Genomic DNA, 132,608 nt, shown 5'->3' on the forward strand with positions numbered 1-132,608 from the left:
ATGGGCGAGGCACACTTGCAGGATTTTGTGCCTCCATGTGAGCCTGAAAACATGTCATACTAACTGAAGATGGGGGGCAGGAAAACAGTCAGTTATTGAGGATTTCTGTGGTGTAATCAGTCCAGCTAAGTCAGCACTGGTGTTATTGGCCTGGTCCAATACAGTAAGAGGTCAATATTGAATAGAGTTAAGTTACCATTAAATGCTGGTGTAGAGGCTGTTTTATCACTGTCTCCATTAATCTTAAAGCAGGACATGCAGGGAAGCTAATCTCCAACTCAGCACTTTATTGAACTATTGTTGAGGTCAACCAAGAGCAGATCAGCACTGAAAAATCAATGAGGTTCGTCAGGAAGCAGGATTGCTCTTTAGCAATGTGGCAGCTTGAGGCATTATCCTAATTTGCAGCAGCTTTATGAAACATAAATGTTATGTTTGGTCTTAGATTAACACATAGCAGTGATGCAGTTGTTTGACATCAGTGAAAAATTCTGTACATCAGAATTCAGCGTTTCAAACTGACGGCGCTGGGCACCATAGTCCTGTCCTGCTTATACAGAAACCATTTTGGCCCTGTTACTACCTTTCGTGTTGGCTTAAAGGTTAGACAACTCTGTTTCCCCATGCTGCAATCAACCTTTTATACAGAACGTATAAAACATTGCATAATGGGATGATATTCCCCACCTTGAACAGGCAGCATGAAAGGGACTCATGTGCCAGTCCTTTGACAGTCTAGTGACCCGTCCAGAGTGTATCCCGCCTGCCCAGTGTCCACTGGGACAGGCTCCAGCCCCATGCAACCCTCAAGAGATAAGCGGTTACAGATAATGAATGAATGCTGACTTTATTTTTATTTATTCAGATACTGTTCCGCACTTTACACACGTATATATGTATATATGTGCAGTCTCTTAGTTTTTAGTTTGGTTTTTTTTAAGCGTATTCCTTTATATTCTATTAATATTTTTTGCTCTTTATTCTCTTGTTCTTACTGCATGGCGCTGCTACACCCCAATTACTCAGTTTTGAGAGCAATAAAGTATATCTATCTATCTATCTGATGAAGTCCACACATGCGTGTTCTCAAAACCAAATTTCTGTAATTTGAGGCCTACCACAAAACCACCTTTGTTGTTATTTCACACACTCAAGAAATTACAAAAAAAACAGGGTTAAAGACAATAAATCCATCTTCAGTATATGTAATCTCCAGAGAATATAGCTGCCATGTGAAAGGCTGTTTTATTAATCTTGTCTTCACAGTTCAAGATGAGTCATGTGTTTTAAAGCTGGCCAACAGGTTTGTTCAAGCCAAAAAAAAAAAACTTGTTGAAATCACTTCTTCGCATAAGGATAAGCTGTGATAATTAACGCAGGTTCCTTTGTTGATTTTAAACAATATATTAACGGGGAAATAGGGCGAGGGGGAGCAAGAAAACACCATTAAAAAAGCTGAGTGAGATATTCCACACTGGAAGATGAAAGCTGTTGTGATTCAACCTTGTTGTAGCAGAGTTTGGTGATCGTGTGGAGGAGGGAAAAGGTGTTACACAACAAGTGGGCTTCCAGTACTCCCACCCAGGGTGCTACAGTACCAGAGACTTGGCCAAATGAAACAGTGATAGGAGTAGGCTGAAGTGCTCCTATCTCTCTTTCATTTGCCATCTGTCTCTATCACATTGTTTCATTTTCGTTGTTTGATTTTTGCTGCTGCTTGCTTACAAGCGATAAGCAAGCAGCAGCATGCATGCAACATCAAACATGCAACATCACCACTGCCCCCCCCCCCCCCCCCCCCCAAAAAACACCATTCCCTTATCTGTGTGGTAAGTATTACTGCTGTATTTGCAACAGTGGAAGACCAACACACTTATACTGTGTGCATGTTGTCAGGTAGCTCAGACAGGAGGGCTGGTGGGCTCCTGTGTCGACCTGCAGAGATGAGACGCAGCCAGCTCTGCACAGGAATGCAGCCAAGAATGAAGGAAGAAGCAATCGAAAAAAAGAGAGGGTACGCTTTCTCCCAGGACTCAATGAGGACATGTGTTTCAATAGGGGAGTATAGCATTAGTGTCCTGCCAGGAGTGCATTTTGTAATAGCAGAGCCTGTACATAAAAACATTTTTATGTACTCATTTTGCTATATCTTTATTCACTGGAGTGATCTGGTTCTGTGTTTTTTGTAAGCTCCTTTCTCACTGCATAAAAATCCCACTAACACCCGCTAACATCTTGTTTTTGTAATCAAAGGGAAAGGTTATAATCAGCGTTCATTTCCAGGACAAATGGCTCAGCAGTAGTCACAGGTACTTATCAGCTCCAGCTCGAGCGGCAACCTCTGAGGCTGAAAAAAAAGTGCCAAAAACTGCAGTTCATTAAATGATCTTTTGAGGCTGACTCCAAAACAGAGTAAATCCCCATTGACATCCATATAGAAATGCCAAACTTTACAGCAGAAATAAATGTGTTTACAGCTTGGTACAAAAAGAAATTTTGGTCTCTATAGCTATTTTTTTTATAACTCATCCATTAACAGTTTAAGCCCTAAAGTGTTGCCACTTTGACTATCTGGCTGTCTCTGAGGCGTGAACACAGTCTGTGAGTCAACTCCACCCTTTCGTCCAAATTTAGTTACTTGGCTCCAAAAAGCCAAGATGGCGATGGCCGAAATACCACACTCAAGACTTCAGTCCACAAATCAGTGGGTGATGTCAAAGTAACTGTATCCATTATTTTCACAATCGATGCATTCACAATACATTAATATTTACTCAACGCTGGTGCGATGGGCCAGCACAAAATGGCTCCAACATCGTTCCAAATTTAGTCAGCACTGTGTTTTAGAGAGAGGTTGAATAAGTAGCAGAGAAAAAAAAACTTTTACACTGGTTTCCATGCTGCTTTCTTCTGTATACCAACCCTGTTTTTGAATGTGTTTGTATGTATGTCAAAGTGTACCATGAGAAATGCCTCAAATAATCAGAGGGTAGTGTAGAGGTGAATTTTATGTGTAGGAATTTTCCTTTGTTTTTATGAGCAACAATTTTATTACACGCAAAAAAGTCCCATGGATTTTCCACAACTTTCTTTCTTTTTTTTTTTGTTGATAATTCCATGACTTTTCCAGGCCTGAAAGACGTGATTGTGAAGTGCATTGGCATTACAGAGATGGATTCTATGTGTGGGATTTTTCCTTTGTTTTCTATGGGCAAACAAATCCAATGAAACACTAAGGAGATGAAATTAACCTAATCATCTCTATTCAACACTTTTTTGCACAGACAATTTAGTGATATGCCCGTAGTTGCAGTCTTGAGCGGTCTTTAAATAAAGCCCTGCTCCACTCCACTCCTAAGTCCGCTTAGTTCGAGACTGTAACTAGACCAAGAAGGGACCTTGACCTTCAAAAAGGGGTCTTGAGATCTGTCTTGAGAACAAGATTGATCTTAAGTCCTACAACACTTGTTCTATTTTTGCTGCAAAAATAATGCGGTCGAAGCTCAGATTTTTACAAATAGTCTGCACTGTTACCTCATCTCGGACTTGATTGTTCTATAATAGATTACGTGACTCTAAATGTGATACCTAATAAATGGAACACAATGTGCCTGAAAGTGTAAGACAAATACTTATATATATATATATTTTATGTATTATTAGGGAGGTATATGTTATCATGTTCGCACAATGAAATTAACGATTGCTCAAGCACAGAGTCTGGCTGTCACACAAGCCTCGCCCTTCCGCCTCTGTGGTGAAGTGAGGTGAAATGGAAAGTTACAAAAGCTGTTTTTTATGATGCGCCGGCCACTCCCTGTGGTTTATTCAGAGGTGAGGTGAATGGCATGCTGCTCAAAGTAGTACTCTCTAATGTGTGACTGGGCGTGTCCCTTGTGTGGCTTCAGTGCAGATTAGCAGTTTAATAAATAAATGGATTTGCTTGTGAAAAACAAAATATTACTTTGACCAAGAGATGGACATAATTGCAAAGTGCAGATGCGTGTACAGATGTCCTTTTTTTGTCTAGTATTTTATGAGTCATCAGAGGGTAGGGCTCAACCACTGGGCCAGTTGGCAAAAAGACACTGCCCAGACTACGCCTCAACATGCCCAAAAAGAAAGTTCTTGCAGCAGAATTAAAGATGACTCATGGAAATGCTGTTTTATAGTTACATATATCGTCAACTATGACGCTTTTAGAAAACTATTCAGAAAATGTATGTACACTGTGGTAATTTATCAAAACATAGCTATTTTTTTTAGGTTATATTACATTTAACGAGATATCTGAGAACCTGACAACACTGCTGTGGTAGTGACTTGTCAATCACAAGGTAACCACACCCTAAATCATAGCCTGCTGTATCATGTTTTAGCTCTAATGAGACCTTGATCTTAAAAATGAACATCATGCTGTGATGAAGAGGACAATAAACTAATGATTAAGTCCATAAACTCATTAGAAAAATGTTTTACTGAGGTAAAAAAATCAAAAGCGAAGCAGGATAATTTTCTCTCAGACTTTTATATAATAAGACTTATTTTTGCAGGCAGTGCAGACGTCTCCCATTGGCCATTAGAAAGAATACAGGTTTGAGGCACTTGCCCATATCCCCTTTTACACTGCTTCTTTGAGGCAGGAAAATCACACTTTTATGCTGCTTTGCTCTTCTGTATAAGCATGGAGGGACAGCATTGTCTTGCGTTTGAGTTGGCAATGGAAGTATTGACAGCAACGAAACGATATCTGTGTAAATGCGACAGCCAGCAGGATGGCTCCATGGGATATATTGCACAATCCCTTTGCAAAACTATGTTAATAGTCAGTACAAAAAAGGGGCAACACCCTGCTGCACTGCAGTACTACCTGTACTACGACTACAACCTTTGGGGTCTCTATCTTTGTGCCGCTACATCATATCAAGCAGGGCTGAGATCTCTCGGTCCTGGCCAGAGGGGCTTTTCCAGTGTAGCGGGCCGTTTGGCGTCAGACCCAGAGTGATGATGTCAGCTCACTGTACAGAGGTCACAAACTCAATTATTCACAAGCATGCCTCATTTTGGATCAATATATTGACCAATGTGTTTGGAGTATTTTCCAGTGTACCAGTTAAAACAGTTGTGCTACTCTGGGCAATCTGGTGTCCTGATGCCTTGTTTCCACACAGTTTTGTTTTGTATCTGTATTTCCATATGATATACAGAGTATGCCTCTTTTGTTCAACACAAGGAATTGTATCTCTTTGCGGATGGATAAAAACACCACCACATATAAGGCAGAGAAGTTCATTTTGAGTTTTTTTCGCCTTCCAATTATGTGAAATATGCGCATAGAGCAGTACAGCAGTACAGCGAGTATGCTACCGATGTTAGCGAGCTAAACCATGGATATAGAGTGTTAAATGTGGCGCTCTGTTCATTGCTGTGAGAGATGCTCAGTGATGCATGAAGTCAAAATGGTCTAACTGCAGCTTATAAAATTACGCGGATGATCTGGGGATGATTGGTAATACCTCTGCACTGTGCTGACTACAATACACTAGACAATTACAGTAGTACAGCGCTGCCCATAGACATTAATCCCTAGAAATTAGACCAAAGATGGTTCCTATTCAGTCCAAAGGAGTTGCTCACCTTCTGCATATGCCAAAAGAGTTTTCTAGCTTTTATGTTTACTTCCGGGCCGTGGCCCACTGAATATGCACAGTAGTGTTTCTCCTGCCCACTTAGCCCGTGAGTTGCTGCTCAGCACATAGACTTTACATTGTGATGATGTCACAGATTTTTATAACACTTTTCTCAGCTCTATGAAAGTTTTACAAAAATTCAGAAAAGAAAGATTCATAATTGACTTGTCTGAAATGGTTTTGGGGTCGCAGGGGATTTATTTTTGCTGCAATACCGCAACTGGCCACTGGAAAAAAATTGGTTGCAAGGCTGAACAGATTTTCTGGGGGTCTGGTGATGCCGAGTGCTGCCGAGTGCAGCCAAGCGGCTAACTTCTGCCAGCCACTCCGTTAACTTAAGTGGAGATAAAATTATTCAGTCAAAAGAGATCAAAGAGGTTCTCACGGGAATTTCTGGTCCACTGGTTCACTTGCATATGTATCTTGAAGATGTGAGCATACATGTGTTTTTTAGGCCATATTGGCTTCCTCTGTAAATCAAAAGTCTCAGAGTTTCATAGTGGAAAAAATGACGAAAGAGAATCAAGATTGCAACCTGTTTTCACGATAAAATCTACACCAAGCTGTAGCATTGCAGACTGGAAACCTAGTCAGCTGATCAACTAAACATTCCTGCTGTACAGTGCTTCCTTGAATAATTATCATGGACCACATGAAATGGTTTGGGGGGTTGGTGTTAATTATTAAGTGGTTGAGTCAGTTCCAGAGGTTTTCAGGCAAACAGCAGCAGAAAGGTCACTGAGAACAGGCCAACGAGCTCATTTCTGAAGATCTGAAAGCACTCCGCTATCATTTGCACCTAATATTCTTGCTGCTAGTGTTATGAGATGGTTTCTCACGATTAGCCATCACACACACACCCACATGCTCACAAAACCACCCTTGCTTATTACATGCACATACTCGCCCACAGTCCCTTGTTCTGCAGTAGATTACAGCTCGTGTAAAACAGAGTAGGCCATCATGAGTTTTCGTTCCCTCCTCCCTCCCCTGATTATTCTAACTGACAGTGCACTCTGTCTTTTCTGGGTTGCCTCTGCATGCCTCTGGGGCACAGATTGGCACAGAGATAAACTTAGCAACAGCTAGCCGGGTCAGACTGCAGCCCTAATAGAGAGAGAGAGAGAGAGGAAGAGCGAATGAGGAAGAGCGGGTGGGGGATGCATTTATGAGACATAAAACAGGTCAGCTTTAACACTGGAGATACAGAAAAGATGGTTCTGTGAAGAATTTCACAAAAGAAATGTGACTAAAAAGGAAAGAAGGATATTTAACATTTTGGTTTATACTGTATATGTATTAATATTATTAGGATTTTTTTTTCTTGCCAAAAGTTAAATTAGAAGAGCAGCTGGTTAGCTTAGCTTAGCGTAGGTTATTGTAAAGCCATGAATGCAGATAAGCATTATTCCCAAAGTGTCAAACTATTACTTTGGGCTTGCTTATGAATATGTGTTCGTACGGTGGAGTATTTGGATGCCACACAGGTTTCCATCACACCGAGGCCCTTCAGCTCAAGTGTTTGTTGTACACACTGAGCTGCTGACATTTCCTCTACAACTTTACGCTTCCATCAGAGAGGACGTGAGAGGCTCTTTCCCTGTCATATTGCTCGCCCCTTTATCTCCATTTCTTTGCTTTTATTTCCAACATCATCGTTCTATCAATTGATCTGCTCTCTCTTGCCTCTCATACAGATTTCTACTCTTTCGCCTGTCTCACCTCCTGCTGTGGTCTTGTCACCATAGCAATGTGATTTGCCTGCCCACGCTTTCCATTATGATTAAAAAAAACAATGGCTCAAACAATGGAAAACAGAGACGATATCCTGAGTGTCTGAAGCTCAGTTCAGTCCAAAGATTTGCGACGAGACGAGTTAAAACATGCAACTACTTACAATGCATTGGTATGCAACATTCCAGAAACCTTCACACCAGTGCAACGAGAACAGACGGTGTGTCATCTCCATAGCAACGACTCTATGTGCTTTTGTCCTGATTTCCAGCTTTTCAGGCTCATTTTGTGGTTAAGTATAATTTATTGCTTCTTAAAATACCAATAAGGATAATGAGATATTTGCTATGGTTGCATTTTAGTGATGAGACGGCGAGCAGCAGCAGTCCACCATTCAACAGCGAGACGGACTCAGCTGGGACAGGGTCTGCTTTCGGAGAATGCCATGGCAAGCGAACAGGCTTTCTTGCAGCAAGCAGACTCTTCTGTAGGTCAGTTGAAACAGGTGATGTGCCTTATGTCCTAAAACCACAGCTGGCGATTTGACAGGCTGAGTTTACCATCATCTGGCTTGAGTCACACTGAGACTGGCCAGTTCACACCGCTGTAACTTTTGTTTGCAGTGTTCTGAAATTGTTTCATCTCATTGCAAAATTTAGGTCTGAACTGTGCTTTAAGTAGATTTTCAAAAAACACTGTAATTACATTAATTCCTGTGTTTGACATCATCACACATTTAAAAAGGTAATGACACAAGAGGCCAAACCCTTCAATGCTGCAAAAAGAATGAATGTTCTTGATGTTATGTTTTTTATTTTAGATAGATACATATACAGGATTATGCAAACATTGATCTCATACAGCCATTTTGGAGAAATACTATGTTTGTACTGCATGAAAGGCAAGGTAACGTAACGTAATGTAGCATAAGGTAATGACATGATGACATAGAAGACAAAAGCTTTTTATGCCAAAAAAAAATGAATGTTTAAGGTATCATGGTTTTTACTTTAGATCATAAAGTAAGATCAATCAAAAAATGACCCTGCAGGTGATTGCAGACGTCTGCAGGAGGACTATTTTCAAAGGGTTAATGATTAATCCATGAAAAAATCTTTGCAATCTGCTCATAAAAATGAAACTATGTACACATTTCAAATAACTTATGGGGTATTAAGATATATTTTGTGTGTGTTTCTCCATTTAAAAATCTTGCGGCTCAATATATTTAGTGTTTTTGTAAAATGTGATGATAAAACATGTCCAATTTTTGTATTAAAAAAAAGACACAATTTCAACTACTTTCATCAATTATTGTAGTTTATTGACTTACATAACCTTTTAGTTTAGTTTATACAGATTTCAGAAATATGAAGCATTTAAAGATACAAGGTTGACGCTGGTAGACCATTTTTGCTGTAAAGTTCAAATGGTTAAAACATCTCTGTATCATTAAAGATTATTTTAGGATGAAATGGTGGTTGATATAAAAGTGGGATTAAATGTCTTTATCATTCACCGTTTCTATTCATTTACTAAACACTATATTTGGAACAGGCGTGGAGCCAGAAGTGGTACAAATATCCTGCAGCCATAAACACACGGAGGATATCCCTGGAGGAAGTGCTGCCACACTGTCTTCCCGACACAATGCTTCAACAGGAAGTGATTTATGACCTAAATATGGAAAATCTGATAAGACATTTGTTGCCGTATGTGTTGCATCAGCTTCCATATCTTCTCATCTGATTGTTTTTTTTAAAAATCATCCTCTTTCTAAAAACATTTTCAGCAATGTAAGAATAACAGCACTGCGGCGTATGACAGACGTATCAGTTAATTTGTTTTTTGGGCTAATTTTCTGCTCTGATCTGATTATGCAGCACAAGTAGATACATGCAGATGGCGATCTTTAGCTTTTACACTTGTGATGAATGATTTTCTTCTACAGGCGCAAAACTGTTGACACAACGGCTTTGTTTCACCAAAGGTAATCTGGCGAAAAGGCTGTGAAGCACAGACGGCAGAGGAGAGAGAGACGGAGAGAGGCTTCAATCTGTGTCCAAGCCTCAGGTCACGTTCTGCTCTGGTGACGAGCACTCTGCTCTCCTTTCTATTTTCTCCTCCTCTTCCTCCTCTCCTCACCCAAGGTGACCCTGCTCTGTGATGACGCAGAGGACAGCATCTGAAAAGGGCTAATTTTCACCAAATTCTTCTACTCTGTCATCTGTTGAGTGTCTTTTCATGCTGTCCACCATTTGTTTTACTCTGTAACCTAGATACTAAACATGATTGTAATTCATTTTGTGTTTTAATGTTTGTATTTATGCAGGAATCAGGTCACATTTAACTTTTCTAATTTTCCAACTGAAGAATTTGCAAGAATTTTGTGAAAAGTTACAGAGTTACAAGTACCTAAAAAAAGGAGCAAACAAATAAATGACTGAAAAAATAAATGATTAAACAACCGAAAAAAGAAAGTAAAAAAAGAGCATTAAATAACAAGGAAATTACACAAAAAGTGTAAAACACACACATTACAATATTTCTGTCACATAATTTTAAATGTATCATCATTATAATTATATTGTAGCTTTTTGTGAATTTTTCCCTAGCATTTAAAAAAAAAAATCTAAATCCAGAAATGTCTTGCAATTTGCAGTACATTTCTTGCCAAGTTGTTCATTCTCATGTTTTTGAAATAAAACCAATTTGCTCAGGTTTCAGAAGTTCAAATGCTTCTAACAGGTGTTTGAATGCAAAAAAAGTGATTTTGAGCCAGGTTTCAAAGTGTTAATCAATATAATAGTCGACAGATTAACTGACAATGCAAATAATCGTTAGTTGCCCTACTCTGCACTACGTTTCTTTAACGCTTCTTGGAAGGTGGGCTGCTGTGTTACACTGCATTAGTTTTGCCTAGGAGTATCTAATAAACTGCTAACTGTAGTGTAAATCCTCATCCAGCCAGCCAGACTCAGAGCTTTAAATGGTCTGCATCCTGTCGTGATTTATCTATACAGACCTGCCTCTCTCACTGTCTCTTTTTCTCTCTCCCACTCCCTTACTTTGACTGTTGCCATGGAGACCAAGCGCAGTAAAAAACAGATTGACATGCTCGCTGGCATCCCAGTGTGATCTCTGGGCGGTGAGGTCATGTGGCGCATACAACACAGAGAGACAGACAGATGAAGAGAGTCAAACACAGACGGAGACAGACAGGATTTGGGGTGGGGGGTGGGGGGGCTGAGGGAGGATGCCAAGAGAGTGTGTCACCGTCGCCTGGTCAGTAATCTGGCCGACACCTGGTACTACACACACAAGGGAAGAATGACAGAATAAAGGATGAGTCTGTGTCCTCACTGTGGCTTCTGGTGTTAACACCAGAGGTTTTTTTCACCTCTTTAATCATGACTCTTGATGTGACTAAATCAGTGCTGTTTACATTCCACCATGACAGCTGGCCCAGGGCGTTAACTGGGCTGATAACTGGACCGCAGTCTGCACCAGTAGACATAATGAGAGAAACCAGACAGAGACTAAGAAAGGAAGGTGGGTATGGTTTATGAACGCAGTACAAGCACACAATGTTGTATTTTCTTCTATTATAATCATAAATATTCATATAACAATCATATTTTTAAATTCATACTGTGTAACACGGCTGTGCTATTTCCTACTGTGCAATATTTACCACTTACTGTGCACTAATGTTTATAGGTTATATTCCAGTAAACACACACATATTATCTGTGTAAGTGTATATAGATTTAATGTTTTGTATTATTTTTTTTCTTATCTTATTTGTATATTGTATTGTATTTTATCCTTTGTTGGAATCAAATAACTTTTTTGCAATTTTCTCTGTTCCTGACTCTTGAGGTGCTGTAACGTGAATTTCCCGTGTGGGATTAATAAAGTCTTATGTTATGTTATCTTATCTTATCTTCATATATAAACCAACAAATTACAAATACACAAAAAGAGTTGTATAATATAAAGTATGAAATGAGATCAATACAACCAATTTACAATTACACAAACAAGTAGAGAGAGCATGGAGCCCAGTGGCTAGCTACAAAGTGTGATGATTTTGCTTTGGTATTGGTTTTGTTGTATGTTTTTGTGTGCATTTCCTGTCTCCCTCTCCCTACCCCCTCCTTGTTTTCTTTCTCCTGCAGGGCATGCGTGTGGCAGGAGGTGTGACTGGCTCCTCCAGCAGCAGCAGACGAGGCACACCTGTCTCCACTCAGCTCATCAACCTGCCTGTATGAGCCTTGTCTTCACTCCACTACTCTGCCAAACAATCCTGTAGTCTTGTGGTGCACTTGGTACAAAAAACAGACATGTACCGCTTTTAAAACTTCTCTGTTCGTGTTGCACACAATATCATACATTTTCAAACTTTTAAAAGAGCAAAAATTACTTGGAAAGAAAAACGAATAATCTGGAATTTATTGGCTCATGAAACAATTGATAACATCCAGGTTTTACCTCAGTAGACCTTTATCCTGGTTTAAACAGGAGGTCACAGGTGTATCCTAACAGCTCGGTCAGTGGCCTTAAATTGCAAACGGATGCTCTATGTACCCCTCTAGCATCACTTTTTCATGTCAGCTTTTGCTCATTACATGCAGTGTCTTTTCAAAATAAAATTCTGGTTAGTTTCAGGCAACAGAACTACTTGATTGTGTTTATGAAGAGATCATGGTTTGGGTTAAAATAAATAGGTTAGGGTTACATAAGTTACTTATGTTACGTAAGTCAACTTACATACGTAAGTTAAGCCGTTTTCTCATGTGAACTCTGTCTGGAGAACTGACCCTTCATTAAGTCCCTCGAACACAGACTGGCCAATCATAACGCAGCATTGGCCAGCTCCGACAAGGGTCAGAAAACCACACAGCTGTGCTGCATGGACTCTCATGCAATCATTTCAGATTTTTCTCCTTACCTGTAGAAGATGGACCTGGTCTGTTTAGTTCTGCAATACCTAATGTACACAGTATCCATTCATGAGTTGTATACATCCTGATTGCTTAAAATAATTCATTGTCAAAAATTATTTGAAAAACACAGACCACAGCTGGACTTGAACCCCAAAATCCAGCATGAGGTCTTCATACATAAACCAGTCATCTATCACTTATATGGCAAAAGAGGTCTCATTTTGCTTTTTATTCTGGATTGCCCTACTTTACATACACACAAGCAAACACATTCGGACTGAGCATCATCACAGTTTAGTAAATAGTGTGCCCCAGAGCCCTTAAAGAGAGTCGTGTCATCTCCGTTCGCTCCAGTGGACCATTTTTTCACAGCAATGGCGGAACGGGGAGCATCTCAATAGTTTCCGGAAGTAGCATTAATTGCTAGCAGCACAGTGGAGTTACAGCAGAGAAGACCATTTATGATGGGCTTCACCAGGGTAAGACATCTAAAGAATCATTTTTTATATTATCAGCAAATAAATGTGCATTGAAGCATGATATTGGATTATCTGCAGCTAAATTAGTAGATTTACGAAGCAATAACAGACATGCTAACAGGGTAGGCTAACGTTAGAACACTGTACTGTATATACTGAACACATTTCGTTAGCCGCTAACAGCCTGTTAATTTAAAATAAAGAGCCACACACACACACACACACACACACATATATATATACACACAGATATATAAGCAATAAAGGGCAGCCTGCTCCTTTACCATGGTAATGTAAATCTAAAATATGTTAGCATAACCATATATGTCATATCCACATCACTCATGTTTATACTATGCAATTATACATTTTACATATAAGAGTATACATATACAGTATTTATATGTGTCTGTGTGTAGATTTTATATATTTTGTATTTTAATCATATTTAACCCTTATTTAGCACTCAGTTGCTTTTTTTTCTATTGCCTCTGACTCTTGAGCTGCTGAAATGTGTGAGATTAATCCGTATAATCTAGCCCTAACTGTTAACATTAATCCTCAAATATAAGCATGTTTTACTTTAAAGAAACAATGTAATAATGAAGCTACATACAATGCACTCCGTGTATATTGTAAATCAAAGCGGTTATTGACTGCTATATAGCGAAAATCAGAGTTTTGTCTCTCCGTGTAACGTATTCAAATGGCCCGCCAGACACTTCCGGGAAATATTCGAAGCCTCCATGAGTCACGTAACACCCGAGCATTTTGAACTCCCGTTGTCATTACTCTGTTTGTTCTAGTGCACCAGTGTGCCTCAGTCCTAAAACTTTTTAAAGCATTTCTCCACTTAAAGTAAAAAAGGTCACACAAACAAAGGTCACTGGACTTGAACCAGCAAAAACAGATATGTGAGATATACACTATAATCATTTACGCCACTGTTGTTTAAGACATTGTTTCTCTTGGAAATGTGTCACTCTTATTGTGTTCATAATACATCCATGCGCACTGTGAGAACAAAAGAAAGGAGCGGAGACATTTATTCTTGGACTCAAGTTGTGTGCGTGCTAAAGTCGACCACATCGACACCCAGCACTGCCCTCGTCATGGTGATGAATGCAGCCTCTTCAGCGGGTGGGATAGTCCCCCTTTTTTTTTTACTGTGGGATTCTTATGAATACATTGTACAACAGGCCCGGCACACAGTGGTTCCCATGGTTACCAACGGCACGCCAACGTTTTACAAGTGCAGAGGATTGGGAGGGTGGGGAAGTACATGGGAACATCTGAGTGTGAGTGCGTGGTGAGGAGGAGGAGGAGGAGGAGGAGGAGGAGGAACAGCAGGGGAGGGATGATGTTGTTGCTGCACTTCCCGTCTTGATATCCTGTTTCCTGTTTCCTCTCCTGCGTGGAGTTGAGAATCTGTCCATCCTCCATCTGTCTTATATGTCCTTCTGCCTTATCTGTCTCTGTTCAGCGCACAGTGGATTTCCCCTAAATATATGCTTTAATGTGGTAGTAGTAATTTACACAGGCCCAGGGCCCCAGAGTGTCAAGGGTGCCCCTTGCTTTCATCCGCAAACTGTCACTCAAATTAACACGTACTGACCAGGGAGATACTTGCAACAACCACAAGGAAACACGAAATGACTACAAAGAGACATAAAATAACTAAAAAGGACACAAGTAAACCTCAAAGAAGCACAAAATGACTACAGACACAAAACAACAACACAAAAAGACACAAATGACACAAAATAAAATGACCAAAAAGACAAAACGAACAAAAATCTCCTCAAATAGACACAAATAACTATAGAGGGAGACAAAACAACAAAAAAGACAGAAATCACTGCAGAGACACACAATTGGCTTAAATTGAGACAAAACAGCCAAAAGGAGATACAAAATGACCTCAAAGAGACACAAAATTGCTTAAATAAAACACAAAATAATCTCATTAGACACAAAATTACCTCAGAGAGACAAAAAAAATGACCCCTGAAAGACAAAAAATTAACTCTAAGAAACAAAAAACTACAAAACAACCAATAAGATACAAATTACCGTCAAGCGACACACAATTGCTTTGAATTGACACAAAACAACCACAAGGGGACACAGACTGATCTCTGAGACACAAAATTGCCTGAAAGTGACACAAAGCAACCACAAGGAGACACAAAACCACCACACTGTCTGTGTGTCTCGTTCTTATGTATAAGGGGTGGTGGGACCTTTTGCATATCTGTGTCCACAGGCTCACTGTCTCATAATCAGCTCATAATTTTCAGATATCAGGGGGAGGTTTCAGGTAACAGACCCCTGGGTGTATAGGCAGCTCCCGTGTCCCCCTGTTTAGTGGTGTAATAATCTGCAAAAGTAAATTCAGTTTAATTTATTAATTTTTTCCTGCTTTGACGGGGACACAAACAGATCAAAACCAAACCCAGACCTCACACTCATCGGGATGAAAAAGCGGAGAAAAGGAAAGGAGAGGAATATGGGAGAGGAAGAGCAGTTTAGAGAGAGAAGCAGCCAATGAGAGCAAAACTCAACAGGGAACAAAAATGGTGAAATATTCATGAGAGAAAGGAGAGAGCAGGAAGGAGAGAGACAAAGAGTCAGACACAGTGTGTGTGTGTGTGTGTGTGTGCGCGTATGTGTGTGCACTATTCCTAATAAGAGGCCTTCCAGCTCACAGGCCTTATAGATCAAACATCGTCTTTTATCTGCAGTGTCAGTTACTAATTTCCATAGACAAGAGCGTCTATACACTGTCCCTACAGGAAGACATTTGCATAAAAATAGAGGGGTCAGAAAAGGCTGAGAGTACATGAAGCCCTCTTCGGTTGTGTGAAGTTGTTTGTTGTATGTGGCAATGCAGTGTGTGTGTGTGTGTGTGTGTGTGTGTGTGTGTGTGTGTGTGAAGCTCAGTTTCTTGCCTTGAGGTAAAACAGGACGACAAAAGACGTGCTGGAACAGATCTTTGAAAAAGATCAACGTTATACAACCCGTTTCCTTCTAAAACAGGGCAGGAGTAGGGTTTGATTACTGCCTGTTGATTTCATGTAAATGTTATCGCACGTTGCCCTCTTCTGGCCTTCAGCTTACACTGCGACACTGACAAAAGATGTTGCTGTTTCCTGTGAGTGCAGAGAGGGAGCGGCCACGCTGATGTTTGCACATGAGTAGGAGGACGATTTTTCAAGGTGTAAATTGAAGTAGTGAGTGATCATAATCTATGTGTCTTAACATAGTTGATGTGGACAGGCTATGCCAGAGAGAGCTTTTTTGGGGCGCACTCTTTAAGAGCACTTTTTTGTCATGAATACATTTTATATGTTTTATGTTATCCTATATAATGGCTGAAGCCTGGTGTCTACATAGCATCTGTTTTCTATGTCAGTTTTGGTGCTGTCTCTTGTAGTGACAGTGTTCATTTTGTAGTCACTTCTCCAAGGACTACAATCCCCTTGATGTCTTGCTACAAAAGACTCAGTGATTGACACAAGTGTTCTGCATTAAGGCTAATCAAGCGACGTTCTCCCAGCTCTTTATTCTGCTGATTCCACGTGTCACCTGTTACACCTTGAGGAAGGTCTCTTACCAAAAGCTTGCATACTGAACATGAGTGTGCACATCTGCCTTTTTTAAATCACTGTTGATAAACTTAACAGCTAAATTGACCTTTTTTTGTGGAAAATAAGTTAGATCCGCAGTTCTGAAGTTTTGATGACTGAGTGCTATTTTAGGGAGTCAGCATATGATTGAAGGCCACACAGTAAAAGTGCACACACTAAGAGTTTTTTTTTTTTTTTTTTTTAAAAGACATATTACACAATGAAATTTAAATGACTTTTTTAAAATAAAGTTTTTATGACATACTGACACTAACCCACACCATACTCATATTAAATTCTAGTTTTCCACTTTTTAACATATTTAAAAGTAATTAAACAGAGGAGCAATGCAGTGTCTAAATTTAATTTATACCCACAGCAGTTGAACAATGGCCTCTGCAGTGGTACGGAAACACCACTTGCACAAACTACATGTAGAGCTGCAGTAGCGATATATTTGTTTACATTAGCTCATGATTACTTTGGACAGTGGTGCATGGTTGCATTTCATATCATACCAGTTATATATTTGTATCAATATATTGTAGTCAGGAGCAGTGATACTGAACTTGTGGCCCATAGATAAAAACAACGAAAATGAACTGATTCATACTGGGATGCCAGAATGCATTTAAATATCAATCAAATATCATTAAAATATTTAATAAAAAATATGCACTATTGTTATCATCATTATTGTTTTTTACATTAAAAAGTGTCAGGGCAGGATCTCTTAGACCTCTGACAGAGGTCTGAATGTTTACATATTAATTATACTTTTTTTTTTTATAATTTGGCCTCCTGGCATGTTGTCATGATGTAAAATTAGTAAGGAAAAGCAAACTTAAGTATGCCTGGCCCTTTTTTATGTCTTGACAATTCAGTTTATATTTGGAGAAATTATGACAGACATGATCATTTAAAAGTGACTTAAAGAGTTCAAAAGACACAAATGTGGTAAAAAAAAAAAAAGAAAAGAAAAAAAAGGCAGAAACCTCTGAAGGTTTTCCGTGAGAACATACAGTTCTGTCTTTCTGTGCTCGTGTGTGTGTGCTCATGTGCCACCTGCATTTCCACGATCAAATCTCGACAGCACACAGACTGAAACTCTGATCCGCATTAAAAACAAAAAACAAAAAGGTGACGGTTAGCCTAACCCAGCTTTGTCAACCGCAGTGATTTCTCTGCTCCACCCTGGGATGGACCAAGGATGGAGGTGTTGCTGGTTTGACTGGTCTGTGGATCAGCTAACAAAAGACTTCCATGTAAAAAGAAGTTGTTTTAGTAGCAGTTTCACACTCCCTCTGACCTTTGCACTGTTCACACGTGTAACACGTGATGTTGAGAGAAGAAAGTTGCAATCGGAACAATTTAACTGATGCAATCAAACTGAAATCAAACTTATCAGCTACACAGATGAAAAAGATTGCAATTTTAAAAAAACAAAAAATCTGTTTTAGACCCCGTCCTCCCCACCCCCAAGAATCTTAACATTTTTTAATAACTGGATTTTTCATGTTATTTATTTAGTTAGCTGTTTAACTGTATTTTCTGCATTTGAATATAAACAAAACCAAATTGACTAATCTCTAGTTTAACCTCTTCATCCCCAATCCACAATGTGCTGCCAAACATGATTAAAAATCTTTCTAACTTTTTATTAAAAGCTAGAGAAGTTAACAAAGATATTAAACATACCTAGCTAAGTATTTGGACAGTCTTGCGCTTTATACAGATACTGTGTGACAGTGTGAAAGAAGACAATGTGTTTGGAGCTTTAAGGATAAACAAATAAATTGATTATGAGGGATTAAAGACCTGTTTTAGCAAAAAAAAAAAAAAACATCTGCTTTACCTGTATCTGATGTATTTAATTCCTGGAAATTTCATATAAAATTATTAGAAAATTGTAGACCTTTAAGATAGGAAATTACCGATTTATTTCCCAACAAGAATTGAGTTGGAGAAATACTGAAATCTATTTATTTTGTGTAAAAAGAGTTAAATTAAGATTAAATTTAGTAAAAAATAGTGTCGTTAATCTGACAAAATGTGCAAGTTTTTTGCTCCCTTTCATTCACTTAAGATCATAGGTTTCTGCAGATGTGTGTTATATTACAACAAATAAACATATTAAATATTTTACTGTAAATGCAATGTCAGTCAGTCAGTCAGTCATTTTCTGTAACTGCTTGTCCTCGTAAGGGTTGCGGGGGGGGCTGGAGCCAATCCCAGCTGTCATCGGACAGAAGGCAGGGTACACCCTGGACAGGTCGCCAGACTATCGCAGGGCTGATACATATAGACAGACAACCAGTCACACTCACAGTCACACCTAAGGGCAATTTAGAGTCACCAATCAACCTGAGCTGCATGTCTTTGGACTGTGGGAGGAAGCCGGAGACCCCGGAGAGAACCCACGCAGACACGGGGAGAACATGCAGGGTTCGAACCAGGGACCCTCTTGCTGTGAGGCAACAGTGCTAACCACGATGCCACCGTGCCGCCCGGATAAATGCAATGTGTTGAGGAATATCTTCCCAATCTTCCCTGTTTGTCACCCCCCTCAGGCTCCAAACTTTGGCCCTGGTTCAAGTGAAACTCCAGTGTTTTCTCCTGCTCTCCATTGGGGCCTGATAACTTTTTTCTTCTCAGTTGCATCCACCCTCATGGTTTTTTAATTTCTCAATGATTCCCTAAAAGCTACCCATTCAGGATGAGGCAGGGTCCTGCTCTATGTTGCACCATAGTCGATGCTTCTCTGTATGCTACAGGTTAAACAGGCGGAGAGGATGAATGAGTTTCACTACAGCAGCTCCTGCACAATATGAAGATCGCCAAAAAGCAACGGTTGGCTTGAAGACAACAGAAACTCCTGCAGGTTTATACATGTCCTCTGAGATCCTGCTTACTGTATCATCACGGAGAAATTAGATCTGAGACTCTGTGTGTGTGTGTGTGTGTGTGTGTGTGTGTGTGAGAAAGAGAGAGAAAGCATATGGGTGTGTTGTGATAAATCAAATCAATAAACCTGCGGTGAAACTTACACATAAAAAGTGACAATCAAGCCACTTTTTTGTCAGCAGTATTCACGGCAATCAAAAGTTGTCAAAACTATTTCTTTTTGCGTAAAAATAGGGCAAATATGCCATGTTCTAAAATTTCCTTGCAGAGCTCTTGTACCTGATTTTTCTGTCTCCATAACATTAATAACAAGCAAGTTAAGCTTTTTAACTTCAACAACAGCCTTGAACAAGCAGCCTGAACATTATTTCGTTAACTAATGGCACAGTTTACTTACAGAGAGGAATAGGTTACCACCAAAAACTATACACAGTCTATGTATATAGACTGTAAAGTATAACATTAATACCGTATTGTTCCGTGATGCCAAAAAAAAAGCACTGCCCCTGACCGGATCAAAACAAGACGTGATTTGTCCAGTATTTTCATGCTCTTATGCACACACTATGTTTTCACATTTTAAATAATATGAGAAGTCAGAACATTTTTTAAAAGAGTTTTGAGAATAAAAGTATTGAATCAGTTTGTGGAAGAAAATGACACCCTAGTTTCCTTATCTTCCCGTTTGACTACATTCTCTGCCTACATTAGAAAAACTTCCCATTATAAAATAAACTCAGCAGCAGACGTCAAATCATGAGTTTAGTCATCAAAGGTAGTACAAATATTTTAACTGTGTCATTAAGGCAGATGAGAGGAGCATAAGCTGTGAGGACATTGTGTTTATTCATTTTACATGGAACTAGAATCAATAAAGAATTGTTTAAAATGTTCACATAACGTATTAGTTTCTGTTTAGGAGCTGTAAGAAATGACAAGAAATCTTCTAGAAGGAGTAGATGTTTACCATTAGCTAGTTAGGACTCTGTTATGTTAACATAGCAGGGCAAGCTAACGGCTAACGCACTCTGTTCAAAGGTAAACATCCGATGCTTCGAGACAGCAGAGAGCTGATAGGTCTATGCTCATAATGTTAACATGTTGTTTTTGTGGGGAAAACACGTCTAGTATAAGATAATTTCTCACTGAACCTTGTGAGTTGCAAATGAGTCGAATTTTGAAACAAACCCTTTGTTAAATGTTGCCGTTGTTTCGTGAGTCGAGGAAAACTCCGTTAGCTGGCATGAGTGAGAGGGAAAAGTGGGAGAAAATGAAGAAACGTACAAGATAGTAAATAAAAAGTCACACACACAATATTGCCGTCAGCCACAGAAAATATATTTGCTGTTTTGTGACATTACATGTAACAATTTCACTATATACACACACAAAAAAAATCAAAATCTTTTCCAGAATTTTCAATAAGTTTTACTGATTCCATGACTTTTCCATGCCTAAAATATGCGATTGTGAAATTTCATCACTTTTTCAAGTTTCCCATGACGGTGGGAACCCTGTACATCAGCTACCATATTAAAGAAAGTACACAAGAAAACCTAATTATAATGACTTAAATGTTTTCAATTGTAGTCAACCCTAATGCTACCTCTTAAAAACTCAATTAAATGATGTGGACAACTTAAAAGATGTATTTCTACAATCTACAATTTCATTTCATTTCTCCGGGCTCCCAGTGCCACACACCTGCCTGCCTTCATCAGCTCATTTGCTCTCCGGCATTTCTACCCCAGCTTTTATCCACTTATTGCCAGATTGTTGATTCAGCTCTAGTGGTAGATATGCAGTGAACACAGGCTTAGGTCGAGTGTTTTCTCTTTTACTCATCCTTGTTGTTTTTTTTTTTAATTTTTGCCACTCATCATTACCTCCTGTGCCTTAGGATTACCACATTCCCACCTGTCTCCCTGCCAGTTTTCCTGCATTTACTGTCTGTTCACCACAGTGCCTTTCATGCGTCGCTCCAACCTTTCCACACTCCTCCATAATCATCATTCTCATGAAATCTGTATCTTTCATTTCAAAACTGTTCACCTTTAAATACTATCTAATGCTGTGTCAATCACAGCTTCGAAACTTTACTCCATAATTAAAGTTTTCCGAACACGTTTGATTTTCCGCATTTTTTTCCTCATCCGTCACAAGAGTTGTTTCAAGATTCAAGATTCAAAGTGTTTATTGTCATATGCACAGTATGGAAGCATGTTTCCCTGTACAATGAAATTCTTACTTTGCTGTCCACAGAATGCCTAAAAAACGTTTAGCAAATATAAAAGAAATATGAAATAGAAATTTAAAAATTTAAAAATGTAAAAATGTACAATAGAAGAAATTTAGAAATTTACAATTGACCAAAAAGTAATGAAGAAAATGTGGTAAACCTGCAGAACACAGTTCTACATATGTAATAAGATCAAATTACCCCTTTAAAGTCAAAAATGTCTTTCAAATTTAATTTAAAATAGAGAGTGGAGCAGGCTGGAAGTGGAAACACGAAAATCTTCCGCTATGGAGAAAAAGTTACGTTAGCGTATCCAGAAATGCATTACAGCAAGGAATATTCTTACAGCAGACTGCAAATTAATAGCCGCACAGTATCATTTCATAACAATGGTAGCTGTCAAATGGTCAAGTGTCCAAAATACTGTAATATCTGAAATACAGTGAGTCTATGGTAGTTTTTTTAGCTTCATCTAATTAAATAAATAGTATTTTTCTGACACAGGCTCTTCTCTCCGGTCATGAAATATTCCTGCCTGCCATGTTATTACAGCCACAGACATACTGTGCGCATGTAGTAGTATGCTATGAATGTAAGCAAAATTCATCATTCTTGTGTTTATGTTTCATTTTCTGTGGCAAATTCAGTACCGAAAAATAACGTATGGCGGAGTTTTGCAAACATAAAAAGATCACAAAGGCTCTCATAGGAATGAATGGACTATTGTTTGACTCATCTATGTACACAGAGCTATGTGGAAATCCGGTGTTAAACAATGGGCCAATGTTTTCATGTTGTTGATCGATTTCCATCAATAGCGAAAAACTTTTTTATGTATGGTGTTAAATAATTCTAGGTCTAAGTCCAATAAAATTTGTTGGTAGCTCGGTTTGTAAGAGCCTCGCAGACACCATGTCACTCAAATGGTCCCTTCCTCGAATATGTGTAACTTTAAGACTTGTAATTATATATATACTAATATACATATAATCACAAGAAAAAGAAAAAAAGACCCTATTAAAGACCCTATTAATCCAAGAGATATTAAACTGAACATTAAAGGAAAACGTCTAACCAGATCACAACAACTGTGAGTGCTGTTGTGAGTGTTTCCCAGAACATAGATTCTGAAAAAAACAACAAAAAGATTTTGTTTTTTTTTCCTGCTTCCTCCTGGAGACGCATTTCAGGTTTGACAGCAAATCTGTTCAGGAAGGATTCCTCTCTGCTGACTGGTGTGACTCCGAACGTGTCACGCAAGTGTACTTGCATGTCGGTGAGAGTGGACTTAGGTTTGCCTGAATACGTGAAGGTGACATAAAGTCCCTCAGCGTGCATAAATGCGTCCTTTCTCAGGCTTTATATTTTTAATTGGGGTAAAAAAGGCAAATTCTTTGAACAGATTATCTCTGTGGTGACATAACAATTGTGGCAAAGAGTGCAGTGGTTGATAGCAACTATTCATGTTTACTTAAATTATATGCAACGGTCTACTTCCACTTCACTACACGTCAGAGGCATGTGTACTTTTTATTACACATTTCTAGCCACTGTTACTTCTGAGATAAAGCTTTTTAAAACATTTAATGACCAGTGACCTAACAGTGACCTAATTTTAAGTCTAGCAGTATATACAAGTAGAAGACATATAAATCTAGTTTTGTGGCAATTTTCCGTAGTTTTTTGATCATATCTTATAATCCAACCAAGCTAATTTCCTTGTCCCACGTTTTTTTATTTGTCGGACATTTCTTGCCAAGTTGCTCATGTGATTTTTTTTTTTTTTTTAAATCAAACAAATTTTCTCAGGTTTCAGAGGTTCAAGGTTACAAGTAAGCACAAATGTGAATGTCCATTTTGAACTGCTAAAACATGTTTTTTACTTTGTCACATTGCTACATTTATTCAGTAAAGATCTAAGTACTCCTTCAGTGCAAAAAAAGTGTGAAGGCTGAGATTGCTGCTAATGCGGGTGAGTTAGTATCAATCACAGACAGACACAAAACTGGACTGGGAGGCTGAACCAGGTGACAAGTGGCAGAGCTTGTTTGGCTGTCTCCCACGCTTTCTTTAACAATAACCTCCTTCAGTCACAAGTCACCTCATCCATAAACCTCCACCACTCTGTTTAACTCCCATGTACCATATAAATAAAGCACACATTGTTGTCATTATGTTTCTGAAGATACAACACCACATTAAGTAAAGGTTGAGAAATTATCAGCCAGGGAAAGAAAGCAAAAAGAGGAGTTTGTGTGATTGTATTGAACCTTGGATGCTTCATCAACTCTTGGAGACTGAAAATTGATATTGTAAGACATGTAAAGGTTGTAAACATCCAGACTTTCAAGCAGATCCAGACAAACCACCCTTTGTGTCTGAGGCCTGATGAGAAAACTGATGTGATCTCATCTGATCTGCATGTTATAGCAGCAGGGGTTGATTTACATAATCACCACTTAAAGGGGGCCTTCATGTCTCTGCAATGATTTCCTTCATAGAATTGTTTAACCATGGTGCTCAAAACTTTCTCATGACTTTTATCTGCTTATGTCTGACTTTTATTTGCCTATTTTTATTGCACTGTTTTTTTTATTTTGATATGGAATGTAATTTTCATTTTTTGTATGTATGTAAGCGTATGATGAAGATGACAAGTAAAGGAAATCTGTAATCTGTATAAATCTGTAAATCTAAAAACACTCAAATGAGTGCATGAGACTAACAAGTGGATTTGCATCTGATGGCAGGATCTGACCTGGGCTGACCATTGACCTTTGGGGGCCCTAAACAGGATTTGGTTTGGGGCCCCTACTTATTATAATGTGGTCACATTGTGTAATTCAAATAGTAGTTTAAGCACATAATATATGAAAAAAAGCATGTAAAGACTAAGTCAGACATAGTGAATACTGTTTTAACCCCATGAATGAAACCACTATTGCAGGGGACAGAAATTACATGAATTGTCCGTTTTGCCTATTTTTTGTCGTTATTTATGGGCAAAAATGGCACAAAATTTCATCAGTTTTAGTTAAAGAAGTGCAATTGTTACTCTTGTGTCTCGTGTTCATTAAAAATATGTATTTCTGGGTTGTTCCCAGAGACCAGGCAACTGCTTATATACAGCTCTCCTGTTGAGCTGTTTTGTTTTGCTTTGTGTGCAGGTATATGTAGAGATTTCTGTTATCAAGTCTCAAGACGTATGTCTCTATGTGTCTTTAGATGGATGTGGCAAAATTTCCAATGAACACTAGTCTTAAAATAGTGTGTTGAAGTGACTATGATCACAGGAATGCTGTGTGTTCTGTTTGGCTTCATTCCTCAAACCTCACTCACCTCACACCTATGGCTGACTGTAAATAACAGCAAAACAGTATAAATGTCACTCTTTATGGGATTAAAAATTGATCAAAATAGAGACAAAGAACGATAAGACAAAGGATGCACGCTCAGTGTCTCGTAATAACTGTAATAGAATATGTTTTGAGTGTAATTTGGACATATTGTCTGCAAACGTCCTTCTGCATCTTCCCATGGAAATGTCTGGACCTGTAGAGCTGCTCCACAACACAGTGCTCAGGTTACTGTGAGTGTTTTTACGCTAACGGTTCACAGATCATCTCACCTCTGAATGAATCTGAATAGGTAAATGAGACAGAGGCACACATGATAAAGTTTACAGATGTGCGTGTTTTTTTTTTTTTTATTCCTATTCTTTTTTTTTTAATAGCCTTTACCTACATTTACTGGTTGCAATTTTGGAAATTGGAATTTTCTCAGATTGCAGCTTTACCATCAACCAGAAAGTGCAGCCAAAGTAAATTTAAGCAACATATGATAAATTCTGTGGGATGTGTAAAAGGCCCAGACACAAGAAACCGATGTCAAAAAACTAGCGGTGTCTCACGATGCCTGTGTCTTGGCCACAAGGATGTGTCAGGCCTTTGGGTCTGAGGTTTCAGCCTAGCATGTTTTATATATAGCCTAGATCTAAATAGGCTATATAGTTTAAAAAAAACGGAATAAGTCTATTATTAAAATAGCGCCAGGTCTGATAATCTGGCATTGCATTCATACTGAAACTTCAATAAATGTACTTAGTTACACTCCACTGCTGTTGACATAAATTCATACATTTCACTATTTTACAAAACTATAATAGGATTTGTATTAGTAGCTATACATTAGACAGAATGTTAGATAGTTTTTGTAAGATATATACTCAATGCTAACTGTAAACAACTACGAATATTTTCCTCATCACAATTCATAATTAATCTAGAAAGTAAAAAACAATTGAAGGGTAAATCAGCCACCTCCTCCTGCTGTAGTTCGGGTTAAGCCCCAAAGGTCCCAAATCCTAGAAATGCCCATGTATCTCTTGACCTTGTGTATTAAAAACGCGTCCACATTGTCTACAAATCATTCCAGCAATTCAGTTCTTTGCACCTTCTTCTTCTTCTTTGTGTGAATAATAACGGTCCCTTTAATCTGGCTGAATGGTCAGTAACGTCCACAGCTCAGGGCTAAAACATCAGTAGTGTTGTGAAGCAAAACATACAAACACTCCATCAAGAATCCCAGAATCCCACAAAACCTGGAAAAAGTACTGACCTGTTTCCTCCTGTGTGTGTGTGTGTGTGTGTGTGTGTGTGTGTGTGTGTGTGTGTATGTGTGCGTGTGTGTGTATGTGTGTGCGTGTATTAGCTCAAGTGTTTCAGGAGTTGTGGAGGAGCATGCGGGTCTGCCGTGCCCTCAGTGTCTGTGACTGTTTTTACTGTCATCAGTGTGATACCATCTAACCCTTGCCTCAGCAAAAAAAGGAAAAACATCACGGAGAGAGTCCCAACTGATGAGTACCGTCTTAGTAACAGAAAACCACAATTAGTTCCACAGAGGCGATGGCAATCCCACAAAGTCAATAAAATAATGTTTGTGGATCACCTGCCATCCAGGAAGAGTTGATGTAAATTGCAATCCTACACATCGTTTAAGGTGTCTGTTAGTGAGACAACGACCAACAACATGATAATGATCTTCAAACACATTACAGCACTGTTTCATTGTTCGTATATGCTCTCCGGCTGTTTATCCAAAAACAGCAAGATTCGCCATGAGCTCCCAAACTTCACTGACGGTCCAGTGTGACTCAAACAAACCTCAAAACAGTTACAAGCGCTCTCGGCTCAGACAAGTGCTCACATGCTAGAAAAGTGGGGATGGATTTGCATCTTATTTCCATCCCAGTTAGATGCCTGGAGTGAGGCGGGACAGCGTCAAAAGCCAACTGTCTTCTAGGGAGGCGGGAGGTGGAAAAGACAGATGGGAGAGAGGACAGGGGGGTGAATCCCACTGAGCAAATAGACAAAGATGACACAAAGCATCCTGGAGGGTTTGAGTCGTTGGAAAGCTGTTGGGATCGGCTTCCAGTTGCATCCAAGGTGCACTGACACATGCTTGGATGTCCACTTGTCTGTGGTTTATTGCAGCGTCTTTTTTTTCTTGTGCCTCTCCTCCAAACAGTCATGAGATCATCTCTTTGCCTCGGGCTGTTGAACACCAGCAACCACTGCAAGCTTGGCCTGGGTGTGTGTTCCCTTCTGTTGGAAAGCAGACTTTAGTTTAAGCAAGAAAAACAACAAAAAAAAAAGGTTGCATATGAGTTTTTCTTTTGCTTTAAAAGAAAAGTGGATATAATTATTCTTCTCTGTTTTCAAAGCGAGAAATATTATGAAGGGTTTTCTTTCTCTTTTGGCATTTATTAAGGCGTTCTACCCCTGTTTTGCAAGAAATAAAAAAATAAAACAAGAGAAAGACAGGAGCTACTTTTGCAGGACGTCTGCTCTGGCCATAGACCTTAAAGGGAAAGTTCAGATTTTTTCTAAGTGGGTTTGTGCGCGATATTTATCCATACTTAATGTATTACCTGCAGTAAATGTCTGTCAGCACAACCCAGTTTGGAGAAGCAGAGGGAGGACCGAAACAGAAGCGAAGCAGTGTACTGCTGTGGATGGGGTCAGGACCAAAATGTATTTAGACAGGTAAAAAAAGTCCTACCTGAATCAATCATTATCAGTTTAAGGGTATGCCATATTGAGAGTATTTCCACCACTTTACTATTCCAGGCACACAGCCTGCTCCAAAGGGGGAAGTCATTAACAGCAGCAGTGTGTACCGCACTTCATGTGAGGAGGAACAACCATTCACAGACAGCAGATATATTTCTTTTCTTCCATAAATAAAGATAAAGCTTCTTTTCTTCTGTTAGGTATTTTATTTATTTTATTCATATGTATTATCCCCCTTAAATGGTTTACTTTTATTATCACTATTATTTTTCTTTAATAAAAAAAATCTGTTCTGACTCACATCTATTTGTATCTTTAATTGGTTTATTCTCCATCTTAATTATTATTGTATTCTTAGTTTTAATTAGTTTTATTCCCTTTTATGAACTGTTCCTTGCTTTGTTTAGTGCCTGCAAATTGTACCTTTGTGTAGCACATTGTACTTAAATCTGGAACATGATATGCAATATCAATAAAGTTTTGCTTGCTTGCTGAAATGCTTCATTGTCTTTGTATTAATAGTCTAAAGGTGTATAATATAACATATACATCAGTCACAGGGGCAATTTTTCTACAGAACAAGTACTTTTACTTTCGACATTTTCAGTATTTTTTTTGTCTGATAACTCTGAATATATACTTTACGAGGATTTTAAATGCCATTAATTTTACTTGTAAAGGAGTATTATTGTGTTGCATTTTTACTTTTACTTAAAGATCTGTCTACATCAACCGTAACTTCCACATCCCGAGAATAACCGGGCAGGTCTGTTCTCAGGTTTGATCCCTCACTTTGATCCATACTTGTTCTCTTTAGTCTGTTTTCCCCCCATGATTTGGTCTCTCGGCTCTTTTGTCGAGTCAGCACCGAGTCAGACCCACCATCAGCAGCCCTGGCACACATTCCCAGCCTCGCACAGATACACAAAACTAAACACACACACACACACACACACATCTTCGTATCCCTCACTCACTGTATTATCCCAGGTCCTCAGTGCAAATACAAACAAGCTCTAGGAGAAGCTGGTGTCCTTCCACTGAGATAAATAAACAGTAAACCAGGATACAGGAGCAGGAGGTTGTGTGTGTGCGTGTGTGTGTGTGTTAGTTTCTGTCTTACTGTGTGCTTGTAGAGAGAAACTTTGAATATTGCTGATAGCATCTTTTAAGCTTCCATTGTCTCTAACAAAGCTGTTTGTTTTCACTCAGGTTGTTTCTTTTTAATCTCCTGTTTTGGGGTTTTGAAGTTTTTATTAAAAATGTATTGTATCCCAATCATCACAGCTCATTGTAGAGGATTATGAAAAGCAGAGGCAAATACAGTATGTCGCATCAGCTCAAAGCAGCTTAAAATGCATTATTGTTGGATAAAGTTGTTTGAAGTTAGCAATAATTGTTTTGATTTTCTGCACCAGAAAAACTCCCTACATGCTGCAGGATACTGTGAATTGTTAACCGTTGAGAGTGGCCTCCCTGATTTGGTTGCATGCTAATTCATCGTTTCATTTGCACTCTTTTGATGATTCTGGTGGTTTCGGGGCTAATTTGCCTGTTTTTTACCTGCAGCTGTGCTAGTTGATGGTAATCTGTCCTCCAGGAGAATGTAAACAAACGGTCTGTGTCATCATCTGCTAACAGTGGCAAAGGTGGGAGTATTTATTTTGAAATGAGAAGAATGGTTGACTTACAGACACTGATGTTGACTGTATGTAATGTATTGTCTACCCTTTACAACCCCACTTTAAAAAAATCTGACCTATCCTTTTAAATTGGCATCCCACTGCTGGCGTGTAAAAATAAATTTAATTTTCTCCAGTTCCTTAGAGAAGGTTTCAGTTGTGATTAAGTTGTAATGCTGGTGCATCCTTGGCGTAAAATACGAAAGCATCCATAACCAATGTTTTTCCAAATCTGAATTAATACACTGTATTTTTCATAGTCTTCACAACTTCTTCATTTTTCAACATAGAAACTTCAGTCAAACATCAAAACATTGAGCTCAAATAGGAAATGATTGGTATGGTACTTATTCATACCATACATTTTCGGACATTTTCTCCTTATGCAAATGAATGGACATAATTTTAAAATCTGACACAAATTCAGGTTTTTCAAACATTTTCAACTTCTATCTTCTCATTCACCCACAACTCCATTCAAACGTTAAAATTTTCTACATATTGTGTATGTGTATGTGTAATGCTATTCATACTTTTTGAAACATTAAAAATTGTTTGGATTTTTTTAAATAGTTAACCTTGAAATATTCTGCAGTATTTGTATGTGTCAGTGACTTAGCTCATTAAAATTATCTCTATTTTTTTAATTTAAGCAATTCAGTGTAGCGTTCTTTCTTTCGTAAAGAAAAAAAAGGGCTGTCAGCGTTAATCAGGATGCAATTAAGCCAAAAATGTCATGCTAGCTTCCCAGCAAGAGAGTTACTTTTGCTCATTTGATTCCTAATCAAGAGAAAATGGAAAGAATTCATTTACGTTTTCAATAAGGACTTCAAACTGTTTTGAAATGCAAAATAATGGTATTGAAAACATATGACTAAAAAAATTTGATTAATTGTGATTAATTAGGCTATTGAAATTCTGTGATCAATTGATATTTTTTTAAAAATTATTGCTTAGCCCTAAAAAAAAAACCCTTCAACATTTCACTTTGGGTCGACTGATATTGGTTTTTCAGAGCCGATACCGATACAGATTAATAGTAATTAATGTGACTGATTACCCTTATGTGGAACCGATACGCATTTACAATCAAAATCAAAATCCTTCTGTTAATATTTAGAATTTTGAATAAAAAAACACTTAAAACAAAACTTTGTTTAAATACCTTTAGTAAATGTTTGATCAAAACTAAAACTTTCAACATTATATACAGCAAGTTCCCAGCAACCTTTTCTTCTTATAAAGTCAAGTAAATATTTAAATAAAAATAAATAAATAAAAATAACTCCCTGAGAATTGACAAAGTAAAAGTGCATGCTGACTTTGTCTTTGCACTTTTTAATTAGTTTTATCAGTGATCATTAAAATAAAATGTCAACACAGATCATCAGCAAAATGCCAAATATCGGCCCCAATAAGCAGCCAGGCTGATTATCTGTCGACCCCTATATTCCACATCATTCATACATAAATGGTATTACTCAAAATTTAAAGCGTGTATTGCAGTGTAGTGTCAGCTTTTCCACATGCAGCATTCCCACCAGCAATTTCTTCAGAAATTGCATTCTCTAGTTTTTGTCACTGTCCTTTTAAAATCTTTTAATCACCTCCCCAATCACGTTTTTTTCTTTTTATTAATTTGTTTATTTTCGTTTTGAAGAATCAAGCTCTAAATTTGAATATGTTTCCCAATTAATAGCCCAGAATGATAAAATCACAGCTGTTGAGCCCTGCTCCTCCTCTGGCTCACCCTGAGTCCCTCCACTGCTCCCAGGTAGCCAACCAGCTGAGCCAATCACAACCTCTCAGAGGGAAACTGTCAGTGTGGCCCCGCCCTCTCGTCCACCTGTAATCCAATCCGCGCGCCTGTCACAGGTTAAACCGGCCTTAATTTCTCAGCATAGCCCCAAAAAAAGCGAGAAAAGCCGACAAAACCCGTTCTCTCAGTAGGGGACACCTTGTTTGTTGCCGCAGCCCTCATCCAGCGTTAGCGGCGGAGTTTTTCACGGTAAAGAAGACGGATCGGATTTTCAGTACCAACTAGAAAGTCCAGTTCGACCGACCGAGATGTCACAGGAGCATGACAAGTAAGTTGTCCTGACTTTCCACTTGTAGCTCGCACAAGGAGCACGAGACACTACTGACTTTATATATTTTTTAGAGATTTTTTCCACGTTTTAAAAAAAAATCAAGTTTACTGCGCACATGGATTTTAAAAGGTCGCACCGTTTTCCACCTCTGACCTGCAGCTGAATATTTAACTATAATATTTAAGTATTCTTTTTATTTATTTTTTTTTGTAATTTAAAACAGCTTTTTGTGTTTTTTTAAGGGTGAGTTAAGACTTGGCCGCCAAGCGAGAAAAGCGATTAGATCTCATAGTTTCCCATGGAGTAACTCCGCTCGTTTCACCTGTCATGTTCAAGCCTGTACAGGTGTATCTCCACCTGTCGTGCGAGCAGAGGCGCCTGTTAGAATAAAAACTGTCCCGTGATAGCAATGGGCGGTTTAGTGTTTGATTTTGCTTTAAGCTCTAACAGTTATGTGGATAGTCTTAATGATGTTTGTTCAGGAATAAACATGGACCTCAGCTGGGAGCTGCCAGCCACAGAAAACTAACTCTGCAGATGGTTTTATTTTTCATATAAACTACAAAGAATTTTAAAAAGAAGAAAAAAAAGATTGTTCATGTTAAATGATTATTATATAGTGTGTATGTTTTTTTGAGGGCAATGACACAGAGACATTTGAGGGGAGTGAAACTGTACACCTGCTAGGCGTTGGCTCAACTTTACTAACAGGGACAATGTAAGCAAGCACAGGGCCATATGAGGTTTTAGTGGATTTTACTCTACATGATAGAAATGTTTGGGTGTCAAGAAATAAGAGACTGCATGCACGCTTTCTAAATGTTAAAATGATGTTTGTTTTTCATGCTCTTGTTCATTAAAAGTGAATTCATGCTGCTACTTTCATGTGAACTGTAATTTTAATTTCTGTCTAAGAAAAAACAAACTTTTTTTGTGTTTGTTTTAGAAATGGATTACATTTCCTCTGAGTTTTAATGCCAGTAAATAATGGATCTTATCAGGTTGCCTTTTATGAATAGCACAATTAGATATAGGATTACTAATTATCACTTTGCTCTGACCATTGAGAGAAAGAAGCTGCATTTGTTGTAGATACTCAGCGTGGAAACTGAGCCTGTCCGTTTACACTTTATCATAATTACTTTGTTGTGGCAGAAAATCAGGCAGATGGATTTGGTGACAGGACGATTGAAAGTGTATTATACGGGTGTGTAGTTTCCAAAGTTTGACAAGGAGAGCTAATGAGCTAGATTAAACTTTAATGACAAGAGCTCAACTAATGACTTTGTTTTAGTCATTGGGATTAACACGTCTGTGTAAATAGAAGCCGAGCAAACATTAAAATTGACTGTAAATAGGCAAGTTCAGTGTCGAAATGTTTCTTTCTCACTTGTTGAAACTGTCTTCATCTCCCTTTTAATTTAAGCCATTTACACGTTAAATTTACACATTGACACAAAAAGATGAGACATAAAAACACAAGCGTTTTCTCATTGGCCCAGCTCGCTCCTGTTTACAAAGCACTGACTCTAAAGGTGTTGCAAAAATGAAGAGGAAGAACTAGAGAAAAAACACAGGCGGTGACTTGGAATGAAAACTTGTGATTCCCTTACAAAAACAGTAGCATGGCGCTGGAATGCGGCAGGGTCAGGTGCGTCACTAATGACCAGCATCTCCGCCAATGAGAAGTCCCCGAACCAGTCGTCACACCAGATGAGCCTGTAGAGCATCTTTCGCTGGAGACACCTCGGTGGTTCGATGGCTGAGATTTGTTGCACAATCATTGAAGAGCTTGAACAACAGGTCTTACGATTAGGAACATCTACATGGTTGATCTCTCGCTCTTATAACCTGTTTGTCTGTTCTGAACAAGGTCGTGATTGTAGGTCTTGGCTTTGTGAACACGTTGAAAGTCAACGAGCAGAATCAATCTGGACATCTTAATCCTAGAGTCTACACCTGCTCTTTCAAACACATACAGTTGGTGTCCATACAGTGTATTTGATTGAATGCCTTCAATTTTTTACATCAACTAAAATATCTTAGAAGGCATAGCATAAACTGTTAAAAAGAAAAGATTTTTGTGTCAAAAAAAAAAAAATAGCTTCAGAGTTCACTAGCAGGGTATTTACTGACGTATTTTATGTTGCAGGACCAAATGTTGAAGTCTCTTCAGCTTGTGTTAACCACAGAGCTTATTTCAGGCTTCTCACCTAAAAACCAATTCAAAAAGCAGATTAACTTTCAGAGGAGGAAACCAGAGGTGCTGAAATAATAACAGCGTCCTCTGCTGCTTTCAAGTTTTATTGGGGGGGACAAATACGCTTGAGGGGGACATGCCTCCTGCGTCCCCCCCCAAAATCTACAGCTACGTCTGTGGCGACAAGTGCCGCACAGTTAGTGTTGCGTTTTCCATCATCCAGCAGTGGTTGGTCTCATTTATGTGTGAAGCTGCACACTGATTTTTTGAGCTCTCTGCTAATATTAAAAGAAAACAGTTACGATGGCCGAACAATCAAAGAAAAGAGCGATGACTACAAATGATGAAACTTCAAAAATAAGTGAAAGTAAGGTGCTAGGCCATTGAGGGCCTGAAATTCCAAGGCACCATTAGTCCTAAAAAAGTCCCATTGGACCAAAAGCCCATTTCTCAGACAGCTTGTTCCTGTGCTTAGATTTCCGGTGTGTTTCCGCCAATGATCCTAGGTGTTTTTCACCGACCCGTCCCTGCTTTTCCAGTGACTTCAATGCCATGGTGTTTTATGCCAAACCTTAACCAGGTGAAATTTGTGCCTAAACCTCACCACAGCGTTGCTTACAAATGTAACGTATCCGTGGTTAACAGAAACATACAATACAAACATTTTTTCTGGCAATTTGGTTCTCTTAAAGCAGGGAGTGTTTTGTTTTTTTTCAGAACAGGACTTGGGAGCAATGGGCGTTTGTTTTTGGAACAACAAGCTGTCCGAGAAATGGGCTGTTGGTTCAATGTGACTTTTTTCAGACCAACAGTTTTGGGAATTTGGGCCGTTCCCCAAAAGGGAAAGTAAGATCAATAAACACACCTGCAATTACTGCATATTGGCGTAGTTGGCCCCAAAGAGAACAACAAAGGAGATCTTCATGATTGTAAGTTTAACATGTTATTGTTTTGGTTAGTACGTTTATGACACTTCTTCCTCTTCTCCTTGCAGTAAGCGTGCAGTCCTGGTTCTCCAGAACGAGCCAGGCTATGGCGGCCAGCGTCGCTCCTTCACCACAGAAGACGAAGCGTGGAAATCCTTTTTGGAGAACCCGCTGACGGCTGCCACCAAGGCCATGATGAGCATAAACGGAGACGAGGACAGCGCTGCAGCTCTCGGGCTGCTCTACGACTACTATAAGGTAACAGGAAACATAAAGAATTACTGTCTTGACCAGACGAGAAACAATTCTCTTCGTCGGGAATTGGCGCTGGATCTGTAAGAAATCAAAGTCTTATGTCAGGGGATTACTTACCAGATCTTTACAGGCTTTACTTGTATGACCTTTCTCCATGCTGACATCCGACCATGAAGCAGCATCTGTGAGACAGAGCTTATGTCATGTAACTGATCTATAGACAGCATGATGACCCGGCATGTTGGATGTGATGTGGTCAGACGCTAAGCGGCTGTGTTTACCCTTCCATACAGGTGCCCAGGGACAAGAGAACAATAACCCAGAGCAAGCCAGAAGCTCTGGTCTGTGATGTGGATCCCAACAAAAGGTAAGCGGCAGCCCTCACCTAATACCACCCCCCTTTTTTAAAAATAAGAGCACAAAAAGCAGAGGGAAACCTTCACGGCATAAACTGATTTTTGTGTACATTTGCACATGTATGTGGGAGCAGTACAGAGTAAAATCTTTACAAAATTACACACATATTCACTTTTTAATCATGCAATCAATTTTATTGTTTCCATAAGAAAAAAACAGCAGCCTAATCAATGACAAAGAGAATTTCATTTACATATTATGAGAAATGACCAGATGGTAAAAGTATATTTAAGATACTCATTCACATTAAAAAAAAAACAAAAAACAATTAATTAATTAATTTTTAAAAAGAGAGAATATAATGAATAAAAACAAATATATTCACAATGGTTTCCAGCATCTCCTCTTCAACAGAGCCTGTTAGACACTGGCTCTAGAGAGAGCTTTTTGGGTTTTTACGTTACTTGAAGGCCACTGAAAGGAGGGACTTTCAATCTGCCACCTCACCATTAGATGTCACGAAATCCAACACACTGCACCTTGAAAACTAGTAAAAAAATAAGAAAGAATAAGTTTAAACATGGGTAAAACTAGAATTACCTGGTAGTTGTATGCCTCTACACAAAAGTCAAGTTGCAGTTACAGTTACATCAATTTCTGTGAAAATATGGATGCTTCACATCTTTCTGCCGGCAGCATAAAGGATCTTTACAGTTGGTGCAGGTTCAAGATTAGACTCACCAATTGAGTATCTGACCAAATATCTCCCCTTCTGTTCCTGAGATATGACGTTGAGTAATGGCCAGAAAATGTTTTTGCAGAACATTGTGATGTCACAGTTGACCTTTGACCTTTTTGGTTATAAAATGTCATCACTTTATCTTACTAGACATTTGTGAGAATTTTGACATAATAATGAGTACCTGAATTATGGCTAAAAACACGTTTTTTATTTCTGTGACCTTGACAACCAAATTCTAATCAGTTGTTCAGTCCAAGTGAACGTTTGTGCCAAATTTGAAGAAATTCCCTCAAGGTTTTCTTGAGATATTGCAACCACAAGAATGAGACAGACAAGGTCACAGTGACCTTAACCTTTGACCACCAAAATCTAATCACTTCCTTCTTCCGTCCCAGTGAACATTTGAAGAAATTTCCTCAAAGTGCTCTTGAGATATCATGTTCGTGACATGAGGAGGATGCAATGTCACAGTGACCTTTTACAACCAAAATCTTATCGGTTCATTGTTTAGTTCAAGTGGACGTTTGTGTCAAATTTGAAGAATTTCTCTCAAGGCATTCATGAGAATGGGTCGGACAACCCGGATACATAATGCCTTCGGCGACAGCAGTGTGGAGGCATTAAAGATAGAATCTTAATGTTATTTAGACTACAGGTGACCTTAGAGAGTGCATGTGTTGATATCAGCATTTCTACAGTACATTACAGGACATTTCTACAGTTGTGTAGTTAATAAGATTAACGATATGTCTGACATCATTTTAAATGTAGTACTTCACGTGTGCTGTTTTTATTTGTTGCAGACACCAGATCCAGACGGGACACCCAATAGTTCCACTTCAGGAAGCCGGTATGGAGAACAGGATCCAGGTCCTCAAGGGACCATTCAATATTCTTCAGCTGGCCCAGGAAAAGAGGGCCCAGTTCCCCTCACCAGGTCAGTTCACATTCAACACCATACACAGACATGAGCAGCTTAAAAACAGAAAACCTAATTGTCAGTTTGCTGATTTTGTCCACTCAGACACGACTGTCACCGTTTCCATAGCCGCTGTGCCAAACTACCCGTCTGTCAAGACAGAGATGCCTACCCACGGTTTCTCCGTGACCGTGCCAAACGACTGTGCCGAAACTGACGGCCACGTGGGAGTCTTTGAGCGCCAGCTCACCCACAACACGGTTCAGTTCAGCCCCAGCACCCAGTCCCGCACGCCCCCCGACTCCACCTTCTCAGAGAGTTACAAGGATGGTTCCCAGGAGGTGTGTGTTTCGATCCCCCTCTTTCTAAACCCCGCTAAAGCTCTCCCCACAACCCCCCCTTCGCTGTGCTCTCCTCTCCGCTCTCAGATCTCTCCCATCACACAATAGGATATTCACCTGATCCCACGGAGCCAGCGGTGGGCTCAGCCTTCCCTGGTTTTATTTGAACATGCCAAAATAGCGGCCAGTGTGTTATTATGCCATTGTCTCACCAACACAATAAAGTGCTGTACTTTTCTCCTACAATAGCCAAAGCCCTTTCTCTCTCCTCTTTTTCTATTTAACCTGGAGGGGAATTACCTTAGAATAGAGTAACCCAACAAAACCGCGTCACGGGAGGGATGAGGGGGGTTAGCAACATGAGGGAAGAGACATTTAAACTAACAAATGGGGACGAAGGGGTCAAATTATTAAATAGCCACAAACTCTCCAAGGGTCGCTAGATTAAGAAATATTCTTTTGGTGATTTAGAGGACTTTGTAGTTGTATTTGCGACGCCTCATCTCACACTCTGTATCTGTTTTCTTTGTTTGCTGCAGGTGTTTTCCTTCCCAGGGGATCTCCAGTTACGTATGGCCTCCATGGCGCCTGAGGACTACACTCAGTTTGACACCATGCCGGGGTAAGTCGCGCTGCCGCCGGCCCACTGTCCAACTTCCACCACCATTCAGCTTTTTGACACAAGACCGCAGAATGGCCTCATTCATGGCAGTCACAGGGGAGACACCAGACTCTTCTAAGTGTGAAAACAAAAGTCTACACACGGGCGTTATCTGGCCCCACACACGGATTTTAAGGTCGCGATTCAGCTGCAGTGGCTAAATAAAGCGTGCGCCATTATGTTTTAACAAATTTTTGAATACTATTGCATTTTCATACAGTTTTACAGAAAATAAAAGCATGTTTTTAATGTTTTGTTCTTGATGTTAACTTCATTCTGCCTCTATTTCCTTAAATTATAGGAATAACTTTGAGTACACTCTTGAGGCGTCCAAGTCTCTGCGTCAGAAGACAGGTGATGGGACGATGACGTATCTCAATAAGGGCCAGTTTTACCCAATCACCCTCAGGGAGGTTGACAGCAAAGGCATTCAGCAACCCATCACCAAAGTCAGGGTAAGAAAGGAGGACAAAAATAAATCTGAAACAAGCAGCAGCATGGAATGATTGATGTTAATCACATAATAAATTATCATTATGACATATTAAGTTATGTGTTTATCCACAATCAGAGTGTGGTGATGGTGGTGTTTGGAGAGGAGAAGTGCAGAGACGATCAGCTGAAACACTGGAAGTACTGGCACTCCAGACAGCACACTGCCAAACAGAGGTGTCTGGACATTGGTAAGAACCACTTTTTTATTTTTAAGGAATACTTCATCAACATAATGATCATTTGTACATAGATTACAGTGTTACGTTTAATTTGTGCAGAGAACTTTCTTTTCTTGATGAACTGGAGTAAAAGATGTGTCAAAACATCTGTTCTCAGCTTGATCAGCATAATTCATGTCTAATTTATCCTGTTGTACGCTCAGTGTTTTGCATTTTCACTAGAACAATACTAATTAAAATACTTCCGCATTAATAGTATCAGGCGCAGATGAGTAGCGCTGTTAATGTAAAGGTGTTTTAAATCGTTACATTTTAGTGAAAATGCATGTATTTGGGAAGTACTGAGCGTACTGTATTTATAATTAAAATAATTCTATATGTAAAGTTATGTTAAAGTTATGTTTTTTTTGCTAATTTTTGGGCCATGTCTTGTTGAGTTGCTTGTGGCCAACCAATTTGCTCATGTTTCAAAGGGTCAAGCTATTAAAACACTAAAAGGATCGTTTTGTCAGAACAAGAGCACTGCAATATCAAATTAAAAATCAAGTGTAACGTCAGAGGCACTGCTGGTGCACAGATGGTGGTGATTTTAATGATCCAATGATTCATTCCTGGTGATATCATTGAGCAGACTGATAAATCCTCCTGCGTCTGCACAGTTAAGTGGCTGGTTGAAAGGGCAGCTTAACAGTATCTGACAGGAAAAGGTGTGTTTACACGGATTAAATCTGCAGCCTTTAAGGCCCTGTCTACTCCAATACAGACATTTTTTTAAAAACAGATTTTTTTTACACCTCTGTTCTTAAAGAAATCTGTCCAAATGATTGTTGTTTTTCAAAATATCTCAGAGCACAGTGGAACACAAAAATGACCCAAATGCTAGCAGTTGTGGCCTCCGTTTGTCCATGAAGTGGTGCAGCAGTACTAAGTTTGAAGTAGTCATTAGACCAAGCCAAGCTAACAAAATATAAACACACTAGTAACTTTGTCCACCATTGTTGTTTCTGTTTCTGGCTCAAGCTCATTACACAAAGTAGCAAAGGGTATGCACGAATCATAGACTGTGAAAAAGATGGGCGGAGCTGCTGTGACATCACCTACTGGTTTGAAGCTGCTAGTTCAGCATTTCAGCCGTTGTCATCTGAGTTTACTGGAGCTACAAGTGACCATAGTTAGGCGAGAGGCCGGCACTGTGGGGCGAATTTGACTGAAAAGCTGAGGGCACTATCAGCAGATAGCCTGTCACTCAAAGCAGACTGCTTTTAATTATGCTTAACTTTAATAGCAGCCTCAATAGTATGAGTTATGAAAAAAATTCACCCCTCGCTCAGCTGTCATGAATGTTGAAATTATCAATAGAGACCAAAACTACTAAAAATCCTTTGTTTGCGTGTAGGCAAAAATGTAAAATATGTTTTCAGAAACATCTCTATACGTAATAATAATAACTCAGAGAATGAAGATAAAGTTACACAAGCCTGGTTGTTTCAGTTATAAATCTCTTTTGTTTTACTGTCACAGCTGACTACAAGGAGAGCTTCAACACCATCGGAAACATCGAGGAGATTTCCTATAACGCCATCTCCTTCACCTGGGACACCAACGAGGAGGCCAAGGTAGGCCACTCACTCACACACACACACACACACACACACACACACACTCAGCTTCACAGATATCAACACCATCTTCCACTCACAAGGCTGCTTCTGACATCATACATGTGAGGACAAGTACAGCGTTCGGTCTAGAGTGTTTCCATGCACATCCTTGTCTTGAACTCTTAATACAAGCCTTGAACTTTTCACATCAACACACTTACAACTGCTCCTCTTTTTTAAGGTCTTGTGTGGTTTTTGCCATAGACCAGAATTACGGTTTCAGGCATTGAAACCCCTTTGTTGGTGATCATCAGCGGCTTTGTTCGTTGTGATCCTACAAAACAGCCGTTAAAGAAAACTGGGGCCTAAATAGAAGATGCTGTCACACTGTTCCTCCCCTCCTTTTATGTGTTTAGTCTTGTTGCGTAGAGAAGTGGTGGAGGTGCGTAGTATGTGTTTTTTAGACTGGTCCAACCTGCCTTTCACCTCTATTGTGATGCTGCGTGTTGAGGTATTTCTGACAAGAGCAACAAAGAGTGCAGGAATGAGGAAACTCAGCAGGGGGGACGAGGGCCTTATTGGACAGTTTGACAAATAAAATCCAGTTCAGCGGGTCGGAGAGGTGGCAGAACGGAGGAGCTTCTGTCCTCTCTTGACTTTTATTGTTGTCACCGCTCTCTTATACTTATCCGCTGTCAGCCGAGATGGAGAACGACGGACAGGAGACAACATGGCGCCACAGCTCATCTCCTGCGTCATACTCCCTGTAGGCTGCTTAGAGTGCACAGACCCTCTCATACACACACACATATACAGTACACACACACACACTCATACACACCAGGATGTGGGTCTAACTGTCTCATGACTTGAGGGCTGTGTCCATAGGATGTTCATCCTTGTGTGTTCATTACTTCTCTGTGTGTGTATTTTTGGAAGCACCACCCTGCCGCGTTGTTTGAGCGTCTCATCAATGAGATGTTAAATGAAAGATGGAGATGTGTGTGTGTGTGTGTGTGTGTGTGTGTGTGTGTGTGTGTGTGTGTGTGTGTGTGTGTGTATTGCCCCCAGGGTTGTTGCTCTGAAGCATATATGTATTTGATGTGTATTTGCACAAGGCAGCCCCTCCCTTATGTTTGCCTGCTCTGAGGCTGCTTATTGGTGTTATCACAAAAACATCTTTAGAGGACAATGATTTCTTTTCTGCTTTTTTTGGTATGTTTTTTGAAATTCCTTTTTAAAATTTTTTTTTCGGACAGCACTATATGTGACAGATCGTACATCAAAATGGACAGTTTAATTTCTCCTGCTGTTCAGATTTTGTCAAAAAAACGTAAGGACTTATGTGTTAAAATACATTTTAATCACCACTGTTTTTTTACTTCATACCTGCACTTTCCTGTTGGCAAAATATGGATTAACCTAATTCACTTTAATAACTATAATCCCCCATAAAACTGTAATATGACATCAGCACTTTCAACTGGTTTTCTCTACTTGTCTCTATCTGAATATATGAATTAAGTTTTAAAGTGACTCCGGGCGGTTTTATTTTCACAACGCATACATGCACAGATGAATTCACATTTCATTTGCTTCTCAATAATATTCATAATATCAGTGATATCTGCTGCTCACCCCTTAGTTTGTCTGTGTTAGGTGCTTCCTGAAGCTCTGTTATGAGAGCGTGTTTTGTTGACACAATGATAACCTGTTTCCAATACAAGCACCGCGAAGACAAAGGAGCATCTCCAAGTTAGAAAAAAAATTCACTTGTGATCTCTGGAGTCGACCAATAGAGGGCAACACAGAACACTGAATGCAGCCTGAGGACTGAGAGTGCTCAGATGCTTTACATAAATAAAAGCACCACACTGTAAAAACACTCTGTTACAAGTAAAAAAAAAACCTGCATTGGAATCTATCCAGAAAAATTAAAAAAAAGAAAAAATTCAAAATAAATTTGAAAAAAAAAAAAAATTAGTTAAGAGCTATTTAATTTTACACCAATTATCAAATTGATTAATGGTCAAAATTGTTTTAGCTGCTCTTGTATTAACTGTTGGATACTTTATAACACAGCATCATATTTTATCAACTTATCTTGTGCTTTTTATGCAAAAATCTTAATTTGCAAAGTAAGTAAGCCTGTCGGATAAATATAGTAAAGTAAAAAGTACAATATATTCTTCTGAAATGTAGTGGAGTAGGATTAGAAAGTGGTATGAAAAGATTAGACTCAAGTAAATTACAAGTACCTCAAAATCGTACTTAATTACAGTACTTGAGTGAATGTACTCAGTTACATTCCACCACTGTTCCCTATGATAAAATAATCAGAGGGATAATGTTCCTTATGATTTAGACGCAGCGGTTAAAGAAGTGGAAGTTGCTGTTGACTTTAAGCTTGTCAGTGTTTTTATGAGAAATTTCTCCAACAAGTGGACATTTCCTCTGTGCTTTAAACACGACTATTCCTCCTTCCCTCCTCCACAGATCTTCATCTCTGTCAACTGTCTGAGCACCGACTTCTCCTCCCAGAAGGGCGTGAAGGGTCTTCCTCTGAACCTGCAGATCGACACATACAGCTACAACAACCGCAGTAACAAGCCCATCCACCGCGCCTACTGCCAGATCAAAGTCTTCTGTGACAAGGGAGCCGAGAGGAAGATCCGGGACGAGGAGAGGAAGCAGTCTCGCCGGAAAGGGAAGGTCGCTGAGCTCAACCCCGGCCTGGCCTGTGAGTCACTCAGCAGCACTTCACCTGTTCAACATGCTCAAGCTGGGGACTGAAGTTTTGAGTTTTTTAATGTAAAAATGCCACACTGAGACTGTGAAAAACATCTTATTTAATTCTGGCCTCTTTCTCATCCCAAATCACCTTTATCAGCTATATAAAATGACATTCTCTGTCTTGAAAAAAGGCCCTTTTTTGTTTGTTTTAGAAATTTCTTGCTATTTTTAGGTTATTTTTTCTCACTCATTGCCTTCTTCCAATGTTTTTGAAAAAAATCAAGCCAATTTCCTCAGGTTTCAAATAGCTAATGTGGCTTAAAGACTTTGAAAATGTCCTACTGCATTAATTGAGACCCAATAAAAGTCTAAACTTCTCTCTGTTGTTTCTTTTCCTCCCAGTTGTTGATGTCAAAGTTCCCATCCTTCAGAAACGCAACGATGTGACCATCTTCAAGATGATGACCGATCACGAGACCCAGCCCGTCCTGTTCATTCCTGACATTCACTTCTCCACCTTCCAGCGCCACGTGAGTGCCAGTCACTGACACAAAACTCTAGCATGGGTTAACTTTTTATATTTCATCTCTGACCAAAAACATTTTGTTTTGCTAACATTTATGTAACACTCATAGCATCTTAGATGGTTCGTAAACAGCTTTATTTTTTAGCTTCCACCCACTCATCAGCCAGCTGGGTCGAGGTGACCTGCTTGCTTGCTGGTTGGCAGGAACAGTGAGTTCTGGGTGCGAGCTCTGATAGGAGTCCTACATACCGATGGCTGTATTTCAGACTGCTTACTCACAGTATGAATCATTTAACAGTGACTCAAAACAAACCGGGGGTTTCAGAAGATACTACCTGTGCTGCCAACTTCATGAGTGCTCAGAGGAAAATAAAGAGATAGATTTAGAGACGGAGAGAGGACGGCAGTTTTGTTAATGATGTGTGGATGCTACGTGTCAGATTTTTATCTTCTTTGTGACTGGACTCTGAGCTCTGCTTCTTCCAGTCAGGAAAAACATGTCACTTGACACTGTAAGAGGTGTGTGTGTGCACGTACACCTGGGGCCAGATGCATAAAACAATCAACTAAAACTGTGTGTACGCACAGAGGCAATATGAGGAAATATGCATATACATTCTTAATGTTGGATGTATGAAGCCATGCGGACGCCTGATTCTGTTTTATAAATCTCAATCGTTGTGGCTTGAGCCTCATCTCCACACCCACAGTTCACCGTAAATGAACATACAAACACCCTTAAATATTTGTTTACATATTGCCTTATGTCCCCCTCCACCATTCATTACACTTATCACTGAGAAATACAGTTCTCCAATAGTACCAGAGCAGCCATCACTACGCACAGCTGTGGATATTTGTAGCGTCCGTACCACTAATTCATCGCATTTCTGCAAATCATTGTCATGGTGAAATCTTGATTGTCATCATTATTAAATGTCAGAAGGATCAGTGATTCATTTATCGTGCTCATGTGGAAAGTAACTTGCTCCACAAACTAACAGTCACTAACAGGGAGATGAATGTCAATAAAAACTATGCTGAATTGTATCATTCATAAATAAAAACTAACAGAACGCAGTGTGAGCTGCAAAATAGAATAAATAAAACAATTTGTGAAGTGGGCAACGGCCATAAAACATCGTTTTCCATCTCTCAACTTATATTTAATCTCCTTCTTATCATTTTACCCACAGTTATCTCAGTTTAAACTGTGTGTACGCAGCTCTGAAGAATGCACGAGGTCCGCACATCATCACCACAAATTCCTCCTTTACAAATGCGTTTATGTTTACAAAAAAGCGTACGCATGGTTATGCATTATTTATGCATCTGGTCCCTGGCCTGCACACATTAGCTTTTGGGGATCATTTGACATGTGATGAGCTGTTGTGTATATAGTGAAAATTACTCTGCAGGAAAAATAATCTTGTGACCTCTGAGTGCCCCCTGCTGCTCACATTATGAGCAGCCCAGCTGTGCACGACTAAAAAAGGACTCTTTTAGCTTTTCTCTTACTCTCACTGTGTTTACTTTGCAACCAGCGAAACCGAGGGAGGGACAGGAGGTTATTTTTGGTGTTGCCAATGACATTGAACCTGACTGAGCTGCTATCAGTTTGTGATAAACTCAGGGTTTACTGGGTTTCCTCTCAGAATAGAATTCTATTAACAGCAACGCCTGCAATCAATACAGTTGCAGAGCAAACAGGCTCCAAAAAACAGAAGCTTAAAACAAGACAAGAACATATTTTTGATTGATTCTGTGCAGTTTTTCAAATAATAGTGAAGGGATTTCACGCACTTGATGATTTACTGTTTGACACAGCCTACACAGAGCAACTTATTACTGCAGTGTCACTGAACAATAACTGTATTTTCTTTACCTATTTTACGTTTTCGTGTTTTTGAAGTATTTTGAAGTTTTTGTGTTGGTTTTTTAACTTGTTTTTGAATGTATTTTCACCTTATGTGAAGCACTTTGAATTACCTTTGTCTGGAAATTAAACTGCTTTATGAAGAGGATGTGATAGCATCTGATATACTATTTATGTCCCTATGTGATTTAAAGATGAAGTGCAGTGTGTAAGATTTAGGGAAAAGTTCAACATTTACAACAATCACATTTCAGTGCATCTTAATGTCAGTTATTTGCATGATTATTGGGTACCCAGTCCTCAGATATCTTAATTATTCAAAGTTATCTCTGACACTATATGTGCTTTTTTGTTGTTTGTTTTACTTTCATCTTCCATTTGAGTTAATTTATGTGTTTCTGTTTCCTCTGCAGCCTTTCTCAACAGAAGATGGAGAGGACAGGTGAGTTCACTGAAGCCTTGATTTCATACTTGCTTTTAAAGTAGTTTTGAATGGAGCTCACCTCTGGCACTTTCCCAGTAAAAGTAACACAGAGATACATGTTTCTCGGAAAGGCCTCTGGGCTTTGTGTGCATATGTGCGAGTTGTATAGCCTGTTCAGCGGATGTTAATGACATTTAAGCAGTGATTTGTGTGTTATTTTGTGTCCACAGCAGCTCGGCCATGAAGAGATTACCTTTCAGTGACGATGAGTTCGTTTCACCCCCAACCAAGATGGCGAGAGTGGAGGAACCAAAGAAAGGTATGTTTGTGTGTGTGTGTGTGTGTGTTGCTGTAGTGTAATGGTTTGACAGTTCACATGCTCATCAGGTGAGTTATGCTCTTCTCGTGGGCAAATCAGCCTGTTTAAGTCTGTGTGTGTTTGCTATGGTCGGCCCCTGACAGCAACCCACACACACACTCTCACTCTCTCGCTCTCTCTGGGCCATGTGACTGTTCCAGGTCTTTCAAAACACACACACGTGCTAGAGGCCTCCATTGACTCCACAAAATACCACTGATCACTACGTGCACACACATGCAAACAAGTCTTTGCCCTTTACCCTATATCCCATTCACAGGTTTACCGCAAGTTTTTTTCAGGATATAAATAAATGCTTTAAGATTTGTTATAGCGAGATGTTATCATTTGAAGCCTGTGTCACACAGACTCTGCATGAATGCCTGCATAAAGTCAAAGTATACATCTTGTAAGATATGTTTGTGCAGCAGGATTTTTTAACCTTATCAAATGCATAGCATATCAATCAGTAAATCACAGTGAAGTTTCAAGGGGTGACCGAATGCTCCTGTTGCACAAAATTATGTATATTTTTGCAATTTTCTCTCTTTGTGTGTGTGTGTGTGTGTGTGTGTGTGTGTGTTTGTAATACTGTTTACTTTCACCTCATCAGGCTTTTTTAAGTAATGTGGAAGAACATTATCAAAAAACTAAAATCCCTCTTTGTTGGTCTAAAAATCACTCACAGCTCAAGTCCTACTATATGACCATTAACCCTCTATGGTACCGTGATGCCTCTACATAACATACCCACTTTTTTGCTGTTTGCAGAAACACAACACATCCTCAATTATGGAGGCCATGTTGAATCCCTTTTTAATGCGGCCTTCTTCACATGGTTCAGCCTCATTAACTCTCTCCACAAAAATGATCTGATAACATCTTTTTCTGTCATTTTTTAAGTCTTGAAAAAAAATGGATTCACAATAATAAATGGGTTAAGTGGTTTGGTGTTGTGTATTTAGGTTTATAGCACAACAGTCATCATATTTTTGTTTTATCTCTGCAAATTAAGCTAGATAAATGTAATAATTCTGAATATTTTCCATACAGTATTGTGTATCATTTTGTTAAGATTTTAACATTACTCCTGTTTTTTTCATTTCTTACCGTCATGATACAGTGTTTCTTTAAGGTAACGAAACCAAAAGTGTACATAAAAAAATGTATTTTAAATGTCTTTACGTTATGTTCACTTTATCTATTTTATGACAAAACCCCCCAAAAACATTCCAAACATTTTTTTACTAACCGGCATCATAATATGTACCATAGAGGGTTAAAGAATCTACAAAGCATAATTAAGCAAAAAGCATGGTCAATTTATCACCCTAATGTTAATTTTAATTAAACTAAATTCAGTTATGAAGATTAAAATGAAGTTTTTATAATCGTTTCACAACAGCTGTCAAGTTTTTCCAGTTTGAAAACTGGCAGTCACGCAATGAGTGAAAGAGAGAACTGCCAATCATGTGAAATGACGTCTGTCCCAAAGTTATCCATGGCCGCTCCAGACCACAATGAAGTGTGACCTACATACTATAGCATTATGAAACACCACCTTACAGTCACTTGCCGCACTGTTTCACTTCTTTATTTGATTTTGAACCAAATACAGATGTCAAACTAGTGAAAACTCCTGTGCACATACAGTAGTTTTGCCTTTGAATGTTTGTTGTATTTAGATGCAACATACATAACACGTTCCTGCCGTAGGTTGGAAAACAATACGAGGAAATCTATTTAGAGTATGATCTATTTTGAGATGGGTCTTGTGAATGAGAGGTGGGTCTGTCCGTTTATGATGCGTGTGCTTTCTAGGTGTGCTTTATCTGGGCCCAGTGCCACATAATTCAGGCTGGCAGGAGGAGTATTTAGATTAACTGGAACATTACATAGTACATCTTCAGATTTACTAAAGTGGGCATGTGCTTCAGTTTCACTGCTTTGAAATCTAGACAGGGATGCAGAAAAGCCACAAATCTTAAAACCCACACAAATGAACCCAACCAGCAGTCAAGCTGTTTAGACTGACGTAAAAACACGCTTCAAGCCTGCCAGGGACTTTTGTCGGAGGCCAGATTTTGGGTCTGTTTTTGTGTCCAACCCATGAACATACGTGCTTTGCTTTGATGCCTGCCTGTATCTTCTCTCCCTTTCCACCACGCAGTCCTGCTGTATGTGCGCAAGGAGACGGAGGAGGTGTTTGATGCCCTCATGCTGAAGAATCCCACGCTGAAAGGCCTGGTGGAAGCTGTGAGTGGTCCTCAGTTCATTGTTCTGGTGGTGGCTGGTATTGAACTTCTTGTTTCTGATGCATATCGGTGGTCTCGGCCGTGTGTTTGAGACCCAGTTCTTTCTGTACCTGTGATCAAAATCACATATTAGCACAATGCGTACTCATGGACGGATCACTAAACGGGCCTGCCTGGCACACGCCCAGGGGCCTAAAGGCCATGACACACCAAGCCAAAGGTCGGCCGTCCGCCCATGTTGGGCTGATGGCATGAGACCGAGTCATGTAACATTGGCCTTCATCTGCCTTTTTTTAGCCAATTCAGCATGTTGAACTGGTCTCAGGGGTCGTAGACCCTGTTGGTGAATGAAATTACTGTGACTGGCTATTCAGATCAGCGCACAAGAAGAGAGACGGAAGTGAAAAATGTAAACACAGGGCTAAAGTTAAGACGGAGGGAGGTCGTAACAAACTTCTTTTATGAGGTAACACTGTTTCTCTTAAAATGTTGAGCTCCTAACAAATATTTCCTGATGGTTTGTGTTGTTGTATACTCATACACAGTGAATATGCTTTCAACATTAGATTGTGTTAAACTGCAAACTAGCATCACGATGGTCTTCTGGTTTCCTGTTTTGAATAATTATTAAAAACATCTGCCGTCTGCTGGTGTGGAGGGGTATTTCCTCTAACGCAGGCGCAAAACATTGGCTACTGTACATGCTTGTTGGCCATCGGTTTGGTGTGTTTCTGTGCAACTTTTTGGCTGTGACATAGTGACAAGAGGGCGGTGCAGCAGGGGGCTTTTCACCTCATGTCACCAATTCTTGCCCAAAAAGTTGCACATGACACACTTAACCAACGGCCAACCAGCGCATTTGTTCTGAAATAACTCGCCATACCAGCACACAGCGGTCATCTGTGTTCGTCAGTCAAAAAGTGAAACCAGGTGACCATCATGATACTAGTTAGCTAGTTATCATATTAACAACACAATCCAATATTGAAAAAACAAAGCATATTTACCGTGTGCCAGTAAACAACAACACACACCATCAGGATGTGAATGGCATAACAAAATAAACTTGCAGAACAAGTTTGTTTTGATTTCAATCCCTCTTGGCTTTAGCTGAATCAACATGCTGCACAAAAAAGCCGAGAAGGACCAACAAGGGTCAACAGTGAAACACGCTGCAGGGACAAGGGTAACTGATGGCCCAACATCAGTGTTGTGTGTGTCACGGCCTTAAAGGGGGGCCGCTGGCCATCACCTGCAAAATGTAACTCATATTAGCACATACTGACCAGGAAAGGATTTAAAATGACCACAAAGAGACGCAAAATTTCCTCAAAGTGACACCAAACCACAAAAGAAAGTGCAACTACAAAGAGACAAAAACAATGACAAAAAAAAAGAGTTTTAAGTGAGTGTGTTTTGCTCCTGCGTAGGACAGGTGGGGACAGCCTTTTGCATCTCGGTTTCCATAATCTGCCTATGTTCATACTACATACTCAGTTTGTATGTTTTGCTTACTGCCTACTGAATGAATGATTAAGTATGCCATAACAAGGAGACTGTTTGAAATAAACTACACTTAAGCAATATGTGCATCACATGACTTTGTCAATCACGACATCTGTGGTCCCAACTAATGTTTCTCTTCTACTCTTCTCCTCAGTTTAATATTTTCAAGTATTATTTTATGACAAATTTAAATTACTTAATATTACAGTATATATATTTTTTTTTCTACAGTATATTATATATGTGACCTCCTGCACCTCTTCTCTAAATGTCACTTGCTAGTAGTCATAATTAGTTTTATCCAATAGTATATTATTTAAACTGTCTGCCTCACCATCCTCCATTGGACAGCTTGAAGAGCCACAGAGTGTTTTGGGGTATGATGAGACAGCGTAAAAAAGTCAGCTTTTATGTTTTTCCATCATTTATTTTGTTCTGTGTTTTTCTTTTTTCAACCAGATTTCAGAGAAGTACGAATTACCTTTGGATAAGGTTGGAAAGGTCTATAAAAAGTGCAAGAAAGGGTGAGTATGAGTCAGCAACACTGCACCACACTATGTCTGAAACTTTGAGGAGGACCAAACCTGGTATTAATGAGTAACCAATCGAACAGGAGACCATATTGCGATGGGATCACTATACAGTGATGGACCGGCTTGGGCTGGGTATTTTATGCTATGATCTCAAATGAATCCTCCTGAACAATGAACACTGAAGGAATTGTAACCCAAAGAAGTTTCAGCTGGTTGCAATCTGCAGTCCTCACTGCTAGATACCACATTGTTCTTTTAAAAGTTACAGATAAATAAGTGATAGTGGCCCGGGTTCAGTTGTGACCTTTCCTGTCCTAGAAAAAAGGCAGAAAATTATTGCCCATGCAATAATATTTAAAAAATGATTCTTGTAGCTGACGTTAGATTGATTTCTCTGCTTTTTGTGCATTTATTTATTAATTCATTTTATTTCTAAGTCAAGATTTAAACAATTATTTTCTTTATAAAAAAAGAAATAAAGAGGTCACTAACTATCTCTTTTACAATAGGATCCTAGTCCATATGGATGACAACATCATCAAACACTACTCCAACGAAGACACTTTCCAGATCACCATGGAGGAGCTGGGCGGCATGTACAAACTCACCCTCACTGAAATCTGATTGGACGGGAGGAGGTGACATCACCCAGACCAGAGGGGTGGAGGACTAATGACATGCAGCCGTCAGGAATAGTGGTTTACACGTCTAACTATGCAGTGGTTATGGACTTGATCTGAAACTTAAATCACGTTGTCTTTGTGCTGTATAAATGTCAAGTAGATTTTTTTTAAAGTCCCACAGGAGGTATTTAAAGAAAAGCCATAGCTCTTAAAAGGCCATAATGCTTGTTAGATATGTAAGCTATACATTTTGATTCACTTTAAAACCTTTGTGTGTGCATGTGAATCAACAAGTGAGTACACATTTGATTGTTATGACATTTTCTCAGCAAGTTTCAGATAATTGTGCCTACTTTTGTAAATTTGTTCGTGGTGCTGCAGTACCTCATGCTATGTAAGCAGCAGTGTTTCTTTTTATGAGGAGAAACGGCTCATCTTCCTAAAGCCATAGCACTGATGATTACAGTCCATAAAGTTGGATATTTAGTGCACAAAATGAAGACAGCAAATTGTTGATGGAGCCTAAGTGGTTCAATGTATTAAGACTAAACAACATGGCAGTATTTAGTGTGTAAAACTCTCTTCAACCATCATACAGTTAGGGCAGAATAATGTAAAAGTTTGTTGTATTTTTTATTAGCATAGGATACATGTTGTTTGTGTTGTTAAATCGATATAAATAATGGCCTCTTTGTAAGTATTAAATAGTCACTAAATATATTGATAATAATGTTAAAACACAGCTACACTTCCCCTGTAGAGTAGTTCTCTGAATGTTGATGGAATAGGTCAGTGAATGTCTAGTACAGTCTATGCAGGCTGTTCTGGAAGTGCAATATGATTTAGTTCAGGCACATTCAGAAAAAACAAATCTCGTCTATTGCCATAAATACAGTATATAAAACACAATAACCGACAAACTTAAAAAATATATATATTGTTGTATATATCCACTGAAAAATGGATCTATATGATCCCTTCTTTTGTATCTCAGTACTTATTGTGTATATATTTATTAAGAGAATGGATGTGGGTCATTGTTGTTTTTTACCATATATATCCAAATTTCTGTTATTCCTATTATTATGATGTTTTTCCTTTTTATATGAAGTTATTCTAACATTACATGTCAAGGGTTTTTGTTTTGTAAAGGATTTGATGCACAAAGTGCCCAATAAAGGCTCTCCAGCAGCATCTGTTTTGGTTGTCTGAGACTTTTTCTACCTTGTGTTCTCTCACAGGTTGTTTGACATATTTTATTCCCTGTAAAATACAGCAAACTGTCCATCTTACTACAGACTACTGTAATCTATAGAAATGTAAATGCTTTAATTAAGTGATCGTAGGTCTATCTGTGGTTGATGTGTTGAGCTGTAGCAGAGATTGTTTGTGCTTATGCCAGTGTTTTCCTTGTCTGTCCACAGGAACAGATGTCTGGGCATCAACCCTACGGTTGTGCACAGGAAGCAGGCATGACAGGACAGCCTGCTGCAGAGAAACTGCTCTGTCAGAAACCTGGCCACAAATTCCTGCATACGCCATCTGGTTGAAGTAGACTGTTATTTGATATTTTAGCCACATTAGCAACGTGGCTTTGGGGACAGTAATGTCAACGAGAAAATGCAATTCCTGCAGAAAATGCATATGGATGCTGCAAGCTGATATGAATTCATAACAATGGCTGAAAATGCAGAAATCCAAATTTAAAAAACTGCCTGAAACATCTGAAAATCTGGCAGAAATGGAAGCAAAACTACAGTACCTTATGATGCTAACTGCAGAAATACATTTCTAGAAAAGGTGGACATTAAGTTGAAATACTGTCAAAGGTGGAATTTGAAATTATTTACCTCAAAAGGCTGAATGAAGAAAGTATTAGTAATTTAAAAGGTATAAAACACAGAAAAACAAGTTTACTACAAGCATAAATGTTCGCAAATAGCATAATGTTTTGACATTGCAATGGTTCCCTGCAAAGGGAGTAGTCTCAAAACATGCACTGGAGAAGCCTAATTACTATGTGACCTGCTTTAATTCAACCCGTTTTATATGACATCATCCCTTTTATTAGCATCTTATCTGCTTATTTATATGGTTTTTCTTTTATTCCTAGTTTTTATCAGCTTAGATGAGCCTAATTCTTTTATTCACACTTTACTTATTTATTCATGATTTTTTTTTTGCACCGTCATATTTTTTTAGACAGTGCTATTTCATTCTCAATGTTCTTGGGCTGCCTGAGTGGGCGGGCTCTACGCGCCGCTCTCTTCTTATATATGATTGGTCGGCCGGGGCGCATCATTCAAGGATTACATCCGGTCATGGGGTCAAAGAGGCACATCTACTTTGGGTGAGTGGCATCGGTTTTTCCCTCTAAATGTAAATTTATCCGAAAAGGCAACTCATGAGGAAGACTCTGTGTTTATGTAAATACACCGCAGATAACGTGATAACTATATATATAGTGGGTTTTCTGTATTGCCCGGGGCAGAGAAGCTAAGTATGCTAGCATATGTAGCTAACGTTAGCCTTGACATTGTAATTTTGGCAACTGAAGTGTGGCGGTGAGCAACAGCTTCAAGCCATGCAAGGGGATCAAACACTAAAGATTGCGAATGCTACCTCAACAAGTTGACTTTGACAAATGGTGACTGAGTTCAGGGTCTTTGTGATATTAGTGAGTGAATCTATGACGTTAGCAAGTGGCCAGATATATGGGCTATCAGTATTTAGTAAAGAAACCAAGCATGTAAACCAGTGAGAAATCAAGAGCACAGGAGTAACTGGACTACGACTATATTATCTTTGGTCATGTGCATAACGTCAAATACCATAGTTTTGTGTCTTGAAATCAAAATTCCTACCTAGCCAAGACAAAGATGCAAAACCACATGTGTAAGTCCTGGGTTTTAATTAACAAACCAGAAAACCACGTTCTCACATTTGCACCTGTATGGCAGGATAAGTAGCCTATTATTTTGTGTTGTGGGCTTGTAGCAAACACAGGTCAGAGGTCGGTGATATAATGTTCTTCCTCTGTCATGTTCTGATATAAAGTGGACAGCACGTTTAATAGCGTGCAGCCACAGACGTTGTCAGCTGCTCTGAAAGGTTGTGATCCTGACGGAAACCTGAAGAACTTGAGTCTGCCTGTGTAATATTGATTCTGACAATACACATATCATACACGCAACAACTAGACATTTGTGCTGCTTGTAACAGTTTTTATTCAATGTTTAAAGATTGCTTACTCATCTAGAGCGGTCTGAAAGGCTGGCGAATAATGCCACCTCTGTTGCCAAAATGCGAGTGCATGTTTTTGATGATGTAGGCTGTGAAGGGATCTATATAAAGATGGACGAAACATCCCCACTTACCCCTGCTATGCTTGAGTGAAGCTAAAATATCCCTGTTAGGGATGCTACCGCAGTAGCAATATTTGCAGTGGGGGAGTTTCCGCCAAAATGCAGATATTTGCCTGGTTAAAGGAAAAATCCCCTTTCTTCTGGGTGCATGTTCAACACACTGTTGAGGCCACAAATTTAGCTTAGCCTGGTTGTTAGTGAAATTACAGATGCAGACAGCACAACAGGTAACAGAGCTCTGCAACATTTCAGAAAAATTATAATTAAATATAATTTAAATATCTGTTAAAATGGACTACAGTTCAGTATATTACAGGTCTCTGAAAGAAGACAGTAGAACAGTATGTGCTTAATTCATGGAGCATTGAATTGCGCGCCATTGCAGAAGAATAATATTTTCCCTGCAGCCTGACAACCAGACAGAAAATCATATGAAGTGCATTATTTAATAATATTCCAGATTTTCAAGCCTTTATCATTAGGCACCACACATGCTCAGACAATCTCCAGGGGAGCTCCACCAGGGAGCCCTCAAACCTGCTCATGTTGCTCATGTTGCCAGGACAACAGAAAGCAGGCTGGCGTAAGAGTCAGTGTCTCATAGCAACAGATTGGCTTTCGAATCCCTCTCTGACCAATCAGGGGCCAGGTGCTCGTAGAAGACTCCCTGTTGTTGCTCCATTCTTATGTGTAGGAGGAGAGAAGGTGGAGCCACATGTGTTGTGTGGTACACAAAGCATTCCTCAGTGCAATGTTGACTACTAGAGTTGGCTTGAATAAATAGCTGTCTGTAGTTTGTTGTCAGGCACACACATTCGTACCAGTGTGTTTTTCATTGATCAAAAATCTCTGCGTTGGCCAGGAAAAACTGATTATATCATATTTTGAAATCAGTTTCACACATAATGTGCTGACAAAAACACAATAACAATTTTATTAGGAACTCGAAATGAAAGCTTTTCTCTTTTTTGCTCTTTTTTGTGGCTAAGTTGGTCTGTTTATTATCAAAATGACATAAATCACATTGTTGTCTGTGTGTGTGTGTGTGTGTGTGTGTATTTGTGTTTTTAACCCTTTATAAACCATTTAGTGCATACATATAACCAAATACAAAGTTGGCAACGTGATGATATGGGATTGGATATTGGATAAAAATAGAAGGCAACAACAATAATGGACATAAAGATACTCAAAATAACTATGATCTATTAACCCTTGATGAAAAGCTAACTTCCACTGATCATTTAAGATCACCAGGTCATCAAATATCTCCACATAGCTTTTGCAGCATTATCTGAATCAGAGACTGTATAATAAAGAGACATGACAGCTCCCCAAAAGTGGAGCCAAAACATCTCAATCACCCCCTGGTGGCTGGCTGCAGTCCAAGTCCTAATGATGCTCCCATAAGTGGATGAGACATGGGCTGTGTTTGAAAAGTCCAAATAATCTCCTTTACTACCTTTGACCTCTATTGAAAACACCATTACACAGTAGGGTGCTTTCCCATTGCCAGTAGACCAGAGCAGTGTACGCTGCTCTGCAGTAGAGGAGTGTGCATTTCTATTGTCTTTATTGTTTTTTTTCTGGTGTGTCACATTGGACATCATGGACGGGCTGATTAACAGGATAGTAAACAGTAGACAGCAAATTTTGAGTAATGCCCAAGCGCTGTTCAAATGGAGATAGCATCTGTATCCCGGATATTTTGGCGTCATTTCTGTAGAGTGGATGTAAGGATGCGTTGTCCATCTTGATGATCCGAATGTTTTTCTTGTTTGTTTTTGTCCAGCCATGCAGGTCTATTACTCCAATATTTACTTCTTTATCTCTTATATTTTTGTTATTAGTCAGCCGATAGTATGCGCATGTGATTTTACCATAAAATGAAGGCAATAATGTTGTAAATATGGACATGTGATACATTTAGGGGTGGTTTTGCATCTTTCAAAGCATTATAAAAATGGATGTACTAGCATTTAGTAGCTAAAGTAAAGACCAGGAACATTACAGTAAATCATTAAGGATGGCATTTCCATGCAGCACACTTCCTTTAAATGCTCCATCATAATGCACTTTGCTCCTGCATCAATCACAAACAGAATTCACATCCGTGACTACCCGTGGATAAATAATACATTGAATGCCAAAATAACATTCTGAGGTAAAGAAAATCTGGAAAGAACACATTTCATCTTTTCAGGAAGAGCACTTGCACACATCAACTCTACATATGTTTTTTGGCATGCTGCGGTCTGCCTGAACATCACGTCTGCATTAGTAAAGCATTGTCTTTTTGTGTTTTTGTGCTTCTCCATCACATTTGTCGTACTCATAGGCCTAGACAGAGCAGAGTAATAGTTTTTAGCATTTGCATCAGTCTGAAGCAATCAAGGACGACAAAAAGAGGGCAAGATTGAAGGCAGGAAGGAAGGATGAACGATCCTTATTTAAGGGTTTTCCACACACTCTTTGCTGGCTTTGTCCTAGATGCCAACATGTAGGGATGGTGGAGAGGAGCAACTGACTGATAAGTGTTTTTCCACAAGTATTACCGAGCTCAAAAGGCATTTGTTAGGCAAATGTTAATAATATCCAACATAAAACCAGACATAAACAATCTCTTCTCTCATATGACATTTTCTGAAAACCTTTAGAACATGCATTTCCACTCCTCAGTGGTGGGTCTAGATGGTCCAAAATTAATTCAGAAGTGTGTGTTGTTTAATAAATGTAATTGAATTTGAATTTATGAATTTGTGACCTCATGTTACCCCCTCTCAGCAATAAAGTATCCGGGGAATGAGTCCTTAAACCGTGGAATGAGTTAACAGATTTGCACTCCTGGTTCCCTTGTCTTGACGCCAGTGGGTCTTTTGAATGCTTTTTTTGTTAGATGCCTTAAATAAGGTGTGCAGTTAACACAAGCTTAAGAGACTTTAATTTTTTGTTCTCTGACACAGGCTATGTCATTAAATACCCCACTTGTGAGTTTAAATATGCCCTTACATTACATTTGATTAAGGCTTAAAGTCATGCCCTTAAATATGCCTAACCTTTAGCCTTAATGAAATGTAATCAGGTTAGTTATAAAAAAATCAACTCCCCTGTGCAGTTGCCATGAATGTGTAAATTAGGTATAGACACCAAAACCGCTTTTTGTACCAGGCTATAAACAAGTATATTTCTGCTGTGAAGATGGCCATTTTACATCAGGAATGAGTCCTAAAACCCGGAAACGGGTTAGCATTTCAGCACCTCTGGCTCCCTTGTCTCAAAGTCCATGGGTTTTTGAATGGGTTTTTAGTTAGATGCCTAAAATAAGATCTGTGGTTAACACAAGCTGGAGAGACTTTAATATTTTGTTCTGTTATGAAATAAGTCAGCAAATATCCCTGAACTTTGAAGCTTTTATGTGTCTTTTAAAAAGGTGGTTGTTAACAAGTTGCTATGAGACAACAGAAACTCATCAGGCTGAGCCGTGCAGAACATGGCTTTACAGCCTCATTGTTGGTGGTGACTTTAAGTCATGCAATCAGGGTATAGTTCGTTTATACTCAAACGTTAGCTTTTTACTTGTGGCGATTTCACTTAGGCTTCAAAAATCCTAAAAGTGGTGTTCATTTTTGAAGATTTTCTTGCTAAACAAAGTGTCTAAGTGTCATAAACGTTCGTTTACCGCAGACCTCATATTCCGCTTTCATCCAAAATCCAATGGAAAAATTCCCATTGACTTTTTGAAGGGGGACCAGAATGAAGCAAACTTCTCTTCCAGCCTACAGAAAATTTTTTAAAGAAGTGGTTGTAAAGATTATTCTGCTGAACAAAACACTAGTTTGCTAGAGACCTTATATTTTGCAATAATCCTAAAATCCAGTGGAAAAAATCCCATAGGGTTGGTGACGAAGGAGCCAAGGTGGCACTAACTTCTGTGTTGGCCTACAAAAAAATGTCATCCCTGGAACACTACCTGAAGGATATTTTCAAATTAGTATCAGTTCATAACATAAAACATAAAACATTTCACATGCAGAGTGGAAATACTTCATGGGGAAATAACACTCTTGTCTATATGACATGGCCGATGGGGTCCTGTCAGAGCTCAGGGGCTGTTAGTGAAATATAGTCCCAGGGTGATATATTTAACCTTGCCAGGGCAACTCCCCCCTTTTCGAGTCCGGTCCTGGAGTTCCTGAGTTGGGGGAGTTGGCCCGGACAGAGGAGGTGTGGATGTGGAGGCCCAGATAGGGCCAGCATAACCTTTCCTCCAGATTCCCTCAAACGGCCTGCCCCACTTATATCACAAACAGGCTGCTGTGCGAAGGCCCGGGCTGCCTGTCATGCCGGCGTGCTAACTCGTTTTCCTCGTAACTCCTCCCTCTTCCCCTCTTTTCTCACTAACTGCTGGCGCTGCACAGACACAGCTCCAAGCCCTCATTGCTCCCTGAGGTCATGCTTATGTGAGTCATACCGAGGCACGGCCTTCCTTAGCAGCTTGGCGCTGCCAGGGCCAGGCCAACACACCTGCTCCACTCCCTTCTGCTGCAGGCAAACACCGAATGACCAATTTCACACAAGGTGAAGGTGTGATCACAGGAGTTGTGTTTGTATATGAGCAAGCAAGATCAGAAACTCAATATGATGTGTCTGATACTCATGAAAATGGCACTAGGCCTCCTGTTGTTTTTATCAACACATCTTAGTTATAGTGGATAAAGGATATAGTGGTAATATCTCTGAATTCAAAGTGAAACCGTTTTCTTACCGCCCTTCCTGAAGTTTTTTTGGACGTCTTCCGTTTTTTCTTTGTCTGAATGCAGTTGGTGACATAACGGCATATGTAGGTCAAGACCGATTTGAATTTCTTTGACATGTACAGTGCTCGTGGAAATGATCTCAGAGAAATGGTCGGACAATAGGCCACAGGAAAAAGAGCCTAATGCATGAACATTTATATAAAGTTTAAAGGATATATTTAGTAACAGAGAACAAAGCACACTTCTCTGAACCCAGGACAAAAGATTATAATTGCATGCATCTGTAGACCTAAATGCCTATTGAAAATAATTTGTCTGCAAATGTAACATTAATACATAAATCAAAAACCTAATATAGTCCATATGTATATAAATAGGAAACTGAGGTCAGCTCCACCCCAGAGAATTGAGTGAGGTTCATGAGATACATGTTGATTGTTTATCATTGATAGAGTTTAATCGGTGGCCTCTCATTGGTGACCTGGCTTAATGTAAAACCACAAAAACATTGACACGACTACTTTTGAAGGGATTAATATTAAATAATTATACCTTTAAGGTGGGGGATAAAACAAAGCATTTTACTGACTTTGACTCTCAGGGACTATGTGTTTGTGCCATGGAATATTACAGTGATGACAGTAAATCACTTGTTGAAAGCTTTTTCGGTGAGAAAGCTGCACAAACATTTCCAAAAAACGAGCCAGAAACCCGCGCTTCATCTGGCACAAGTGTTGCATTCAAGTGTTGTTGGAAAGGTGGTTTTTCTTTCTCTAGAACTCCTCGGCTTAAAACTTGCAAAAACAAAGTTTTATTTGGATGGACCTTTTAAATTAGCAGAAAAAAAGATAAATGCAATTGAGTCAAGGGGAATATGTTAATTTCTAACTTCCTGACACATAATCTGTGTCAGCCTGCTTCACCATTCCTCAAGAGCTGTTCTGCAAAGTGTAAGCTATAAACTGAATCCACTCCTTCTAAAGATGGTTGAAATGATTTACAGTTGTTACCGCAAGTCAAATCCTCTTTTTTTTTTTTTTACTTTGGCTGGACGTGGACCGTTGGCCATACATATTCTTCCCTGTATTGTCATTTTATTTATTATCTTCATTATGTGTCATCTTCCAGTTTTATGGTGATCAATTAACCAGACTTTATTTGTATTGCACTTTTCATACAAACAGACTAACACACATGCACGCAAACGTGAACAAAAAACAAAAACAAGAAAGTGATAAAGTAAAGCACTAAAAAATAGCAGTACTCATTAAAACCAGGAGCTGAAGAAACACTACCATAAATGAGGACACACCAGAGGCAGAGTAAATAAATAGAGAGATAAAAGAAATTAAGTTAATAAATTAATAGATAAAATGATAATAGTAACAATGAAAGATAAGTAAGCAGAATACTCAAACTGTAAACGTAAATGACAAGACAACAGCACAAAGTGAAATAATAAACATGTTAAAAATAATAAAATGAGCAGTGCCTGGTGGCTCAGTGGATAGAGCGGGCACCCCATGTGTAGGGGCTGTGTCCTCGCCGCAGCAGCCCTGGGTTCAACTCCGGCCTCGGCCCTTTGCTGCGTGTCATTCCCTCTCTCCCTCCCCATTTCACACTTTGATTGTCCTATCGATTAAAGGCAAAAACACCCAAAACATATCTTTAAGAAAAAATAATAATAAAATGATAAAAGCAGTAGTAACTGTGAAACAGACTAAAATGTATAAATATATAGATCAAGTTTAATCAAAAGTCAAATTAAAAAAGTAGGTCTTGAGTATGCTTTTAAAATCAGATAGCCTATCAGCAAAAAATAACAATAAAATAAATAAATAGAGGCTTTAAAAAAGTTTAAAATATTTATATCACTAGGATGCCTGGTGGCTCAGTGGATAGAGTGTCACCCCATACGGAGGTTGTATCCTCACTGCAGCAGCCGCAGGTTCAATTCCAGCCCTTTGCATGAATGAGCCATTGCGTTACCAAAAGTGATATCTGGAATTTGCCTGTTTTTTATGAACAGCAGTCAAAACACAAAAAAGTATTACATTTACATTGATGTAAAATGCAGTTAATTGAATGTTTTACTTTTTTTTTGTAAATCTCCAGTTTATCTTGATAAATACCTTTTTTCCCCTCATCTCTTATGCTTTCTCTAAGTTAACGAGCTACTCTTCATGTTATTTCATTTTATTAAATGTTGCCTCGGCACCACATACAGGGGCTGTATCCTGACTGCAGCAGCCACGGGTTCGATTCCAGCCCTTTGCTGCATGCCCACCCCCCCTTCACTCTCAAAAGTCTCCTGTCAATAAAAAGCCCCAAAAGTAATCTTTTTTTTTTTTTTTTTAAATTTTATTTACACATACGTACACACATACATATATATACATACATACATATACACATATACACACACCACAAAAAAAAAAACCTAACTAAATCAACAAAACCAATAACAACAACAACAATTAAATAATGTCATTGTCATCTTTCTTCTAAAATTGGCCTTAGTCTAGTCCATCTTTTTTCATATTCATTCAACTTCCCCTGTCTTGTAGCAATAATGCCTTCTAGCATAAAGTAATGTTTTAAAAGTGAAAGAAAACAGGGGAATGTCAAACGCTCTTTCCCCTTCAATTCAAAAAAAATCTTTTACCTAGTAATATAATAGTATTTAAGATGGTGGGGCACCCATTTCTTAATTCACCAAGAATTATTGTTTGAGGGCACATGGTTAAAGAAATTGAGCTTGATGCAAGCCATCTTTTGATAGTTGTCCAAAAAGTCGCCACATGGGGATCAGATTTACAAAAACGCCAGTTTCCATCCTCTTCCATACCCCAACCAAAAAGCATTTTTCTTGTGGGCAATATTTTGTGTAGAATTTAGTTTTAATTATTTTAATAATTTTAGTTGAAAATATTGTGACTTGGAATCTGCAACTGCTTCATAAATTAGATTATATACCTGTCCCCCCAAAGTAATCTTTACTATATATATATATATATATATATATATATATATTATATATATATATATATATATATATATAACCAATATTCTTGCAAAAAAAGTTTTACATTTACATTTTTAAATCAAAAAATCATAAAAAAAAAAAATCATAAATTCAAATCTCCAGTTTATCTTGATAAATACCTTTTTCCCCTCATCTCTTATGCTTTCTCTAAGTTAACGAGCTACTCCTCATGTTATTTCATTTTATTAAATGTTGCCTCGGCTCGTTTTTAGCAGGTTTTTCCCACATCCCCATGAACGCAGCGTAGACTCGGTCGACCTTTCGCCTAGTTTAGCGGATGGCAGTTCATCGGGTTTACCCTGACACTGCTGACTCTCACGGCCACGCCCACCAACGGCCACGCACCCTATTTCCTCCAACCGATCGGCGAGCACGCACTGTTCACGCGCTCTCTTCTCTCGGATTGGCTGACGCTCCGCACACACTCAATTGTGATTGGCCGAGTGTTGCCACCCGCCAGTGCGTGTTGTGAGTTTTGTTTTTCTTTTTTTTTCCCTCCTCCCCATGTTTTACACACACAGCTGAGAGAAAAGGCAGCCAGTCAGAGGAAAAAAACGACCTCAACCCTACCCCAGCACAGCCAGCAGCACTGGCAGCCGCCGTCTCTTTGTTCTGTACTGGCTTTGACAACAAAAAAGTGAAATTTAGACATTTTTTTCATCAATGCCATCGCGAAAATTTAAAGAGATGGACTCAAACGTGGTAAGACATTTTCTTAAAAAAATTGTTACTTCATCTGAGGCGAGACATTTATTCCGCAGTAACATTTGCTTGTTTACTAAGGGATTTGATATTTCACTAAGTCATCAGCTAAATTTTTCAATACAGTCTAATTTAAAAATAATATTAACAGTAATATTGTTTTATGTCAACGTGCTAGTGGTGCCAGATTCTAAGTTTTTATATTACATTTATTTAGTCATTTTGTTAGCTATGCGGTCTTTAATAAGCAATAACCTGCATATCTATTTAAATTTGACTTTTAACAAATTCTGTCAGTGTAAAGCAAATGTTAAATGTGGTCGAGTTTTTGTGGAGGATCAGTGATATGCTTTGTTTACTGTAAATAAAAAATGTATTATAAAGTTATAACGTAATAAATGTACTTCCTGATGCAAACCCACAAATGGGGATTTCACATGGCTCTTCTCGGCAGCACGTCACTGTTTGGTCTATATTTGGCAATGGGAGGTGCCCTGGCTCTGAGTCAAAGGCAGTGCATGCTGGGCTGGGGTGTAGTCACCAACACCCCCTTTCTCTTATTGGCAGCAATGTGCAGTTAGGCTGGGAACTTTAGTGACAGAGCAGATGAAAACTGGAAGTAGATGTTTTCCACCCCTCTAAATAGATTAGATTAGAGCTTTGTTTGCATTTATGCCATGATCAGATCCTAGTCAAAGTTGAATCAACACAGTGAATCATGCCGTTTAAAGTAACCAAGATAACCCAATGATGTGGCAGTCTACTGAGTGATATTGGTAAAAATGTTATCACAATACACAATTTTCATATTGGTTGATATTGATAATTATCTACCCCAAAACTAATTAATTCTCGTCATTAATCAATCGTTAATTCTTTTAAGTTGAAAGGCTGATTTTTGCTAAGTAAAAAAATCATATGATTCAATTGTGGCTTAAATAGCTAATTATTGTCAGAACATTACAAACATTTGCCAAACAAGTAGGTTCAAAACAGTTCTAATCAAAATAAAGTTTGTAATAAACAGATGAAAAAAACATTAATTCTGAACACCAGCATGTTAAACTGTACAAAAACAAAAATCTCAACTGTGGTCAGTTCTTTCCGTGCAAGTTTTACACCCCATCAGTTTATAATTTCTGCCGTTACTTAAACAAAACAATAAACAAAAGACGGACTTTGATGACATGAAGTAGCTATGAAAGTGTGACGTGACTGAGCAGAAATAATCTTTACATATGTGTGAATGTATGACATTTTTATTCACGCTAACTTTAGTCACGCTATTTCATATCATTATATGAGGCAGGTAGTCACTTTAATTTACTTAAATATATATAACTATACAGCTACTGTAGCTAACGTTTTGTGGCGAATTCAGTCACACTAACGTTATCCATGGTCTAAACAATCATACTATAAATAACTTTATCCGCATGTTTAATGTTGATGTATGCATTAGTGGTGTGCGCACGCAGCGAGCCGTTTTTTGAGTGGTTGCACCACCCGGTGCGATGCATCTTGGCGTGACCGGCCCCTTATCGTTGTATTGTCCAGCCCTAATACTGACGCACTTTAAATGTCTTATTATTTATTTATTGTTCTTTCAGACTGAGTACATGGATCATTGTGGGTCCTATTCAAAGAGAAGGAGGCATGACAGCGAGCAGCCCTGCAGCCTGGAGTACACGGACCTTGAGGCAGCAGAAGCACTGGTGTGTATGAGCTCTTGGGGCCAGGGCCACCTTCTGAGCAGCAGCAGCATCAGGCCAAACCCCTGCAAGCCCAGACCTCTCACCCCGGCCTCGGACTCCTGTGACTCCCTCATGCCGCCAGAACTTCCAGAGCTATCGAAGGACTTTGTGTCTCTCTCCTCCCTGGTAAGTGACTTAACATGCTGTACTGGTGTCAAAACCGTTAAGAAATATGTCTCAGTCAAGTGACAACCTCCAAAGCTAAAAAATTAAGCCAACAGGGAGTTGCCAAAAACTGCAGTTCATCAACTGGCCACTTGAGGCTGGCTCCAGAACAGAGTCAGTCCCCATTCAATCCTTTGTTAACGCTTTTAAAACCGATTTCTTTCAAAACATGGGAAGACGGCAATGAGGAACGATGGAAGAAATTATACAAAAATTAGCAAGAAATTAGTTTTAAAAAGTACAAGAAAAATAACTGAAAATACTTAGAATAAAAGAGAAAGGTTTTATGATTATTCATTTTAAATATGTAATTATGATAATTAGACATGTAGTTTTTCTTAAGACATTTTCCCTTAGCTTTTACTGAAAATAAATCCAAATCTACTAATTTATTGTAATTTGTAGAACATTCTTACTAAGTTGCTAATTGCCTTTTATGTCATGATTTTAAAAAAATCGCACTCAAAGGTTGAAATACTTGTGAAAGGCATCCAGAAAAGTGATGTCGCTCCAGATTTTTAAGGGTTTGAATGTCTAAATTTACAGCAGAAATAAACATGTTTAAAGCCTGATACAAAAAGTATGGTTTTGGGCTTTATAGCTCATTTCAACATTCATGGTAGCTCTGCAAGGTTTTTTTTTAAAAATATAACTCACTTAATTACATTTTATTAAGGCCTAAAGTTACGCATATTTAAGGTCGTGCTGCTGGAGTGACACGCTGTCTGCGAGTCGTTGTTACCCGTCAGTACATGAGTCAGATCCACTCCTCGTTCCTCCACAGCACCATCTGCTCATCCAAATATGGTCACTTCTGGCTCCAAAAAAACAAGACGGTGACAGCCGAAATGCAGAACAGCACCCCATAGACCAGTGGGTGATGACATGGTCGCTACTTGCATTATTTATACAGTTTAAAATAAATATGTGTCAACTTCTGGCCCTTTTTAGTAATAGCAGGCACTGAAGTCACACAAAAGCTGTAAAACCATTTAGATCACTTTTGTTTGATAAGTAAACATCCCTGAGAGTCAAGGTTTGCATTAAACCCCATAACCTTTTGATGTGTAAAGATAACTGTGGGACAATGGTCACTGACATCAGACTGAGGTGGGTGGAAAGTGCTGCAGGTAGAGCGTTGATACTGTAGGTTGTTTGACCTTCACACAGAGCCCCTCCTCTTAGAGGCAGGCTTATAAAAATCACAGTTTATAGCTTTTTATAGCTCAGAGTGATAATTATTCTTGCATGTACCTGCGTACCACCTGCGTGACTTATCTTTGCAAACACTTTCCTCTTTACAACTATCAAAACACTCCTTATTACGATGTTATTGAGGTATACGAAGTCCGCAGGAACAGCACCAGGCTTTGAAGCTAAATATACATAGTGGCCAAAAGTGGAATTACCCATGTTACCCAGGTTTGTCTAGTGATGCCATGGGGCCCAAAAAGACTTTTTCCCATTGTCTTGCATTGTAAAAAAGAGACGTATATGAATCAGTGGAAAGCATCAAAACCAATGCAATTCAATAATTAATAATAATAATTCAGTCTAATAACATTTGGAAATTCTAGAAGAGATTCAATCATTTTGTTACGGAAAATAAAAAAGTACACTAATATTTAGAATTTTCTAAGGTATTTTCCTTTTTTTTTAAAATAATTCTTTCATGTTTTTTTTTTTTTTTTTTTTTTTTAGAAAGTTACTTGTAACTTTTGACTAATATTTTGCTAATTTTTTGACCATTTCTTAAGTTGCGCTTTGCTTTCTTCCCATTTTTATAAGGAATCAAACCAATTCAGTCAGGATTCAGAGGGTTAATACATCCATGGGGCACACTGGTTAATTCTTCGTCCTTCTCTTTCCAGTGCATGACCCCCCCTCACAGCCCCAGCTTTGTTGAGACGTCCAGCACTGCGCTCCAGTCCGGCTCCGGCGTGGTTGCGTCCTCACAGCACCTTGGGTCCGGACTCCATCAACCTGTCTTGGCACCCATTGCCGAAAAGACCCCCTCCCTCCCACCTCTCCCACAGCCTTGCAGAGCCACAAGCGTCATCCGCCACACCGCAGACAGCTACCCCTGCCAACACCGCATTCCAGTGGCCCCCAATCCAAAGAAAACTGGAGACTCAGTAGCGGCTACAGCGGCCTGCCAGCAGCAACAACAGCAGCAATGCACGACAAAGACTGAGCAGATAACCACACCTCCATCTCTTCCTGCCCCTCTCACACCCACATTATCCGCCTCAAAGACAGAGCACCACGCCAGTCCCTCAAACCCCTGTTTGAACAGTGTCTCCACCCCCACTCCTGTCAATAATCAACTGCAAAACAGCCCAGCCGTTCCCTCTGCTCCCACAGCCCTGTCCCCAGTCCCCAGCCCGCAAATCATCTGCCAGATGTTCCCTGTCAGCAGCCAATCAGGTATAATCTCAGCCTTCATCCCTGGTGCCGTTCAGACATCCAATACTGGGATTCGCACCGCCAACACCACACCCATCCTCCCTCAGCCCGTCTCAGCGAGCGGCGCCCCCGTCCAGCAGTCCCTCATCATGGGCTCAGCGGTGCCCCAGGGCACAGTGATGCTTGTTCTCCCTCAGTCCTCTGTGTCCCCGGCCCCACAGACTGTCATGACCCTGGGCAACACCAAGCTGCTACCTCTGGCCCCGGCCCCTGTGTATGTGCCAGCGGGGCCCAGTGGCGGCGCAGCAGCCTCAAAGATGGACTTTTCTCGCAGGAGAAACTACGTCTGCAACTTCACGGGCTGCAGGAAGACGTATTTTAAGAGCTCACACCTTAAGGCTCACCTGAGAACACACACAGGTGAGAGTTTACTGCATAGAGGAGTGTTTGGTTTGACAGTTGATACGAGCAGGGGCCTAGCACAAAACTCTCGGCCCCATGCATAAACACTATCTGTGAGCCCTCGCCCTTCTTCTCTTGACCCAAGTCTCTCTTACGCACTTTTGAAATTGTTTTTTACAACGCAGTTGGCTTTCTTTTCCTTTTTGGGGAAAAACATGATGGTAGATATTGCAGTAGTAGTATCTGTGACTCACTCAGCTCTAGCTGTGTTTAGAGACAAATCCCACTGCAGGCGTGGACTAAACCATTTGCAACTTTTACCCTTTGAAACCCTTTTCAGAACATGGGAAGATGGCAATGAGCAATGAAACAAGAAATTATCCATACATATATATATATATATATATATAAAATAAAAAAATTAAAACAACACACAAGCAAACAAAAGGGACACGACCTGAAAAATTAAAATTATTTTTTTGCATAATTTTAAATAGCATAAGTAATTCTGATTTTTTTCCCCCTATACATTTCCCCTAACTTTTTAAAAATAATTTTCTGAATCTACTAATTTCTTGCAATTGCATTTCTGCACCAAGTTGCTCATTGCCTTTTTTGCCCGTGTTTTGAAAGAAGTTGCACCAATTTGCTCAGTGCTCAAAGGTTTAAATATTTGTTAAAGGCGTCTGAAAGCAGCACAAGAAATGTGAAGTCAATCCAGGTCAAGTCAAGGGATGAAAGGGACCTCAGAGAGCTTCCACTTTTTTTATGCAAAGTTTAGTCTTTCAGCAAATTTATTCAGCCAATTTTAATTTAGTTATGGCCCTAATTACTTAGAAATTGGAAACTGCAAACAAACCAAATTTTTCATTCCAAGCTTTTCCCTTGGTAGTCAGTCCTACTTTCCCCCCCAGTACAATGACCCTGCTAATAACGATGTGGAATAATATCGGGTCACGCATGAGTGTTGCATCCTGTTTGTTAAACCTTTCTTGATGGGAAGAGAGCGAGCTCATTGTTATATTTCGGACACGACAGAGTGATGTGTAAAGTTTTGTTGACTGCACTGTGACTCACTTTGATGAATCTCCCTCCCTTAGGTGAGAAGCCCTTCAGCTGCAGCTGGGACGGCTGCGACAAGAGGTTCGCCCGCTCCGACGAGCTCTCCCGTCACCGGCGGACACACACTGGCGAGAAAAAGTTTGTGTGTCTCGTGTGCGACCGGCGGTTCATGCGCAGCGATCACCTCACCAAACATGCACGCCGCCACATGACTACGAAGAAGATTCCCTCCTGGCAGGCTGATGTTCGGAGCCTGAGCAAAATGCCTGCTGGCAAAACACCGCCCTCAAAACCTGGCCTCGCCACACTAAGCATGCTGGTACCTGCAAAGTAGACAATGAACATCCCACCCACTCCCGAATAATACCGCAGGGACACATGGAGCAGCCAAGCACACATGGCTGCTGCTATTTTATGGGAATGAATTAAGAAACACATGCACTGGACTCTTTTCCTCTCTACTGCTCATTTGTACATTTTCTTTAAAGGATTCTTTTGTTTACTTTGATATAATTGATAATATTAATGCACTCTTGCCAAAGCCTTTGTATGAAGTTTGTACATTTTACCTTCACCTATTCTACAACACTTTCTCTTTGTGTTGATACTGATATATATGTGAATGTATGTTTCTTGTACTATGAAATGCATTTATTTGTCATATTTGGGGAAAAACAATGTAAATATGATTATTAATCATTAGTATTATGATTATACCGTGATTATATCTCCCTGTCTAACTTTTCATATTATTTAATACATATTTGTAATAAAAAAAAAAAAAAAAGATTAAATGAGTCATTCTTTGTGACCTTTCTGATATTTCATGGAAAAAACAAGTGTGGGATCTAGGAATAGTCAGCAATCTTTCCCGGTTGTCTCATGCAGAAATGCAGGGCCTGCCCACATCCTCCGTGCGTCACACTGTGACTCCTCCACAACCACCACCGCCCTCTCTTGGTCTACTTACTGAATGAATTTTGGTGTTATAAAAGCACTTTTGGAGAGACCATCTGGGGACATTGTGTGCTGTTCATTAGCTCAGAGCAGCATGAGTCAGCAGACAAGACAGAGAGTTGTTTGCCTCCTTTAGGAATTTATTAACTGATAATTTGAGCTCATTCAACACTGTCAGGTGGGGACGAGGAGGCAGTGGGACTGCTTTCATAACACACCACTTTTGTTCATTCAAAAATCTCTCCCTGGCATGGTATTATTTAGCAAACGCCATCTGCTCTTATGGCTGATGGCTCTTAGTTTTGTCATATGTATTAACAATGAGAGTAAAGCAGACGTACGCAATGAAATTCTTTGTTTTTTTTCTCTCCAATAATGTCACACTATTATGTATAAAAATGATAATACTGAATACTCAATTTAGGATCTAAAGATGCAAAATAGTGCAGCAGTTATACAGGAAGAAAATATAGTTTAAAATATATTGTTGTAGACAGGCAGGAGTACAGTAGTAAAATGCAGAAATTGCAAGGGACTGTACTTTATGTACTTTATCAAAGAGTGTTTGTGTGTGTGTGTGTGTGCAGGTTTTATATAACTAAAGTTAAAAAAAAGCGATATTACCAATATTTTTATGTATATATATATAGCCCCCTATGTAAATAAACAGGCTATGCAGTCATAACCCCTAACCCTAACCCTATGTATATGTATGTATATATATATATATATATCTACATCTCTAGCTCTCTCTTTCTCACTTTCTAGCTCTCTCTGTCCTACACTATTCATCAGTGGTCTCATACCCAGTAACAGCACATCTCTTCCAATCACACAGTGAGAAATATGAACTGTTGGGGGTGCGACCAATCACCTCTCCGCCCTGCACACCCGCCCCTTTGCCTTACTGACCGACTTACTCACTGGCTGTGTGCCACCTGAGCGCAGATCTACAGCCTCACCTAGTGGCGGATTCATGTCATTGTGCTGAAGAACAAATAGTCTGTAATGTTTAGAGATGCGTAACATTATAAATGATCATAATGCGCTTTACAGTTGCAGCTGTACATTTGTATAAGGTATTTGTCAATACAACTTGTTATTATATAAGATTTTATTGATTCACACACCAGGGAACTCACTTGTTAGAGCGGCTCAGTGCAACATTAAACATAGAATAAAACATTTAAAAGATATGACATAGAATACAAATAATATGTAGGCCTATACAGAAAAGGAGGATAAAGATATTATATAATATTTTCTACTCTAAATATACTTTGGAAAACAGAACAGAAATTAAACAGAATTTGGGAGGGGTTTTGTAAAAATACAAAATGAATGAAATAGCATATAAACCAAAAAGCTAAATAAATCCACAGTTCAATGAATGTATGCCATTAAAAATACAGTTTTGTAAAGTGTTTGCTGCACCCAATAATGTGATAATTTTCCCCCAAATTTGTTAATACCTGAAAATGTTATAAAGCTGCACTTAACCAGATGGACAATGTAATAAAAACCCACTAATATAATAACTTGACCAATAATGTGATACAATTAATGTTCTGACTGATATTAATACTGTAATACTTGTCAGGTATGTCTTTTGTTTGTTTTTTAAAATAATGGTGTAATAATTTTGCCAGATAGTGTAATATGTAAAACAAAAAAGAGAAGAAAAGAAAAAGCTTTCTTTTCTAGTGTGCAGGAATACAAAATATATAATATTGTTAATACAATTTTAACATTTTCAAATTAAGTTATAATCTAAGAAAAAGGTTAACCAAAAAACTTGCCTGACCAAAATGGTTGACAACCATTGCTTTAAATTAAGTATAATTTCCACACTCCTAGTGATGTATTTCCTCATATGACAAAGTTAGAATCACAATCAATGCATTAACAGTGCCAATACTGCCAAATTTCTGTGAGGACACAGACTATTTTCGTTAGTCTTTTTTGCCATCTTGTATATATTTTGGTCATTTTGTGTCTCTTTGTGGTTGTTTTGCGTCTCTTTGAGGATGTTTTCCCATCGTTTTCTATCTCCTTGCAGCAGTCCCTTTGTATTTCTATGTCCTATTTCTCTGTTTTGTTTGTTTTTGTCTCAGGATTTTCTCATTAAGAGCAGATGTGCGAAATTTGTTAAGCAGGGAAGACGTCAAAAAGGATACAGTCTTCAACCGCTGTGTGTTTGATTAAATCTCAGTTTTATTATTTTTTATTTTTCACGTTTGTTTTCATAAAGGCCTGTTTATTTGGGGTGGGTGTTTGGGTTTTTTTTTTCGTTTGAACGCGACTGTCAGAGAAATCATTTCAGCAAATCGGAGCACCCTTGATCATCAGACAAAACCAGTGAGTACAGTCCATAGACTGTATATAATCCTGTGTATCTAAAGTTAGCAAAGTAATTGCCAAAAGGGTAAATTTAGTAATTTCTGACGGATTCGGGGCGAGAAGATGTTTCTCGGGGAAGTGTTTCCATGGTGCACCTCCACGTTGCTATGGTTGCATTAACACAACTAGCATTAGGACGGCCCAACAGGAGCTAAAATACATGGAAATGGACATAAAACGACACAACATTGTGCTTTTTTCTTCCAGGACGGCTCGTAACATTGTTAAAATTTAGCTAAGTTCACCTCTGACTTTTTTTTTTTTTAATTTGTGCGTTTAGCTGACGAAAATTGTCGCTGACTTCTTCAATATTCCTCCTCGTTGGTCACTAGCATGGAGGTTAGAGATAAGATGAAAGATTTAAACATGACAGCGGATGAAATCGACAGACTGAAAAAAGCTTTTAAAGACGAGAAATTCAGGGAAATGCTGCGCGATTACGCGCAGGAGCTATCAGACCCCGAGAACAAGAAAAGATATGAAGAGGAGATCAAACTTTTGGAGCAGGAGAGAGGACACACTGTTGAATTTATCCACCCAGAACCGTTCAAGGCTCTCAGGACGAGTGTGAACGGAAAGCAGAAGTGTTTTATCAACATCTGCGCCAATGAAAAAGTTGGAAAGCCTGAATGTAAATGGGGGGAGTCGGAGGATGGCCGCAGAGGACAGTGTTGGTCCCTGCCTCACAGTCTGCACCCAGGGAGACAAGACACAGACCCCAAGGGGAACAAGATCATCATCTATGATGTTATTTTCCACCCTGACACCCTCCACATTGCAAGCAAAAACAAAGGATTTATGGATATGGTGGAAGGCACAGCCATCCAGGGCATCCAGGATGGTTTCAAAGTGACTCTGGATAAAAACAACGTGAGGCAGATGAGTACAAAATACAAAGGCACCCCACAGCCTTGTGTCATCCGCAAGCCAATACCTGGATATAAAGCCAAGGAGCACTCAGATGACCCTCTTGCGTTCCCATATCCAGATGAAAAAAGACCCACATCGCTGCAAACTCAGCCCACAGAATCAACAAAAAACAGCAGTATTGCTAAATCTCAAAGCTTCAGCATGAAGCCCCAGAAAGAGCCTACCAAGCCAAACTACACAGTAAAATATCGCTCTTTTGTGGATCTACAGGACTTTAGGTACTCCAGAGACTCGGCCCAAAGCCCCAGACCCAAAGAGATAGTTGTTACCATCGACATGCCACTTCTGAAGGCGGCCGCAGACGCCAGCCTGGAGGTAAAGGAGAGACGGCTGCTGCTGGAGTCCAAGAAACCAGCCTACAAACTGGAGCTGCCCTTAGCCTACCCAGTAGATGAAGATAAAGGGGAGGCCAAGTTCAACAAACAGAGAGGACAGCTCACAGTCACACTGCCCGTTCTTCCTTCTAATGAAGCTTTTGATTTTTCCTTAAGGCCTGCTGAGACTAGTGTAGGTGATGATGACGAACAGCAGGGGAAAAGAGATGTTGAAGGGGATTTGAGGCAGCAGACAGAGGTAGAGAAAGGTGGAGAAGAGGTAGAAAGAGGTCCAGAGAAAGGAGAGGAGCAAGTGAGGGAAAGCCAAGAAGGGTCAGTGGGTGAGACAGAAACATGGAGAAAGCAGAAGGAGGAGGGAGAAAACAAAGAGGAAGATGAAATTGGTGTGGAGGAGGAGAACTTAAAAGAGCAGAAAAATGAAAAAGAAGTTGATAACCCGCAGAATAGGCAGCAACATGAAGATAAAAATGATTCTGGTGTAACAAGTTTACAGTGTGACACCGCTGATGTTTCTGTCAAAGAAGAAAGCTCACTGCCTGTTAATAACAGGCTTGTGGATTCACCTGAAACAGAGAGCCGCCCTGTTTTAATCATTGCTGATCAACCAACCTGCGAAGGAAAAGAAGACCACTCTTGTTTGGAGTCAACACCCGAAATTTCAGACTTCAAAGATGAGACTGAACAGACAAGAGAGAGTGCACATGGAAAGGAGAAGGTAAGTTCAAACCACACAAATCTTGACAGTTGTGTTGATGAGAAGGTAAAGGTATGTGTGAACAAACAAACCCATCTGCGACTTAAATGTTTAATTTCTCTGGGTTTTCCTAAGCACAAATCTAAAAAGAGAGAAAAAATCAGTCAAAATGCAAAAAATAAGTTTTTTTCTTATCATTCTGGACACAAAACATGATGTCCAAATGAAATTGACCTTTTGGATATAAAATGTCATCACTTTGTCATTTTATTCAGTTAGACATTTGTGTAAAATTTTCTCACCATTAGACTATGAATTCTAATGAGTTGAGTGTACAATAATATTTCATATGGAAAATGTTTAATGCTTTGAAAACTAATGAAATTGGATGGCTTTCTGTCAAAAAATGGGAAGAAAAGACAAGCAACTTATCAAGAGATGGCCCAAAAATTAGCAAGAAATTAGTAAAAAGTAACAAGAAAATTAAAATAAGAAATAAAAAAGTAAATGTAAATGTAAATGTAGCTTTCGAGGCATTTTCCATGTTTTTGAATAATATCAAATAATCACCTCTTTTTCTTTATCAGTATTCTGGTCTTTTTTTCTTTTTTTGTTCATCTTTTATTAATTTCTTGCCAAGTTCCTTGCTTGACTCTCCTTGCCAAGTTGCTCGTTGTGTTTTTCCCATGTTTTCCAACATAAATCTAATTTTCTGAAGTTTCAGAAGGTTAAATGCTTGTGAAAGGCATCTAAACGTTGCACAAGAAAATTGATGTCAGTCTAGGTGTTAAAGGGTTAATGAACACAGTGTTAACATTTGTCTTCATTTTTTTTAAAAAAAAATCCTGAGTTTTGACTGTTGATAAAATTGTGATTTTTCATGTAGGCCAATCAGAACAAGTCTGGCATGTCCTTATAAATAGATAAATAAATAGCCTTCGGGCTCGAATGGGCTAAGCTGTCTGAAATTTTCTGTTCTAGCTGGAACAGATGCTCTGCATCAACGATCCCGTGACGAATCCCAAACTTGCATCTCAGCTAGCAGCCAGAACACAAAGGACTGCAATATTCAGGAGTCCAGCGAGATGCCTGCAACAGATGAAGCAAACAAGTCAAGCAGAGGAGGTTTAAGCAACAGGGTCGCCCTCTGCTCTGAGGAGCCCGCCGTGGGGGCTCAGTGAAGCAGGAGGACGTAGATGAAGATGACCTGCTGATACAGCAAATCTTCCACAACACGGGGCACAACAACAAACCGCCACCTGTGTTATTGAGGGAAATTGATAAAGATGGAAATGAAACGGTCATCAGTAATCATTTCACCTCCGCCGCGTTCATCTTGCAAAACTCTCTGATGTACGAGCTGGACTGAGGTGTGTCAGAGTCAGAGGAGGCTGAAAGAGGTTTTCTTATATTACAGCAGGTTCACAACTTATACCAGTATGTGTAGTTTATCTGCAGTGTGTCAAAAATATTAAATAATCATATTTTCAAAACCCTGGCCTTTCTTTTCAGTCACTTAATTCCAGTTGTGCAATGTAACTACGTAAATTAGCCCAAGTGTTGTACTGAAATACAAAATGTGAGATTCAGATTAATAATAATAAAAATATGACCAAAAAACTAAATGTAATATTATAGATTAAGATAAAATTATTTATACCCATCCTTGAAATTCACAAGCTCTCCAGCAGACTAAGGTTTATAAAAATAATCAAAATGAGGTCCACATTTACCAGATGCAACATTAAAGTGATTCATATGCTTTTAGTAGGTTTAATGCTGATATGTTTGCACTTTCACTAATGGCAAAAATTGAATGTAGGATTTTTAGTTGTAAACACTGTGGTATTGCTACTTTTACTTGTGCAATATTTGAGTAATAATATAATTATTTTATTTATATAGTACTTTTGAGGCTTGAGCATTTTACAAAGTGCTTTCCAGATTAATTTATATACAGAATAAAAATTTCCACATACAAAAATTAAGAACATTAAAACAGCACTGAGTCCATACATGAGCAGATTGAGGTGCAAGTGCAAAAAATACAATTTCATACGAAAAAATAAGTAAAATGTGGATGAGGAGGGTACACTCAATAAGCAGGTAAAATTAAAGTAAAAATAAGTGACCATGAATACAAACAAATAAAATGCAGAGGAGAGAGATAATCTCATGTAAAGCAGAATGCCAATAAATGAACAACCAAATTAAAGTGCAAAATATGTAAAGTGCATTTAAAAAGTGACATGCATGGTGATACAAAAACATGCACAGTACATAAACATATTGACAACAGATGATGATGATGATAACAGATAAGAAAACTAACAGTGGTTGAAACTGCAGGCCAAGGCAAGACAAAACAATCATTAGTAGTAGTCTAAAATTGAAAATTAAATGCTATCAAATAGTAATATCAAGTATAGAGTTCTTCTTCAACCACTGATTGTTTATTGAAAAGAGGAGAGAGGGTTTTGTTTACAGAAATAAAATGATTTATTTCTGTATATTTCTAAATTATATATATATATATATGAATAAAATTATTTATTTCCATATATGTTTTATCTAAAATTATGTTGGTATATTTTTACACTATATATATATATATATATAATATATATTATTTTGAATAAAATAATTTTTTCTCAGTAAAAATTATTCATTTCTACGGAGCCCCTTAAGGGACATGGGGGAGAAAAAAAATTGATGGGTGAAAAAAAAATAAAGACGAACTTTTGCGAGATCTCGCAATAAGTTCATCCCATCAATTTTTTTTGCGAGAACTTTTGCGAGATCTCGCAAAAGTTCGTCCTTATTTCATTTTTTCTCCCCCATGTCCCTTACGCGGCTCCGTACATTTCTGTATTTTTTTAGACAAAATAATTTATTTTCCATGCGTGTGTTGCTGACTTGGTCATCGCGCGCTCCGGTCTAGAGTGAACGAGCGCTTCATGACGTCACTTCCCACGCGCGCGAGATCCTGCTAACGGCAGCTAACCGACTGACTGACAACAGAAAACTCTCCGGGACATTTTACAGTTTGTCTTGACAGTGTCAGTGTCACCGCAGCTGCCCGCAAAGTCCGAGTGTCTCCGCCGTCTGAAGAGTCTCCGCGGGTCAGACGCAGCCGCGGCTCGGTACGGAGGGCTGGTCCGGTTGTTGACATCCACGAAGAGGACGGATGTGTCAGTAGCTCCTGTACACTAGTAGCTACTTCTTCGCGGAAGTTTTTTTTCCCCTCTGTGATGCTTTTAAACCCTTAGTTCACTCCGACTCGGCATCAAGCCTGGATTTTTTTTGAATTATTTTATTTTAGTCGTTGTTTGCGATGAAGCTGCAGTGTGATGTCGAGGTGGTGAATCGGTTGCTCCCCACGTTTGGGATGAAAAGTCGAGGGAAAGGGACGAGAGCGGTGCTGTCCATCGGGAAGCATTTGGACAAGACGAGTCAACGCTGCAACATTTACATGATGATCTGCACAGCTAAAGACAGAGCAGGCTCAAAGTACAAGGTCAGTGTGTGCTGCTCTGATTGTCCATGCTGCACTGCTAATATTAATATTATTTACTTTTAGGTGGGTCTGTTGTTGTTCACCAAGTTTGGCTGATTGCACGATTTGAAGTTGATTTAGTCAGATTTAGGTTAGGATATTTCATTCATAACTCAAAGAGTATTACATGGCCAGATAACTCTTTGAAACCAGAGCAAATTTATCTGATTTCTTTTGAAAACATGGAGGGGAAAAAGGAGCCAGCAGCTGGGCAAGAAATGTCCCATAAATTGCAAGAAATTAGAAAAAAGAAACAAGAAAATATCCTAAAAAAATAGTTGGGTTTTTTTTATGGGGGAAAAATACTTTTCAGCACTTTCTGCAGATCATTTTATTGTTTATTTATTTATTTATTTTTAACCTGTATTTTTTTTCTTTTTCTTGTCGGGTTAGGGTTGGGTTAACCCTAACCCTAACCCTTTTTATATTGTCATGTAATGACAATGTAACTTTTTTACAAATAAGTTTTGGGCCATGTCTTGTTTAGTTGCTTGTTGTCTTCTCCTCATGGTTTTGCAAGAAATCAAACCAATTCTAGCTCAGGTTTCTAAGGGTTAAAGTCTGGAAACAGCAAAGTAGCCTCATCAAACAGTACTCCTTAGACTCATGCACGTTTTTAAAACTTAAAGGGTTTTTAAAAGTTGAAAAATGGTTGCATGCTAAATTTTCTGTAAATTTATGTTCCTGAAACATGCAGGTGTATTTTTAGTGTATTAAATGACTATTTCTTTTACAGTTGTTGTTCACAAGACTTTTCTCATTTTAGGGGCTGTGTTTTATTTATCAGAGGAGAGGAGGTGCTTATCTTTATCTTGACCCTCTCTAATGCTACAAATATTTTTCTTTGAGCCTCCCTGAGTGAGTGGGTGAAAATGAATGACCCTCCACTATAAATAGCCATATCCCATGCTTCATGGCAATGATACATTTTGTCATTTTTTGTGTAAAATGTAAACATGTCTTCCAAACCCTCTTGTGGAGTTTGGGTTTCTAAAGGGTCAAATCAAAAAACAAAACAAAACAAACAAAAAATGTATTATCTGAAGTGCCTCCCCCATTTAGCATCAGCCCGTCCCCTCTCATAAATAACAGTCCCTGACCCTCATCACACAATAGCCATCATACTCATATAAGAATAAGATTTTTTAGCTGTTAAAAGCAATGCCTGCAGAATAAAGTTCCCTAAACATGCAGGTGTATTTAACAGTCTATTTAGAAGTATTAAATTACAGTTTTTTTTCTTTTCTTTTTTTTTTTACAGTTGTTTTTCACAAATCTTTTGTCAGGGTTATTTGTTGTCAAACAGTTACAAGAGCTGTTGGTCTCATTGAAAAACTTGGGTCACAGAGTCCCTCCAGCAATGCAATTTAGGTATGCATATAAAAAGAAATAATGTAAAAGTAACAGCAAGAGACACTATATACAAGGATATAAAGCAATGCAAGGTAAAAAAAAATGATAATATATAAGATAAATAAAACAGAAGTAAGTGATATTAATCAGTAGTTGCATTTATTAAGATGAATTCTGAGGGTGCATGTAGGATTTGTTTATATGTCAGTGCCACCATAAAGGCAGGGGACTGGCCCTCTTTTATAGCATGCATTGTTATCTCTTTTTTTAAAACAGAAAGATTAAATTCACCTGAATCAGGACTTTGGTTGACTCAAAGAGCAAAGTTTGCATTTTCAAACAATGAGAAGAAAAGCAAAAGAACCATTAACTCATGTATCTTCATCTAGTGGGTCAGACATTTACACATAAACATCAACTCAAGACAATTAGTGTGTCCTCCTCCTCTCTTTTATTGGTGTTGTGTGTTTAATGAGTTACTAGTGTTGTCACTGTTGTTGTTTGGCTTCTTAAACTATAATTCTAGAAAAGGAAACTAAAAAGGCCTAACAAACTTTTGCACACTTTAACTGTATGAAACACAAAATCTACAAAAATGTATGTCCAGATTCCCTCATATGATACTAAACATGTTGATCAGCTTCACATTTCTTTTTCCAAAATGAAACCTAAATTGTTCTTTTTTACTTTTGTCCTTTTTTTTTGTAATTTTTTGTAATTGTTATATATATATCCATATATATGGATTTCAAGCAGTTTTATGTGTGAGCCAATAAAAATAAATAAATAAAAATAAAACAGTTAATCCAGTGTCACATTATATGGAGCATTTTCATTTCTACAAGGACATCCAATTTTCCTGCTTCGTTCCTCTTAGCTTTAACAATAAGTACGCTTTCATAGACAGAAAATAAGTTGCCCATGTTACGTTACTTGTCAGATCTTCTGCGGAGGTCTCTTTTTTTAGATGGATAGTATGAAACATTGCATGACAGTATGTTTGATTCTCAGTTATGTCAATCTCCTGCTCCTTTTTTTTCCTAGATTGGAAACCCTCGAAGTCGTGTTGTTTTCATAGTTTCAGATGGTTGCATCAGGTGCTCCTCTAAATCTTGTCATTTAAAGGACGTAGCTCTGCAAACATACAAACTTTCCTGTCCACACTTGTTGAAACAGTGAAATCTCTCATGGTTGGATGATAATGCGCACCCGCCCTGTTGTTGTGTCATGTATTTTTCCGTCACTGACAGTTGCCAACTTTCTCTTTCAGCTGAAAGACAACATAGAGAAGTTCTTCACTTGGTTTGTGGAGGAAGGCAAGGCCACTGTGAGATTAAAGGAACCTGCTGTTGACATTTGTTTGAGCAAGGTACGACAACCAGCACGGTGTCTGAGTTTAAACGTGTCTGTGAGTTCAGGCCTGCTTGTTGTTGTTTTCTATCCAGAACAAGATTTTCAGGTTCATGATGATGCAACTTCCTTGTTATTTCCTTAAAATTTTCCACAAGAGTCAAACTGTCCACTTGCTCATTTGTCAACCAGACAAACACAGTCGGTTGTTTTGACTGCAGCTGATGCCCGGACAGTCACCATAGCAGCCTCATTGTTTGCAGTCGCTGTAAAGCCCTCTCGGCTGTTTTGAGGTCAGGGGTGACCTCTCACCTAGATTCTAACATAGTTTTATGTCATGTTGAAAGAAATGTGCTCACACACCCACAAACTAACAGATTCCCCTTCATGCAGGCAAACACAGGAAACAGAAGTTCCCAAATTGTAGGAAATGTGTAAAAAAAAAAACAAAAAAAACTCACGCAAAGGGATAGTTCTGTTTTTTTTTAAGTGGGGTTGTATGAGGTACTTATCCATTGTCAGCGTATTACATACAGTAAATTTCCGTCAGCACGCTCTCACTTTGGAAAGCCGTCTGACACAGAAGTTAGGCAATCTACCGCCATGGATAGAGTCAGCAACGATATGTATGTCAGTCACCTAAAAAAAGTCCCACGTAAAATAATTAACGTCAGTTTTAGTGTTTGTTATTATTTGGTTTTCAGAGGTTTCCCTTAATGTCAGACAGCCTGTTCCGACGGAAAAATAAGGCTGTTATATCACTTTCAAAGCCAGACTTCTTTTAGGAAAACACTAGAGCTGCCCCTTGAAAGTCGGGGGCTCGAATCATCAAGTTTTTTGGTTGGCGGTCTCTTCTTTTGGAGCACTGGATTGTCCCGGTATTCACAAAATTGTGTCTTACACGCACACTTTTATTCCCAGCAGCAAAAAAGCACATCATGTTCTTTCAAAGGAAGTGTGTCAAGTTATTTCAGGCCTGTGAATTTAGGTTAGATATTCTAAGAAATACGGTCAAACACGGCCACCTGAGAAGACACCGTGAGTCTGTTTTTTTTTTGTCACCTGTTTAATCCATGAATCCACCGGTAACTTTTTTATTTACTCATTCATAGGCTGATTCAAACAGTTTGAAGAACTTCCTCTCAGCTGCTCGTCTGGCACACAGGGGAGGTGACGCGAGCAGCCTTCCTCTCTCCACGCTCACTCCGGTTCGCGCCAGAGACGTAGAGCAACCCAAGAAGAAGCTCACCATCGTCTCCAAGAAGGACTACCCCCTCACGTCCAACTTCCCCTACTCTTTGGAGCAGCTGCAGGTCTCCTACTGCAAACTCTCGCGGGTGGACATGCGGATGCTGTCCCTTAAAGGTAGAGTGAGACAGTTGTTGGCTACACACTTAAAAGTTATATTCAGGGTTTCTGCCAGCGTACTGCAAGCCAGGTGGCCCGCCCTAAATTGACCCCCCATTACTGTGGTTTAAAAAAAAAACCTACAGCAGCCTTGAGAATAAAAAAAAACACCTAATATTACAACTGACTGCACATATAGACACACAACAAAAGTGAATTTAACTCAAGTCAATGAGGTAAGCTTGATTGTATCATATTGATGTAATCAGTTCTCTAAAGTTTGAGTGTTTGACGTTGACGAGAAAGTTACAGTTTGTGAATCAGCAGCTGACATTTGCATTTAAAATGAGTGAGCCTACAGGATGTTAACTATGAGGAGTCAAAACTCCACTACAAATCATGTTACTAATGTCAGCCACTTTTCTTTCTCCTCTCATCCCCTGTGGGACATTAGTGAGGCTGTACCCAACTTAAAATGATGCCAGCTGATTTGGCTGTTCAATGTGAATATTTGACGTTTTGTTTTCCATAAAAACTTTAAACGAGGCTCAGCGGGACGTTCGGTGTGACAGCGGCACTAACGTGATGCAGTAAACAAGCTAACAGTGCTGTCGACTGTCACTAGATATCAAAGAGACTTTCATATTTATATTCGGTGAGCTATAATCTCCCCACTTCTAAGCAGAAGATCAGCCTCTCAGTGCCAGCTATCTCCTCCGTGCTGCGACCATGGATGTATGAAGAAAACACAGGCACTATAGGGGCAGCTGCTTGAACCAAAGAGTAGTGGGAAAGTCAAGAGTACTCACTCTGCAGCAAAATCTGGAGACCAAAATGTCCCCAGAAATGCACTGTACAGCACACTGTGTAGCAAAAAACAAAAAAAACTGACTTGAAGCACACCCCCACACCATAAACACCAAATCTACATTATTCTCCACATGCATAAGAGCCCAAACGCTGCTTTTTAAACATAAAAACCTTCCTTTAATTGAGCTTTTCTGCATTATTAACATCAAAATCAAAACAAAATCTGTTGCTGGACCCCAAACATACTTGCCACCTGGCCTAACAACTTTTCTTGGAGAACACCTGATATTTTGGCCTGCACTGTGTGACAGCTCTCGATTTACATTCTACATCAGCACTTTTTTTGCTTTTGTTTTTATGGAGAAAATAACAGAGCATTGATAAGACTGATAAGTTTTAGGTTTGATGAGTTCAAAGGGGCACTACATTGATTTTAGATTTGAAGATCAGCTTACTCATCAGGAGGAGTCCTGCTCAGCCTGTGAAAATAGTTGGATTTGTGTCTTATTTGAGTTTAAGAAAACCTTGATGAATTGCATTATGGAAAATGACAGATCCACTGTTTGATGAGCTTGGGACAAAAAGGTAGAATATGTTGACTTTGACTTTTTATCTTTTTATTTTGAACATTCTTTTTAAAAATTGACCCCAACTTCATGTAATTGCAATACTAAATAGCCTGATTACACCTTGTAAGTTGTGGCTTTTTTCTTTGTTTTTGCAGCTCTCCGCAAGCTAGACCTCAGTAACAACCACATCAAGAAACTCCCCGCCACCATCGGTGACCTCAGCTGCCTCTCAGAGCTCATCCTTCACAACAACCACCTGGAAGCCTTCAGCCAGGCGCTCTGCCTGTCCACCCTGCAGCGGACGCTCCAGGTCCTGGACCTCAGCCAGAATCGACTGCAGTCCCTCCCCGCTCAGTTCTGCCAGCTCAAAGAACTAGTGAACCTCAAACTGGACGACAACGAGCTCGTCTGTTTGCCGTTCCACGTCGGCCGACTCTCTAAATTGAGATTTCTGTCAGCGGCGCACAACCAGCTAGCTGTGCTGCCCAGTGACTTCCGTAAGCTGAGTCTGGAGAACCTGGACCTGTTTGGGAATCCGTTCATCCAGCCGAACCCTCTGGACCACACCATGAAACTCACATTCCCCCTGTCGCTCCAAGAGTTGGCTTCCAGAGCCGTGGCAAACCTCAGGTTAGGATTAAACATATCATACTGAATCTTCTCTGGTTCCTAGCAGAGCAAACTCCTAATCGTATCCTTTCTGATTCTCCTCGCAGGTTACCATACGGACCTCACCTCCTCCCTGCCCACTTGTGTCGGGACCTTGAAGTCGCCAAGACCTGCGACTGCGGCCGTGTGTGCATCAGTTTCTACATCAAGACAGCAGTCAGCATGAACCTGCACCAAGTCTCTCACACGGTGGTCCTGGTGGACGACATGGGGGGCACAGACGCTCCGGTGCAGCAGCACTTCTGCTCCCTCTCTTGCTACTCTGAATTTTTAGACAACTCCCTCCAGAGAGGGATCAGATGAGGAAGAACTAACTCTTTGTGTGACAATAAACACGCCAAATTGCTGTGGATTTTGCAAAAGGTTGCAAATTACCAGACGCTGTTGGAGCGTACAGGTTCCTGGGAAAGGAGAATATCAACTGACTGATTAACCTTTTTAAAAGTGCTTCAAACTGCCTGTTTTACACTTCTATTCTACTCAAAATGCACTTCTCACTGAGCTGCTCCATATGTAACTGAGCGGCACTGACTTTATGGAATAATAGCAGCAACACTGACACAGAATGACAGTTTGCTATCGCTGCTGGTAAGTGTCATACACCGTGTTCTTCCTGCCTCCTGGGGCCCTTTCACACCTCCTTGTTTGGTCCAGACTTTTTATTTTGTTACGTGAAATTTTCCATTCCAAAAACCTTTTTTTCCTGACAAATCATGGAAAGTTTTGGCAGGCTGTCATCAAGAGATATGAGTAGTGTGGCACCTCCTGCGTAGTGTGTGTTGAGCAACAGAGAGATGGTGTTGGTAGCTGCGGCCAGAGTAGAGGGGAAATTAGCAGTTAACCCTTTGAAACCTGGATCAACATCACTTCTTTTGTGCTGCTTTCAGGCACCTTTCATAAGTATTTAAACCTTTGAACCCTGAGCACATTGGTTTGATTTATTTTGAAAACATGGGGAAAAAGACAGTGAGAAACTTGAAATGTCCCACAAATAGCAAGAAATTAGTAGATTTGGATTTTTTTTTTTTAAGCTTAAAAAATGTCCATGGAAAAGGGGGAAACCTAGGGAAAATTGTTGTAACTATTAACATAATTACATATTTTGAAATATGTTACACAAAATTATTATAATTTTAAAACACTTTTCTAGTTAATTTCCTTGTTTGTTTGTTTTTGTTACTTTCGTTTTTCCTCTTTTTCATTTTTTCTGCTATTTCCAGGTACCTTTATTTTACTTTTTTTTTTTAAAAAACTTAATTTCTTTTGGGTCATTGCTTTCTTCTTGATGTTTTTGAAAGAAATTAAGTCAGTTTGCTCATGTTTCAAAGGGTTACGTTGTGAAGTGGTGGTATGTTCAGTTTTAGTAAATGGGGAGAGGAGGAGACGACTCAGAATCAGAAGGAAAAAACTGTATGAAGCTCCATAACTTAGAACATTATTTCATGGCAGGATTAGAGAGAGGCGATGCCAGAGGACGGGGGAACAGCTCATGTCGGTGATGACGGCAGGACGTAGGCATGTTGTGTGTAGTTCCTCAGTGTGCTTGCAGAAGTGCGATGTGAAACCCAAACTAACTGGATCAAATGTAGAAAATGTAACAAAAATGCGGACCTTGGTTTGGACTTCCTGGTGTGAAAAGGTCCTCAGAGCAAACTGCAGTTTCTCCTACTGACCTACTTGGGGAATAAAGAAATTAGATGAGTTAGAGTTTTTTCCTGAACACAGTGCCTCAGGGTCTGCGAGCGTTGGGTAAAGGAAGATTTACTGTGCTAATGACCCACATTTTTTATATACATGTGAAAAAAATTAATAAAATAAAAGTATTCATTATGTTGTGCAAAGCAGTTTATTCTGGGGCAATGAAATGATTCATGTGCCGTGTATTTGAATGAGGCAGTGATGAGAGAAATACTCAGATCCTTTGGGTAAATGGAAACTATGTCGGAGTGACTAACAGGGACAACAACTTCTTAAATTGCTCCTGTATTTAGTGAGTACTGCAGTGAATGTAATCCCTTTGCACAATTGTGCACCATAAAATTTCTCATTTTTGCCTTTGGCAGGCTCAGATTGTCTGAACACATCATGACCCTACTGAGAAATGATGCCTTTGTTATTGTGACCAAGGAGAAGTCTTTATTCTGAAATATCGCGAAATGCGACTTTTTGCTAAAAAACAACAGTGGAAACATTTGTGAGCAATCAAGAGAGTTGCAAAGAGTTTGTTGTGTTGGAGCCAGTGCCATATCTGAGTATTCAACAATCTGGAAAAGTCTTCTAGATTTTACGAGACTTTTCCTTTAGCAGGATTTGGTTACACACACTAAACAGAGGGACCAGATTAAGGTTGCAACCATATAAGATTTCCTTGATACATTAACCATCTCAGAAAATATTGTGGTGTCAAGATATTACAGAATCATGAGTATTATCTGTTACAATGACCCTTAAGGGAATAAAAACAAAGTTAAACCAAAGTTTTATTAATATTAAAACTTGAAATCATTTTTTAAGAATTAAAGTATGTATGTATATGTATCAGTATCAGGTAATTTATTTGGAGTAAAAAGTACTACATGAACCTCTCAAATGTAGTGGAGCAGATGTATAAAGTAGCAGGAAATGGAAATGCTGGTGTGGATGTCGGCGTCACATGACTGTTGGATGAAGGAGCACAGCTGAGCGCTTCCTGAAGCAGGAACAGGTGGGATAATTGAGCATCTGACGCAGGTGAGTGTGCTGACTGACTGAATTCATTCACTGTCTGCCGTTCGTTTGAGGAGCTTCTCTTTGGTCTCTGTTCCTGAGTGCACCCAGTTAAGTAGATTTTTTTTCTCATTTTTTTATTGTATTTCAAGCCATTGTTTATGTTGGCACAGTGAAGTTGTACATCTGGTTACTAATTTGATTTATTATGATATAGTAAGGTAGAAGAACGTGATCTATATTTGTACTTTCACCAGCAAAAGGTCACTTAAACTGGGAGCAATGTGTTTTTACTTTTAATCCAAACCAATCCGTAACTGTTTCTAAACTCTTTATGGGCTCAAAGAGTCAGTAGCATTTCCATTCAGTGTTGTTTTTCCCATCCATCCATCCATCCATCCATCCATCCATCCATGTACTTCATGGTTTCCTCTACAGACCAGCACACTTAGCAATGGTGTTTGATTTCACTTCAAACCTGATTTATTTCTATTTTAGTGAGTATGATTTAAATTTTGTTTCATATTTATTTTCATTATTACAACCGAGATCCTCCTCTTTGTCAGTGTTTTGGTTAGATTTATCTCTAAAAAAATAATCTATGAAATCCTAAAGTAAAGAGGCAAAATGAAACCCCAAATGTACAGTTTACATTTTGTACAAACTTGTCATTTGCAAGCGCTTTAATCATATCAAGTGTTAATTGTAAACAGAAATGTATCTGGTTTATCCATCCAATAATTCATAAATAATTAAATAAATTAAATAATTCATTAGGCTCTATTGTTCACAATGGTGGAAAGTTACTAAGTACATTTACTCCAGCTATGGTACTTGTATTCCATTTGAATATTTACATTTTCTACCACTTTATATTTCTTCAGAGGTAAATATTGTTCAGATTAACGATAAAAATGTATCTTATTTTGGGGTAAGAAAAAAATTTCCTAAACTAAGTATAAACTATAAAAAGGCTAATTAAGTTCAGTTCCACCTTTCTCAGCTGCACTATTCAAATTTTTGTACACTTTCTAACCTAGGATTCGAAAGGTGCTATATAAACAAAGTTTTACTTACTAACTTAATGTACACAATAGTACATCAATAATTAGGCTGTGATATAAATTATACTGAAATGGACCATTCTGCAAAACTGTGAGAAACAACTGAAGCTTTTCCCCCTTTTTTTGTCAAAATACTGTTGAATGTACTCATAAAATATATCATACACATGATAATAAATGAATAACGTTCCGAGCAATTGTGACATCTAGTGGTCAGCTGCAGGAAAGACTTCCCCAAAAACTATCCCAAGGAGATGCATTTTACTATTTAAGTGCTAATTATTTTCAGATTCAGATTTTTCATGTAAATGACATGGTCATCTTATAAACATGATGCATTGTTATAGATAAAACTGCTCAGTAGTTTATTAGGAAAGGCTGAACACATAGGCTACATTGTTCTTTTCTGTCAGTGGACTAGGATAAGAATATTTTGTCTTTTTATTTATGCAGATATATAAGAAAAATGACAAACTAAATTCCAAATCTTGCATTGATTCAAATCAATTAATCATTATGTATATATATATGTATTTTCCAAATGTCTTTTGACAACAACATAAAGATATTGTTTACTTAGGATAGTCACAGTGGTCAAAAGAAGCCTGCAGGAAACACTTGGCAGCTGGTTTATATTTTCGAGAGGCCAACTCTGCAAGACCTGCAGCACACTTTAACTTGGTAAGGACCGCTTGGTTTTGGCTATCTCGCTCTCCTCTTTGCTCTGCTATCTCTGGCGTTGATTCTGCTTTGTTTACGTAGCTGAGATGAGTAAATACAAAATCAAATATTTACATTCAAGAAATTTAAATCCAAAATTTATATATGTATGTATGTATGCGCAATGTATGTATTGCCTAAAAAATGACTCAAACCAATTAACTGATTAACACATGAGCTGGTGAATAATTAAACAATTTCTACTCTTTTTCTTCATTTACCTGCTTTATTTTGTCAAGACGGCACTCCAGTTCAAACAACAGGTCAAATTTTCATTTTTGCTTGCATCAGTGTTTTATTTTTACCTACCGCACTCCGTCCAGCGACCATGATTGGAAAGTGTCGGTTGATATCACTGAATGTCAGTGCAGTCAGAAGCGTTTCTTTCCTTGTATTTGTACTAGGGGACGGCAGAGGAACCAGTGAGTCTGAGAGTGTCTGACATCGTCATTTCAGATCAACATGATCACAGCAGAAACTAACTCTTAAACAAACACACACACACACAGACACAGGAGGGACCCACATTTGTTTGTGACCTCAAATTAAGAAATAGAAATTTGTCACAGTGATATGATTACCTGTATGATTTAATTTGAGAGAATAAAACCCCAAATGTTCAGCCCTGTTCTGCTCAGGTGACTCTTTATACTGTTTTTTTTTTTTTGTGTATTTTCCTCTATGAAGGTATTCTCTTTAATCTGCTGGGATGAGTGATTCATATACTCCTGTGCAATAATAATCCTTCAGGACTACTTTTATTGCTTACATTTTGACATTCATGTTCCCACTCAGCATATCCCCCATAAATAAAAGCTTTGTGGTGTTTAATAAAAATCTTCAAGAAAAAACCCCCAAAACAAACAAAAACAGAATACTCATGTCTTTGGTTTCACCATTAATCAACTAAAAAACACACTTTTTGGTAACAACATGCAGCTTTTCTTTTTTCTTGTGTTATTCTTACATACGCCTCTAAGTGGCATAATCCTCACACATATAATAACACATACAAGGTCAATGAGAGAGCAGATGAAGTTTTGCATCCTGTGATTTTTGAAAAATGTGAGTGATGGAAACAGCAGGATGCAGAGGTCGTGCATTTACCGGCAGCAGGAGTGCACAATTTAATCAGATTTGACGGTTATTATTGTTATTACACACTCTGCTCTGCAGACAGACTGTTGCTGCCTCACTCCACACTGTTTGTCCCACACCTGCGGCTGTTTCCATGGGACAGTTTAACTGTAATAATATGGACAATTCAATACGAGGAGTTTTTGGTGACTGTGTTTAAAAATAGAAGTCTGTATTTAACTTTATTTTACTGCATATTTACAGTGAAATTCCTGTAGATGCTCCATAAATCTTCATTAAAGGGATAGTTCAGATTTTTTTGAAGGTATCGGCAGACATTGGCTTTAAAACAAAATATGGGAATCGGCCAACATGCTGATTTCTATCATCATATTTTTTTTTACCAATATTAAACTATTTTTTTTTGGACAGAATGAACATGTAGAAAAGTTTTAGTGTTTTTCTTATTTTGTACAATGAATATATATTACATACACTGAAAAGCATTTTTAGTAGTAAGTATCTCATGTCTTCATCTGCTGGTGGGCAATCGTGATAAGAGTATGCATAATCTGTTGTAAATTCCACCACAAAAGTGACTTGATGGTCACTCAAATAAAATGGGGAAAAAAAGCGGATATATCGGTTATTGGCCAAATGAGTTTTTTTTTATATATCGGATATTAGCAAAAAATCCAATAATGTGCATCCCTACTAGGTAATACATTGACTGTGGATGAATACCTCATACAACCAAAAAATGTGAACTATCCCTTTAATGTCATTCTATCTATGAAGCAAACAGTGACCAACTGCCCCATCACTGCTGACTGAACGTGTCCTTCAGAGAGCCGTCTCCACACAGGACGACCCTCTCCGGATGTAATAACGCCTCACTTCCCTCCCGTCCTCGCTGCCACAGCCCTCAGACCGATGCACAATGAGAACCGGAAAGAACCGGGCGTCCCTGTAAGTCGGTGGGCTGTCGCTGAGCGCCAGCTGGCTGGAGTCGGAGCGGCAGCACTGCTCGTCCACGCAGCAGGGGTCCGTCAGGTTGCTGCTGCGGCTCCTCCACAGGGCCACGGTGCGATGGGAGCCGTACATGCGGCAGAGAGAGAAGCGAGACGTGTCTGAGGAGAGGTGCGAGTGGAGCAGCGCTCCCCTGCAGGAGAAGATGGAGGAGCAGCTGGAGCTGGTGATGGTCCTCCTCCTGCCTCCTGCATCGCCTCCTCCGTTGGGCTCCCTGCATTGCTCGCAGTCCTCCTGGCTTTGCAGAGCGCCGTAACTCTGAGCGGTCTGGCTGCTGTCCAGGAGGAAGCAGTTTGAGGACGAGGTGCATTCAGTGTCTTGTAAGGAGTTCGAGTCCGGCGTGCTCATGTTGATCAGCATGGCTTCCGAGTAGCTCGGAATCAGCTGACGGTTACAGCGAATGTGCCACTCCATCTCGGTGCTGTCCAGTGTGTCGACTCTTGGAATGATGCAGCCGGTGTTGTTCCCCAAAGGCCGATCTTCATCCAGAGGAGAGGGGCTGCTGTGGCTGTACTCTAACCCAAAAAGTTTCTCTATGCGGTAGTGCACGTAAGCAGTGCGGTACTCTATCAGCACTCTCAGAGGCCAGGACAACATCAGCAGAGCCGCCAGCCAGAAGGCAACCTGGGAAGTGTACCAAGGCATCCTATCCGGGTCTACGTAGGCGATGAGGTTTTCTCTGAAGTCCACATTCTTCAGCTGCATCCCCTCTCTCGCCTCCATGTAATCATCCAAACCCTCAATCTCAGAGAAGAACCTGGCTCTCTGGTTGAGGTAGTCATTTTCTGGACCGGACTCTGTGAAGCTAAAACATTTGGTGAAGCGCAGCCGAGTCGCCGGATGTCCCTCCAAACCTCTGAGGTCACGTGAAACATCTTTCATCCCACAGTGGCTGTAGTCAAACTCGCCCTCCGCCACATGGGTGTTCACTCTCTCATGGTACACCTGCGTGGTTGTGTACGCGTCCCCATTTCGGTATCGAGTGACTTGCCGGGTCCGTCGCACAAAGTGGTAGCTGATGGCCTTCCACCATATGCACGGCTGGGCCTGTCTCATCCGCAGCACGCGCTCATACACGCTGTCCACGTCCGCTTTGCTCTGCAGCTCGCTCCTGGCCCGGCAGTGCCAGCACTCCACCATGTACAAGATGTAGAGCATGAGCAGGAAGGCCAGGGGGATGTAGATGTAGCCGTCAGAGCACGGGCTGTCGTGGTAGATCATCGAGTGTCCCCCAATGCCCATCCCAGAGGCGCCCCGCAGGGAGGAGGTGAAGGAGGCCGTGAAGGAGGAGGTGAGGGCGGAGTTGAAGCTGATTTTGGTGACGCGGGTTAGCTGACACCACGCCACCGCACCCAGGCAACTGTACATGAGCAGAGAGAGCAGCAGGCAGCGCCAATGGGACTCCCGGCAGACACAAGCACCCAGAGACTGGTTCACTGGACGCTGCTGCAGAGAGAGAGTAATGAGGAAAAGGCACTTAGAGCGATGAAACCTGGCGGTGACATGCAGTGGAAATGCAAATGAACGTGGCCGCACTATAGATTGTCAAGCTTTCCCATAGCTAAGCACAAAGTAAATCAAACTAAAGAAAGCTCAGTGGAATTCAATTAAACAACGTAGCGTCCCCGGGAGGCTGTGAGTCAGAGCGGCTGACATTAATAAATATTAACTGAGGTGTTTTCACACATCTGTCTCTGAAATTAATTGAATTTTTATTGCACAAGGACAAGTGTGCTGCCTGGTAAAGTTGTCACATTAATATCGCGGGGTAACACTTATGGAGACAAAATCATAAAAACCTTGCAGACTAAATCCGTGATAGACACAGAGCCCGACATATTAACACGTCAAAAAAACAGAAATCCATTAGCGATACAGCACCTCCTGTTTCCTTGTCTGAACATCAGTGGGTTTTTTGAATGTGTTTTAGGTTAGAAGCCCGAAATACGGTCTGTGGTTTAAACTAGCAAAAGAGATTTTCACGTTTTGTTCTTCGACATAAAATACATCAGTAAACACCTCACTTGCAAACTTTAATGTATCTTAAAAAAGGCATTGTTAAAAAGTGGCTAGATGCAACTACAGAACATCATCACACTGAACCACGTGGAACATGACTTTACAGTAGAACGGACCAATCAGACACCGGCTTTAGACTGGGCCATTTGTGCTTTCGCATCGGCTGCCGTAGTTAGCGGGTCCTCCCCAATGAGAGTCGAAAAACGCTCTTTTTTTTTTTTTTAACATGAAACTGCTTTATTCTGTGTTTTTACCAGTTTAGAAAGCCTTTACTGTCATTCTATAATATACAGAATAATGAAATTTAAAAATCTTTGGTGAGGAGGAGACTCCTGCGGATAATTTGGCTCCTGAACAGCTAAAGGGATTCTAACAGGAGAAGCTTCAGCTGGTTGCAATCTGCAGTTCTCACCTCTTGATGTCAATAAATCTCCCTAAATCTTACACACTGCTCCTTTAAGTAACATTTTAGGACTCTTAACTTGTAATGCAGTATTTTTGAATAGGGATTTTGTTACTTTTAGCCAAGAAGGAAATCTGAAAACTTTTCCCAGCACTGTTTAAACACACACACACACACACACACACACACACACACACACACACACACACACACACACACACACACACTTCTGCTCCAGCTGCTGAGTATTCTGAGTATTGGGTGGTTTGCTCAGGGCGGCAAACGAACAGAAACAGAAAGTGCTTACATTTGCAATACTGACCAGAAGTCCCATTCAGCAAAGACACACCGGCCTGAAACTATTTCATCGGTAACACTAACAGTAAAGGAGGCTGGAGCGTAACCCTTTATGACCCGCACAGCAAAATTTAATGTGAGCATCTGCAAAGGATGGCAGCATTCATATATTAATTCGATCCCATCTTATTAACATTTATCACGTTCTCTAAATGACTTTGCGGCACTTTCTAATATTTGTGTCTGGTTCTGGTGGTGACAGTCGCCCTCAGGAGATGCTGCGTTCTTGTAGACTACCTCTGGTGTTTTATGGAGTGAAACGATTTATGCTGACAACCAGCCCATCCATTACTGCACTGACACAGGGGTGAGGACGTCACTTTGCTGGTTCCACCTCAGTTATTTATGGAGCTCTTGTATAGCAGAGAAGACGGACTTCAGACAAAGCCTCCTGACCTCAGACAGTCCATACAGATTTTATTTACCAGAAAAACACTTTTTGATTTTTTATAGCTTAATGTTTTTATGCGCAAAACATGTAAAAAGTAATGAAAACATCTTGTCATTTATGGACACGCCAACTAAATCTGTTGGCTGTAAATGAATAGGATGCGTGCGAAAAAGACAAAAGTCACTTGCACTTAAATAGACTCCGCAGTATAAAACATGACTCAGCAGATACATGGACAATGAATCTGAGGTAAGACAACTCATGCTCTTTTACTATCTGTGCATGGCTGGCTGCACACAGCCAATCCCTGCAGATGGACTCACAGTAATTACTCCATGACAGTGAAGACAGCAAACACACACACATGCACGTATGCTTAATCACACTTGAATATCATAGTCTGGCTTTGTAAAAAAAAAAAATTGTTTGCTGACTTCACAACTGTCTAAATGAATAAAATGCATGCTTTTGTGATCTTTCCACCTCACTGAATTCTACTGCCACTATATGAAAGGGACTATTCTGACATTTCAGCGAGCAGAGAGGCTGTTTGGCTGCAGGTGAAAGAGGTAGCATCATGACAGAGGAGGTCGATAAAGGATTGATATTTCCACTAAGCACAAAGAATCAACATGCGTGTGTTTTAAATCTAAATTTGCTTCTTTTTTCTTAAGGACTATAATTGAATAAGCTTAAGAACCTTGCATCTAAGAGTGGGCTCATTTGTATTTCACAACAAGAATGTTTAGGGACTGTTCGTTATTATGAGTGGAAAGAGCATGATCCAAAAATGAGGAAACGTGTTAAATAATTCTTTAAGAACTGAGGACTGTGTTTTTCATTTTGGCTTAGGGGCATACAAATTTAAATGGCTGTATTTTGTATTCATTTTACCATGGATGATGATGATGATGATGACAATAATAATAATCATTGTTATTATTATTATAATCTTAATTTATATAGTACTTTTCTTAACAGGGTTACAAAGTGATTGTCAGAAAAGCATCGGATAAAAACAGAAATTATCAATGGATTTTCAAATTTCTGACAGTCCTTGTACACATCATGTATGACGAACACTTCTGTTACAAAAAAACAAAACAAAAGCTTAACCCAATCTGAGCTTTAAATTGTGATATTCATCAAAATCACTTTATTCTACATTTATTTTTAAAATTTGGACAAAAATGAACTTGGTTGTGACAACTGAACATTCTTGTTCGTTCTCTTTTTTGTTTTTTTCTTTTCTAAGTTATTTTTATGTGAGTATTTATTTACTATTTTCTTATGTGTTTAGGGTATTGCTAATTTTGGTGCCACTGTTACCCATAAATCTTGTCATGATTGTTGCCATTAGTGTGATTTCGGAAAGTGCAATCTTTCTGTTATGGTCTCTCTTTTGGGGATGGAAGGGTAAGGGAAGAAAATTTCGGGGAAAAAGTAAGAATCCTTGGTTGTAATGTGATTTTTATGCTTTGAATTGTTCTTCAAAAAAAAAATAAATAAATAAAATTGAAAGATATTTTTTGCATCACTAATCAGCATGCACAACAAGAGTGAAAAACCTAGGCTTTTTAAAATTTATTTATTTTTTAAACTGCAGCTCTTCAACCTTTTAACATCAAATGGCAAGTTTTTAAAATCTATCAACAAATTTATGGTGGAGAAAGGGTTATGCATTTACACTCGGGGAGGCTCAAGGAAAAATATTTGTGACGTTAGCTTCAGGGAGGGTCAATAAGAGAAAAACAAAAAGTCACACCCCAGCCTCCCCCTTCCTCTAATAAATAAAGAACAGTCCCTTATGATTCTGAATTACTGTTTTTTCTTAAACAGTAATTCAGAATCTTCTTTTTTTTTCTTTTTTCTGAGAGAAATAAATTGATCAAAACGATTCCCAGCTGATATTTCTTCATGTTTTTAAGGTTTTTGTTTAAAAAACTAGATAATGAACGTGTCTGCACTTACCTCCTCCAGGACATCACTCTCAGCCGGTGAGTCCTCCTCCTCCTCCTCCTCCTCCTCCTGCTCCTCTTCCTCAGCATCATTGGGAGCGCTGCTGGCCGCCGTGTCCTCCGCAGAGTCCAGATCGGAGGACAGCATGCTGCACCTTTCGCATTATAAACCCTCTCCTTTTATTCACTTGCTCTGTTCCCTCCGGTCTGTTCCCCCTCTCTGCTCCCCCTGCAGCCCCGCACGGTCTGGGCCGGAGCCAGCAGGCTGCTGCTGCTGCACGGAGCGGGGATCCCGCGGTGGTCCCGCCTGGCCGGACGGAGGGGGGCGGGGTTGAGGGATTTCGCCGCAGCAGAGGCAGCAGAGGTTGACCATGATGCAGTCAGCGAGGGTTGATGTCAGTGGCCAGTGTAAATCACCTAATAAAACCATGCATAATAAAAAACATCACTGCACAGTCTTCCTCAAGATGCAGGTGCACCGACGACGCTGAAGTTAGCTTACGCTTCATCAGCGCTCGTATTGTTTTGCACCTCGTACTGTGGTGAAAGCATGATTGATGTTTTCGGTAAAGCCCCGACGTTGTATGAAACCCACTTTCACAATTTGAAACCATTATTTTATTTGTGGAAATGCAAAATAAACCCGGGAGATTTCCCTTTTTAATGTGAACTGTCCCTTTTGCGTTGGACTAGATTATCCCAGAAAGACCAAAGATTATCTATAACACAATTCAAGATTTGTGAAATCTTTAGTCTATTTGTGAAAATGCAAGCAAGGGAGATTTTACCGGGTTTTGTCATTTTTGAATCTAACCTGCGGTACAGTGGTTTTTCAAGAGAGACCTGGTCCAATGTGGTTCACATGTAAAAAACGCCTTTAAAACTCTCTTTTTTTCTTCTTTTTTTGGTTTTTCACAAATAGAATGACGTTTTACACATCTGAAACTGTGTTTTAAATAATCTTAAACCTGTCTGGGATAGTATTGTCCAGATTTGAGCTAAGTATAGGCCTAGTTGTTTTCGAGAGAGACCTGGTTCAGTGTGGTCAACATGTAAAAAAGGCAGTCACAAATAAAATAAAGGTAAAAAATATCAATGCGTATTTCGAACAATTTTGAAGCTAAAGTGTCTAACATGCTGCCACCCCAGAGGCAGGTGCAAAATTACATCCTTTTTAAGTCTCCCCTTAACTAAATCGGAAACTAACTTCAGCGTGATGCTGCGCTTTCAGTGTCCTGGAGGAGGGAGAGAGGACGCAAGATGCAGCCTATGTGATAAAAACCCACGATAAAAACAGTAAAGATGCATTACAACATTCACTAAGAACTACGATAAAAAGAGCATGCTCCCTAAGCCTCTAAAATACCGTATAATATTTGGGAGAAAGACGGATACGTACATCCCTTCGGTTCGTTCCAGCAATGCTTTTATTTTGAAGGTGGTTTGGTGTCACATTAAAAAGCTTCCGCGGGTGTACCGGGGCTTTTGTATGACGGACCAAGCATTCAACCGAAGGTTAGCTAACACAACTGTGAAGTATTTTAAATTAAAAAACGCCAGCTACGTTGTGGTGAAACTCTCCGGTATTGTGTTGGATAGTTTTAGGCTTCAGCTGAGCAAGGTTTGAGATTTAAAGCTAACGTTAAGCTAACGTTAAATGTAACGTTACATTAACGTACATTCATCCCAGATGCGACGTAAACTGAACTACACGTGAAAACGAAAACGCAACATCTAGCTTGTAAGATAACGTTTATAAATGTTTTTTTTGTGTGTGTGGTAATTTAGTTAAAATGTGCCCCCTTTTAACACTCCTAGATAACTTAAGTTAGCCTTAATATTCACCAAAGTTCAGCCAGTACTCGAAAGCAGATGAAGTAATGTCGATTTCACAGTATTTTAGTTGGTCTCCAGTCTGACAGGACCAGCTACAAGCTAAAACACAGTGTGACTAAGTCCATAACAGCCTGAATGAGTTTTAATTCAGTTAAAAAGCCAACTTTCATCTGTCAACAGGGGCGTAACCGGCGCACACACCACCTTTGGGCCCCCCTTGAATCATTGCAACCTTTCACACAAATAATCTTGTGCAGGGTTCCTGCAAATCCTTAAAAAGTCTTAAAAGGCATTGAATTCATCAACCTTAAAACAAGGCAATTACTGTATTAAAATTAGGGGTCCACAGATTATTGGCCGGGCTGATAATTGGCAGATATTTGACATTTGCAGATAATCTGTATCAGCATTTTATTTTAATGATTGCATATAAAATCAATCAATTAAAAACTACAAAGAAAGTCTCAGCATGGGAGCTATTTTACCTATTCATTTTTTGCTCACATTTTCACTTGAATTTATAAAAATGATTGCTGGGAACTTGCTGTATATGATGTTGAAAGTCTCAGTTTTGATTAAAAATTTGCCAAAGGCATTTAAACAAAGTTATGTGTTGGAGTTTATTATAACAGGACTTTGGGGTCAAATGTACTGGGATCCAGGCCATTGTTTCTGATGTGAAAGCCTGCATAGACACAACAGTGCAGTGTATTTAATATCATTTTTGTGTCCTTCAGAGGGATGTTGCGGCGTCCCAAACCAACCGACTCTGAGGCAGACCTCCTGAGAGAGCAGGAGAGGTTTCTGACCTCCGGTGCTCCGTCTGCTGCCAGTGTTGTCCGCCGACCCGACAAGAGGAGAGGTGAAGGTGGAGGAGAAGGAGGGGAGCAAAACGGGGAGGATGAAGAAGGACAGAGAGATGTTGTCACCATCGAAGGCAAGATATGTTTTTTTTTCCCTTTTTATTATTGAGGAGAAAAAACAAATTGACAGATGACATTTTGTGGGTTTTTTCAGGTCCAACATGAGGCTGAAATGATATTTACAGGGTTCAGATTAGGTGCTTTCTTTTTTTCAAGTACTTGAATTTGACACTCAGAAAATTACGTACTTGAATACCTTAAAAATCTGACGTTTTCAACTTGGTCCTTGAAAAAGTACTTCAATTTAATTGCGAGGAGAACAGATGTGTTCTATAAATGTTTCAAACAAGAAACTATGAGCTCAGAGCACCAATGAGTCAGTAAACTCCAGCAGATAGTTGACGCCAGGATTTTTTTGCCAGCCTGCAAAACACTCACAGTGGTGCAGTGTCATCAGCGTGAGATTGAGCTTCGTCAGTCACATGCCTGAATGATAACAACATATTTGAACACGGGGCACCCACTTAACCAGGTGACCTAATGGGCGCCCCATAGCCAATTAATAAATAATTAGTCAATTTTAGACCCTGATGGCATATTTGCTCTGCCGACAAATTTGCACACTTCTTTTGCAGCTGATGGTTGTGTGGAGAAAACAATTTCATACTTGAAAATAAGTGCTTGAAAGTCCTTGACTTTGACTTTCCTTTATTAGTATGAACCCTACACTTAACATGCACGAGTTACACACTCAGATATGTCTAACAATGGATCATATTTTAGATTATTTAATCTAATGTTTTATGTTTCCTCTAGATCTTCCAGACCAACTCCCGTCTCTGACGCCAGCTCCTCCTAAGAAGTCTCGCTTTAAAGCCAGTCGTGTCACTTTCGAGGACGATGATGCTGGGGAGATACTGGACAGACACGACACTCATATCAGTGCTGTTCTCTCCAGGATCGTTGTAAGTACCCGTTGTTAAAGAATGGAAATAAGAGGTGTGAATCAGTGACAGTGTGCTAAATAAACATTTTACTTTCCCTGTGGGACGTATGCATGCACCCGGTGTGTCATTTACATTTTTTTAGCAGAATTTGTCAGTTATCCAAGTTTGCTGGTGTCATGTTTAGCTCTTAATAAATCACAAATGTAATTTTTAAATTATTGTTATTTCACCAATGTAACATTACTCTTTGTTTTAAGGAAAGAGATACCAGCTTCACTCCAGTATCTCTACCAGCATTTACAGGCATGGCTTTCCCCAAAGTATTGCATCGCTCAGAAACCAGCAGTCAGGTAAAAACTTTTCTATGAATCTATACATTGTTTTGCAGATAAATCTTGCATAGTGTATCTTTAATGATGTCTCAAAGCATACAAACATACATACATATAATATCATTTAAAAAATCATTTAAAACTCATGAAGTTTTATCCATACTCAAACATTATATGGATATAATTTGCGTTTATCTTGATTTTTGAAGTTTATTCATGCTTATGACCAGGTGCCGGCGTCCTCAGTCGGAGGAAAGAAAAGTATCTTTGCACGTCAGATCGCAGCTCAGAGACTTAAAGAGGGAAAGGCACCCTTACATTGTGCACCTGATTACAGGGAGCAGAGCCTGCCTTCTGAGACCAGCATGGAAACAGATCAGCGCCGTGAGTTAATGTTAATTAATACGTCAGCGGAGATGTAGGAATTCATAAAGACTATTTAAATTGTTCTGGAGCCCCTCTTCACATTATTTTACTCTCCATTTGTCCTTGTCTCCTCGCTCCTCTCCACTCATCAGAGCCGGTTGCAGTCTCGGGTCCCTGTCTGTTGTCTGGTCAGGGGCTCGGGGGCCCAGATAGCTCAGGAGAGACCATGAGGATCCACAGGGAGAACCAGGCTAAGCTGCAGGCCATGTCTCAGTCTCAGATACTCGAGGAGCAGAAGAAACTCTTATCTCAGCTCGGTAGGCATTAATGTTCATTAATGTCCGCATGTCTGCTAATTAATATATATGATTAATATATATGTTGAGGTGACAACGTGATACGTGTTGAGTTTGTATCCTAACTAGTTAGTATATTGAAGCCTTTTTTCTTTTTTGGTTTTGTTGGTACCACTGCGCATAACACGATTATTTCTGCTCCTCAGATCCTAGACTGGTGGAGTTTGTTAGGTCTCGGAAAGCTCAGAGCGTCCCGTCCTCTGCCTCCGCATCCAAACAACCCCAGGGCAGAAGCAGCGAGGACAATTTTCCTCTAGAAAATGTGAGCAGAGAGTCAGACTCCTCCGGTGCTGCTGTGCAGTTACAGGAACCTCAAGAAGTTGAGATGGAAGCAGAGGAGGAGGAAAAAGTGCCACCACCACCTGCTGTGACGGGTATGAAGCTTTGAAAAGCAACTCTTTTTATCACATCTAACTTGTCAGTTGCTCGTGGTCTCTGCTGCCGCTGGAGATATAAATAAATCAACAGCAATAAATGTGAATGTTTATGACTATATTTCATAATATTTCACAGTACTTTGTGCCTCTTTGGGCCTGTTTAAAATGCAGTGGTGGAATGTAACTGAATATATTTACTCCAATACAGCACTTAAGTCAAAAATGATGATACCAACACCAGAACTCTTTACGGGATATCGATACCAGAAGAGTACTTCATTCAATACCCATAATGTGAATGGAGTGGCTTGTAGTGTAGCCATTCTTTCAAGCATTTTGGCAGCATCTCAGCTCGCTGCACTGCGATCCATCACATATACGGCGATCGACTTTACCAAACTGTTTGTGTTTGGGTCGTAGCTGCTGCTGCTGCAGGTGAATGAGCTCAGTGTAAGGGACATTTGTGAAGTCCACCGGCACACACATGACAGGACTAACAGTCAGCATCACATGGCGACTGTTACCCAACAATTATTAACAGGTTCAGCCACAGATGAACCATTTCGGTGTTGTTGGAGTTAATTGGGAGCGTGCTGAGGACGTTAAACTGACCATTTGGGGGACAGCGGCTCCAGACATGGCAGCAACAAAAAGTTTGATGATCCAGCGGGAAGACAATGAGAAGTCTGGATGGTTCTGGATCAGACCCACCAGTGCAAAAACAATTGAGTGCAGTTATAGTGTGACTAATTCTAATAAAAATAATTTAATTTTTAACTTATATTTTTCAGATAATTGTTTAAGACACCCTTCCTGTCCTGTAAAATCAACATATTTCCAAATGTGGTAACTTTGAATTTAAATGTTTCTGATGAACTAAATGCAGTGAGAAAATTCTCCCACCTTTTAAACTAAATAAACTTTAAAACCCTCACGGAGAAGCTGGATAATGCATTGTTACAGAGACAAAAGAGACTGCTTTCTGACACAGTGAATATTAACATATATTATATTTTTATATACTTGTGCTTGTATATATTTCTACTTGCAGAAATTCAGTATGCTTGGCATCAGAGCGACTGCAACCAATCACATTTCCCTTAGAGGATCAATAAAGTATATCTGATTTTGATGATAGTAAAACACTGACAGGGAACATTTTACAGTGTAGTGAGTGAGTACTTAAAGTACATTTTGCTTTTACTTGAGTAAGGTTTTAACTGCAGGACTTTTACTTGTTGTGGAGTATTTTTACAGTGTGGTATTAGTGCTTTTACTTCAGTAAAGGATCTGAATACTTCTACTGTTAAATTGTAACCTTGTTGCTGAAACGGTCATTTTTTTTTCCTTTAGTGATGTATTTTTAAGGGAGAAGCCCTAAATGAACCTCTGTCAAGGAGACCATCACATCTGGTTTTCTGCCAGATGTCTCTGCCATCATTCCTTCATCTCCGTCATGATTTATCTCTCTCACCCGATTCTCTTCTCCTCACTCCCTTTGCTCTGCCCTTTCTCCAAAGCATCCATCCTCTAATTGTGTAACTAATGTTCGATGCTTCTGCTGCATGGCTGAAATCCCGACATAAAGCTGATCATTGACTTCACTTTGTGCGATTAGCAGAAAAGCCAGAGCAAGCCAAAAGTAGCCACTCTGCAATTAAGTTACTGCAGATCATGCAAAGAAAACTCCCACTGCTGATGAAAGTGTAGCTAACAGATGGTACTAATGAATACAGATGTTCAACATCAGTTCAATCAATCAATCAGACTTTATTGTGTATAGCACTTTTCATACAGGCAAAACCAGAACAAATATTGTTATAATCCCCCCCAACACACACACACACACACACACACACACACACACACAGACACACACACCCACATTATCACACACTCAGAGTAAGGCTCTTCGTCCCTCTAAAGTAAGACTTTATAATTAATAAAACCACTAAAATAAGAGTACGCATTGAAACCAGGAACTAAGGAAATGCTACCACAAGTGAAGAAACACCAGGAAAGAACCTGTTTATATAAAAAGATTAAAAAATAAATAAATATATTATTACCAATAAGTAAAATAAATTAATAAATACTCTAAATAATAGAAAAATGGTAAATCAAAGGATAACAGAACAATAATAATAGATCAAATGTTTAAAATGATAAAATAAAAATAATATGCCATCTAGTAAAACAGATTTTATTGTATAAATAAATAGTCAGTGAATAAATAGGTAAAATTCAATGAAAAGCCAAACTTTAAAGGTAGGTCTTGATTTTGCTCTTAAAAATATTAACCCCCTCTGCTGCCCTCAGGTCTTCAGGCAAGCTGTTCCACAAACGTGGTCCATAGTAATAAAAAGATGCCTCACCATGAGTTTTGGTTCTAACTTTTGAGACTTTTTAAAGACCGCTGCCAGAAGACCTGAGGGTACGAGAGGCTCATAAGATCAAAACAATTCTGATAATAGGACCATAACTAGGACTAAGAACATTAAGTGCTTTTAAAACTAAAAAAAGGATCCTAAAGTTTATGTCATCATCTGTTTTGTCCATACATCCTCGTTTTTGGCTGAGAATAAATAACCAGATGTTGCCTCAGCCCTCTCAAAGACTCTCTAATCATCGCCATGGGAGGAAGGGATGCAGGCGAGTGCAGCAGTAGTTTGTGATTACAGTGGTGGCACATTATGGAGTTTTCTCTTAAATTGTGCTGGCTGCAACAGATGATGGCTATAACGATAAATAACAGCAATCTTATGTGGTAACTCGTCTTGTTTTTGCCCTCCTGTGTGTGTGAATTCAGAGGAGGATCTGCCGCTGAAGCGTCAGAAGGAATGGGTCCACATGGATAAGCTGGAGCCAGAGAAGCTGGAGTGGATGAGAGACTTACCTGCACCCAGAAGGAAAGGAACCCAGAAGGTCAGGAGATATTTCGAACAGCACCAGGAGATGCTTTTTTCATCCATTTCAAGTCCATTTGTTTGCATTTTACTATGTTTTTCTGCATTCAAGTCTTAGTAGCAGATTCTGTGTCCTGATAGGCCATGCAGGCTCGGTTTGACTTTGCGGGGACCTTGATTCCACCCACCGAGGATCTGCCCACACATTTAGGCCTGCACCACCACGGAGAGGAGCCTGAGGTCAGTAAGAAACAAGTCAAAAAACAGTCTCATATTATTCAATTTATTTTTTAATTATTATTATTTGGTCTTTCATAAAATGTACATAACACCTCCAGGTCTATATTTCATGATTTTCGTGGGTGGTTTTGGCTCACAGTTCACAACAGCAGTACCAGCTAACTGCAAAGTTAGATTCTGATTAGTTCTGAACTTCAGGTATTTTGATGATAAGTTTTTTCTTCACATTGAGGCTTTCTCTCCAGCGGGCAGGTTACTCCCTGCAGGAACTCTTCCTGCTGTCTCGGAGTCAGCTCATCCAGCAGAGGAGTCTCGCTCTCAGCACTCTGGCCAACATCCTCTCAAAGGTACACAAACAAACACACACCGTGACAACATTTTTGTGCACACTTCTTTTCCAAATATGACAAAATTCTAAATTTGTCACGTAAACAGCATATTTTGTTAGGATGTTTTCAAATTAGGCCTTTTTTTGAATGTAGCGTTTTCTGTTTAAGACGTGTATATGGCGGTTGTTGATGTTTGGACATGCATACAGCACATTCAGAATATGCATCTCAATCTGGGCTTTTAGCGCAGTCTGTGCCGTATGGCCTCTGGCCTGTTTGCCATCAGCTCTGTGTCTTGTCATGGATATGTTGTATACAGATCAACCAGCCTACAGTTTGCAAGGTTGTGGTAGAAATTCATATCCAAAAGAAAAGCCTACATCTCTATTCAAAAGGTGAAACACACCTTGTGAAAGAGTTGGATATTAACAGGTTTTTGGATATGCGATGATATTGTGACGCTGACTTTTTCAGTGTCACAATATCATCAAGTTTTCAAGAAAACTGTTGAAGGAATAGGAGATCAAACAAGTTTGCTACCAGTGGAAAACTTTTAAAAAATCCTATTTTGGAAGCAGAATGACACATGCAGCACGCGCCATTCGACTTTCCCAAAATATTGCGAAATAAACAACATGAGAGGGTATGGACACTTGTCAAGCACAAACAAAAATGGCATGCTTATTAATGGGAGTATTAGTGGAATATTCATGTTCATTATCCATGCAATCAGCTTAGTAGGATTATTGTCTTTTTCCAAATAAATGGAAAAAACAGATATTTTTCTGCATGTAAATGTAGCCAGTGTTGCTGCAGAGGTACATGTCTGTAGTCACACATGTGGCTGTATCTCTTACCTGTAGGCACGTGCCGGGGAGTACCTGTCAGTCCTGCAAGGCAGCGTGGTGTCCACTCTGCTCGACGCCGGCCTGCTCTTCCTGCTCCGTTTTGCGTTGGATGACAGTGTGGAGGGAGCGATGTCTGCAGCTGTGCATGCACTCAAAGCCCTCCTTGTGTGTGCAGAGGATGAAGTAAGACGATGTGAAGCATTACAGCGTGTTTTTCATGTGATTGCATCATTTTAACTGCAAAGACTCACTAAAGTTTGGTTCGGAAGTTATTCTGCAACTTGAAGAGCAACATCACAGTAACGTTGACTTATTATCACAAAATACGTCAGAAAACAAGAAGAGAAAACTTGATCTGTAGAAGAGTTATCACACTCACTGACAGTGTGACAGTATCCTGTCCAATGTCTCGTCCTTTGTGTTCACTTCTGATGTGCTCGCCCTCTCAGGAGTGTTTGGACTGTACCTTCTCCTGGTTTCGCGGCCTGGCCTCCTTCCCTCTGCTGCCGTCTGCTCAGGAGGAGGAAGAAGAGGAGGATGAAGGGCTGCCTGAAAATATGAAGGAGACAGCTAAGGAGAAGGAAGAGAGGAAGAGCGATCATGATGTGGCCAGGCAGGATGTTGTCAAGGTAAACATGTTTAATAGGCTTTTTTATATTTACAATGTGTCGTAAAATTTATTTTAATTAAGGAGTTCTGTAGATGAATGATTAGTTTTGGCTCTCTGTGATTCCTTTCTGTGTTTCAGGGACTGCTAAAGATGAAACTGCTCCCCAGGCTGCGTTACATCCTTGAGGTGGTCCGACCTTCTCCTCGAGTGGTCCAGGACGTCCTGGAGATCCTGACTCGTATCGCTAGGCACTCCTCCTCATCTGCCACCCAGGTAGCAACAATAACAATCACTTCATCTCTAAACTAATTGTCTGCCATGTTTGCTGTTTATTTGTTGTAGATATCTGTATTTTTCTTGTTCTGGCAATAATTTATGAACAATGCATTTCACTCTCAGGTGCTCGACTGTCCTCGCTTGATGGAGACGATTTTATCAGAGTTCCTTCCCACTTCCTGGACGGCGCCATCAACTCCCCTTCCTCAGTCTGTTTACGGGCTCCCACAGGCCAGCGCCATGAAGCTGTTGAGAGTGTTGGCCACGTCTGGCAGACATGCCTGTGCCAGACTTGTAAGTGCCGCTAATGATGTGGTAGAATAATTTTTTGTTTGTTCGTTCTTTACTTACTGCATGTACCGTGTCTGTCACGATGCCCAGCATATAGGTGTTATAAAATACAAAACATAATATGAAATTAGAGTGAGGTTGAAAATCAATACTTAACTTTATGATTTTTTTGCCAATTTCTAATCTGAATTATCCCATTATTCCCACATATATAAGCAGTAAGTGGTCCCAGATGTTATAACAAACTTTATTCAACATAAAGGCAACACATACAATATATAATACAGAGGAGATGCTCACAATAGATTCACATACTTGTCATATTTTAGGTCTTTTAATGTCCATTTTCAATACTTTTAAGTACCTATTCAACGGTAATGCCAGTTCCCAGAAAGCACTTATTACTTTCACATTTACCTCCCTCAATGCTGTTCAGTTTAAAGAAAAGAGTACAGAAAAATAGTATGACAAATTAGTAATAATAATAAAGTATACACCAAGGTTAAAAACAGAAACAAAAAAGAAAGAGAAACAAACAAGAAAAACAAAGCAAAAAAGGGGGGTAATAAAATAAGTACCATATAATCATTAGCAAAATTTTGATCTGAATTATTCCCACATATATAAACATTAAGCAGTCCTAATATTTTGCTTTTTTTTTGTATTGTTACCTGATTTTACAGTGGTTTTTATTCAAAAAGTTGTGATGCATGTTTGCATGCAATGTTTCAGACTTTGTTTTTATTTTTTTTATAATTCAGAACAACGTAGGCAGCTTGTTTCAGTGAGAATAAAACCTCATTGTTCAAAGTAAACTTACCAAAAAGTCTAAATAAAGCTTGTTGACAGTCTGTCATGCAAACAGCCAAGCGTGCCTCTATCATTATGAGATTTAAACTAACCACAACCTTCCCGAACCTAATAGCCATATTTAATCTAATAACCTTGATTATTTCAGTGTGTGCCAAAGACGGGGGTTCAACAGCTTCTGTCATGGTGATTTGTTTGGTCTGTTGTCCACATGTTTCTGCCATTCTCCGGCTGTGTTTTGTGGTAGAAAAGTGTTTTTAGTTGATGATTTTTGTTTGTGCTCCACCATAGCATTGCACATGGTGCAAAACAGTCTAGCCCCACTAAAAATCAGGGAGTTGCCCTGTCTTAAGCAGTAATTTTTGTTGGTAATTTTGAGACATTCATAACCCGAAACAGAAAGTGAGTTTAGTGACTCGTGAGAAGCTGTGATGATTTGTCAAATTTGTGGAAAAGTTGTTGAGATTATACAAAATTGCAAGGTTAATGGCGAAATCAGGGGTACTGGTTGAATTGCTTTAATTGCTGCAGTTGCAACATACTTGAGGAGCAGAGTGACAGCTGACCTTTTTCTCGTCTCTCCCCAGTTAAACTCATTTGGAGTGTCAGAGCGTCTTCCTTGTCTGCTGAGTGCTGAGCCTAGTGAGCTGCTGCTGGAGCAGACTGAGGCCCTCAGGATCACCACTGAGGCCTTCAGGCTGTGGGCTGTAGCAGCCGGCTACGGACAGGCCTGCAAATTATACATGTAAGTTTAGACATTTAAGCCGACCACCAGGGGCAGGATGCAGTGTAAAAGGGCGGGTCCACCTGCGTTTTTCTTGCAGGTTCTCCAAATGGAAATGCCCCTCAGTCACAAAAAACAGTGAAACAGCTTTGAGCAGCGAGGGCTGATAATAATAATAACCGTGTTCGTCCTGTTCTTTTGAAGTGGGGTTGTATGAGGTCCTTACCAAAAGTCAGTGTAGTATACAGTATGTGCTGCTTTACATGGTGTCAGACAGCCCTTCCACTTTCTTAAAGGCTCAACATCTAGCCCCCATTTGGCGGGCTAGATGTTTTTTATGTAACAGCGTCATCATGCAGAAACCTACATCAGGTCACGTGGAAAATAGTATTTTGATGATAAAACATGCATCAACCCAAAATTTGAATTTTTGGATAAGGAACTCTACTGGAAAGCTACAGAATGATATAAAAATTGAATTAATTTAAATAATGTACCTGAATAGAGTCAGTGAATCTGTATAGAGAAGTCTCATAATTACAGTACTTAGATTAGCTTGACACGGTCTAATCCTCTGCTCTGCTCTCACAGTGCTTGTCTCACTGTTATTATGTTCCCACAGAGACCTGTATGCAGGCTTAGCGAAGGCGTTGCAGTCAGTTCACAGAGTCCTGACCCCCTCAGATCCTCTGCTGCCTCTGCAGCTCCAGCGGGTCCTGGCTCTGCTCTGTCTGCTCACACAGGTCACTCACACTGCTGGCTGCCACCAGGAGCTGCAGGCCGGCCTGGTCAGGTACAGACAAGGATTAAAGTGCTTTTATGAAATCATCACACTGCAATCCTTTTTCCTTTTTTTCCTTTTTTTAGTCAACATGCCACCCTCTCTGTATTACTGCAGCTCTCAGGGAGAAGAGTGCCCTCCTCCTCCTCCAGTGTCTTGGGGTCACGTCACAGGGCTGCAGGCTTCCTTGTTGGGACATTTGAAGGGTTTTGTGAAGAACCTCGATAATCCAGTTCAGAAAGAGATCAGCCTGACTGTGATACCAGCTTACCTGAGTTACTTAGAAGCTTACTACCACCAGCTCTCCAGACAGGTACCGTGTCTTGCAGTGTTATCAAGTCATACTTTTTATAAAACATTTTAAATAGTGTTAATTCTCAGGTTACAGTCTGAAAAAGGCAGGAGAGTGGAATCACAAGTAAAAAATACACAGTGAACATGGTTAAACTCTGTGCTTTACCAAGTTCTGAAACCATGAACTACATAATAAATGAAACAAAAATGGTAACTAAGCACTCATTCTGCCCCCTCCCGCCACACCAATGCCGATTCTCAATTTCTCAAATAATTAAATATTTTTCCTTTTTTTTGTATTCAGAGTACCACTCTCTTAGAGCGCCAAGCGTGCTCTCAGACAGAGCAGCAGAACACCAGGCACAATGGAAGCGAAACTTAACCACTCATTGATTCATATAGCAAAAAAGCACTATTTTTAGAATAACAGTGCTCTTATTTTATAGTTGTTAATCATTTTTCTACCTGCTTTAGATTATACCGTTTGCATTACGTGGAGACTGAGCACCTTGTGGTCTAAGAGTTTGCTTTCAGTGGCCTCTGATCAACTGATCAGCTTTCTAACCGGTAACTCAAAAAGCTGCTGCAGGGAAAAAAATAATGTATGAAGAGTTCTGCCTGCGCTGTGTTCACACAGCTGCAGAACCTCTGAATTAAGAGAGGTCGCACAGAAAGATCACAAAAACACAAAATCAGTCAGCATGTTAGCATGTTGTTCACTACTGAACCAGTTTGTTAGGCGGCCTACCAACAACGCTATCCTCATGTCTCGGTTCAGCTGATTGTAGCAGTTTATATCACAGACACTCAACTGTCCTGCTGTAATTACAGACATGTAAACTAACCACAGACACTCGCCTTGTTCATGGACTCACGGTGTTGTTTAGCTGCAGTTCACGATGCATGATGCTCTGCTGCAGAATTAATTATAGGTGAAACTCTGGGATGGATATTTGCTATTATTTCTGGCATATACATTTTTTGGGGGGATCCTGTGCAATTTTATGGGAAATAGTGGCGACTATAATGTAACTCTTCTCCTCAGAACTGTTTCAAGCCAGTAGAGACCCTTCAAGACCTGGAGCTGCTGACGTCTGAGCTTCTCCTCCCTTTGCTGTCCCACCCGGTCGTTCAAGACCTGATAAAGAACCTGAAGTATGTCTTATTTACTGTAAGAGCAGTGAAGTCATTGCAGTTCACGTTGTTATTTCTTGTCAATTGTCAAATGATACAAGTAATGTCTAAATACTGTAAAAATGATGGCAGGTGCTTTTGTTTTGTCTTATAAAATTTGTTCTTGACTTTTATCAGTTGCATGTTTAACAGCCTGATCAGAAAAAGGATTAATTTGTTGACGGCTTTTTTTCTACATTATTTTTTTTTTTTTTCATTAGGTCTTCCTCAGTGGTGTGTAATGTCCAGTCTAATCATCCTGGCCCAGAGACCGCTCCCAGTCTCCCTGGTTTGGCCTGCCGCGGATGGAGAGACCGCCCGGGGCTGGTTGTTCCCAGCTCTCCTTTCCCTCTCCTTACAGGCCTGGGACTCCTCCTGGAAACGATCACAGGCATCCATAAAGGCCTAAGCTGCAAGGTTAAAGTTTAGATACTTTTGGGAGTGTTGTATATCAGACAAGGACAAGGACTGATGAGCAAAAGTGGACTGAGTCTGCTTACCTAGAAAGATATATTTTTTATTCTTGTGGTGACATACACAAACGCCATGCATTTTAGTGTAATTCTTTTATTGCTACCATGCACTGTAAGACTTTGAAAAGACTAAAGTCTGACACCTTCTGACATCTAAAGACAGTGTGAGATTTAAGTCACACACTATAAGATTGTGCAAAGACTGGGGATCTTTCAGGGTCACTATTTGCAAGATTACGTCTGGATTCCTTTTGAGATTATTTCCTATCCTGTCCCTGGTCAAAAATAGCACGCCAAACTCCCTTTAAGAAATATGACATATTAACTATTCCTCACGTGTCCACAGAAACACAATACTCAAGAAACACAAGATAAAAGATGTTATTGTTAATTCAGCATCAATATAATCCATCAAAATAAATTAGAAAAAAACTTTTTAATTTTAAAAACTTATTTCCAATTTTGTCGCTTCAGCTTGTTACCAGCCTCTGTTTGTATGCAGCATTGTTTTTGTGTGAATAAGAGATAATAGTGCAGCTATCTGAGTTTAATGACCACATTACACCAAACAATCGAGATCACCCTGAGGTTTAACTCATTATTTTGTTCCAACACTGGAAATTTGTCTGCGACAGTTGTTTGACGGTCACGTGTTTGAATTTCTCTGCCACTCTCTAGTTCGCTGGTCTCCTTCTGTACCAACCTGTGATTTGTTACCTGAGAAGCTGCAGTCAGGCTACGCCCAAGCTGTCTCACTCCAGAGCCTGGCTTCTCCGTCATGAACACCACCTCCTCTACCTGCTGCTCCGACTGGCACACAGACTGGTAGGCTCCATAAATGACGTTGTGTTGACCTGCAGGTTTTTTTTATCTTCTGTTTCCAACTGCTTTTCTTTCAGGTTGTGATAGTTTCTCTTACAAACCAAATCCACCTCTCAGTGTAAAATAGTCTCAAAGTAATGCTTCATATCACATCCAAACTTTCACCACACAAACCATTTGGTCTCCTCTCAGATTCCCATTGAGCCAGAAGTGGCCAAACATGCGCCTTTGTACCACCAGATGGCGCTGGTTGTGCTGCCATGGCTGTTACCAGGCAGTGAATATCTGGCACATGAACTGCTGTCCACCATCATCTTCAGCAAGGACTTTATATCGTAAGTCAACATTTTCTTTGCTAAATTCTTTTTGACACTTGATTACAAGTCGGTGCCAACACAATCAAGCTTTTGTTTTGATTGCATATAATGTGCATATAATGCTAAATGCTAAATTTCTAAATAAACCTTTAGATCTTGAAAAACAGGGCTGATGATCATAATCAAATTTTGCAAATTTTTAGAAAGTATAAATAACATTTCTTTGTAATTTGATCAAATTAGGTGATGACCTACTTCTATCAAAACTGATTAATTCTTAATTCTCTCTGCTTCCTTTAATTGCAGTATTAAAGATCCACTGTGAAGGATTTAGGGTAATATATTAGCAGAATTGGAATATAATCGAATAACTATGTGATTAAGTGTTTACTTTAATTTATAACCACCTAAAAATAATAATTTTCAAAAATAATTTTTAGGTGGTTTGTTTTGGAGAGAGAGAAACCTTTGCAGATAATTATGCTTCCTGTTAAAACCTCTTGAACAACTAACACTGAAAGAATTCTAACCCGAGTAATTTTCAGCTGGTTGCAATCGACAGACCTCACTGCTGGTTGTCATAAAATGCTCCTAAAATTTTAGAAGTCAAGTCAAATTTATTTATAAAGCCCATTATCACAAAACACAGTTTGCCTCTGAGGGCTTTCTTTACAGCATATGACATCCCTCTGCTGTTAGACCCTCACATAGTCTCAGGAAAAACTCCTGTACACACTGCTCCTTTGCACAACAAGTCTGTATTTTCATTCAGAATTGTTGCAGGTTTAAAAACAAACAACGTCTGTGTGTCAGTCACATTTACACACTGGCTCCCAAAACTTAAGTCCGTCATTAAAGTTTTCAGAACAGGTTTGATTTTCGTTTTTTTGCATCCATCAGAGTTGTTTAACAAAGAAGCGGTGAAGAAAATGTGGCTACACCTGCTGGGCACATGCATCTGCACCAAAAGCGAGAACCCGGCCCACACAGAATTATTTCATAACTCAGATAGCCTACTTTCAACAGGTCATTTTTTCTTCAAAAGAACCTTGAAATACAGTTAAACACTGCAGAACATACAAACAGTTGGTCACTTTTGTATATAAACAAGTGATTGCGCTGATGGATATTTAAGTCAGTTCATATGGTAAATATTCAGTGATCATCTTGTGAGGTCACACACAATCCATTGATCAGTCTGTAAATTTGATGAAAACGTTATTCTTTCCATCCCTTGAATAGGAGTAACAATATCCAGTCAGTCTTTGTTGGAGGATCACAGAAAGTCATATTTGGGTGGATCGTGTTGATGAGTAGGAGGATGTAACAGAGGATGAGAACTGCACTCAGACAGAGAGAGTGAGCGACAGTGTACAGATAGAGAGGTAACACAGCTCAGCCCTACAGGTAGCTGCGGTGCCAAATCCAAGACGTAGGCGTGACGAGTGGCAGCAGCCAGAGAGGGAGAAGCAGGGGGCCAATGTGTCTTTTTATTTTGTCTTGTATTGACGATTATTGCAACAAAAAGAACAATAAAATTCAGTGTGCAAGGTTTCTACATGTACCGTTTTTGATTGGACGACAGATTAAAAGAAAAGCATATGGAAAATACAAACTTTGTGTGCAATGGCCTCACTCAGTTTATGTTTATTTGTTTTCTGTCCAGAGAGGGCCGCAGTGGAGGACCTGAGGCTGTTGAGCTGGGTGAGCTGAAACTCCGTGAGGAAACACACCACCACACCTCTCCCTCTCTGCAGACGGTTGGAGCTCTCCTGAGAGAAGCCTGCGTGCAGCTGCCATCCATACGAGGCTGCTTCCTCACGCACCTCGCCCATCTGGAGTCATCCGTGCTGACTTCCAGAGAGGCTCTCCTGGGCCGCAACCCCTGGATCTGCTCCCATCTCCTCCCAGAGCTCACTGGTCCCACTGTGCCGTCCGATTGGCCTTTCATCCCGCTCGTCAGCCTGTATGAGCGGGCAGGGGTGTCTGACGGTGGAGGGTTAGCGGTAGTGGAGCTCCCACAGGGGGCTCTGCAGGCGGTGATACACTGTCTGCAGTGGCTGCTGCTGCTGGAGGTCTGGAGGGAGGAAGCACTGAAGGTACAGACACAAGTCCAATCAGGATGATTTTATGGATTTTATTTTGTGTAGCACAAAATTGCATCAACGGGCTTTACAGTCTGTACAGCATGTAACACCCTGTATCATCAATTAATGACTCAGTTATCAAATAATTGATATAATAATGATAAATTTTATTTATAGAGCACCTTTTAAAACAATGTATTAAACTGCTTTACTTGGGGTAAAACACAAAACAATTCAGCACCACAAGTTAAATAAAATGCAGCAAATAAAAGTACAAATATTTGAATTGAAGGAAAAAAAATATATAGTTTGAGAAACTGAATACAACATTCTCAATATCTATGTTAAGTAATTGCTAATCATTAATAAAATTGACATTTGTTACAAATCTCACCATCTTTTCATGTTGCAGATGATCCTTCCTGTCGCCAAGCTCGCCCGCCTGTCCTGTGTGTTCCTCTGTTCCAGTGACTTGTTCCTGGAGAGACCTGTTCAGAAACTGGCCTGGGGTCTGTTCAGACTGCTGACCAGGTCTGGAAATGTTTAATATCCTTGTTCTTAAAGAACAAAACTTAAACTGTACAGAGAACAGAGTTAATTTTTTTTTTTCCATTTACAGGCAATCCAGGCTGGACTCTTTGGACCTGGACGTCCCTCCTCCAGGTCTCGCCTCCTTCCAGGACTTGTACTCAGCTCTTTTGACCCAGTATGAAGCTGTGTCCTTTGGAAACCAGCTCTTTGGCTGCTGGGTCCTCTTACCCCTGCAGAGGAGGTACAGCACCACCCTGAGGCTGGCTGTGTTTGGAGAACATGTGGGAATACTGAGGTCACTGGGAGTCGCTCTGGAACAGGTAATGAGGATGTAACTTTGAGGTGTAACGGTACTCGGAAGTCACAGTTTAGGAGTCATGGTTTGATGTGAGTTTGGCACAGTGGGGAAAAAAAACCAACAAAAAAACAAAAGTAGTTTACATAGTATTCGAGATCAGTCTTGGTCCTGCCTCTAGTTCTTTGGTGTTGGTTTGGTGTGTCTGGGCCTCAAAAGTTTCATGAATGTTACGATATTCTGTCATCATATAACCCGTGATTTGGATCAGTTAATTTTCTCTCTGTCTCTTCATTTGAAGCTCTGCATTCCTATAGAGCGGTTCACCTCCCCGCCTGAAGACTCCCTCCCTCTCCTCCATCTCTACTTCCGCTGTTTGGTTACGGGGACCCTGAAGCCCCGCTGGTGTCCTGTCTTATATGTGGTCGCCTTGTCTCACGTCAACTCCTTCATCTTCTCTCAGGACGCTGCAGCACAGGTAGAGCACTGCATGATGTCCTCTCATAATGAAGTCTGTTGCCCTCTCTGAATCTTCTGATTATGTATTCATGTTAAAGTTGTGCCTTTTTTGACTTTCTTAAGTCACCCACAGTAAAATCTAAAGACAAACTGCCACATATGTAGTGCTTGAGCAAATCCAGAAGGGGTTGCAGCTGCATTAAGTAGGACGTTGGATTTGTGAGAAGTCCTCAAGGTTATATGAGGATTTATAAATGTTCTCTGCGCCAAAAAGCTCGCTGGATGCAAAATCCGTATTTTGTGCATCTGCAAAACTCATATGTTATTGATTAAGTGTCAAAGGAGAAGCCTCTGAAAATGGTCCCACAAATTCAACTTCAGTCTTTATTGTTCCTAAATATTGATTTTAAGTCATGGTATGTGACTTTTATATAACTGTGAGGTTTGAGGGTAAATACCCCAAAATGAGAAACACATTGAGCAACTTATTAAACTGGAGTAGAGAATAGAGTCAGTTCCACTCACAAGGACATTATTCTGCAGCAGTGCAGCCGAAAGCACTCATACATGTAGGTATAGAATTCATTAAGTAAACAATGAGATGTAAAGTGTGTCAGTGCGGTGCATCGGTGAGGCCTTTGATCTTTAATCCGCTCGTCCTTTTTGCAGGAGGTTGAAGCAGCTCGACACAGTATGCTGAGGAAAGTCTACTACCTGACTGATGAGGTACTCTACTCTATAAACCGACTCCTTTTCTCGCTCTCTCACTCTCTCTCTGATCTCTACACGCTGCGAGGTGTTCACTGATTGAACAAACGCTTCCCCTCGCCTCTTATGTAACTTATCAATGATGTTTTTTCTACAATCTCCTCATTTTGCTGACAAACCGGTCCAGTTTTTGTCTTCTTCTCCATTCAAGTCACTGTTGTGCTGCTGAGCAGTTTTTCCTACCATCTATGTTTTTTTTTTTAATTTGTTATAAGTCTTCCACAGTTTTCCATTTTTTAGTCTCAGGGTTAATTATGTATGTGGTGATCCTTTTATCTTTATTCTTTTTCATGTGATTAATTTTACATCCAAGAGTCTGTCTTGTTTTGGTATTTCACTTTCTCCCAGTTGTTGTCTGAGTTCAGCTTTTCGGTATTTTCAGTATCTTTGAATTCACTTGCAACATGCACTCTTATCAATTAATATTAAGCATCTTTAATGGTAAACTGTGTGTTTTTAAACCGGGACCCTATTTTCCCATGATTTTTTGTGAATAATAGCAACAGCAATTGCACAACTGGTCAAGTACTGAGAGAGAGTGCTGCAGCTGCATTAATGAATCACACTGTAATGTAATCCAGTTGTGCACCCAAAGAACAACAGTGTATGTGTGGGTGTAGCTTTTTTTTTTAGTTAAGAAATATATATATATATTGGTAGGCAGACCTCTTCATGAGTTATTTTTTTCCTCTGCAGCAGTTTGTCGCTTGCAGGGTTGATAACTGATCTATCGATACATTCTTAGCAGGAGAGGAGCTGTATGCAGATGTTTCTAAGTGAAAAGTAAACTCTTAGACCCAGCACAAAGAACAGTTAAGTTCAACTCTCAGTGCACCTAAAGTTCTGCTGCATCGTCTCTGCCCCATAACCACTATTAATAACCAGACATATATATTCCAATAGTGCTCCAAGTTAACAGTCCAGCTCCAAAAATCTTTTTGTAACGACAGATGTTTTAGTTGTGGCAGCCTGCAACAAATAAAATAATATGAGGGAAACCCTGATTTACTTCCACTAAAAGTTTTGCCCTCACCTTTTGTGAGAGGTGACTTGTAGGATAAAACAACAGTGGAAACATTTGTGGGAGTTGGAGATAGAAGTGCCGAGTAGAGTTAGTTGTGTTGGAGAACAGAAAGTGAAGCTTGGTGTTATCTAAAGATTTTCAGTGTCATGGCTGAAAATGTAGCTGATTTTTGATGGTGTTGGAACATCTGCGAGGTTGAGACTTATCGTTGAGTGAGACTTGGTTACATTGACAAAAAGACTGCAGGGTCCTTTCTGTAACTTCGTCAGACGCTCTATCTGATCAAAGTAACCCTTTACTGACATCATGTCATGCTCCCACAGTAATATGTTTATTTTAATTTATCCTAAACTGAATGTTATTTTACATTGCTGATTTAGTAAAAGTGGATATTGTAACTGAATTTTCATTCAGTTTACCTGTCAATGTTCAGGTCTTAAAGTTTTTGCGTAATACAGGGCAACAGTTGACCGTTGGCACACGTAACTAACATACTGATTAAATCATCCTCCGCCACGTTTTCTCTCATTATCTCGTCCCATTTTTCTCTATACTGCTACTTTGACCCACAAACAATAAAGTGCAGTTTTAGCAGTGTGGCTCGCAAGTCCCACAACATCTCGGTTGATTTGATGAGCTTTTGCAAAAGCCAGTGAGTGCAGGATGAGCCATCAAACCTTTGAAACTGGTTTACCTGGTTTTGCAGTAAAAGAAAAGACAGATTTTGATGTAAAAATATTCTGATACTGATTTTTTGGACATATTTGGCTTCTAAAAAAGAAAGAAATAACCAACTAACAAGTGGACGCAGGATTAAAAAAACTGTATTTTTCACTTTACTGGATCATTAAGCCACAGTCGCTCAAAGTGCGACCCGTGGCCCAGTGGCGGCCCTCAGATTAATGACCAACATAACCTATGCCTACATATTTTAATCATCTGTGGTCCATTTCAATACTTTTACTTTCAGTAGCTTACATTTAATACACTACTACTGCGTCAAACTGCGCCCCCCCTTACAACAGTCTGTCTGCGTGCTGTCAGCTCAATTTTGGGATTTTGGTAAAAAAAACGTTAAATGTGGAAGTGCGATGAAAAAGCCATTGTGGAAATGAGCGCTGATGGAGGAGAGCAGCGGTTTTGGGAAAAATGGATCTAACTTGTCAGACCTCGGAGGAAAAAGCGATCTGACAACAAACAGGTGAATTCAGTGCTCAAGGATTTTAACCCTTTAAAACCTGGATTGACATCACTTTTCTTGTGCTGCGTTCAGACACGTCATCGAAATCTAAACCTTTGAAATCTGAGCGAGTTGGTTTGCTTTTATTCCGGCAAATTCCAAGACATTAGTTGATTTGAAAAATTATTTTTAAAGAAGCTAGAGGAAAAATGTCCAAAAATGATCACTACTAGTTGTTATTGTACTATATATTTAACTTACAGAATTTTTATCTGAAGCACTTTTTGACTTTCATTACCCTGTTGTTGTTGTTTTTTTTTTTTTTAACTTAATTTTTCTGTTTATTTTATTAAAGTAATTATCTCTTAGTTTTTGCTAATTTTTTGGTCATTCATTGCCTTTTACCTACATTTTTGAAAGACATCAAACCAATTTGCTCAGCTCTCAAAGGGTTAGTTTTTAGCGCCATGATGAGATCAAGTCCTCCTTCCACTCCTTTGAGCATATGCTCGATCACAAAGTTGGCAATTAGTGGTAGAAAACTTTGAGATTCCCTGCTTTAGGATATGTATTTTAAGCATTTGTCCAATACTTTTATCTATCTCAGTTGATATTTTAATACTTATAGCTAGCTGTAGGCCAACTGTTTAGACCTCTCTGCTAAACGTGCTAGTTTTAATGTGCTGCCTGTTGCAGCACATGGAGCTCTGATGTTACAGATGAATCAACATGTCTATCGAAAATGTTATAATCATACGAGTTTTTCATATTACATGAGCTGCTCCACAGTCCTGGCAGCCGCCGTCTCTGCTGCTCGTCTCACCTCCCTCTCACTCTCTTGGTCTCATTTCCAGGTGTTGAGGAACCACTTGCTTCTCTTCCGCCTGCCACAAAAGCACTCAGAATTTGGCTTCGATATGTACGAGCAGTTGACTCCCATTAGAGCCAAACGTTTGGAGAGCGTTCTGAGACTGCAGGGCTGCAGCAGTGACAAAGGAGACTGAAGGCAGCAGGGAGTGGGGAAATTAAAAAAAAGTAGTGAGCCAACAGCAGGAGATTCACAGGAGGGACAGTATGTGATGGAGAGACGAGAACATGAGCGCAAGATGCGAATGAAAGGACACAAAGTGAGTGATTTCAGCTATCGTGTCTCATCAAGATCGACCCTGGAACAAGAATCAACATGATGACTGGAGAATATTCTGTGGCCTCTTTTCCTAAAGTTAACATAACTGGAGGTAGATTTGGGCAGCCCTCAGTAAAGTAGCAATCAAAAATAATTTTTGGCACTATTTTGAGCTTGGTTGGAGACTATATTTTAGAGACCGTCAGTGGAAATGATCTAAAAGTCAATTTTAAGGTCCAGTGTGTGGGATTTAGGGGGATATTTTTGCAGAAATGGAATATAATAAGCGAGTCCTCATCTACAGAGATCACCATGTTGCACCGCCTGGTTACCACAGTATCCCATAACAGACAGACCAAACACTGGCTCTAAATAGGTCCATTTGCATTTTTGCACCGACCACCGTAGTTAAAAGCTCATCTGCGACAAACCAAACAGTGTCAAAAAAACAGACATGTTTTGAATGTGAAACTGCTTTATTCAGTTTAAATCACCAAGTCCATTTGTTTTGGAAAGAAAGAGGACTCCGCATATAATTTGGCTCCCGTTAAACATTTCCTGAACATTTGGATCTTAAGTTATCGGAGAAAAGGTGAGCACACATTAGCAGGCATGAGGCTAACAGCTGGTCTCTGAGCAGCAGAACAGCGAAGGAGAAACACTGATTTGCAACATGGAAATGCCAGTTTGAATTACTGCTGCATTTGTTTTAGAAACAACAAGAGTCCCCTGTTGATAATTTGGCTTTTAGTAAAAAAAAAACAAAACCCTAACAATCAGGAATTGTTCAGGTTTTTCAGGAATTTTGAAGGAATTCAAATGTTATAAATGTCTCTGTCCTCATACTTCCATGCGTCCTTTCAGCGGTGATCTTAAAGGCAATTATTTCAAATTTCGGCGGCGTCTCCCACAGTCCTATCTCACTTAAAATACGCTGCACTAACCCCGTGATCTCCGGTGGTATTGTTTGATTTCGTTCATATCCGTGAGCTCTCAGAAAATTTGCACAAATAGAGACGAAATGAAGACGGAGTACCGACAGAAGGCTTTGCCCATCTCCGTCTCCGTATGTAACGTTGAGCATAAATGAACCCTAACCGGGAGTTCACACTTAGCACATGGGAGAACTTGCAGCCAGTTGCAGTCTACAATTCTCTCTGCTTAATGCCCCAAAATCTTACACACTGTTCTTTTAATATTTGGTTTTCAGGTTGCAGAGTTTTTGCTTGAACTAGTCTAAACTGAACCAACAAAAAACATTCAGAGCTTGAGCACAAGTGCTAAAAATGAAGTGCAGATGCAGTGAGGTGCAAATGGAAGGAGTTAAATGTGTTTCCCGGTGACGTCAGCACTTTGCCAGAGTTACTGTTCGTTGGAGGAGCTTGAAAAATAGACCGCTTGTTTGATTCTTGGCATCTCAGAGTAAAGACAAATGTCCTACTTTACAAGTGCCTGAAATTGTCTTTTTTTTGTGAATAAAACATGATTTCAAGTTTGTGCAAGTTAGTGTTTTTATCCTTTTATCACAGTGAGTCAGCACTGTAGTTACTGCCCATAAAAATCAGATTTAACTGAGTATAGTTGCGTTTGTTTTTATTGACTGCGTCACTATGGCTGTCAACACGCACAATTTGATTAGAGTAGTGTAGTAAACATTGCTTTCAACGGGTTTAAACAAATTACAGACCCACAGACATCCAGACTGTGTCTCTCGGGATTATAGAGATAAGCATTGTTCCCTCTTGGTGTCACTGATTAATAACACTCACTCTGATGCACTTCACAGACAAAGACCCTGTTTGTTTCCATTGAAGCTGCTCTGTTGATGGTGTTAAATCAGATTTGGAAAATGCCCATGAAGGGCCGGTGTTTTCTCTGTGCTTCTGCTTTGACCATTTGAAAACAAGATCCACTGCACTGACCATTTCTCACATACCGATGAACTTAACTAATGTATTGCCGTTAGATTTTGCTGTTTTTATGCCTTTAAGCCAGCGATAGTCATGGCCAGAGGCATTATGTTTTGGGATTGTCGGTCTGTCCGTCCAGCACACGCCATATCTCAAGAACGCCTCGAGGAAATTTCTTTAAATTTGATACAAACATTCACGTGGACACAGCGATGAGCTGATTAGATTTTGGTGGTCATAGGTAAAAGGTCATGGTCCCTGTGACTTTGACTGTCTCATTCTTGTCACCGTAATTTCTCAAAAAAATACTTTAAGGGATTTTTTTTTTAATTCAGTGCAAACGTCTGAGGAGACTCAAGGATGATTTGATAAGATCTTGGTGGTAAAATGTGAAGGTCATGGTGACCTTGCATTCGTCTCATTCTTGTGAAAGTAGTTCTTGTGAAAACACCTTGAGGGAATTTATTCAAATTGGACGTAGTACAGTCTGTTAGCCGTGAGCAGGATGTTTTTTTAGTTAAACACCAAACACAAATTCCATCTTGCATTTTGTATAAAATAATAGCAATTTGATACTTAAAGGCTCCTTGTCAGCATCATAAACTCAAACATTAACTCATACCGAGACCTTATTACTTGTCTTTACACCTTTTTTGCAATAAAATGGCTTCTCTTTTTGTAGTTTGTTGTCCAGAGTTTCACGTAACCTGTCAGAGCATCGACTGCCTTGGACTGTTTATTCACTCCTTTTTTTGGCTCTCTGATAAACCATGCTGACCTGATTTTGTTTTTAGTTTTAAGACAAAAGGCCTATTGATTTATCGGCTAGATTCCAGTTTTCCAGTGAAATTCTTCAGCATGTTAATTGGCCGGTGAAAGACAATGGCATCTCCTGTGGGTACTAATGCCAGTCACACGGCTCCCTCCACATCTGGTCCATATTTTGGTCTCATTCACGAGGAAATGTGCAGAATTGTTACAAAAGTGAGGAATCTGCAAACAGCTCCACTGAACTGAAGATTGCCCAGTGTGAATCAAAAGTAAATTATGTTTAGCAAAACTACATGTCAACTTAATTATAGAATGTCTGCTGTACTTTTTTCAATAGTACGGCTGCCATTTCTCATTTTGCTGCAAAGCCAAGGATGATTTTTTTTAAATATGGAACAGTGATGTGATAAACATACATTTTTCAAAGATGATCACAGTTTTGGAGACAATCTGTTTTTCAAGTCTCTGCTGAGCATTTCATCTGTAGCAAAACAAAATATGTCCATGAAGTTTTAGGGGCTATTTCTTTAGATCTACAGTTGCTGCCCAGCGGGATCTTATGTCCCGTCTGTTTCCACTGCATCGGATGATTTATGAATGTGAACCTTAAACGTGGGTCAGTGTTGAGAGATAACAGACCTTGCGTCTGATTAAAGGAAAGGAAATAAAGTGATTGGGGTGTTGGCTGGCAAAGGCAAAAGTTAGTTCTTTTAACTGATAAGTCCTGATTAAAGGAGTAGTTTGACATTTTTTTTTTTGTTTCTCCTCAGTCCAGTCGCCAGAAGAAAACTATGTTCTCGCAAACTTGTTACAATTGCATGTTTCAAACATCTGTCAGCGTTTATAAAGTGACTTAGTTTATGAGCTTTATGAGTCGCCAAGGTGAACTTTGATGGTTTTAACTGAAGATCGTGGCAATTCCTAGTGGCATTTGTGGCACCAAACTTGGGTGTATTTATGGATAAATGGCGGCATTGGAGCCATAGAGCCAGGGTGTTTTTAGTGCCCAGAGGTTGACGAAGTATTCAGATTCTTTACTGATGTAAAAGTACTAATACCATCCTCTGAAAATACTCAAAATAGTACTAGTCCTGCATTGAAAATTGTACCTAAGTAAAAGTAATTAAGTATACTCAAGAAAAAGGACTTAAAGTATCTAAACTGAAAGTAAAAAATCCTCAAGAAAAAAAAAAAAACCAAAAAAAAAAAAAAAAAAAAAAAGAAAAAAAAGCACACCCAAACTCAAAATTATTTAAAAAAAGAAGAAAAACTTAAAACAAAATAGAAAGAAACTTGATCATAAAACATAGAAAAAAAAAACATGCCCCCAAACTCACTGTGATTAAAACAAAGAAGAAAAAAACTAACAAAAAAAAAGTCACTAAAGCTGTCAGTTAATTGTGGTGCAGTAAAAAATACAATAATATCCCTCTGAAATGTAGTGGACTAGTACAAAGTAGCACAAAAGAAACGACACACGTTAAATATAAGTACCTCAAAGTCATACTTTACTCAAGTACTGTATATGAGTAAATGTACTTTTTTACCTTCCAATACTGGTCACACGTGGTAGTGTTGGAGCCACAGACAGGGTGTTTTTAGCAGCACAGTGCGGTGTTTCCCAGCATGGTTTTAGCCATTAAACAAGGGTGTTTAAAGCCAGAACATGATCTTTACTGAACCATAAAATACAAAAAAGTTTTTGTTCCTATATCTAACCACACTTTCACCACAGCGTTGTTGAGAAATCTAAAATTTAAGCATATCCGTGATGAAATAATGATCGACTTTCCTTGCAGTATTAAATTCCTTGCTTTGTTCTTTCCTCCTCCCCTTTACCCTCGGGGATCTTTCAGCCTGCAGATCTGTCCAGCAAACTAACCCTCCTGGAGCCAGCGTGGCAGAGCTCTGTCAGGCCTGTGTTTCTCCAGTTTGAGGAGGCTTCTTGATGTCTCAATCTCCTGCCAGCTAATAAAACTTTAGGATCTGGAGGATTTTTTACTGAACACCGGAGCTCAACTCTTTCACCCTCCAGCTGCTGATTCACTTTGTTTTACTAAGCCACTTAAACACAGGATATTAAAAAAGAACCAGGAGGCAATTAAATAAATCGGCGGGAGATTTAACCTTTAAATAAAGATGTTGAATAATTGGCAGATAATTGGGTGCTTGGTTTTTATTTCTGTTTTGAGAGAGGCATAAACCATTTGCATCTGTGAAAAGGTTTCAACACCCTGGGTTATTATTCCCATAATAAAAGTCTCGCTTTGAAATTCTTCTAATCACCAAATAAGTAATTAAAATGTGCTCCATCTTTACCAGTTGCAACATCAAAGTGACGAACACATTGAAACTGGGGTAGGCTCCTTCCTCCTGCAGCTCTCCCTCTGTCCTAAGCCCCTCCCACCAGACAACCACGGCTTGTGCAAATGCTTCATACAGTAACACTGTGTTTTCCATACATTGATTTATTTAATCTTATTTCATAGAAATGCACGCAGCTCAGCCCCTCCAACATGTTCTTATCCAAACACGTCACGTTGCCGCTTTGCAGTGGACTTCTGCGTCTACATATTACATTGTCAAAGCTGCAGTCTTTTATGAATGAGAAGGGGCTGGTTATGAAACCACAAATGAGACAAGAATTAGTAGGTAGCCTCTGCCTAACTCATCGCTGCTGTGGACTCTTTTCCAGGGTAGAAAGTTTGCCTATGTGGTGGCGAGTCAAGACTGTCTGGTCCATCTGAGCTGGGGTTAGCACTGGCTGCTTTGGGTTGCTGCAGCTGGTGATTGGGGCTCCGTCTCCGCAGCTGTGAGCCCAGTTAGCAGAACGCTAAACAATTAGCAACATTTTCTGTCCATCTTTCAAACACTTCTCTGAAGAACATGTTTTATTTTGTTTATTGTCTATTTTAGACTCTCTTTTTGAGTAGTCTGTCTTTCCTTTTTTTGGGTTGCTTTGCAGTGTAGGAAGTTGTTGCCAATCTGCATCTGCATTTATTTAACAGACAACATGAACGCTCTCGCTCTATAATAACCTGTGATTGGCCAAAGTCTCCCCTCACAGAGTTTGCTAAAGCCTGCAAACAGAGCCAGGCGGAGGTGCAGAAGTCTAGTGTCCGCTCAGACCACTTGAATTGCAATATGCTCAACCATTATTACGGGGTATTTGCCCAATAACAAGAAAATTATACTGCCTGAACATTAAGGCTTCATTTTCAGCCTGGGAGATTGATGGTTGGGAAAGGCATATAAATTTATGATTTTCTGAGATTTTGGTGAAAATTTGCACGACTATTAAATGGAAAACCAACAAATGATTGCTATTTATCAGATCCTTTATTTTGAGTTGTTAAGTTTTAGAGAAGTCAGACTATAAAAAATTAACACACTAGTGCTGCTCCCAGGGGAGTTTGTCCATGAGTGTGAACATGCTGAGTCAAATAAAACTGCCCACATTTTTTACCCCACATATTTGACCCAAATCTGAAAGTGGCATTAGATGTGGTTTGAAGTGACTGCAATTAGAAAAACGTCAGATGTTCATTCCTGGGGTAAAAATAAGGGAACATGTCTAAGACAGTGTCTAACAAGATCTTATTAAAAAACACACACATGAGCTTTACAATAAATATCTCTGAGAGCGACCAAGAACACTGTGTTGCTCACTAAGTGATGCACAATTGGAATATTAATAATCATCAGCACCCCTGAGCTCATCATCATTAACTGTATTCTTCTCACTTTGGACACCAAAAGGCACACTGAAGATGATTAACTGTTTCTGATGTTGTGTGTAGCTCAATCTCGTTAGTTACAGAATCACATGCAGAGCCTCTTCAAAGGTATTAGGGCCTTGAACGCTGTGTTAAACATGCTAAGAGCAAGCACTCTGTAGATTTTCAAAGAACTGTGACAGAGGCGCAATGCAGGTATGAAGAAATGACTTCTGCATACTAAATTTGAAAGTGGGGGATTATGTTATACCAAAGCAAGTCTCTTTTTAGCTCCCTTTTTTTCTTGGTTCAGAGTTTTAACAAACATTCCTCTTTCTCTGAGGTTTGTGATTTGCATTTTTTGGACCAATATGTTCAATTTTTAATATGACAAAATTGAGCTCAACCAACTCGGAAACTCCCTTAAGACAGATTATGCTATCTTAAGATTCAGATAGCGCCTCAAGTCGAGATAAGAGGCCCTCTTTGACAGCTTTGGAGTGAGACTTTCTGCTCAGATGTCTTTCAGCATGAAATAAAAATCCTCATTGTAATTCTCCTGTCTCACCAGAAAGAGATGCTGTTTGGACAGCTGTCACTCTCTCAGCTCCGGCTTTCCTAAGTCGGAGACATGCAGGGGCTTAAGTGGACCAAATGAGTGTCACCAGGTCCTAATGCCATTAGGCGCTGTTGTAATTCACTGAAACTGATTATATTAGAGGGGGGACATGATGCTCTCACGATGTCCTGCTAACAAAGCCTGCCTTCAGGGCTCGGCGACTCTGATGGCAGATGGAAAACAAGGAAATGCAAATGTGGCTTTGCAGAGCAGCTAGTGTGAAACTTCTTTTTTTAAAGCAAAGTCGATAAAAAGCTCAGCATGCACGCATTCGACTTTCCTAATGCATGTTAATTTGTAGTATGTAAATTAACTGCATTTATTAAAATAAATCCCACAAAATATTTATCAATGAATATAGATTAATGCCCACCGCTGAGCCTCGCTGATTTTAGTGCTTGAAAAAGAGCACGCTGAATACATGAATGTTAATGTTGAGGAGCTGCTTCATCAGTGTGTGTGTGTGTGTGTGTGTGTGTGTGTGTGTGTGTGTGTGTGTGGTACAAACTTCTATAATGCCTGTTTTCCCTGGGCCATTCATTAAAAAGTATAAAACAAAGCAGACAGAAAGAGGCCAGAAATGTTCATCAGTGTCTTCATTTACACACATAATGCTTTATTTTCCCAAAAATGTGACTTGTGGTCAGACTGCAGGCAAAAGTGGCCAAAATCTGATATATTTTTTGCTCATTTGTGACTCAGTTTTTTCTTGGTCGATGTGAACCAGATGAATGGCATTGAAACCAACTTTTTCAACTGGGATTTTGACCTCTTTCATATGTGGTCCCATTTCGTATTCATGCAACTTTTACATCACTTGAGTTCACCATTTGACACAATTTTGCGTCCGCAGGAGTCACTATGTTGCTGCGATGGACAGATGTAGTTCAAAATTAATTTTAACCCTTTGCAGTTCTGCCACTCTTGGCTCTGACTCTGCATAGACACACACCTCCGTACAGAAAAAGCAGCTATTGCTCCTCAAAAAGCCATAATTAAAATTTGGCTTCTGATTATTATCCACAATCGCTGGTTTCCACTGCACATTAATCAATCAGCAACATCTAGGGCCAAAGGATGAAGCCAAGTCAGGAGTGTCCAAAACTGCAGTTCCTCTAATGGCCACTTGAGACTCCAGACAGAGACTACAGAGTGGTTAAAAAAGAAAGAAAAACAGTTCTAGTCTCTGTAGCTAGTTTCAAGATTCATAACAAATTTTTCAGGGTTTAGTTTTATTTTATTTTTTACACATAATTAAGGGCATGGCTACTTTAAATGACAGGCTGTCTGCAAAGCGTCCCAACAGTCCACGGACCCAAACACACAAAAATGTGTCAGAGCGTCGTTTTGGAGCGCTCCGTGCACACTTAGCGGCTGTTGTAGCCCAAGAAAAACTCAATGCACAAACACACTATTTTAAAATATCCCGTAGAGAGAGACTTGAGAGGCTTGTTCTGAAAATGTCAGCATGCAACCCCGTTCTGAGGATGACAAACGGGGTGCACTTCCTGCTGTGTTATCAGTGAACAAGGGAATATAGCGAGCGCTGCTGGATGGAGTAAGTGCACCGCCCACATGTAAGCGTACAGTCTGTGGTGGTAAGGCCCAACACATCTAGGGTCTAGGTGCATATTCGTAGGGGTTACTTTTGGTTCCAAAGGCACTAAAGCGAAAGCTTTTGATGGAAGTTCAGCTTTAATATGACACGTTTTTTTCAGTCTCACTCCCTTTTGATTTAGGATTACAAAAACTTTATCGTCCTCAAATGTGAAAATTTGTCTTCAGTTTAACCATAAAATACAAAAAAGACTTGCCCTAACAACATCAAAACATTAAACAAAAACAACAGAAATACAATCAGTGTTGTTTTGCTTTCCTCACTTTGCTCTTATTTCCTGTGCTGAGCTGAACTGAGAATGATTTCACTCACAGATGGACTCAGTCGTCTCTGATGCCAATTCAGTGTGTTGAATTACCCGAAAAACAGCTGAGCCAACTAGTGCTTATGGTGCAGGACACAGAAACTTGGGCAACAGACGCTCACAGACAGCCCCATTGACCAACGGCAGACCGTTGCCCTGGTATGTCGGTGCTGTTTAGTCAAATCCACCACAACTCCTCCACAGCTCCACTCTCTTGTCAAATAGGGTCACTTTTGGGTCTTAAAACTCAAGAAGGTGACAGCCAAAATGCAGGAGGCTTCAAAAAAAGGAGTCCACAAATCAGTAGCTACATCCATTATTTTATACAATCTATTACATCAGCCTTTGCATGAAATTGTAAACACCAACTTTAGTGTTTACTCCACATTGATCTCTGTAAAACAGCATGCAGCATGTGACAATTTTGTTATTCTTTTACGTATGTGGTCAGTTCGAGACACTGGAATCTATTATTGGCTGATAAAAACAGCAGATCTGAGCAATAAATCTGAGCTGAGCAGTAAAGCTCACAGTGTGAATGCCTTTGTGTGTTCTACGTCATCCGCTGGATACATGTTCAAAGCACAGCGCAGGCTCCCTGCCACTATGTGTTTATGTCAGGTTTGCCGCTTGCATCTCTTTCTTTCTGGTCCACTGTCTCATCTTTCTCTGTAGTTTTGAGCAGTATTAAATATTTAACGGCCAGCTAACGAGGGGCAGTGCCTCTCGAGCCAGGCCTAAGATGTTTGAAGCTGAAGGAGTCCATGAAAAAGAGAGCGAGGCCCCGTCAAGCGATGAGAAACTCAATTAAAAAAAAAAAAAGCTCAAAGCCACCTGGGAATTCATCCACTTCCGCTATCTGTGATGTGTGTGTGTGTGTGTGTGTGTGTGTGTGTGTGTGGGTGTGTAAAAACCAGAAAATGGGAAAACACTAACAGATGGAGAAGCACAGGGAGATAAAAAGCATGTCACCCACAAAATCTGGGTTTTGTAACTTCAGTGTTTCTTATCAGGAACACACTATGAATCCAAATTTATTGATTTTCAGTATGTTCTGGAAAATATGCAACTTAATATGTTGCACATGTGTACACTTGTAACCACCTTGTGACAAACCCACTCAGAGTAAACATCGAACTCCTCCGTTTTTTTCAGCTCTACAGAGCGTTTTTAGCATTTTTTAGCTCATTTCAGCAGTAGGACGCTGCACGCGACCTGCCCAGCAACAAACAGAACTTATAATCGTCAGGTAGACACACACACAGCCCATAATGAATCCTAAAATTGATTTAGTCATGCCTGCCAGATGTGTAATAAAGTGTTGTTTGCTAACATGCCCGCCATAGCAACTTTATGAGGTGTTAATAGGTGTTTCCAGACCACAGAAACTTTTTCACAGTTCTGTGCCCAGTGAGTCGGAGCCCCATGTACAAACAACTTTTAAGCACAACACTGACATTTGTTCACTGTATGTGGTTGTTATGGTGAGGATGGTGTCCTCATGGACCTTCTTTAACACAGAACACACCTGAATCTTCTGTAAACACTTCTATTTAAGGTGTTGATGGTGATGCTACTCATTGATGATACCTCATGCTGGACAAATTGGATCCGAGCAACTTGTGGTTTCCTCCTGTGTGAATTTAACTCATAGCCTCGGGCCTCAGGCCTCAGGCCTCATGAGGGCGGTTTGACAGAGTTGGATTTGGATTCAATATGCCCGCATACTTTACACTTTATGAAGCTTTCAGAGGCTGCAGGCATGTTATGCATCAAGTCAGTGATGTCTCTTGGCAAAACTGACCATTCTTTGTGAGACTGAACGTCTTTTGTTTTTGGTTGTATCCAAGCCAGTTGCTGGAGTAAATGTTGGTATTGTGTGCTTCTGCAAACCATGGATATGTTGTATTTGTACTTTTTTATGATAGATATGTTGAAACTTTTCATTTTATTTACATTTTAGTTTTCAATTGTATGTTGTCACCATGCTGAAGATGACATATGGTTAGGTTAAGGCACAAAAACCACTTGGTTAGGATTAGGAAAAGATCATGTTTTGGCTTTAAAAAAAACCTAGTTTGATTGTCACAAACTGAACTGAACTGAAAATTGAAATATTAAGTCACCACAAACAAGGCTAGACATGCCCGAACTCTTCTTAAAAAATGTACGCTTTTCTGAAGCACGGCCAGACATGTCCCAAATTCTTGTTGAAAAATACATGCTCTTGTCAAGACAAACACTTATGAAAATTTCCTGAACTCCTGTCAAAAACCTGCTGTTATTGCTAAACACATGACTGGAACAAATCTCTAGCTCTCATTAAAAATACCTACTTTTGATGTTGTCACGCCATCACCATCCCCCACCCCTACATCACTTATATGAAACATGAAAATGTAACACCTAACATAAAATACCATCAAAATGCAATTGCAACATTTCATTCTGGCAGCTGGGCTGTTACATCGCAAAATGTACTCCAAAATACATGACTGCAAAATAAACATAGTGAAAATAATATGGATAGTTTGCTTGTGGCATCAGGGAGAAATCCTTTCTAGGGCTTCTTTCTATAATGATGACCAGGCTGCACTTTTGCTCACATGGAAGCAATGTGTCAAACATCCTGACTTCTGCGTCTGTGATGATGGGACCATGGACCACTAATCCCTGTTTACATGAGTGTTAAAGGCAGATTAACGTCCAATGCAAACGGAAAAAGTGAAAATGTAAATAAAGCTTTTCCATTAGAGCCATTAACCTACAATAAGGACACCAATGCTGTGATAAAACAGGGGCTGAGTGAGTGAGTTGGCACACACTAATTAATGAGAGCTGTGTGTGTGTGTGTGTGTGTGTGTGTGTGTGTGTGTGTTTATAAACCCATTAAAACTATCAATACTGAAATGATCACTTTAAACAAGAGCTTTTTGTTAATCACTTTCTCTTAAATACCCTCAATGTGATGTGACACACAGACACACACACACACACACACACACACACACACACAGACCCATATGCACTTTAAAACACAGAGATATTGATTGTGTGAGTGTGTGCAGGATAATCATACTTTAGGTTTTAGTCGACCAAGTTAATGACCCAGTCAATCCCAACAGCTGTAGGTGTGTGTGTGTGTGTGTGCGTGCGTGTGCGCCCACGTGTATGGGATCATAGAGGCAGACTTTTGGAAACATCCTAAAGACACAGTTGACTGAGTGACGACTTGGTTCTTGCTTGCAGAGAGATGATGCTACAGGGAGCTACAAAATGTCTCTACATATTAATTGCTACACGTTATCCTTTCCAAGCATGAACACTAAAGTTTTAAACACCGGATTTTAACAGCTCATGTGTTTCAGAGATTTCTGCTCATGTTAAAAATTGTCTGCACATTCAAAACATGTGCTACTTATCTGTGTTCTCTGAGAAGTCAAAAGTAAGTTTTAACATAGCTCTGCTAATACAGTAATTTCTGCATCAGACCATCAGACAAACAAAACGTCATTAGAGACTCTGGAGGAGGCAAAGTTTAAGCGGCTATGTGCTGCTGATCATCAAAGGTGGAGTGCTGAAAATAACAAAAAACACTGTTGATCAGGCATGATACAAGATCATCCCCGGGTAAAAAATAAAATGCACTGTCCCTCACCGAATTAACACAAGACGTGATTTGTCCCGTGTTTTTGTGCACAGAACAGTTAGTGAGGATGGGAAACCCGTAGGCTCATAGGGAATCTCACCTTAATAAGGATAACAAATAAATACAAAAGTCATGTAATCAAGAAAAAGTAAACAAACAAGCAAACAATAAGTAAGCAAATCAACCAATAAAGTAAACTAAAGAAGTGTGAGTATGTTAGTGTATGTATGTGTATCAGTAAGCACGTGTGTAAAAGCACGCACAAACAAAACCATACTTATGTTCGGACACATCCTATGAGGAGGGTATAATCTGCATTCCTCAACACTAGATGGCACTAAATTCTACACACTGCTCCTTTAATACAAAAATATTAATTGTAGCTGCTGTAACGTATACCCTTAAATAATCTTTATTTGAACACTGAACCTCAAATAAAGTCCTAATCTCAAACTGGCCACTTCAAGATATATATATCGCAACATAAACCTCCTCCCTCTGAGAGGTTTTCCTCATAAATCTGCCTTTTTGAGCACATTTGGTTGTCATGTGTATGGAGGTATCACAACACTCACATAAACAGGCCTTAAGTCTGTGTTTTGTTGACGCAAACTCTGTTGTGCACTACTCTCCAGCTCAGCGGCTGCAGGCGGCTCATGCTGCGGGGAATCTGGAATTGAACTTCCTTCCTTCTGATCCAGCTGTTGAACTCTCACATGGTTTTATGTGATCCATCATGAGAACTTAATTTTGTGTCAAATTAGAGGCTCTCAAATCATTCAGGCTCAGATTGATTGTGCAGTTTTCCAGACAGTTTTCCTTCCTCCCCTGCTTTTTCGGTGCACTCTGTTACATTTTCACATCCAGCTGGCAGAGTGAGCACACTGGCTCTTAAGACTTGTGTGTGTGTGTGTGTGTGTGTGTGTGTGTATGTGTATGTGTGTGTGTTGACATTCCATACGTGCAAACGTCCATGACATTTCTGGCTGAGTGAGGACCAAATGATTTGAATCCCTTACATAATCGTAGGTTTTCTCAGTGAAATGATCATCACATCAGTCAGAAAAAAAGAAATTCCCAGAACAGATCTGAGTGTAATTTGGAGCTGCATGTGCGTTGTTTATGTTGTGGATAGAAATGCAGGATGCTGGTGGTGAAACGGATGGAAATGCAGATGTTGTGGGATCATCAGGGATTTTTGCTGCTGCTCTGTTTCCTCTCACACATGAACACATGAGCTTTGGCTCCAT

General features: G+C 39.6%; 6 protein-coding genes across 9 annotated transcripts; 5 read left to right on the forward strand and 1 right to left on the reverse strand.

Moving 5' to 3' along the window:
• The first annotated feature begins 31,313 nt into the window (after nucleotides 1-31,313).
• grhl1 (grainyhead-like transcription factor 1) lies at nucleotides 31,314-52,171 on the forward strand. Of its 3 annotated transcripts, none has more exons than XM_042500563.1 (16): nucleotides 31,314-31,464; nucleotides 34,662-34,851; nucleotides 35,142-35,215; nucleotides 36,751-36,884; nucleotides 36,972-37,207; nucleotides 37,747-37,829; nucleotides 38,170-38,323; nucleotides 38,440-38,551; nucleotides 40,064-40,158; nucleotides 42,640-42,883; nucleotides 43,279-43,406; nucleotides 45,692-45,720; nucleotides 45,936-46,021; nucleotides 48,231-48,316; nucleotides 50,281-50,345; nucleotides 50,864-52,171. In XM_042500563.1, the coding sequence occupies exons 1-16, from the start codon at nucleotides 31,445-31,447 to the stop codon at nucleotides 50,976-50,978; spliced, it is 1,851 nt and encodes a 616-aa protein (XP_042356497.1). In that variant the 5' UTR covers nucleotides 31,314-31,444; the 3' UTR covers nucleotides 50,979-52,171. The 3 variants fall into 3 exon arrangements, with proteins under 3 accessions (XP_042356497.1, XP_042356498.1, XP_042356496.1); XM_042500564.1 differs by having other exon boundaries at nucleotides 36,996-37,207; nucleotides 45,933-46,021; XM_042500562.1 differs by having other exon boundaries at nucleotides 31,315-31,464; nucleotides 45,933-46,021.
• A 10,528-nt stretch (nucleotides 52,172-62,699) lies between these two features.
• LOC121953961 (Krueppel-like factor 11) lies at nucleotides 62,700-69,425 on the forward strand. Its single transcript, XM_042501248.1, has 4 exons — nucleotides 62,700-62,847; nucleotides 64,458-64,727; nucleotides 66,638-67,592; nucleotides 68,675-69,425. Exons 1-4 carry the CDS (start codon nucleotides 62,809-62,811, stop codon nucleotides 68,968-68,970), a joined length of 1,560 nt encoding a protein of 519 aa, XP_042357182.1. The 5' UTR covers nucleotides 62,700-62,808; the 3' UTR covers nucleotides 68,971-69,425.
• A 2,769-nt stretch (nucleotides 69,426-72,194) lies between these two features.
• Nucleotides 72,195-75,321, forward strand: dnaaf2 (dynein axonemal assembly factor 2). The gene is given in 3 exon segments (XM_042501281.1): nucleotides 72,195-73,977; nucleotides 74,934-75,112; nucleotides 75,115-75,321. Coding segments are annotated over 3 exon segments (2,037 nt in total). The 5' UTR covers nucleotides 72,195-72,326.
• A 1,594-nt stretch (nucleotides 75,322-76,915) lies between these two features.
• lrr1 (leucine rich repeat protein 1) lies at nucleotides 76,916-84,515 on the forward strand. Of its 2 annotated transcripts, XM_042501457.1 has the most exons (5): nucleotides 76,916-77,469; nucleotides 80,132-80,230; nucleotides 81,324-81,576; nucleotides 83,093-83,567; nucleotides 83,654-84,515. In XM_042501457.1, exons 1-5 carry the CDS (start codon nucleotides 77,287-77,289, stop codon nucleotides 83,907-83,909), a joined length of 1,266 nt encoding a protein of 421 aa, XP_042357391.1. In that variant the 5' UTR covers nucleotides 76,916-77,286; the 3' UTR covers nucleotides 83,910-84,515. The 2 variants fall into 2 exon arrangements, with proteins under 2 accessions (XP_042357391.1, XP_042357392.1); XM_042501458.1 differs by lacking the exon at nucleotides 80,132-80,230.
• Nucleotides 84,516-90,016: 5,501 nt separating this feature from the next.
• On the reverse strand, nucleotides 90,017-95,478 carry LOC121954143 (transmembrane protein 151B). Its single transcript, XM_042501481.1, has 2 exons — nucleotides 95,344-95,478; nucleotides 90,017-91,648 (listed from the first exon to the last, which is right to left on the reverse strand). The coding sequence occupies exons 1-2, from the start codon at nucleotides 95,476-95,478 to the stop codon at nucleotides 90,017-90,019; spliced, it is 1,767 nt and encodes a 588-aa protein (XP_042357415.1).
• Nucleotides 95,479-96,786: 1,308 nt separating this feature from the next.
• On the forward strand, nucleotides 96,787-120,263 carry rpap1 (RNA polymerase II associated protein 1). Its single transcript, XM_042501000.1, has 27 exons — nucleotides 96,787-96,845; nucleotides 97,904-98,103; nucleotides 98,846-98,994; nucleotides 99,234-99,326; nucleotides 99,539-99,692; nucleotides 99,827-99,991; nucleotides 100,177-100,404; nucleotides 103,217-103,332; nucleotides 103,455-103,553; nucleotides 103,799-103,900; nucleotides 104,746-104,913; nucleotides 105,180-105,359; nucleotides 105,479-105,613; nucleotides 105,740-105,910; nucleotides 107,305-107,462; nucleotides 108,064-108,234; nucleotides 108,340-108,535; nucleotides 109,562-109,671; nucleotides 109,911-110,106; nucleotides 110,841-110,987; nucleotides 111,177-111,319; nucleotides 112,968-113,400; nucleotides 113,801-113,919; nucleotides 114,008-114,239; nucleotides 114,516-114,692; nucleotides 115,343-115,399; nucleotides 118,500-120,263. The coding sequence occupies exons 1-27, from the start codon at nucleotides 96,820-96,822 to the stop codon at nucleotides 118,647-118,649; spliced, it is 4,275 nt and encodes a 1,424-aa protein (XP_042356934.1). The 5' UTR covers nucleotides 96,787-96,819; the 3' UTR covers nucleotides 118,650-120,263.
• Nucleotides 120,264-132,608: the final 12,345 nt, after the last annotated feature.

Source organism: Plectropomus leopardus, chromosome 14 (assembly GCF_008729295.1).
Source record: "Plectropomus leopardus isolate mb chromosome 14, YSFRI_Pleo_2.0, whole genome shotgun sequence".
Lineage (NCBI taxonomy): Eukaryota > Metazoa > Chordata > Actinopteri > Perciformes > Serranidae > Plectropomus > Plectropomus leopardus.

What these genes read in the sequence shown, in the direction of transcription:
- grhl1 (XM_042500562.1), top strand. Translation starts at nt 31,445, where the DNA reads ATGTCACAGGAGCATGACAA. An exon ending in ATGTCACAGGAGCATGACAA is followed by an intron (nt 31,465 to 34,661) that starts GTAAGTTGTCCT and finishes TTCTCCTTGCAG; the next exon opens with TAAGCGTGCAGTCCTGGTTC. An exon ending in TGAAAGGCCTGGTGGAAGCT is followed by an intron (nt 48,317 to 50,280) that starts GTGAGTGGTCCT and finishes TTTTTCAACCAG; the next exon opens with ATTTCAGAGAAGTACGAATT.
- LOC121953961 (XM_042501248.1), top strand. Translation starts at nt 62,809, where the DNA reads ATGCCATCGCGAAAATTTAAAGAGATGGACTCAAACGTG. An exon ending in TTGTGTCTCTCTCCTCCCTG is followed by an intron (nt 64,728 to 66,637) that starts GTAAGTGACTTA and finishes TTCTCTTTCCAG; the next exon opens with TGCATGACCCCCCCTCACAG. An exon ending in TCACCTGAGAACACACACAG is followed by an intron (nt 67,593 to 68,674) that starts GTGAGAGTTTAC and finishes TCCCTCCCTTAG; the next exon opens with GTGAGAAGCCCTTCAGCTGC.
- lrr1 (XM_042501457.1), top strand. Translation starts at nt 77,287, where the DNA reads ATGAAGCTGCAGTGTGATGTCGAGGTGGTGAATCGGTTGCTCCCCACG. An exon ending in GAGCAGGCTCAAAGTACAAG is followed by an intron (nt 77,470 to 80,131) that starts GTCAGTGTGTGC and finishes TTTCTCTTTCAG; the next exon opens with CTGAAAGACAACATAGAGAA. An exon ending in TTGACATTTGTTTGAGCAAG is followed by an intron (nt 80,231 to 81,323) that starts GTACGACAACCA and finishes ACTCATTCATAG; the next exon opens with GCTGATTCAAACAGTTTGAA.
- LOC121954143 (XM_042501481.1), bottom strand. Translation starts at nt 95,478, where the DNA reads ATGCTGTCCTCCGATCTGGACTCTGCGGAGGACACGGCGGCCAGCAGC. An exon ending in AGAGTGATGTCCTGGAGGAG is followed by an intron (nt 91,649 to 95,343) that starts GTAAGTGCAGAC and finishes CTCTCTCTGCAG; the next exon opens with CAGCGTCCAGTGAACCAGTC.
- rpap1 (XM_042501000.1), top strand. Translation starts at nt 96,820, where the DNA reads ATGACGGACCAAGCATTCAACCGAAG. An exon ending in CCTCCTCATCTGCCACCCAG is followed by an intron (nt 105,614 to 105,739) that starts GTAGCAACAATA and finishes TTTCACTCTCAG; the next exon opens with GTGCTCGACTGTCCTCGCTT. An exon ending in ACCACCAGCTCTCCAGACAG is followed by an intron (nt 108,536 to 109,561) that starts GTACCGTGTCTT and finishes TCTTCTCCTCAG; the next exon opens with AACTGTTTCAAGCCAGTAGA.